Genomic DNA, 133,968 nt, shown 5'->3' with positions numbered 1-133,968 from the left:
GCGACGAGGGGGGTTGCCGACCCCCTTCAACCCCCCAAATATAAGGGGACATATCCCCTTTTGGCAACCCCCTGATGTATCTTCTGGATAGGGGGCGGCGCTGAAAAAGTGGTCTTTTTAAAAAAAACAAGTGTTGGGGCCTAAATAAGGCATTCACCATTTGAGACAACAAATAGGGGGGTGTTAAAAGGCGTGTATATCTGGTAATGGGTTAAAGATGTTCCAGAACAGACGCCTATCAAATACGAAATCGTCTTGGTGGGAAATCGAAGCTGGTGTCATCATGAAAAAATCCCATTTTCCGGCGTTACTGCGAAGCACTATTCACGTCCGTCGGCGTTACCTCATAAAAACGGATTGAATCACATTTTATCAGCTTATTTTCAATTTTCTTTGTCACAAGAAGTTTAGTAAATGTCATTTGCCTATCAAAAATCGAAATTATACGGTATTTTACGCACTTTTGTACTCATAAGAAACGACAAAAAGAGTAAATTACTATCAAAACAGTGGTCAAGTCATCATGTTCACGAATGATCTTGAAAAGAAAGCAATTTCGTGGAAATAATCTTGATGAGGGATAAAGTATATTATCTTTGCAGCCATACTTGTATGTGGCTTTTTTTATTTGTTTGGTTCAATAAAGACTAAATTGACCAGTTAACTTACCAGGTATCCGCCACTTATTGCACAATGCTGCGTTACTTTTTTGCACAAATTGTGCGTAATTTTCACATTCCGGCGTTACTGGATATATACGATGACATCTTAGTACATGGATTTAAGAAACTACATTTGTATATAGCATGTTTAATTTAAAAGTTACAAAAATTACATGGAGAACGATACATATATATATACATATACCTGTAAAAGAATTATAGATTAGCTAAAAACAGGCATGTATATAAAAACAAGGAAACTGCATGGGACTACATGGCACATAATGCAAATAAAAGTTAGCACAAAGCATTTTTATAGGCCTAGAATTGCAACATTGAAAAGACTATACATCTAAGCACATATACAATCACATGTTAAACACTCGTGTGACAACCCATTATGAATATTGGAAAACAACTAAAAAAGCACAATTACAATCATAAGCATATAGACGCTTGAAGCTAGAATAAAAGGGTTAAAATGTAAAGCAGTTATTTGTAACATAGCAAGGAAGGAAGCAAACAAAGACATGGCTAATCTGCCCAATAGGTTAACGCGTCCAGTTGATAACATATTGGCTGCTCTATCAGTCTTGGCAGTAGAAAAAGCGTAATGGCACTCGTGTCTATTACTGCATTTGCACATGTGAAAAAAAACACATACATACATGTATACTGCAAACAAATAAACAAGACATATTATTAACATCAACATGCATCATCTGACTCACAAGATTTTTTTTTCAAAGAAGAAGAGAAATTGTATCTGACTAAAGGCTACAAAACAGGGACATTGGAACTTACATTTTGGACCTGTCCAGACGGCGGCCAGCCTTCCAAATTCGTTGAAGTTTTCTACTCTTCTGATGTTACAAGGGAGGCTGTTCCACACCCGGGCAGCCTCAAAACGCAAGGAGTTCTATCCACACCTGGTGGTTCGTACTGTAGGCACTTGTAGTAAACAATTGTAAATAGATGTCTTAAACTTGGTCAGGTTTTGAATGTATTTAGGTGATATATTGTGTAAGCATTTGAAAGTCTCGATGACAATTGTTTTTAACCTACTTAAGACAATTAGTGGAGTGTGGGGAGTTTAACCTTATCAAGAAGACTTTCATATGTGTCATGGAATGCAAAAATGGGGTTTCTTGACCAAATTTTTGATTTTCACTTTTTTTAATTTTCTGAATCTATGAAATATCAGAAGTAATTTCTGAAAATTTGAAGGTCGTGTCTTTCTTCTTTACAAAGTTATGCATAATTTTGTATGTATGGTGTCCAGTAAGTAATTAAAAATACACATAAAAATCTTTGATCTTTGTGATGTTTAAAGGTGCATGAGGAAAACAACTTTTGAAGCTAAAATGAATTTTGTGAAAAAAAATTGTTTTATGCTATTAAAGTTAATAAACGTTGTAGAATATTTTTGGAATACAGCCACCAAAATTAAAGCATCATTTACATTATGTTGCCTAGCAACGGACCTATTCCTGGGTTCTTCCTGGCCTTTTTCGTGTAAAAAGTTATGTGCTAGGTTTATTTTATAACACTTGCAAGTATGAATATGAAATATATTCTTCTTTAACATTTACAAATGGTTCTATTGCATTTCTACAGTGTTAACAGGACATATTACTGTTGAGAGATATCATAATACAACTTCAAAAGAACTAAACACAGTGTCCATTTATCATTCATTTATTAACTTTATTCAGATATTTACTGTGACAGCAGACAACAGTTTAATACAACAGTAAATGAAAGATATTATGATGATGTGAAATCACAGAAAACAATGCGGAGGCACTGTACTGGAGTTTGACAGTGTTGGCTTTACTACGAAAAAATGCCATATACTACGGGGCAGTAATTAAAGTTTGGCGTGATAAATGATTTTAATATGATAATCCTGGTAGATACAGAGACGATTTTACTTTAATAACCTTTGTCATTTAACTGTTTTGAGGCTTATTGGCAAATGGCTGATACTTCGTCAAGGGAATCAAAATTTAAATGATAGTCACTTGTGACTTGACTCCCATTGAAATAGCTTGAAACTGTTCGGGGTTTGTCTGCATTTGGTTGGATTTAAACCAATTGATGAGGATATTACATTCATCCTCAAGGATAGATTTTACTACTGTAACATTTTATGCCAGAATGACAAGGTATTATCATCGTCTACCTATTGAATGTAATTCCCCAGGTATCCGAATAGCTTTTATGATAAATATTTAAACCTTTTTGTAAGTCAACTTCATATGGACAGTGCATGAAAAATATCATTCGAAGCTACTAAACATTGACGGATGGATGGGCGAAAACGATTTTAGTGAAGATTTTTACTCTGTGCCCATTTAAACAACAAAAAATTAAGGTGTTTTTAAACATATTTCCAGTTATGCTTTTAAATGGTAGGTATTTACAATAAAGCAAGATTAATGTAAAAACATACAAGATATACCTATATCTGAAAAACATATGATTATGACGATCTGTTACATATTTGTAATACTCAGTATCCGGATACTGCATGATTTCGGATACAAATTTGCATTTTTTTAAAAAACCTATCAATATGATGATATAGAATTGTTTTTGTAAGAAATTTGACAACGTCTTTAAATAGAAAATAGTTGTCTATTTAACACGCAATGAAAAAATATGTTGTACAAAACAAGGTATTTTCAATAATTTATTATTTGCAATATACAACACTGAACAATGATAACACAAGCAATTTGACAAAAAATATAGGGACAAATATTTTATATAGAGACTATATAAAATATTTGTCCCAATATTTTTTGTCAAATTGCTTGTGTAAGTTAATTACACTATATATGAACACACCCAAGTGTGTCGGACCCCTTTGACTCCTGATTAAAAGTTAAACTTGATTATAAGTTGATACAATAATTGTCTTACTCTTAATGAACATTTAATACTTTGAAAGTGCTTGATAAAATAGCAAGGTAATTAACCTTAATATCACCAGTGATACTTGTGGACCAGGTTAGATTTATGGATGATCTAACCCCTATATACAAATTTATGACTTATTATAAAAGTACAAGACATACATGTATTCATGTATATGTTTTTTATGATAGTCTTTCACGAGCAACTCTATGTATTATATATATACACATGTATAATGAGGCACAGAAGGGGTTTCAACTTTCGAGAGGCGTCATGGCTGAGGGGTTAACACATCTGACTAGTTATCTAAGAATTGCTGGCTGCGTGGGTTCGAACCCTGTCAGGGGCAAACTGTTGTTTCCATCCATGAGCAAGGAACTTTACACTCATTGCTTAGTACTGGTTGGTTCCAGGAACAGATTCAAGAGTGTTTCAGAATGCTAACAGCTTCCAACTCAATCAAACAAAAAAGATAGTATAAACCAACTTTGACTAAATGAAAGATCTAGATTATAAGATAGATAGCAGTGTATAGAAATATAAATATATGCTTTGCCCAGCAGTAAAAATATCACAAATTAGTTTTTAGCTCGACTATTCGAAGAATATGAGAGCTATTGTAGTCGCCCCGGCGTCGGCGTCGGCTAAAGTTTTTTGTAAAGTCAAATATCTATATTATTACTTGTGATATTCAATTGAAACTTACAATAGTTATTTATAGTAACAAGGTACATCAGATTGACAAGTTGGATAACTCTGCCTACAATATTGACAGAATTATGCCCCTTTTTAACTTAGAAATTTTGGTTAAAGTTTTTTGTAAAGTCAAATATCTCAATTATTGCTTGAGATATTCAATTGAAACTTACAATACTTATTTATAGTAACAAGGTACATCAGATTGACAAGTTCGATAACTCTGCCTACAATATTGACAGAATTATGCCCCTTTTTAACTTAGAAATTTTGGTTAAAGTTTTTTTGTAAAGTCAAATATCTCAATTATTGCTTGAGATATTCAGTTGAAACTTACAATACTTATTTATAGTAACAAGGTACATCAGATTGACAAGTTGGATAACTCTGCCTACAATATTGACAGAATTATGCCCCTTTTTAACTTAGAAATTTTGGTTTAAGTTTTTTGTAAAGTCAAATATCTCAATTATTGCTTGAGATATTCAATTGAAACTTACAATACTTATTTATAGTAACAAGGTACATCAGATTGACAAGTTCGATAACTCTGCCTACAATATTGACAGAATTATGCCCCTTTGGAACTTAGAAATTTTGGTTAAAGGTTAAAGGTCTTCAAAGATATTTACTTGAAGCTTTACACATGCACGTAGGGTCATAATTGGAGGGTCATAATTGTATGTCACTGACCAAGTTCCATAACTCTATCTTGCATTAAGGCTGATTCATATCCCCTTTTCTACTTAGTCTCTTGGTTAATGTTTACATGCAAGTTTTACATATCTCAATAACTATTAAAGATATTTATTTAAAACTTCACATATGCATTTAGAGTCATAATTGTAGTTCACTGACAAAGATCCATAATTCTATCTTGCATTTAGGCTGATTTTTCTCCCCTTTTTTAACTTAGAAATTCATGGTAAAGTTTTGCTTGTAAGCTGTTATCTCAATAACTACTGAAGGGTTTGTGCCTTTTTTGGGACAATTTAAGCATTAATAATAATAAAGCTGTGATTTACTTAATAAAACATCTTAATAACAAGCCTTTGTACCTTTTCTGTCAAATTTATGTATTCATAGGTAATTAGTATTATTATACTCAATAAAACACCCTTGTGACATTACCTTCCGAATAGTCAAGCCAATACTGTATAATTAGACTCTCTTCAAGGCCTATAACTTGAATTTATAAAAAAAAATTAGCCCTTTTGTGAACTTAAAAAATTTAACATTATCAAGGCTCTTTTACTATCAAGCACTTAGAATAGTCGAGCGTGCTGTCCTTCCGACAGCTCTTGTTTTTATAGTATTAACCGGATACATTACTCTAAAAGAAAACATTATAAAGAAAAATTTTTAACCCTCAACCTGCGACAACCTTGCAGTCTGACCAGGCTCTATACTGTTGGCAGCTCAATTTTTGTATTTTGATATTGAAATCCCTTGAACTTTGAGTGGACTGTTCCAAATTTAAAGCTGGAGCGATCCATTATAGAAATATAGCAGATTAAGGGTTAATAATAAAAGAGTGAATGGTATCACAAGACTAGTGCTTTTATTTCAAATGCTTTTTTGAAAATGTGTTTTATCAATCTTAACCAATTGCTCGAAGCTTCAAAATATGTTGTAAATGTACTCGTGCATCTTTTCAGAAATTTTTAAACCAACATACAGATGAAAGATCAAGTGTTTGGTGCTGCACTTCTTACAGGGACTGGTGCTGTTTTCACATATTACTCCCTGTGGGTAATTGTCCTGGTAAGAAAAAACTGTTGTGATCTTTAAGTTCACTTTTACCCACCCTGCCCCCGACTCCGTCATCCAGCTTTTACAAACATGAAATTCTGCTCTATGCTTTTCTTCCACTCCACATCATGTTAATATTGTATATGGTATCTTCAATAAAAGGAATGAATTCAATTTTCAACCTTTCAAGCTGCATACCTCCAGATATGAGAAAAAAATGTACTAAGAATTCAAGAAAAGTAAGCACATTCATGATTTAAGTACATTTAATAATTTACATTTCATGTGCCATTGTTTATCACCACATTGTTACTGCATGACTTATTAATCTAGTAAGGAAGATTTGTTGTTTGTTCTGACCTCTTTTTAATAATTTACACAGATTTCAAGTGCTATGTTCACCTCTGTTTACAGCCTTTTGTGGATGAAGACCAGATCTACATACATGGTTTATTTCCTGACAGACAGTATGCTGTTGTTCTTCCGTTATTAGTAGGTGTGATTGGACTAATCATCATAGGCAAGTTTTAATTTACACATTAAAAAATATGGATAAGAAATTCAAGTGCTACTTCTCTTCTAATCAGAACTAGAATGTTATTGTTATCAGTCTGGCCTTATTCATACTCCAACAAACAAAGTTTAGAGTTGGTATAAAGAAGTGAGCTTGTTAGTAGAATTGTTGGTAGATCAGTTTGTTTTTATGATTTCTGGATGAAGACTACTGTTGGGTATTATTATCAAACTTGGAACATAGTATATAGCAAGCTTATATCCCTTCCTTGGGATGGCTCAGATCCAGTAGGGTCATAGAACTGATACTGATGCTAGAAATAGGAAATTATTTCCAATCAAAAGTAAAGTTAGGAATAACATATTGTAATAAAATTAAGTTAACAGACAGCTCATAAGGAGACCTTTCTTTGATTGCTTTCTAGCCTCATAGGGCCATAGTGACTGTTTCTAGAAATAGAATAATGGTTTCTAGTCAGTTATCAAGTTTAGTTTACAGTAAGCTAAGCTAATTTGAGGCCTTAAGATTGCTTTTAGTTCCGCAAATTGATTATCATTCTTTTTGAAAGGCCCATTATGCCTCGGAAATGCTTCCAATTTTATTTCCCGAAAAACTTATCATTTTTGGTTTCTTATAATAGTTTTCAAAGTAACTGGACTGTATTTTGCAACTAAGTTCCGTTGGCAATAGGTATAATTACAGTGAATAAGTATTTTGTATGCATGTCAAAATACTTCTTTGTTTACATTTTGCTACCTTCATGACATTGACACATTACTCACATTTAGCGCTGCACTCTTCAGTTGTTAAATATGTGATAATATTAAGTAATGAACACATCTGACATTTCTAAAGAAATTAAAAAATACTGATTTCTGAGGCATAAATATGGGGATAAATATGGCAAAAACAGTTGTAACACATAACTGGGATATTCTTATTTGAATCTTTTAACTTTTCTTAAAATCTTCATATATTTTTCTCAAATTTGATTTTCTTGAAATATTTTCGCTCATCTGCAGGCATGCAGCTTTAATAAATAATATTTTTCTATTTTTTTCAGGTTGTTTTGTAGCTACTGTTTTACTGAAATCACCTTCAAAACAAAAAGCAACTTGATATAATTTGTTACAATATTTTTAATTTACAATAAAAATCTTACAATACATGTATGTACAAATTTGTTTTGTTTCTCTTTTTAACATTGTGGTGAAAAGCTCTTTTAGTCTGGACTTAAAGAATGTTTCAAAAGCATAATATTTCAACTAAACCCTGTATCAGTTGAATTCATGTGGATAATTTGTTCTGATTTATAAACAATCCATGATTTCAATATTGAAAGCTTCCTGTCATGAAAGAATCATAAATCTCTAGTGGGAGTTGAACTCGGCAGAAAGGGGCAAATGCTTTGAAGCCAATTACCTTAATCACTGTGCCACAGAAGCCCCTGCACATGGGTGTAATAGTGTAAAGATACATGCTCGTGATATAGGTATTTGAATGTAAGTAATTAAACACCCTAAAGATAGTATGTGCAGGGTAAGCATGCTAGCACCCTTGTCCTCAATTTATCTAGCTAAAATATTTTTTTCTACCTATTTTTACACCATAGTATTAGCATTCCATTAAATTTAAGCACAGTCCAAAGTCTATTTCACTCACAAGCTGTAATAATTTGCATTTATAAATAGTAAATATGAATTTGGTAAGGTTGGTTTGAATTTAACAAAATCCCGTATGAAAAACTAAAGTTGTGGTTTTTCTTGCAGAAAATAAAAACTTGTGGTTTATTTTGACCAATATGCACATAATATTATATAGCACCTTAGTTTCACTTTTGTAACAGTCTGATGCCTTCTTTTTTCAACAATTGTCATTTTTGTTAATCAAAACACAATTTGAAAGAATAATAATTATGTGGTTATATATAGCGTTATGAACGAGGCTCTGCTGGAGGTGTCGGGAACTCCGTAAGGTGCTGAACACTGGCTCTTGGACTGCCAATATTATAAAACGTTTGTTCTGAAAGAGAAAGAATAGGAAAATCTATTAGTATATTGATTGTACAATACCTTGAAAATCTGGTAATAAGCCTGTCTTGGGAAAAAACTAAGCCATCGATCTCCTAGTCCTACAAAATTTTTCAGACAAATGAAGAGTCCACTACTGTAACTTGGTTGTCATTTGTCGACTTTCCAGCTTTACTGGTAGAGGACAACATCATGTGCCCTTCCATGCATTATTTTAGCCGCAAACAGGCACCATAGTAGAACCACTGATGTTCCATAAGCTGCCTGGATAGCTTCCTTACATGATAGAATCCAAAGTCCCTGGCGGGATTCGAACCCACAGCAGAGCGAGGCAAGAGGGCACCTGAATGGAATCACATACCCTTTGTAAGCTAGCTGGACAGCAGAAGTTCTATCAAATAAATAATATTGAGTATTCAACAATACTGGTCAGACTAAACTGATTTTCAGGCTTGTTTGGCACAATGATGGTAGCGAAGATAAGTTTTTATTCATTTATATGATTTGAAAGATGATAGGTATACCTTGTAGTGTTTTCAATTTCTCATCCAGTTGTTTATTAACTTTGACAAGTAACTGTTGCTGTGTATGAAGCTTCTTTTCATGTTCACAAACCTAGAACCAGAAATGTAAATATTTTCATGTATGCAAACCTGAAATACCAGAAATGTATATCTTTTTTTATGTCCTAAAACCTGAAATACCAAAAATGTAAATCTTTTAATGTTCACAAACCTGAAATACCAGAAATGTAAATCTTTTCATGTTCACAAACCTGAAATACCAGAAATGTAAATCTTTTTTATGTTCACAAACCTGAAATACCAGAAATGTATATCTTTTAATGTTCACAAACCTGAAATACCAGAAATGTAAATCTTTTCATGTTCACAAACCTGAAATACCAGAAATGTAAATCTTTTTAATGTTCACAAACCTGAAATACCAGAAATGTAAATCTTTTAATGTTCACAAACCTGAAATACCAGAAATGTATATCTTTTTCATGTTCACAAACCTGAAATACCAGAAATGTAAATATTTTTATGTTCACAAACCTGAAACACAAGAAATGTAAATATTTTTCATGTTCACAAACCTGAAATACTAGAAATGTAAATAAGTTGCAAGTTGCAGAGAAATAAGCAAGTAGCACAAATATATTAAGTATAAGAAATTAGAGCTGTCTTTGAAAATTGAGATATTTAATACATCATCAATATTCATCAATCTATTGATACACAATTTAGAATACTGATACAAATAAAAACCCATTTCTTCATGTCTTGTGAAAATATCACTCTACATTATGTAAAGGTAAAAAGTATCTTTTCTCCTTAATTTTTGCGGCAAATTAAATTTTCACAGTTGTGTAAGATATTGTAAAATACTTTCTTTTTTGGTATTCTGGGTTTGTGATGTATAAAATATGCTTTCAATTACACCATAATAATAAGGCAATAAGAACAGTCTCAATGAATTAGAAGTTTGAATGGAAGTCAAAATACTACTTTATTTTCATTTTGCTACTTTTATAACAAATTATTTTAAATTTATTGCTACTTTCTTCAAGTATCAAGCATCTAACATTTTTAAACATTATGAAAATTCATAAATACGCGTTCTAAGGAACTAAAAACCAACATAATGTGTTTGCACCCAGCATGGATCTAGACCAGCCTGCGCATCCGCACATCCCGATCAGGATCTATGCTTTTTGCTTACAAACCATATAACAAGTAGAAACTGACAGCGACCAGCATGGATCCTGATCAGACTGCGCATTTTGTTGGTTTTGTCATGGGGTGGCTCATTTGATTTTCAGGCATAACTTACCAGCATGAAAACAGAATTAACGGCCTCATCTGTCTGTTGTTTTACTATGTTAAGATCTGCGAGATCGGGAAGGTAACTTTTTGACACCTCTTTCTGATCTTCTGATAAATCAGATGGTTGGAGTAAAAGATTCTGTGACTTACTGAAAAATAAAAGTTAATTTAACATGATATTTTTACCTTTATTTTCCTCAAGAGCACATGCCGTTATAAACTGGGAAATTTTAAACATTGATAACTTGGAAAGTTTAACAAACCTTTTAAAACTTTCAGATGTTAATATATATTTATACAATGTACAACTAACTAGTTGTTTTTTGGTTTTTTTTAATTAAAAAATATTCAATATGCTTAAAAGCTGTGCAGTGAAGTGTTTCTACACTATTTTGAAATTTTAAAGATTAAATACAACAAGCACCTGACATTCAGTGTCTCTTCTATTAAAATAACCACTTTTGACAAAAATTCCAAGTTCAAAGTGGCAACACTCAAAAAATATAACTCTTAAGAATTATGCCCCTTGTCTGACAACTGCACCTTGTGAAGATAAGCAGGAATCCTAGGTTTCATGTTGATAACCTTGCAAATGTTTGAATAATAAGCTACAGAGTTTTTGCACCATGACGATGACAACATTGAATACACAGCAATCATATTACCTGAACTTTTTCTTCAAAACAGATTTATCAACCAACACAATTTATCAAGACATATTTTGCTTTATCATGCTTCTTCATTTGATAGTTTAAATAAAGGATGTGACATGACATGTTAAACATATGTCTGCAATGAGATTACATCTGGAATTTTCAACAATTGTTTACTGGAAAAAGATGACTGTCTTGCAAGAATTTAACTAAATACAATTATGAGAAATTTTTGTCCTTATCAAACAATAAATTATTAAAATTATTGTATTAATCAAAGCTTGCCACTGATTGGCTGATTGAAAGTCACATTAAAGGTAACCACTGATTGGCTGATTTAAAGGTCACAGGAAAGAGGCTAGCCACTGATTGACTGACTTAAAGGTCACAGGAAAGAGGCTAGCCACTGATTGACTGACTTAAAGGTCACAGGAAAGAGGCTAGCCACTGATTGGCTAATTGAAATGTCACATTAAGGAGACCTCATACCTTTCAGCATCTTGTATTTGTTGATCAAGTTCTCCAAAATATTCATGCCAATCTTTTTCTTCCTTCGCCAGCCTGTAAATTGTAAGATTTATTTATTTATATTTATTTTTTTTATATATCAGGGGTTAATGCACTTCAGGGCTCGAATTTAACACTCGCTAACTCGCAAAATGCTAGTTCAAAAATGATTTTGCGAGTAAGATTTATGACTACTCGCAATTTTTTGCAAGTTGAAAAAAAAAAACGGAAAACGCTCGTCAAGAAAATCCGAAATATAAATGGGGCGTAATATTCGCAGGTAGCCGAGTTATAAACTATGCGCGCGCGCACTTGCTGTCTGGTTTACATTTTCTATACCTTAACCTCGCTTAAAAATTGTAAAAGTACACAAATTTAAACCAGTCCAAATGTCATTTTCTCCGAGTAAATCAAGCGTGATCCGAATAAAAATAAAAATGTCTAAACGAAAAATAACAAACTTCTTCCCACTAACTGAAGCAAATCATAATGTGTCTTCCGATAACAATACTACAGAAGATGATTCACCATCTCTCAAAAGAAAGACAATCAGACCTGCAGTTAAAACAGTTAAAAAATGGGAGAAAGAACTGCACATCAGTTTAACGTACGAAACCGATGACGATGGAAATGTTGCCAAAATATTTTGCGCCGATTGTTGTGTGTATAATCCAGACCAGACATCGTCGGTATGGCGACAATATTGCATTATTATTTTTTACATGTAAATTGACATTTGATAAGAATCCCTGTCCCCTAAATAAAGTTTTTGAGTAGAAAGTTACGTTGCTAATTCGTACCCCGGGCAGTTCGAACTCGTCCAATTAAATTAAAATTTTAATTTTGTTATTCTCCAGCAACAACTTTGTCTTTCAGCACATCAAATAATTAAACTTAAAATTAAATTAAAGTATTATAATTTTTTTCATGCCCAATTTCATTATTAAGTCAGCTGTCACATAATATGTTTAAACCTTTTATGCAGAAATAAAAAAAAATCTTTCATATTGATCATGTTAATTTAATCATTTATTTCAGTGAGTTAAAATATAAGATGGTTTTATTCTTTATTTTGAGTTGTGGCTGCAGTATGATAAAAGTTATTAAAACATGTTTTAAATTTTGTTAGGATTTATGTTTTAATTTAATAAAGAATGCTAATTTATTAAATTTGCATGTATATAAGTTAGAAAAAAAAGAATTGATAATAATATAATATATTTATATATGCATTTTTGTCTTTTCAGTTTGTCACAGGGTCTGCAAATGTGAAAAAAGAGTCTGTTAAGTTTCACAAGGATTCAGCTGGTCATCAGAGGGCGATAGACACGAAAGCAGCCAAACACAAAATAAAGAATAAAACCCCTACACCAATTGAGCAAGGATTAATGAAGTTAGACGAATGTCAGCTAGAAAAAATGGAAAAGTTATTTCGAACTGCTTACTTCATAGCTGCTAATGCCAAACCTTTTACTGATTTTGAAGACTTATGTAAATTACAGATTGCAAATAAGGTTGTATTGGGCGAGACCTACTTCAATGATAAATCTTGTGTTCAATTTATTACACATATTGCTGGCTGTCAGTTTGACAACTTAAAAACACTCCTTGATAACTCCCCTTTCATTAGTATATACTGTGATGGAACTGCCGACAATGCTAACTCAGAGAAGGAAGTAATTCTTGTTAAACTCCTGGATGATTTTCATCCAAAGATTCATTATTTGAAATTAATGGAACCCCCAAATACGAAAGCTGATGGTATTGCTCAGGTTGTTAATGAGGCCTTCAATGAGTTTAATATGCCTAACTATCAACAAAAAACTGTTGGTTTTTGTTCTGATGGGGCAGCGGTAATGTTCGGGGAGAAGCAGGGTGTCATTAAAAAAATTAAGGATGCAGGCCATGCACCATGGATTTTAGCTATATGGTGTCTAGCACATAGGCTTGAACTATCGCTGAAAGATACTTTCAAAGGGGAGTACTTAGACACTGTTATTGAAATTCTGACTAGCATTTATTATTTCTACAGGGGTTCTTCAAAGAGAAACAAAGAGGCCCAGGAAATTGCTGAACTCATGGATTCACATTTCAATAAACCTGAACGCTGCAATGGCACTAGATGGGTAGACCACAAACTGAGGGCCATTTCAAAACTTATAAAAAATTGGAAGGTCATAGTGGCACATATGATGAACTATAGTGAAGATAATAGCAATGCTGGCCAGTATCGGGCAAAAGCAACTGGCATCCTTAGAAAAATGATGTCTTTTAAATTTGTTTGGTTCTTACACTTTATGAAAGATCTATTAAACGAAGTAGCCAAGGTATCTTTACAGTTTCAGAGAGAAGATGTTCATCTCTCAAGTGCTGTAACAAAATTACAAACTGCAAATGAATCTCTTCGTTACTTGTCTGACAATGATGGTGAAAGTTTACAGGACTTTTGGGGCAAAATTGTAAATGGTTGTGAATATCAGGGTGAAACTCTACATAATGTTGTTGCGAATGACATTTTGTTAGCTTTAAAAAGAAGGCTTGTGCAGTCTGTCATAGATTGTATACACAGTCGCTTAGAAAACATTGATAGTGAAGCAATTTTCCTCAGTTGCCATGCTTTTGACCCAAAAAACTGGCCAGATTCTAATAACAGACAAGCTCTATTACAATATGGCAATAATGATCTTGAAGTAATATGTAACCACTTTGAAACACCTTTGTTAAATGCAGGTTGTGACATTATTAAAGCAAAAGATGAATGGAAAGACTTAAAATTTTATGTGTGTAGAAATGCTCACTTTAGAGGTCAGAACCCCCTCAGTATTTGGCAAAGAGTAAGCCAGGAGGATCTTAATCGTGGTGAATATAAACATATTTTGCTAGTGATCCACTTGTGTAACTTGTATCCATTAAGTAATGCAGCATGTGAGCGTGCCTTCTCAACAATGAAGAGGATAAAAGATGACTGGAGATGTTCTCTTAGCACTTAACGATTAGACCAGCTGTTGCGAATAAACATAAATGACAAAGGAATTCATCATTTTCAACCAATGAGGGCAGTGAACAGGTGGTGGATATCTGGCCAAAGAAGTAAACGGCCAGATATCCAACCCTATGGGCCAAGACCATAAACATAATAAGTCAGTAGTACTGTACAAGTGTTGTTAACTTAACAGAGTGAGATGTTTTAGAAACACATTAACTGTTTTTATGTGTGGTACCACCTCCTTTAGTTACTGTACCTTCAGCTTGTCTGCAAATGCAACAAGTTCCTACATGACAATTGAGATACCACAATTGAATGAACTCAAGTTATAACAAACTACTGTAAATTTATGTGTTGTACTACAACATTTATTAATAAAAACATTTTCAATAAAATTCATTGATTATTATGATACATAATTGCAACAACAATTAATTAACAATTTTGGAATTAAAAAATCATTGTCGTAAAAATTGCTAGTTGAAGTCAGTTTTTGCTAGTTAAAAATTTGTCCACTAGCAAAAAATTGCTAGTGGCCAAAAAAGTTAAATTCGAGCCCTGGCACTTCTTTTCATGCATTATCATGTGCAGAAGCTACAGCCGGTGTTTGATTCTTTTTCTTGCCTTTCACATATTAATCATAATTCGGAAAGAAATTACGAAGACTAATATTTTCATTTAGTACTTTTTTTCATATAGTAGCTTACGAATTTACAACTTCAATCAAAACGACAAAATGACGTCATTCTAAGAACCCAATTCATTCATAAAAGGCACATGGGAATGAGGTCATTTAAAGCACAGGAATAGTCTTACACTGGGGTTGTAAGACAGGGTTTTCTAGCACCGGTGTAAACTTTGCATAATCCTTTCTGATATACAAGAAGATAGCCTTACCACTTGGCTATTTCACATTTCTTAAAATGTGTTTTAATAACTAAACTACCAAGTTCCCATGTAAGATTTTTCTATTTGACAAAATGTTTTAACTACTGTAGCTTGATTAAATCAGGTAAATAAAATAAGAATCTTACACTGGCTGCTGGTACAGACCGGAATTTATCACACACCCGTGCCGATTTTGCGACTCCGTAAATATGGTATTGCACGGTCGTGCATATATTTTGACGTGACGTCATAAGCGTTATACAAACATAGTGTAAAGACGCACTAAATGTTAGCCTTATACTATAGGCGCGTCAATGAACAAGAGCTGTCGGTAGGACAGCAACGCTCGACTATTCTTAGTGCTTGATAGTAAAAAAAATGATTGATACATTTACCTCCTCCTCTTAACAGGTTGGGGTCAAGATGGTGAACAAGTGTGCAAAGTTTAAAAGCCATATGTCAATGGACTTTGAAAATATTTGAACTATTACAAAAACTTTAACGTAAATTCTAAGTCGAAAAAGGGGCATAATTCTGTCAAAATGCTTGATAGAGTTACCTCCTCCTGTCTACAGGTTGGGGTCATGATGGTGAACAAGTGTGCAAAGTTTCAAAGCCATATGTCTATGGACTTTGAAAATATTTGAACTATTACAAAAACTTTAACATAAATTCTAAGTCGAAAAAGGGGCATAATTCTGTCAAAATGCTTGATAGAGTTACCTCCTCCTGTCTACAGGTTGGGGTCATGATGGTGAACAAGTGTGCAAAGTTTCAAAGCCATATGTCAATGGACTTTGAAAATATTTGAACTATTACAAAAACTTTAACATAAGTGGTTACGCCGACGCGGACGCCGACGCTCGGGGTGACTGCAATAGCTCTACTTATTCTTATCGAATAGTCGAGCTAAAAATGACTTTTATTTTGGGTATGTGATAAATATATCAAATATCAAATTCGTATAAGTTCATTACTGAATTTATTGCACTCGTTGAATAAAATAATATTATGCTCGTCAGAGGCTCGCATAATATAATTTTATTCAACTTGTGCAATAAATTCAGTATTAAACTTACACTCATTCAATATCCTCTATATCTAGCTGGAGGCTGACTGTTTACAGCAGTAATGAGGCTTTGCCAAGTTTCCGCTAAACAGTTACCCGAGAGCTAGATATTCCCATCTGTACCAACAGCCGGTGTTTGATTCTTTTTCTTGCATATTACATTATCAATTATTTCCAGAACAGAAATTATGAAAACTGATATTCTCATTACGAACTTTTTTCTTATAGTAGCGTATGAAATTACAACTTCATTCATAACGGTTAAATGACGTCATCCTAAGAACGCAATTCATTCATAAAAGGCGCCCGACAATGACGTCATTAAAAGCACGCGACTTGTCTTACATGGGCGTGTAAGACAGTTTTCTAACACCGGTGTAAACAGTAGATAATCCTGTCTGATATGCAAAAAATTCTGCTCTTTGAAATTCACACAAATTTGCATGAAAGTTTGGACTTTATGTACTTCTTCTCATCTTTATTTGTGATTAAAAGCAGATGATTCCGTTAAACGTGTCATCGATAAGGATTTTTGTATCGATATATCGGTAATGAATTATCGGCGATACAGCGATATATCGATTGCCAGGCTAAATTTTAGCTTTCAAGTCTTTTTAAATGTTTCCTAAGGACACTGACAAAGCAGTTATATTTAGACAAATGCAAAAAAGATAAACTATGAAAACTGAACAATTTGTTTCTTTTTTATCATATAGCTATAAATGAAAACTAATGACTAGTAATTATTATGTTTAAAGCCTTTTCCATTATACTTTAGTTGTTGTTGTTGCTATTACGTAGTTGCTGATCATGCTAAATCCCGTCCTTGCCATTCCAATTAAGCCAAGTTTAATTGGCAAATCATAGTGTTTAGAACCTGATTAATTATTAAAGTTTAACATTTTGTACTCATTATTTTAACAAAGAAACACTGACAACTTTTTCTTGGCATTTTCTCTTTTTAAAATCTGAATTGAGGGGTCTTGACATCCACTTAGCATACAGTGTAAGAAATTCGGATTTGAATCCACTAGGCCGGTCGGACTACCAGATTGGAATATACACTAGCCCAAAAGACATTTCACTAGCACGATTCATTTGTTCAAAACAGTTGTTTATAGTGCCTCTGAAAATACAGTAGTCTGTTCGGGCTTGTTACTGTGAAAAGTTGGTAGACTGAGGAGAAATTTAGTAGTCAGGGGCTATCGGACTATTGCTAATTTCGAACACTGAGCATACGTGCGAGATTACAACGAAATTAGTCAGCATTCGTTAGAGACACTGGGAGGTAACTTTGACATTAATTTCCGTTTTCATTTTAGAAAAAAAAAATGTTTCTGCCTTGGCTTCCATAACTTTATATGTCGCTTTTATTTTGACGTTTCCGACATTAAACAGATCTATCAGTTTTATAAAACCTGTTCGCTGAAGTTTCTTTAGCTAGAAATATATGTGCATTCGATATCCGATATTTAAAAAATTGAATCAATATCGAATCGGATAACAAAGATCGTTGATACACCGATATCGATTGAATCGATGACACCCCTAGATTCCGTGTATTACTTCAGGTTTAATCTCAGTTGTACACGAGCGGTTAAGGTCGTTGACTTCAAACCACTTGCCCCTCACCGCTGTGTTTCGAATACCGACCAGTATATTAGAATATTTCATGTGAGGAAGCTACCAAGCTAGCTTACGGAACGTCTGGTTCTACTCAGGTGTCTGTTTGTGCCTGAAATAATGCACAGAAGGGCACCTGAGGTCTTCCTCCACCAGTAAAGCTGGAACGTGGCCATATGACCTATACTGTGTTGGTGTGACCTAAAACCCATTTAAACAATCAAACCAACTTTCTTTTGAGGAACGTTTTAAAGTAAAAATACCTTTCTATTCTTTTTTCAATTAATCTGATGGTTTCATCCATATCTTCATTAGCTGGATTTGGCAATAACCTGAAATATTTACACACATTCTTTATAAAACAAATATCAATATAACAATATATGTCAGATTATTAATTTCTTGTCTAAACATATAATTTGGTTTGAGGGCTGTAAATAATTATTAAATGGGAAACATTAGAATATTCAATGACTGAAAACACTTCTGAGAAATTTTCGAATTTTGATATAAGGTGAATAGGATTTTTTTTTAGTTCTGCATCATAATTTCAAAGTTTATTCCTATATCCATGCCTCAGGAGCATTAGGCCTTGATCAAGTTCAACATTTTTTTTCTATATACACATGTGATAATTAAAAAGGAAACCAAACATGAAACATATAGATCCATGTAAAATGTATCTACAATATTAGGGGTGTGCAGTATACCGCAGTATATTGGGATATTGTAATATTTTATTTGGCAATATGATAATGTTTTCAGATATTGCAATATACTGAAGCTATGAAGTTTTTTCATAGAAGTGTTTACAACTTGTATGTAGCTTGATTGCATAAGGTAATTTTACAATGCAATTTTAACCAAAGTTTCAAATCTTTTATAAAACAACCTCTTGTGTATGACTCTTTTGGATTTAATATTTAACTATAAACTCTTAAAGTCAAGGTTCTGTAGATCTTAAGCTTGATATCCAAGCATTTTAGATGGTCAATATATCTTGACAAAATCCAAAGTTCTAAGTGCTTTAAAAAATATTAACTGCTACACAGGACCTAAGAAAGTGTAATTAAGACTTTTATAACTCCTATTAGGACTTCAATAACATATATATTAGGTCTTTTATAACTTCTATTTAGACTTTTATAATTTCTATTAGGACGTTTATATAAAGTCCTAACTTGACTTTTTTTCTCTCCTATGTAGCGGTTATTTAATTAAGTCCTTCGTAGGAGTTATGGACTTTTTCTCAGGCTTTTTACCTCCCATGTAAGAGTTGCTCTTTTTTTATTTTTACAGAATATGAATTGGCACCAAGACACTTCCGTACAAGCAAGATAGATCACATATTTTGAAAAGATTTTTTTTTTCAATTTTCACCTGGGGTATTTTGTGCTAAAAATAAAATCAGTAAAAAAATCTTATTTACTGACATATATGACGTACCTATCAGGTTGGCGACAAGCATCATGCACAAAGTCTTTGTGCTCCTTCAAGTCGACTGCTTTAAATATGTCATCTTTCACTAAAAATAAAACAATACACAAGTATCCATGTATTTTTTTTTTGGTCACATTGGTAATTGCATTTAGATTATGATATCAACTTATGTTTTTTAAGTGAAAATCGAGACCAAGCAAAATTTTGCATCAAGATTCCCACATGGAAAACTATTAAAATGTCAAACCCTCAAGAAATGTGTCACTCCCTGAAGAAATTTTGCAACAGTCTCAGGTAAAAAAAATCCGGGGTTTACGCCTGTAATTTCCATTGTAAAAGACAAAGAATGATGTGTGATTCATGAGTAAGTACTTAGCAGCTATCTTTGAATCAGACTGAATTTTTTTAATCAAATAGCTGATGATTTAAAACCCCATTATTGATATTCTACACACTGTGCCTTGCCAACTTAAAAGGTTTTAATGTAACATTTTAATAATTAATATAAACAGAGAAAATTAGTGAAATTTCACAATTTGGGCACCAATGGTAACACCAAATACAGACTGGTTGCTTCCAGGAACGGATTTGAGAGTGTGTCTATAAACTTATAGCTTCCTACACAAACTAAAATAAATTCTGCATAATCTCAAGACTTCAAGCCTACCACTCTCAATAAGTTCTTTGACTTCATCAGATGCTGCCTCCCTCGTCACTTTATCAGTAGCAAACTGAAAGTTAAATATATTTCCATTTTAACAATGTCATAGACTTGACTTGTGAAGGCTTTCCTATATCCTTATCTTTCACCACAATGTTTTCACCCAGGTTTTATATAGACCATAGGCATATAGTTATAGTTTATCTAGTTTGAAATGTTCAAATTAACCTAAGAATCACACTAAAATTGATCTGAATTTAATAGTTAGTATATTTCTGTGTTATTTTTTTTGCATATTTTTCAAATTAAAATTTCAAATATTATGCTTTTTGTTTTTGTTTTTACTTTTAGCCCTCAGTGTGACTTCTTTTATCTGATGGCATTTTAGCCTGCAATGACCATCCTGTTGCAAACAATATTAATCTAATAAATATATAATCTAATCAATTTACCTTCAAACAAAGTGCAGATAACTCCTGCAACCTTTCCTCCGGTGATAAGCTTTGGTCAATCTGTTTATGCAACCCTAAAAACAATTAACATTTTTCAATATGCTGCTATATACATGAATAAACATGCCTTTTCCCAGTGTCACCATGGGCCAGATTACCAGACCCATTCCCAATGGCAAATATGCTATTTCTTCCTAATCTTCAAAAAAAAATTTCCTAATCAAACTAAATTTCCCAATATTAAAACTGTCAAATTTGCTGGAGTTCATTCCAGTATGGTATCAGATGTTTCCACACATTTCATTGCCAACTTTTTTTCTTTTTTTTGTATGCTTTGAATGATATTTGCATTGGTTGGAAGCACAATTCAAAGTACTATGCCAAAAGAGCATGAAGGAGGTTTCAAAAGGTCCCAATTAAGCAAAATATCTTATAAGGCAAAATTTCCCAAAATGGGCAAAGAAATTTTTTCCCTCAAAACATATACATTGTAAAGTTTGTAAACAGTAATTATTTTGTTGGGAGTCTTAATATAATATATATTTACCAAAGGAATTCTATATAATGGACCTTTCCGGTTTTTCAGATAGAACATTTTGCCACACCTTTTCCATTCATTGCTAGGTCAACTGCTCACAAACATAACCACGTGTTCTCTTGACAGAAATTGTGCAAACCAGGTCAACCAGTGACTATGTATTATCTCAGTGTAGCAATTGGATAACAAGTTAGCCTGTTAACAAGTTACATAAAACTGTTAACACTGGAAAGGTCCATCATGGACTATTCAGAAATGACTTAATGCACAAAACTGCTTAGTATGACTGTGTGCTTACAAAAAGTAGGTCAATGACTAAGATTGCTGTTATATTGCTTCTTTTCAACTGTTTAAATATACATTCTGGGTAAATAAATTGAAAAGAAAAATGCCATCAAAACAAACATACATGTAGATCTACCTGCTCAAAAGTAAGATTTATTTGTTTTGCTTTCACATTGCACAAACACAATGTTAAAATAGGAAAGATGGTTTTGGTTAACCTCAGATGTTACCAACTTAAAGCAATAATACATGTAACAGGGGTCAAAACCACCTCACCTGCAGGCTGCTGGAGCTAAGAAATGCATAGAATCCAGTAATTCAAACCCATTCAAACCTCTTACTAGATCATCACATAGGGATTAAATGGTTGCTGCAATTCTGATGCCTCAACCTATAAAAGCAACCCCTCAGCCACAAGGGAACTCTAGTCAAGGCTAAAAAGTTTACAGACATAATAATTATGAGACCTAATATTTCAATAAAAGTAGTTATTTTTTCCCCCAGTTTTGATTAAAACAAGTGCTATTAAAATTCACATTCTCAAATCTCAAGGGAAATGGGCCGCTTTCCAGAAATCCTTCCTTAACAACAAATAACAAACTGTTACCTAGTCCAGGTGACAATGACACTCTTATTTTGGCCGGTGCCAAGCTCGATCTTCTTCTTTTCTTTCTGCAAGTTGACATTTCTAGGCTAGTTTTTATGACAGACTTTCCAACACTAGAAATGAAAATCAAACAAAAAAAATGGTCAGAAAAAAAATCAAATAAAAAAAATTGTTCTGTTTTACCACAGATCTATATTACATTATATTATATGTAATATAAATCCATGGTTTTTCTTGAAAATCTACAGATTTAAAATATTTTGCACAAAAACTTTGTTGTTTAGGTGTATGACTAAAATAGGTCTGATACCTGCGTTGTAACACACTATCTGATTGGACGAGCCAAATTGGACGTCAAATCAGATCGCACATGTCACATAGGTATCAGAATACAAAATGGCTGCGACAAATAAAAAAATACCGTGAACAGAAAAAATTGATTTCCTGTGTTTAGCAAATGAACTTGTCACCTTTCTATAATCAGAGACATAGATAATCTATGTCTCTGCTATATAACTATAATTTTGAAAGTGGATTTTCTTTTTTTTTATAATTTCATCAGTGGTTTTGTGCTTGGAATGACAGACTATTCTCTCCCTTACCAGTTCCTCCCCCTGACGGTTCTCTCCCTAACCATTTCCTCCCCTGACGGTTCTCTCCCAAATTTGAAATATGCAGACAGTTCTCCCCCAATTTTATTTTTATAAGATGTCATTTTAGTTTTGACTTAATCTAATAATATTTCTTAATGAAGATTATTAAAAGAATGTGTTTGATATTAACTGCATTTTATGTTTTATGTTTATCAGCTGAAAAGTGTTTGTAAATTTACCACCTTTTTTCAGTATTTTAATCCTATCAACACCTTTATTGTGAGAGATATAGATAATTGGACAGTGATTGATATACACCTGTAATGATGTTAAGGTCTTGCTTGTGATGTTCATTCATTTGTTAAATAGTGAATAAGGTGGAAACAAGTATGTTCTAGAAAATACATAAACAACAACTGGTATGCAAACACATTCCACATTTACTTTTTTACGAAATTGATTTAAAAACATGTAGTCATTAACTTGAAACAATATATAATACCAAATAACTAATATACGAATACGAATATAATACTTATTCATCAACACCTTTTCACAGCTATTTTAATCTAATCAACACCTTGATTCTTGAGTAATGAATTAATAAACACCTCAATTATCACTGACAAACTTAACGCATACATTATGTGTGTATTGAACTCCTTTTTTCATTATACAAAAGTTTAGCAATTAAAATTTATTAATCATTTTTTGCCTATATAAAATTGCATTTTTATTTATCAAAACAAAAAATAATATCTTATGATTATCCTAATCAAGTTAATTATTCATTAATTATTTTCAATGACTAAACATATTAAAAAGTATACATTACATCTAATTAAAAAATCAGAATAATTAACTAATATCATCATTGATCAATTATTATTATATGTTAAAAAAAAATGTTTTTTTAATTCACTTTACATCAATTGATAATAAAGTTACAAAATTATTAAACATCTAAATACTTCAATAACATATTTTTCTCTAATTTATATTAATTTTTGATAATAAACTTACCAATTTATTGTTGCTGATGATGCTAACAACAGGGTTCCCACTCTTAGATATTTTGAAAATTTAAGGACTTTTCCAGGACTTATCAAGGACCTTTTTTGATTTTTTAAGGACTTTTTAGAAGATAAAATTTCAAGCTATTTGATTTTTTTTGTCCTTTGAATATGTTCATGGTAATGTTTAGCAACACCAATATAATATATATAGTTCATGACATAAATCTAACTCTATCTAAGAAATACATTAGTGTCTATAAATAATGAAATGTACTTTGTGACAGAAACTGTTTTTGCAGGTTGTGTGCCATTTTCATGTAATTTTGCTGTTTTTAATGTTTCAAGGGATCACTTTTTGACCAGATATTCATAGTACTTATTAAATAAGTTACCACACATTTGACCTCAGTCCACTTAAAGGCTTCAAAGAATGGCAAAAGCATGTCACACTGAAGGGTAAAATTATGAAAACTGCCTGCAGGTGATTCGACATTCAAAATTTCACAACTTTCATGTTTAAATGTTGTATTCTGCTTAAGTCAGTGCTACGGGAGGGGGGCGGTGTTCAAAAATGTATATTTGGGTAAGTTTGATTACATCTTAGTGAAATTGTATATTGTATTCATGATTAAAACACAATTTTATTAGTACAACACATTATTTTTAGTATATATTGGCTATACTTAGGTATTTCGTGCTACCCGTGTGGCCAATTGGCTGTGCTCTGCCTTTACAATAGTTCATGTATGTAATCAGGGCTTCCACTAAGTTCCAAAATTTGGAAGTCAGACACTGCAAAATCTCTGATATTGGAAGTCACATTATATAGGTAAAGAAGGAAAAGTAGAACTTAAAGAAGTCACAAACCAAAATCAGGGAGTAAATGACTCCCAAACTTCCATTAATGGACGCCCTGTATGTAATACTATTGTTAATTTTATATTGATATACCTTTGGCTTTTAGCATGGTTGTGAGCAATTAGGATAAAAAACATTGCCCAAGGAAACAACCATACCTGTGAGCTTTCATCTTTTTCATGTGCTTTGAGCACAGGCCAATCAAGCAAACTTGAGGTCGATTTGTGACTGTCTTATAAGATTTTCCAAACAAAACCGCAATAGTAACCAGAAAATAAATGTTAAATCTCATAAATGTCAAAATTGGCCTCTTAAAACACTTGTAAATCGAAAAATCATCAACATTCAAGATGCGGAAATCAATATACTGTGCTAAGACCGCCATTTTGGTTGTTTGATTTACCTCCCCTTTTCCAGACTAATTCCCGTACCTTCCCGGACTTTTTTCTGTATCAACACTAATTCCCGGACTTTTCAAGGCCGGGAGCTAGTGTTTTCAAATTCACGGACATTTCCCGTTTTCCCGGACAGCGTGGGAACCCTGTAACAAAATTGAAACTTGAATCACGAATTTATATTACATATAAATCCGTGCTTGAATTAAACATCTGAATACTTCATTAAAGTATTTTTCTCTCTAATTTATATCAATTTATAATAAACCTACCCATTTATTTAACATCTAAACACTTCAATAAAATCTATTTTTTTTCTAATTTATATAAATCAGGTACGTATATTAATATACGTACCTGTATAAATTAATAATAAACTTACCCATTTATTTATCATCTAAATACTTTAATAATAATGTAATTATAAAAATAAGAATGGGGAGGAACTGTCTTCTAATTTGCAAATATGCAGACAGTTCTCCCCCAAAATAGGGAGAGAACCGTCAGGGAGGAAATGTCAGGGGAGGAACTGGTAAGGGAGAGAATAGTCTGACTACCTTGTGCTTGTAAGCCTTATTTTGTTGAATTTTTATTCAGGACTGTAGTAGGGGTCCAGTGGCAGATAGAAGTGGGGTGTCCAAACACATACTGCCACCTGTGTGTTCAACCACTTGTCCATTTGTGTCACTCAATATATAATTTTTTCTACAATTACTTTTTACAATATCCCAACACTTAACGATAAATTACTTAATTAGTGATTATGGCAGTAGTACCGAAGTCAAAAGCCTGAGGGGCATATTTGATTGCCGTGTAAATGGTATTATAAAGAAGCATCTTTCTTTTCATATAAATGGTGAAATGCGGTATTGCTCGGATTCATATATATTTTCGGATAGCAGATAAAAATAAATACGTCCACTTTTATGGGTAAGCTCTACTCAGTACGCATAAATTCTATCGATATTTATAATTCTTCTATTTTGAATGCTTTTAATCCAAATGCAAACCTTAAAAGTAAAAAAGACAGGACAAAATTACCATTTTACCAGAAGACTGTTTACATTTATTGTTTTTCCCGCGCAAACTGAGGGGTTTGAAAAAACTATGACGAATAGTATTTTTCAAGTTATCGTTTTCGGCGCAACCATTTTTATATTATTTTACTTCTTTTTTAAATGATCAATTGCAGTACATTTATCAAATTAAATTCAATTGGTGTTTTTGCTTTAGTATTAATGAAAAGGGTAATTAAGACAAAAAAGCCAAGCCACTGTGACACAAACTGCACCGTACGAATTATGTACCGAGAGGAACGGGAAAAGTACATGGTTGGATTTACCCATTTCTAAAAATAGAAATTCACGCCATTTGCAACATGGAAATCACAGTTGAATTTGGGTTCGTTATAAACATTTTCGTGAGGATATAACTTAATTTATCATTCAAAAAATTATATAGACAATAAAGTTTGTTGTTTTTCTCCGGATCTTCTAAATAGAAAGTAAAAAAATTATACTGTATTTGTGTATAAAGGCAAGATGAATAATTCTGACTATCCTGTTTATACCTATATAAATGCCATGTTTTCTATCCCGTTTTTATGTCATGATTTTTATCCTGTTGATTGTTTTTCAGGGGTGGAGCAGAACTTTTGTTTGATAAAATAAAGAAACACAATGTGACCCTTCCATCAAAAGAAACTCCTTGTAAGTTGATCAATTTAATATGCTTCGATAAAATTTAGGATAACATAGATAACTGAGATAGGCTACTTCCTAGCCAGTTAAAATATCACGCGTGCCTACTAAACTTAAAACTTGTAGCAAGTAAAACCATGGATTTATAAATCCGTGGTAAAACTTATTAACCAGATATCAAAATCAGTAAAATAATACATTTTCTGAAAGCTCATGCATTTGTCTATGGTTGCAGGTAAAAATATTTACAGTTCCCATTTAAATATATGTCACAGGGTGAGAAAAATGTGCAGCCTGACCGGGACTCGAACCCGGGACCCTCGGAATACCGTACCGCGGCCCTACCGACTGAGCTATCCGGCCGCTTACACATCTTCTCCCCTATATAGTGAACAGTTCTGAACCGTGACATACTCCCCTGCTTAGCCTAATTAATTCGGCGTGAACGGTTTGACCCATTTTACAGACTTTTTTTTTCTTACTGTCAAACCGTTACCAGACAGCGCCCGTCCAAAATTATCTCGGTGTCTCTTTGACAAGTCTAATTAGTTGGACTATCCCCTGCTATATTGAAATTCGTCCTCGAATTTCACAGAGTTACAGAGCAATGTGAATTAAACTCTGAGCTGTATTCAGTCACGGGCGTTGGGCGCCAAATGTCACAGGGTGAGAAAAATGTGCAGCCTGACCGGGACTAGAACCGGGACCCTCGGAATACCGTACCGCGGCTCTACCGACTGAGCTATCCGGCCGCTTACACATCTTCTCCCCTATATAGTGAACAGTTCTGAACCGTGACATATATGTTGTATCATTTTTTAAAGAGAACTACGTAATATTTTTTGTTACAAAACTATTCATATGACAAAAAACTGGCTCAGTGGGTATGTTCTGCCATGTTTTTCTAAGTGAAAGGCATGGAAAGTTACCAATATTTTAACATGCAGCCATAGATGAAAGATTTACCTTTCAAATGGTATATACGTGTAATATTAAAGGATCATGATGTACATCCATTAAGTTTTATTTGCTACAAAATGCCTAATATTCCACTTTTTTATAGGCATGAGTGATATTTCAATGGAGTATATAGGAGCTGCTTATCTCTGTTATCTATGTCTCTGTATAAAGTTAGGAAATGAATATTATACTGATATTTTTATCTTGATATATCGATTTGCATAGGTAAAAAAGGGTAAAAGATTTAACATTTTTTTAAAACATGAAATATTCCATTGGTATTTTCCGGCTGCAGGTTGTCTAACATCAGCTTGATTTCCTGTAAAAATTATACAGGGAAGAACTGACTATAAGAAGAATTAATCATTGGTCATTTTAAAATCTGGAAATCTAATTTGCCATTCTAAAATAAAATCTAAAGGATAGTTCTTGCCATATGTTCTATGGAAGATTCAAATGTTTAAAGGGGTAGCAGTGACTTAAGGTGTGTGCCTCTTAACCCAGGAATGGTGAGTTCAAGCCCAACTTGTAGCACAGCCTTGTTTTTGTCATATGATAACATAACAAGCAAGTTTCAGCAGGGATTTATTGTAATATAAATCGGTGGTTTCAGGAAATGGTGTTATGAGTGATACATATAGGTTATTCTCTGTCAAGGTAAGACATGATAAGTTATGTTTGAACTAACTGCTTTATATCAAGAAGTTGGAAATAAAATGTGGAGATACAGGAGATAAAGGTGCCTTTAAGGGTAGAGGCATCAGAATTGCAGCCACTGTTTCCTTTGCTTAATTGTAAAGGGTGACTTAATTGGCTCTAATTTCTTGAATCAGTGTATCTCTTAGCTCCAGCAGCTGAGGCGGTTTTGTCTGCTGGTGTTGCTTTAAGTTTGTATTGTAACACCCGAGGATAGCCAAAGTCAACTTTCTTTTTTTGGCTCCATATATCCTTAATTGTGTTGATGTGCCGTAAAACAAAACAAGCAAATAACTAGGTAAGAATCAATACATTTATACAGTGATATACTTACTTAAATTATTCATACAAGTTTTGCAATTTTTTTTTTGCAAGAGAAATGAAGTTTTAGTTTATGCGCTAATTTTCTTTCAGGGACAGTACGAGAGCTTTTGCCATGGATGAAGGATAATATGTTGAAAGAGCGACCAGAACTTTTTCTTCAAGGCGAAACAGTGTAAGACATATTCTGTAACTACATGTTTATCCCTTGATAGGAAACAAACTGTTCTTAGGCCTTACATATGTATTATCAAAGTTGTAGTACTTTAGTGGCTTAGCCTTATACTAAGTTGAATTTCAATAAAGGACTTGACCAACTTTAAATTTGGAACAGTCCATTTGTAAGTGAAGGGAAAATCATATCAAAATTTGAATTAATTAGCCAGCAATTGTATATAGTTGTGCATTTGGGTGATTGTTGGTTCTTCTTGTACGCCTATTTGTACCCTAAGAGAATGCATAGAGGGGTTTCAGAGATCTTCCTTAACTAGAACTTAGTCAGATGCTAATTGGAAATAAGCAAACACTTTAAATAGCTGCAGTACTTTACCGTCACAGTGGCTATTCTACCTTTGTTTAAATTTTATTAGCATCTTAATTTTGTTAAAGGGCATAAATTATATACGCATATTTCAAAGCAAGTTGATTTCTTTTTCTTTTTTCAGTCGACCAGGAATTCTTGTGCTAATAAATGATGCAGACTGGGAACTCATGGTGAGAAGCCAGCTCTTTTTTCTTTTTCTTCAAATTTTTGAAACACACATGTACATGTATTCGATTTTGTGCATCAGAATTTAACCTTTAACCTTCTGTATTTATGTTATGGATTTGTCGAAGCTCTTCTTGTATACTTGGAAGTTGGCCACCAATGTTTAGGGTAAAATATAAATCTGCCAAAAATATAAATAGATTGCCCCTTTCTTTTTAGCTCACCTGTCACAAAGTGACAGGGTGAGCTTTTGTGATCATTTTTCGTCCGGCGTCCGTCCGTCCGGCGTCCGTCCGTAAACTTTTGCTTTAAATGACATCTCCTCATAAACCACTGAGCCAATTTCATCCAAACTTCACAGGAATGTTCCTTTGGTGGTCACCTTTAAAAATTGTTCAAAGAATTTAATTCCATGCAGAACTCTGGTTGCCATGGCAACCGAAAGAAAAATCTTTAAATATCTTCTTTTAAACAACCCTAAGAGCTAGAGCTTAGATATTTGGCATGAAACATCTTCTAGTGAGTGTCTACCAAGTTTGTTCAAATAAAAGCCCTGGGGTCAAAATTGGCCCCGCCCCAGGGGGTCATTGATTTTTCCTATATGCATATAGTAAAAACTTAAAAAATCTTCTTTTAAAGAACCCAAAGAGCTAGAGCTAAGATATTTAGCATGAAACATCTTCTAATGAGTGTCTACCAAGTTTGTTCAAATAAAAGCCCTGGGGTCAAAAATTGGCCCCGCCCCAAAACTTAAAAAATCTTCTTTTAAAGAACTCAAAGAACTAGAGCTAAGATATTTAGCATGAAACGTGTTCTAATGGGTGTCTACCAAGTATGTTCAAATCAAAGCCCTGGGGTCAAAACTGGCCCTGCCCGGGGGGGTTCATTAATTTTCCTTATATGTGTATAGCAAAAACTTAAAAATCTTCTTTGAAAAAACCCAAATAGCTAGAGTTTAGATATTAAGCATGAAACATCTTTAAGTAAATATCTACAAAGTTTGTTCAAATAAAAGCCCGGGGGTCAAAACTGGCCCTGCCAGTGTCATTGTTTTTAACTATATGTGTATAGTAAAAACTTTAAAAATCTTCTTTTAAAAAACCCAATGAGCTAGAACTTAGATGTTTAGCATGAAACATCTTCTTATGGGTGTCTACCAAAGTCTGTTCAAATAAAAACAAATAAAAGCCTTGGGTAAAAATTGGCCTGGGGGTGGGGGGGGGGGCCTATATACAGGTGAGCGACCTCAGGGCCATCATGGCACTCTTGTTTATAAATTGTACGTTAAGGGTAATTTCCGGTGGAAATTCATACAAAATTATCTTGGGCAACATAATATATTTGTAAGCAGTTGACCTAGTAATAAAAAAAAGGTGGGAAGAAAGTGCAAAATTATTCATTTAGTTGTTGTAAACCTGTACTTATGTACATGTATGTTCTTTATTTTTCAGGGAGAATTGGATTACCCAATAGAAGCTAAGGACAAAATTGTGTTTATATCAACATTACATGGTGGATAGTATAATGGTTTAAATTTAGATACTCAGCGATAATTTGACAGTGATTTGTGGCAATTGAGAATAAATATACATATATGAGTTGTGATAAAGGAAATCTGGAATATTTTGTAGTGATAACATCTGCAGGTTTATGAGGACATCCAGGAACATGCCTGGGAAATGTTATATATTGTCACCTTAGTACAGTAACTGGTTAATAGAATGTAGCTACTCGCACATATATGCTATATTGAATAACACCTTGGACAACCATTCTATGTATTTGGTTACATATTTTCCTTCATCAGGGGATGGATCTTTCCAGCGTTGACAGTTTTATGCAAATTGACTGACTGCTTATCTAGTTGCTACACAGCATAGTCACTTACACAAAAAGAACACATGGTTTTATTTGTTATATACTGTTTATAAGCAGTTGACATAGCACACTATGGAAAAGATGGGGCTAAATTTTTTCACTGGTAAAAACTGGAACGATCCAATGTCATCCCAAATTTAACTTATGCAATTTATTTTTATGATATAAGGAGCATATAATTTGATAGAATTAAAGACACATTCTGCCTCTGAAATTGATACTTTTTTAATTCTTTAGAAAGATCCAAGATGTGTTTACTATTGTATTAATAATGGATTTTGAGCATGTCAGATAACAGTAATGCTGAATATACAGTTATATGAAGTAAATTTAGTAAAATTTCAACAAAGAAGTAATTTGACTTCCATACAAAGTACTGAATCAATATAATTAACAATATAGTAAATGTGTAGCATTTTAGAAACTGTTACAAGAGACAAAATATAAAAAGTTTAAGAGAAATGAGAAAGATGGCATCTCACGGCTTAATTGGCCTTTAATTAATTGTAAATATCTCAGAACAAAGCAAATAGCAAATAAGATTACATTCAAAAGTTTAAAGCTGTATCATATTCTAATGCATTGTTTTTACAAATTTTATAAACAGTTGTGTGCAAAAATTATTTTGAAAAACGACCCAAAAGTGAAATGGGTTGCAACACTTTTCACTCAAACTGTGCTAAGAATAGCACAAAAATTTAATTGTCAATTTATTTCTGGGGATATTTCTTAATTATCTTTTGCATATTTTTCTGTTTTAAGTGCCCCAGCTGATCTATATAAGAAATTAAAGTTTTATGTTTTAAGTCTTTAGTACCTCAAGTGGAATTTCTTTAAATAACCTTATATATGAGTCATGGAGGAGTTGTACAATAAATGTCACTATTATTTTGCATGCATAAAAGTATTGTATGTAAATGGAATAAAATGTTCCCAAACAAAATATCATGGTTCTATTTCATTTGTTTGTTTATTTGTTTGATTGGGGTAGTTACGTCACACCGACACAGTATAGGCGCAGGAAGACCTCAGGTGCCCTTCCATTCATTATTTCAGACCACTGACATTCTGTAATCTAGCTGAATAGCTTCATCACATGAAAAAGTGAAAGTCCATGTCGGGATTCGAACCCAGCTGTGAGGGGCAAGTGGTTCTATTTTTATGCTCCCTGAAGGGTGAGCATATAGTCGCCGCTTTGTCTGTCTGTCTGCTTTTCTTGTCTGTGACATAACTTTGAAACAACAAGAGGTATCAACATGAAACTTTGTAGGAAGATAGGTCTCATTGAGAAGGTGTGCAGTGTACAAGAACTGCAACTCTGCCTTGCCTAATTTTTTAATTATTGTCCTTTGTTTATTTTTACACTTTGAACTTTGTCTGGGACATAACTCTAAAACTATAAGAGATATCAACATGAAACTTTGTAGGTAGAAAGATCTCATTGAGTAGGTGTGCAGTGCACAAGAACCGTAACTCTGTCTGCCTAATTTTTGGCCCTTTGTTTATTTTTACACTTTAAACTTTGTCCGGGACATAACTCTAAAAGTATAAGGGATATCACATGAAACTTTGTAAGTTGATAGATCTCATTGAGTAGAAGTGCAATGTTAAAGAACCATAACTCTGTCTTGCCTAATTTAAGAGTTATTGCCCTTTTTTCATTTTGAACTTTGTCCGGGACATTACTCTAAAATTATAAGAGATATCAACATGAAACTTTGTAGGTAGATATGTCTCATTGGGTAGAAGTGCAGTGCTTAAGAACCATATATAACTCTGCCTTGCCTTATTTTGAAGTTATTGCCCTTTGTTTATTTTTAACTTTTGTCAAAACACACACATGTAAAATTGGACATGTTGAATTATTCTAATATGACCTTGGCCTTTAATTGGCCTTGATCATAATGGTCATTCAAACTATTCTTTGCTTAAATTTTCATGATTATTACTTATTTACACATTTAAATTATACTTAAACAAAAAACTCATATTACAAAACGGAAATGTTGGAATTATACTTACATTGTATGTCTTTGAACTTTATTTGACCTTTACTTTGTTCAATTATTGAAAATTTGCATAAATTGTCAAAATTTTGTAATATTTTTTTATTGTTTTGATTAATGCTTGGAAAAAAAGAATATTTATGACAAAACTGATTCAGTTGTGACCTTGCCCTTAATGACCTTGACTGTCAAGGTCAGACATGAACTTTGAGTTTATTTTGTACATTATTTATAAATTCATGTTTTCTACAATATTCTTACTTCTATGTTTTTAATTCAAAAATTAAAAAATCTAGCGTGGTTCTTCTAGGCGGTGGTTCTTGTTTATACATGTATAAATTATACGCTTGTCCTTATTTATTTAGTTTGCACAATGAAACGAAAAACTTCTTGTTCGAAAGTACTCTTTTTTTTTATAGTTCTTCGACACATATATAGCTTATGCATTTTAAGCCTTGTGAATCATGTCCAAAGGGTAAAAAAATCCCCAGTCTTATATAAGCTGAATGGATCTCACGAGCAATGTATCGCCACCATGACATTCAATATAACAATTGAAAACTTAAAGACTCTTTCAGAATCACTGACATGTGACCATATCGTGAAACGGTAAAATAATCTAAAAATTCTTGTAGTTTGAAACTTTCAAAAGGAATGTGTGGCTATTAAATTTACTTATATCATTCAAAAATTACTGCCAAAAGAATTCGCATATCGATCTAAGCGAAACAACTCTTTCAATATTTACAGGAATCTTGTAGCGGTTACTTCCCTTGGTATACAATATTGTGCAAATCTAATGAAATGTCAGTGTATATCCACCGCCATTTTTGCAACTAGATCAGTTGCGTATCGCCTAATGCAAACAGAGCATCACTTTACGTTTGTCCTACTGTTTCTGTGTTGCTTTTATTTTTTTTAATTTTTTGGGGGGGGGGGGGGGGGGGGTGGTGTTGTTGCTTTTGTTGTTGTTTTTCTTCCCCGCTGATGACAATGTTTCATTAGTAAATATTAAAAAAGTGTGGTTTATTTTTGTTATGATTACACAATGACTGTTTCCCAGCGATAAGCTGGTTTCACAAATTCGCCACCCGAAGTTTAAAGGTCCGACAAGTTATCCAAATCGGCGGTATAGGTGCTTAGCTAAACTTACGAAAACTTATTAAAAGGGATACTGTTTTTAAAGTTTTACACTGGAAGTAATTCATTTCAGATGCGAATTCTCTTCTTTAACAATGACATTTTCGATTTAATTCCCCACTACCCCAACAAGGGACTTCTTTTCCTTCAACATTTAGAACTTAAAATGACAAGACAAAGAACACGAGATAAAGAAAATGACTATTTTGTGGACTCTAACTGTTGTAAAAACTGAAGAAGAAAAGTTAAGGTGAAATACAGAACTTTATTTGATCCATTTAAAGGCACATTATGCTAAAGAAATAAATAAATATTTACTTCTTTAGAAAGATCAAACATGAGTTTTATAACGTTTAAATAATGGTTTTAGAGCATGTTAGATGCTTGCCACCTAGATAAAATAGCGCTAAATGTAAAGCAATATTGTAATACCCTGGTCCATAGTAACTTTAATAGAGTCAGATAGAACCTAAATTTAAAGCTTTATTGTATTTTTATTTCTTGTCTAATGTGTTTATAACTTGGTGGATAACAAGTTTATATCCATGGCTTTATAATTGCTAGGTATTTAACTTAAATCAGTTTTTGTGTGCATGTAGTACCTATAAATGCAGAATAATATAATTTACTTCCTGGTTTAAGCAGCCATGTTTGTATACATCCTGTTGCATTGCATTGTGGTAGTTGCTTAGCAACTGCAGCTTCCTTTTATTGTTTGCTTGTCAATGCAGAGATGTCAAGCAACTTTCATCAACAATTTAAAACTGTTAACCCCTTTAAAGGAAATTTAAGGTTTTAATCTTTTGTATTAATTATATTTTTATTAAATAAGGACTAATAATTATTAATATATTGGTAATTTTAATATTTAAATTCTCATTTGTTTCCAGTGACTGTGAGCTTCACAGTTCCACATTATTTTATGTGAAGCTGGGTTCACATGATTTTATGTGAAGTTGGCAAACTTCACAAGTTGTGAAATGTAAACTTCCACACTTTTTTGTGTGAAGGTTAAGTAGTATATAAACTGCTGTGAGCTCATTTTCGTGAACACACACGCAAAACAACTTGCTTAGTACAAGTATAAATTTTGTTTAAAAAACAACAATCTTTAAGGTACTTTAACTTATTTTGGTGAATATTTTCTACAAGTCTTTACTTAGAATTATAAACATTTTAATAAGTAATATTTTAAGTAATTTTAAGCTTATAATTTTATTGTTTAAAAGTAGCAGTTTTACAAGGCTTACTAACAGTACTGAATGGTTATTTAAGTTTATCTGCCTTATATTTCTAAATTAGTGACTTTGTTAAATGTAATCAAGTCTAAGAAAAAGTAACTGTTTTGTAAATGGAATAATGGTGATGTATTGTTCACATAGATTGTTCTTGTATAAAATATAATTGCAATTAACTGTTAAAAAAGAAACAATATATGTGTTTATTAAATAAATAAATTAAAGTTTTAAGTTTTATCACAAGTCTTAGTTTTTTCGATTGCATCACATAAATTATCACAAAAATTAGGGTTTTAAAAGGAAACCAACAGCTGGAAGCTGATCAAAATAGCTACCCGTAACAGATATTGTCCATTATTACCCAAGTTCGGAATCCAAGGCTCGAGCTACCAATTGTAATCGACTGACATCCGTGTCTCAATAGCGTAACAATATGACTAAAACTGAAAAATATTAACAAAACAGTATTTTGACTTCCATCTTGGACAGAAAGTATCTTTCTGTCCCAGCTTCCATACAAAATACTAAATCACTATAAATGTACTAATTGCCAGAAGAAAAATACAGCTCAGGTAATTGGCCAATGAGTAACTTAAGGAAAGTTGAAAAAGAAAAAAAAGAATGAAAAACTGGAAGCATTTCTAGGGCATAATGGACCTTTAATTAAATGTCATCACGCAAACAGATCAGTATGATAGTAACGAAGGTTATGGTCTTGAAAAGAGTCAAGACTTAATAAATCTTTGTTTTAACTAAGAATATTTTAAGATATTGCTGACTCAAAGAAAGTTATATATATTTGTTGTTTGTTTTCGTTATGGTTAATTTATTACTGATCTGTTTAACTAAAGAGAGTTCTTGCGTATACCTGGGGCAAACGATTTTATGTCCCTGCGTTTATATATTCCTATAGACGAATTAAGAAAACATATATAGCTGGTTGTATTAACATCTGTACACTCAGTAAGGTGATAATTCTTAACGTTATTGATGATTCCAGTAAGTAAATGAAGTGACATTTGTTACAATAAGCACTGTTGTACAGCGTTCAACGGAAATAGCCCCTCAAAACATCGAAAACGAAAGTAAAAAAGTGTACGTCGAGTTCACCCGGCTAGGTAATGTTTCAACTTACTAGTATTTCTCCATCATAACTTAACTTAACAATTTACCTGAATATGTATGGTTTGTAAGGCTCCCACGTTTACAATTTTTTGTAAACGTTTACACGATTGCCAAGAACCGAAACGATACCGTTTAAACGGTGGTACCTCTATGTACTATACACACCATGTATTTAAGTCGCCACTTTCTATTTTTAATACATGTACAAATAAAGAATGTGTAGTTCTCATCACGATTGAGTCAGCACACATGTTCTGCATTTTATCCCCATTTTTTACCAAAAATGTATTATGTCACGAGCAATTTAGCACGGTAATGCTGTGTTGAGGGTTGTAAACACCCATTTGCTGTTTTTTACTTTGGAATAAACCACTAGAATTGATAAAATCCATGATCACAGGCAATGATTAATAAATTTTGTAAGACAACATGGTCATTTCGATTAAACGGTAAAAAAAATCGTAAACGTTTATGAATGAAAATCGAAACGATTCCGTTTAAACGTGTAATCGTGGGGGCCTTAATGGTTTGAGAGAAGAATTTGCTTTTCCTTCAAATTGAATACTTTTAAATTGTATAGTATTTGTTGATATTTGCGAACGATGTCGATATTTACCACTAAATCAAGACCAAAACGCATTTTTCTGTATCAACATCCGTCTTTTATACAAAATATAGACTTCCCTCTACTTGTATTTGAGTGGTCTATTTCCGTTGAACGCTGTACAACAGTGATATGTTTTAATGACGGTGGTCGCCTTATATGGGCGACGGTCACATATTGTTTCAGATTTTGTGGACCTAATTATAAACACTGTACAACTCTTCCTTGGAAACTTGTGAAAATTATGTCTGTAGCGCCGACTTGCAGTATATATAAAGGCAGTTTTCGCTGTCGGGTACGGACTTTGAGCCGAAAGTAGATGACCATAAAGCGGGCAATGAGCACCGAAATACACAGTAATCTGACATAATATGAAAAAGTTGATGTAAGCCTGATAAAGGCTATTGGTACCAAGCAAAGGACCTGCATTTCAATCCGTCATGTCCCCTTGTACCCTTCCTCGTCGTCTTTGCCAACTGTAGGGCCACTCCCCTCGGCTTCAGTCAGGACATCGGCAGCTGGTCCGTAGGATACAAGCTTCGGGTTTGTTTTTTTCGCCGTCCGAAGTTCTTTAAATCGTCTGCCTACGTACTGAGAGGTGAGAGACCGGACCGCGTTTATACAATATACTTTTTACGGTCGCTCGCCATTTCAATTTAGTTATCCTAAAAGATAATGTAGATATTTTGGTGGAGAAAAAAATTAATAAACACCGCTGGACAATTAGCTCGACACAGCAACCTATTAAGACTTCGACATTCACAGATATAGAGGCAATAATAACCTATACGTCTTACAATAAACGGAACTTTCTGATGATACGAGGGTCCTCTTATCAGTTTGATGGCTGTGGTCGAGATAATACGTCTCTCTTTGACTTTCTACGGCGACTTTAGAAGATATCCGAATGATACAGGAAGTGTTAATGGACGCTCGGATAAGTAAGAGAGGTTCGCCATTTGCATGGAATTACCGATGGGTTAAAATTTGGTGAATAAAATGCTTTCTTACCACTGGCTAAATTCCAGGCATAGTTCATTTCTTCTAAAGTCAGGAGTATGCGTGTCTAGCCTGACCAGGATTTGAACCAGTGACCCACGGAATATCGTTCCTAAGATCTGCAAACTGATTAGAAAACGGGGATTTACGTGCATACCCTTATCCATTAACAGTCTATTACCTTTGTCACTTGTAAAAAGTCAGGCCAATTTGAATATCTGTCCACTCTGACTAGGCCCTATACTGTTGGTACCTCAATTTTCAGTATTTTGGTGTTAAAAACCCTTAAACCTTGAATGGGCTTTTCCAAATTCAAAGCAGGGCAAATCCATTACTCACAGTCGGTGGGCGTCGGTAAGGTTTATGTTAGAAATGGACCCTTATCAATCATCGTCTTTTAGCCTAATTGTCCTCTATTTCCACCTATTTTTCTATATAAACTTGTTAATTTAAGGAAACTCCACTGAGGTAAAAAAAAAAAAAGCATAAAAAAAAAATTGAAATTCTTGTATATATCAAGTCATGGATGATAAAAGTCTCTTATCAAGTGATGCACTTAAAATGGAAGAAAAATCTGCAAAGATAAGAAGAAAATACATTACCTACATATCGATTTTTGCACGATTTTTAGTCCAGTTTAAGTAAAAAGCGTTTCAAAGCTTTTTATCTATAGACCACTATGCACCACTAGGGAAACTGAAGCAAGGAAGGTTCTAAAAGTTTGCACACAAAATATATTAGTCTTGAGCTACATCAAATGTTAATCAAGTCTTGAAAAAATATGTCCAGTTCCTTCGTATAAAAAGGAAAGAAAAAACTCAGTGGTATCCCTGGTGAATAATTTAATGAAGTGTTGTTTTTTTTGTACATTCACAATATCTCATCAACAGTTTTAGTGTATAAATAACTTAAATGGAACATTGTTATTTTATTTGACGGTTATAAATAAACAAACTCTTACGCTTTCCCCTCTAGCCGGGCCTCACCGCCTCACCAGTTTAACACAGGGTGTTGAAGGCATGTTGTTGAAGGGAACCATCAATTCTAAGAGCGTTTGAGGCAACTGCAGCCTAATTAGCGGCACGATTTATGGCCCCGTTATTACCAGCAATGAAATATTTTGATAAGCGCCTAGGCTATATGTAATGATATATGAAATTTTACAGGTTCTCGTTTTCAATTGATAGACTGGTCATTAATTACAAAATGATGTGAGGAGTTGGTTTGTGGATGAAAATGGGTTTATAATATTATCTTTAGGATTGATAATCTCAGCTTAATGTAAGACATGTTTTAGGGTTTACCTGAGGGTTTTTATCTCAAGTTTAATCAGTTCTCATTGTTTAATGTTGGAGAAAAGTTTGTTTTTGTTTTTTGTTGTGTTTTTTGTTGTTGTTGTTTTTTTTTTAACAATATTTTAACCGATTAGATTATCCGCCATTATTAACTGTAGCGAACAATATCGATTTTTTTTATTTATTGATACAATGAGAGCAGATATTTAAAAAAAGCTGTAGCTTAAAGTTCACAAAACAATTCAGCTGTTCATACATCGCTTGAGGAAGAAATAGGAAGTTTTGTTTTGTACTCTTACAACCAGACAACGCTTTCCGTAAACAATATTAGTTATAAATATTTTTGACATGTTATATGGCCCTATATAAACAGTTGTTTAGAAATATAACCCGAGTCGCTAGGCTGTAATATTTATAACAGCAAACTACCTTTTTTGAGAAAAATGTGAGATTTTCTTAGAAAATTGACAACAAACTTTATAATACTGCACGTTTGTAACGTCGTTTTTCATTGGATAATCGTGACGTTTATATAATTCTATATACACGGCTACTTTCGATTCATTAAGAAATCATACTTTTTTCTCTAAAAAATAATGTTTGCTGTATTATAAATTCGTAATAAAGATTGTTGACAGGATATATGGTCGTATATAAATGGCTGTTTGCAATATAACTCTCGCCTAGCGGCTCGGGTTATATTTACAAACAGCCGTTTATATAGGGCCATATAACCTGTCAACAATCTTTATAACTAATGATATAAACGTTACGATTATCCAATGAAAAGTGACGTTACAAAAGTGCAGTATTATAAAGTATTACTTAGATAGTATGTATAAATCGTATATGGAAAATATCGTAATATTGAAATTTAAATTTGACGTTGTTAACGTTCTGTATGTATATATCACCAACAACAACAATTATTCTTACTTATGCATTACATTTACTAACTTCTCTCTATAAAATATCAAAAAGCATACCATTGATGAACGTCTTTACATATGTTTAGCATATACACGTACATGTATACGATCTTGAACGTTATCCAAACAAAACAGTTCTTACATATAAAAATGTTATTTTTATTGCATATCAAATTATTTTGATTTTTTTTCTCAAATATTTTACAAGATATAAAAATCTCGATTTTCATTTTATTTTATCGAGAAAACGAATGCCGTTTTTATATGGGATTGTCTCAAATAGTGTTCCAATATTTATCATTTTCTTTATCATGCCACACGCACGAAAAACCCGTGCATGAAAACGGTTCTGAATGTGCTTTAATCATTCTAAACGAAAAGGAACAAGATATTTGAACAGATAGCCTGTGCATTTTTGTATCTGAAAAAGTAGAACTTTATCAATATACACCCAGACGAGAGACAGAAAGCACGATTTTTGTTTGAAGAAATTGTTTTAAAACGCGCTCGTTCTATCTAATTAACGCACTAGATATGTCTTGGGTCATCCGTTTGAATGTGTAAATTTCCTCAACCGATAGATTGTCGATATGAGTTTTCTACGTCAAGAATTCTTAACCTTGTCTATGCTATCTGCACACATATCTTATAGGCATGAAAATGTATGATATGAATAAAAAAAGGACTTTTATTTATTAACTTATGTTCCATCATTTTGCTAAAATATTCCACATTAAACATAGTTAAAATCTAACAAGCTACAGTAAAAGGACATCTTGGCCTTTAAAATTTTGAAATTGCAATTCTAAATGCAAACATGTTATGAAAGTGTGTGTTTTTAGCTTTATTTGTCTGCCTTTAACTAAGAAGTCCCGAACGTTGTTTTTAAGCGTGTTGCGCATGCGCGGAATCATCGACTTTGTTAGGAAGCGTTTTATTCTGTTTTCAAAGATAATTCATTTTATATTATCATTAATGTTTATAAAATCAATCAATTTTTATTCAGCAATTGACATAAATATGCCTTTGGCCATTTGTAAACATAAAAAATGGCAAAGCAAAATATACATGTATACTATGTTACATGCTCATCTCTTGGTGATATATTTTTATTTTAGAAATTTGTTGAAATCTTGAAAATTCTTACTGGATATATCTATTTCAATAAGATCATGCACAAACTGTATTTACGAAGCTGCGTCAAGTTAAATTGGTCCTTTATTTTATGACAATATGTATTCAAACTGTGTATACCTTATAAATGTGTGTAGTTTTTTCTTCTGCTCTGTGTGTACTCAAAATAATTGAGCCGTGTCATGACAAAACCAACATAGTGCGTTTGCGACCAGCATGGATCCAGACCAGCCTGTGCATCCGTGTAGTCTGATCAGGATCCATGCTGTTCGCTTACAAACCCTATAACAAGTAGAGAAACTGATAGCGAACAGCTGTTCGCAAACCCATTATGTTGGTTTTGTCGTGACACGGCTCATATGTTTATTTACATTAAAAAAGAGACTGCAAAACATTTGTAAGTATTTTGAAATATCAAATTTAAGCAAAATATATCTTGAATATACGGAAGTAAATAGCAATCTTCAGATATGACTATAAAATATGGACACACCGTTGATTTTGAGCTAGTTCTTTTTCCCCCAAGTTTTTGTTTAGAAATGTTTAGTTGATTTCAAACAACAACGACAGCAAAGCCTCGGAATCGTTTGTAGCACGGAAATAACGAGAATATATGATAATTGTTTTTTTTTTGTATAATAAATAAATAGATAGATGAATAGGTAGATACATAGGTAGATAAATAAATAAATAAATGAATGAATGAATGAATGAATGAATGAATGAATGAATGAATGAATTTCGAAGATTGACTGCAATGATAATCCAGATAAACTTTTGGAATAATCGAAGACATACAGTAATATCTTGCTTACAAAGATCTTGCTATATCTTGACTTTTGCCAATAATTCAGACTTAAAAATATATAAATAAAAGGAAGACAAAAAGAAAGGTGAATAACTACTTGTAGGCGTAATATAAACTTCGACCAAGACAAAGTTGTATAAAAACAAGAAAAGGAGGCAAAATCAATTTTCTTTCATCTCTCTACAGCGCTGAATGTTGGCACTTAGGAGAGAGTGTTTGCTTACAAATAAACAGAGTAAACATTTAGACGTTACTGCCTCATTAAGTTTTCATCACTGCAACCAAATGAAGCCTATGATATTAAACATGTTTCATTATTTATAGCACTTGCGGTTGTTTTCTGTCTTTTTCTCTTCCTTTGGGTTCGTTTTGCGCTTGTGTTCTACTCTCATCATTTGGGTTGCATTCTGCATTTACTTCCTGCCTCATCTTTTTGGGTTTATTTTTGTGAAGATTACGTGAAAATTTTCTAGAAGTAAGTTATTCGGTTTCAATAGAGTAATTAAGGTAATCGTATTAATATTTGTGATATAACAATGATTTTTCCCCCGATTAAAATAGCAAATAATTTTTAGTATTTCAAAACAAAATCAAATTTAAATAAACAAATTATGAACAACACCGTCAAAACTGTACACTTTTAGTGTTTTGACAAATTATATAACCCTAACAGAAATGATATCCAATACTGGGTTTTAAGACGTTTTAAAATTGCTAGTCACAATCTGTGCAAAATCCTCGAAAAATTCACATATCATATTCCTTTATCCGAGAACACAATGACCTTTTCCTATTATCTAATAAAGGGAGGTAATTGCTTGTATTTCTGTTAAACCGTCACATTAAAGAACACATGTACGTGCAGCATAGATTCATGAGACTTATCCACGCCAACCAAATTAAATTCATTGTTTTTCTTAATTTCACGGTCTGGCCTCAATTTCCCTGCAAACTACGGATACCCTTTGATTCCGTGGATGGTTTAGGGTCTGTTTTGTGAATTGTACACTTAACTCTTGTGAAATCCATGTTATGTAGATAAGAAGGCATGTTTGACTTGCACTACTTACGAATTCCAGATATACTATTTCCTTTCACCTTTCTTTGTTTTCGTCCTTTGATTTTTGCGAAATATTCTGGGCGTTCAAATTTTAAAACGCAATTTCTCATGGTGAGAACCTACCGTTACGCCATTTTGTAATGTGACTTATATATAATGTACTTTTGTGAACGAATATACAGTTAAGCTGTAAATCTTGATATATTTAGTTAGACATTTTTATGTTAAGTTCAATTCAAATTTGCTGTTGTTATTCTAATGTTGAATAGTAGAATTATTGCATATCGTATTTACAAGAATTATAAGCTAAACTCTTATGTATGCCATGGGAAGAGAAACAAATAGTGCTAATACTTGTTATATTATTATATAGTTTTGCTAAATGGTTTGCAAAAGTAATTTTAAGTTGATGCTTGTGATTTAAACCTTTTATTGACCACTGTGAATAATTTATCTTTTGTTCGAAAGCATACACGGGAACTAGATTTTCAAACACTGTTGGTAAGTTTACTTGGGAATTGTACTCAGAGTCCTTGCAGAAGTGGACAGACAATGGTCTCGCCGGATAACTCCGCGGCCGCCAACTTTGTGTTCTTGTGCCAATAATCCCTCCGTTAAAACTCCAATTTTGGACGCAATAAGTCCTTTCTTGAGTTCATATATTATTATACAAAACTTATATGAATGACTGAATTAAAATCTTTCAATATTTCCAGTAGCATTTACCTTACTACATTGTGTTTGCAATAAGAATTCAATTTACTACAACCGAAATGATATTCGTCTTCCGAATCATTTTCTGTTGCAAAATGTACAAATACGAAAGTCCATTTTTAATGATAATTCGGGCAAAATATGTCGCGAAAACGGATTCTATATGCAGGAAATCGTGCACAATGTAAAATAATTATTTGAAATACATTATTATAATAAATAAATAAATAATGTTTTCGACGAAAAGGCATTATGAAAGTTAAATGAATATTGCGGCTATCGTCACAGTAAGTAAAAATAATAAAGATATAATTATTTTTGTTTATTTTTCTTTTTCTTGTATTTCTTTTCTTTTCTATGACATGCTTAAATATGCACAATTGTCAAGCATCTCTAAAACAGTCAATCAGTTTTCTCTACATTTCACTGGCGGTTAAAATAATTTCTGAAGAGAACACATTTCAATGTTACTTACACAGATAATGAGTAAAGTGAATAAATTAATCCTTAATACGCGATGAGATGCCGCTAATTGGCCAGTCAGTATCAATTGGTAAATTGCCGTACAGCACTAACAAAAACGTACAAGTCTATTTCAAAATAGAAGTTTTTCCAATTTGTAAATACAGTTTGACACATACAACGCTATTGTTATGCTAATGCATTGTGGTACATCGTATTTCAAATTAAGCGCGAAAATATCATTCACATCTTGGCTATAAATGTCGGCCTGAAGAAATCTGACGATTGGTAAAACGAAATTTAAATGCTTAAGACAGTCTGTTTTCTGGTTATTACACTAGATAGGTAGATATTTTTCTTTTATTCCACTTCATCATTAAAGTTTACTGAAACGGGATCAAACTGCAGTAATGTGATCAAACTGAAAAAATATACTTCCCTATTTCGCATGCTATCACGATTCACATTGTTTTAATACATTTGTATACCATTGTGGGTGTTACACAGATTTTTAACACATATTATAACTTACTGGTCTCATACTCCAATTAACCAAAGATTTTGTGCTAATTGTCGAAATGAAATCGGTGACGAATTTCATTATTTATTTGAAAGTTGGACGGAAAACTCTTTCTGAATTTTTCAAGTTGTGTAAATTTGTAAAATGAGCCGTGTCATGACAAAACCAACATAATGGGTTTGCGACCAGCATGGATCCAGACCAGCCTGCGTTTGTAAGCGAACAGCATGGATCCTGATCAGACTGTGCGGATGCGCAGGCTGGTCTAGATCCATGCTGGTCGCAAACCCATTATGTAGGTTTTGTCGTGACGCGGCTCAAATGTATTAAGATCAGAATGTAACTATTAACTAGATACTTTTGTTGTAGCTATAAAAATAAACACTTGTCAAATATGTTATTATTGATTTGCATGTTTGGTTTACATGTATTGAGAAAAAATAAAGATTATGTTATATTATGTTTTGTTATGTTATGTTATGTTATGTAATGTTATGTTATGTTATGTTATGTTATGTTATGTTATGTTATTTTATCTTATTTTATTTTATTTTATGTTATGTTATGTTATGTTATGTGTTATGTTATTTTATGTTATGTTATGTAAAAAATAAAATGGTTCTGATACAGACCTAGTAGGTATTATGTAAAAAGATCTATAAAAAATAATGTAACTTGAGATGTATATAAAAAATACTAGTATATAAATTTTTTTTAAACTTCAAAAGTAAAAAAAAATTGTTTAAGTTTAGATCATGTATAGATTTGTTTATTGTGTTTTTGTATCGTAACGATGTTTTGCAATTTAATGAAATATGTCGATGCTAAGAATTATATCACTTGATTAGTTATTTATATTATTTATCATGTTTTATATATATAATATGTTATATTTTGTTCTGTTCCTAAATATATATTAATATTATGTCTTAAATGGCTCAATTGGAATTAAAAAGATCGAATAATTTGAAATTTTTGGTGAAAAAATAAAATAAATTTGAGTAAAGTTCACAAAAAAAATTTCAGAAAAAATAGTGCTATTTGACACGATATACGTCATAACTGCATATAATATATAATATAATTTGTTTTGTCATTTTGAAATTGATATGCAATGTTTATTAAAATAAAAATTGTTATTAAGTTAATATGTTATATGACCCCGTTGTTTTAAACAAGATCTTCCATGCTTTCATAAATATGTTTTGCTTGTGAGACAATGCTTTGATATAAGAATGCATTTTATTTTTTTTTGTATAAATTTATATATTATATAATATTATAAATGACAAATGACAAACAAATACGCTGATTGCTTAAAAGTGAAATTTTCATTTTGTGGAGAGAATTACATACAATAAGCTTTGAGCTTCCAGTTCAATCCACTTTATCACGAGTTTGTATAATTTTTGTGTTTGATGTGTAGTATTGTAATTTCATGAAAAAATAAATATGTTAAATTTTCTTACATAAGATGTCTTTTTTTTGAAGATAATTAATTGAAATTTTTCTTCTTATGTACTTTAATAGCACTGTAATAAAAGCTTCGATTTTGTTATTATATAATGAATATAATAATGGATATTATAAGACAAGGTTTGTCTAATACACACTGACATAGCCAATGAATGAACGGTGGCTCGTTTATTATATATCTGCCTATAACCTGTATGAGAACTATCATAATTATGAAATATCATACTTTCCTATGTCATTTTCACCATCTGTTTCACCGTGTGTAACTCGGACACGCCGGATAAAGCTGTATCATACAGTATGGTTTGTATTTGCTCGGCATTCCTCTATGATCACCATAGAACACTCATAATAAGCGCTGTATCAATCAAAGTCAGCATCCCCCCGCAGAGCTATTAATCGCCGTCCAAATATTCTTTAACAATCCTCGGACGGGGCTTGAGATTGCACGGACTATTTACAGTTGCTTTTTGCTTCATTACCACCACCGTTTTTAATCAGATATCACTCCGCATCGAAAAATAGTTCTGATCATTAAACTGCGATAACAGACTAAAACAAGTGGCTAGATTTCTCTTCTAAGCGGTATATTTGTTGATTTCTCATGATAAGAAACTTTAAAATCCCAAGATAGGGAGATGATATGGGGATAAGCCACTAGTTCCTCAATGTTTACTTGGGCAATAAAAGATTTACACTGTTGTTATTGGCGTATAAGAAGGATAATAAGTATCTTAAAGTATAATGGGTGGTATGTCAAAGTGTTTAAGGAGACACTTTTCTTTATAGGAAATATAATTATTTAAAAAATCACATATATACAATGGGAATTGTTACAATCTGGTTATTACATGTTTCTTAGCACATTTTGTAATGCGTTTTGCATCAAGAAATGATGTATATAGCACAAAGCTACCAGTATCATTAATGCATAAACTGAACTTTTATAATTCTACAATAATGTGTCGTTTTAATTTATCCACATAAAGAAACAGTTGTTTTGAAAATTTACATTTCTGGCAATTTTGGTTTGTATACATGTACTGCATCATTTAAGGTTGTTGACTTCAAACACTTGCCCCTCACCGCTGTGGGTTCGAATCCCGACAGGGACTTTAGATTCTTTCATGTGAGGAAGCTATCAAGATAGTTTACGGAACGTCGGTGGTTCTACTCAGGTGCCCGTTCGTGCCTGAAATAATACACGGAAGGGCATCTGAGTACAGCTGGACCGTCGCCATATGACCTATACTGTGTCGGTGTGACGTAAAACCCAATCAATCAAACAAACAAGCATCATTTAAACTATAAAACTCTTCATTATATATGCATAATAAAGAATTGAAAAAAAAGTATAGTCTCAGTTCAATAAGATTCGAAACATTAACACCATTGTACCATTGCAAGAAAATACCTATACACATCGACACAAAATTGTCATAAAGACAGGATTGTATTAAGAGTATTCCTAGTGGTACAAAAACTAACAAACTTTCGGAAACATTTAAAATTGCCATTGATACTACTGGTTGCCAATTTGTACTCTGAATGGGTTTTATCATACGAGTGTCATTGACAATATGAAAAACCATGGTACCAAAGGTGAACCAATGGTACCAATGGCACTCGCCTGATTTTGATGATAAATTTTGTTCTTAGTTCGGCAAAGTTTTTTATTGTAATTTGTACTGTTATTTACAAATTGTATCCAAATACAAATTTGTCCATTTGAAAACCTGCATTATCTTATATTTTGTAAATGAGCAATATCATTTCAGCCTAATATGATTTATTAAGATTCGTGTAACAATTAAAATCAGAACAGGGTCGCCATTTTGAATGACATCATAAGTAAGACTTGCCAACAATACCATAGCACAAGTGTCTGCAAATTAATCTACCAGTAGCAAGGTTTGTCCGTAAACACTGGCACTATTTGTATGCAAGTTGTAAATAAAATAGAGAGAAATAAAGATTCCCTAAAGAAAGCCCAACAAGACAAAATTGAAAATGTTGCAGGCTCGGTTTGATTGAGCCTGTTAATGCTTGAACCTACCAATGGTTACTAATGGATTTACTGTGAACGATTCCACTTTCCACAGAAAAATGGCACCAAAGGATACTGAAAGAGCGTAAAGTGGCAAAGTGTACGTTCATTGTACGCAAATCATAATGTAAAACAAGCTTCTGTTCTTTAGATTTTAGATATACATTTTCAAAAACGAAAGCTGGACGAAACAATTTATTCTACTGGTTTATGATCATAATAATGGTTTGACAACTGTAAGGACATTATGTCTCAGAAACGAATAAATTTTTACTTCTTTGGAACGGGTAAGGATGATTTATCTTTTTGGGTCTTTCGAAACAGTTCTTTTAGGTTATTGCTTTATATATATCTCATAATACACACATTTTGTGGCCGTTCATATTTTTATAACACAATATCTGAGTGGTTATAAACTTTCCAAATATTGAGTAAACCTAAAGATCGTGAGATCGAGCTTTCCTGCAGTCACTCTTCTATTGTCTTCATATGACACCAGATAGTTCTTTAAGACTCTAGAGCTAATGACTAGGCTGTACATAACGAACTGATACTGGTATCAAAGAAAAAAAATGAATAAATTTCTTAAAAGAAGAGAATTCTACGAATCTAATAAAACCCCTTAAGAAAAGACGGATAGCATGACAAGAGACGTTGACTGGCATTCATGCTGAATAGTTACTATAATTTACATAACTTGCATTAGTAGTAATAATTTAAGCCTAATGTACCTGCACTTGAATACCATTACATTTCAAGGTGATACGGTGTAGTATTTACATTTGTTTAGCAAGCATTTGTAAATATGTTTACCCTTGAAACGTTACTGCAATGAAATTGTTCTTTTTCGGTAATCTTGCTTTATGTTCATCAGTAATAATGGATATTGAAGTCTGTACACATTACTTGACAGTCTGTCAGTCACACTGTCACAGTGTCTTGGCAAGGTCCTTAACGACACGTGGCCATATCTCTTGTTAAACCCGTAGGGTTACAGCAGTAACCATAAATCATTGAAAACATCGAGCTACTTATCCTGCAATGCTTTCTAGACCTAAATAAATTGTCTTGAACATAGGTAGAGTTCCTTACCGCGGATGTTTGGCAATATTTGCAAACATAAAGTCATCTACAGCGGCAATCAGCCGTCCAGATTACAGGTAAGTTCCGATTCTTGTATCTGTATTGGAAATAAATACATCCTAATTAAAATGATTGATAACTTCACACACCACACTATGTTTTGAAATTAAAATGGGTAAAAGTTTAATACGATAAAAATCTGATTGGTTAGATCATTTAGAAGCACAAATCTGATTGGTTTTTAATCTTTAAAATTTGAGATGCAGCAAATATGATTGGTTAAGAAAGTTTAGATCATTTAGAAGCACCAATCTGATTGGTTTTTAATCTTTAGAATATCAAATACAGCAAATCTGATTGGTTAAGAAAATTAAGACCATTTAGAAGTAGAAATCTGATTGGGTTTTAATTGTTTGAATATTACATACAGCAAATCTGATAGGTTCAGCAATTTTGAAATAATATAATATAACATAATTATGATTGGTTTACCCTTTTTAAAAAAGAAATCAGAAATATATTAACTGTAACGACTAAGAGCAAGGGAGATGTTTGACATGACATTCATAGCACAGTTCATGACATCATGTCACTCCTTCAGTTTTCATATCAACCCTCAGATCTTTAGGTCAGGTCGATTTCACATTCAAGAAACGTTGTACAGATAAAAAAAACTGAACTCTTTTTCACACCAATTCAACTAGTATCGTATTATTGCTGGCTAAAATGACAAAACATCCCTTAATGTACCTGCACAATTTATAAAAAAAATATAACCAGATATACATGTATGCTTTTTTATTCCAAATTTGCAAGTCAAATATCTTCGCAAAGTAATTTAAATGAAATAAACCACATAAAGTTTCAGATAATTTTGTTTTAATGATGATCCAAAAATAGATTGGAAACAAATACATGAAGAAGAATACTAGTGAAAGTGGAAGAAAAAGTACACTTTATAAATATTTTGCTACGAAAATGTTTGTCATAATTTTGATGATGTTGCATGATATGGACTTTAGGAGTACATTTTTGCCCAAAATAGCATGATATAGTGCATTTTTATTATATATAACACGATGTGGTGTGAAGAAGTGCAGTATTGATATACATCCCACATATATGGAGTAAAGAAGTGCAGTATTGTAATATATAGCACGATATGGAATAAAAAAAGTGCAGTACTATAATTTTAGCACGATATGGAATTAAAATGTACAGTATTGTAATATATAGCACGATATGTAGTAAATAAAAGTGTAAGGTATTGTTATACATAGTATACGATATTTAGTAAAATAAGATGTGAAGTATTGTTATATATATAGCCTGATATGGTGTTAATTTAAATGTACAGTATTGTTATATATACCACGATATGGTGTTAAGATGTACAGTATTGTTATATATAGCCCGATAAGGAGTAGTTAAGATGCACAATATCGTTATATTTAGCACGATATGGTGTTAAGATGTACAGTATTGTTATATATAGCCCGATATTGAGTTATTTAGATGTATAGTATTATAATATATAGCACGATATTGGGTAAATTAAGATGTACATTATGTAATATAAAGCACGATATGGAATTAAGAAGTGCGGTTTTGTACTACATGGTAAGTTAAGAGTTAAGACATGCTGTATTGTAATATTAAGCATGATGTAGTATTATGAAATGCAGTATTGAAATATATTACACGATGTGATGTTAAGAATTGCAGTATTAAATTATATTACACGATGTGGTGTTAAGAAATGCAGTATTGAAATATATAACACGATGTGGTGTTAAGAAATGCAGTATTGAAGTATATAACACGATCTCGTGTCAAGAAATGCAGTATTGAAATATATTACACGATGTGGTGTTAAGAAATTCAGTATTATAATTGTGAAACCCATGGGCCCTTCGTCACATTTAACACTCATTGAAAATGCAACATTTAATGGTAGTCTTAGTTTTCTCCTAAAACAACGATTAAAAGATGAATATTCCACCGGAAGCTGCGTTCTTCTTAGAATACGATTCTTCCCTTCCAGATCTTTAGTTTCAATATAGATACAACAAGGAGTACAATATTCCAAGAATCTGTAACTTATACGTGGAATAGAGTTTACGAACGTAGCAAGAGTCTGTGTCAGAAACATGCCTGTCATAAATTGCTGTCTACTCCCCGACAAACTGGCGCTCGTAACATGTGTGTGCTTGTAAACGCGTTTCTCCCCTCCCCTCTTTTTTCTCGTGCAGAGTCTTAGTAATATCTTCTACTACTAGAACTTGCAGTTCATTTTCTTTCTCTAATAATGCCAATTTCCCCCGCCCATTATCAGTTTAAATCGTATATAAAACAACCAAATAACAAACGTATCCTGCGGAAGAATGCATTTTGGAATACAGAATTATGTGCATTTTCCTCGACGTATAAATTATAAGATGAACTGAAAGATATCCAAGCATGTAAGAAAAAATAAATGCGAAAGAGCACGTATCATTGCATATAGAATGTAAAATATGAGGTGATGTCATTTTTATAACGTTATCTCAAAACAATAGAAACTTGTTGTCAATAATAATCATAATTGTAATAATAATAAACAATGGTTATTCAAACAGTTTATCTTTCCCGCCTCACCCACTAAGCCATTTCCAAGCCTTATTAAAATATATATGAATAAATCATAAAGCAGTGACGTTGTTTTGAGCTTTTTTGGTAATTTTTGTCCGATTCCAATGAAAGTGTTGATTAAATACCGCTTAAGCCGGTGCTAGGGAGTGTAACAGATGTTGCACTTTCACTTTTAAATATAAACGAGTTTTATCATTGATACGGCGTTTATACTTTCAATTCATTCATGACTTTGGTGCCAGTACTGTGTCTCTCGGATTTAAAGTTTGCCGATGCTAGGGGGCATGTCTTGCACATTTAACGAGTACAGATCTTCGACTTCAAAATCTGACTCAGAATTACCAATTCATTTCTGACGAACTTACTTAAAAGTATGCATACGCCCGTGCATATATCTATCCTTTCTTACTCTTCACACAACATCCGACTACATCCACATACTATTATGCTCATGATTGTGACTCGACTGCTCTCCTTTGTTAAGTTATAAATTTACTGCTTTAAGGTACAAAATGGACACACCGAGTGGTTGACTATAAACCACTTGCCTTCCTCCGCTGTAGATTCGATCTGCGAAAGCGTAATCGAATCCTACATGCGAGAAAGCTATCCAGCTAGCTTACGAAATGTCGGTGGTTCTACTTAAATGCCCGTCTGTGCCTGGAATAAATTACAGATGGACAAGCAAATATAAAATACCACACAATGAAACAATGGAGAACAACAAACGTAAAATAATTTAAAAAAAAACACATCTTAAAAGGCAACAGAAGCAAATAAACGAAATAAATAGCTAGAATTTTTAGTTTCTATTTATTTTACTTGACAGTACCGTTAATTAACGAGCCTGCAACATTTTTAATTTTGTTGTTTTGGACTTTCTTTTCTTTATTTTTGGAAGATGATTAAAATGACGACTCATATAGTCTAAATATCCTTAGATGTATTTTGTTTAATAAAACATACTTTATTTCAGAAAAAAACAACAACATTAATTTTAAAGTTATAAAAACAGAATAAAGATTCAATGACAAAAGATTGCAAGGTTTATTATGCTACCTGTAGTGACTAGGATATATAAGTCCAGAAAGGTTCTGCAAACTTGGGTAACTTTATTTTTGTGTTTTGATATTGAATTTCCTGAAAGGATGCTTAAGAAATGCTATAATTTCTATTTCTTAAAAATCTTTTTTTATTTTGTATATCTTGTCACAGCTTCAAAAAATCATTTTCTTTTCGATTTACCTGAACTATCTTTTGCATATTTTGCTCTGTGGCATTTGGTTTAAACAAAGATCAACAAGGCAAAAACAATGTTCACATGACGCAGCTCCCGACAAAAAAAATCTTTTCGATATACATGAACTATCTTTTGCATATTTTACTCTTTGTCATTTGGTATAAATAAAGATCAACAAGGCAAAGACAACGTTCACAGGATGCAGCATCCGACACACTCCAGCAACAACGGAAGGGCACCAAGAAGTTAAACCTTTACTTTGTACCTTTTTCGGCCATCACTGCATGCTCAGCGCTTCTTTCTTCAGTTGTTAAATATCTATTATGCTCCTAAATCCATTATTATAACATTATTAAACAAATGTTTGACATTTCTAAAGTGTTCAAGATATGAATTTCTGGGGCATAATAAACCTTTTAACAGCAAAATCATCGAACTTGGGCAAATTAATCACTGCAATTTAACAGGCAAAGGGTTAAAAACTCATGTGTGTTCAAAACACATAACTTTGGTATAAACTGTCATAGATATGACCATACTAAACTGATAACGAAATATTATTTTTCAGGTAGTTTCACTGTTAAATTTTTAAATATAATTCGTCTCTTGACAGATACAGCTTCATATCTTGTATTTAAAATAATTCTAATCCATTTGGAAAGAAATAAGTATATAAGACATATCTAACACGTATATGAATACTGATGTTACAAATAATATAATAATGTAATACTGTAATTAAATACGTAGATCTAAAATAATTGGTTTTCGTCCATTGAAAAGTCTTTTAGTAAATTGAATATTGCGCGGGTGCTAGTGGGCGTGATCTAAGTGAAACGTACGGTGTCTCTTATAAAAAAGACACCATTAAACTGAGTCTGTGGCTCTCGCCAATTTATTTGTTTTCATTTGTCTCGATTAAATACAGGGTAGGTATAAGAGACTTGGAAATCCTATTTCAATACTAAGAATCGTTCCCATCAAATATTAAATACATATTTTCTTATCAATAAACATATTTCTTTTCACAAATTTTATTTTTCTGTACCGCATTATCTCTGAATTATCATGCACCTGTTTTTAGAATAGATTTCAAATTCACGTGCAAACATCTAAAAGATTCCATAACATCTCATTCTTCATTTCTTAAAAGCATTATACTTTGAAAGTTATAATCAAACTTGAAGCATATTACAAAACTACACCCACAAAATTAAATCTATCATCCAGAAAGTCGATTCTTTAACATGGATTTCGGCAGAGATTATGAAAATCCACAGAGGAACGGGCTTGCAGAACGCATTAATATTACAGTTATTATCGTGGTCGACCTATAAGAAATCATTTGTAAAATACCAAAATCAGGAAAACTTTCTGAAATAGGCATCAATCATTCAAGTTTTACAGATAATTCTATCTAAATGTTCTCGTACTATCAAGGTTATCTCTACCTTATGAAAAATAGTCACAGCTTCGCCATAAAGTAAGGCTATAACAAGATAGAAAGCCTTTCGCTAAGGCCCTTTAACTGGGAAAGCGTCAGATTTTGTGACACTTCATTACTCAGGGGGAATATACTGCTTCTCGGGTTACCTTGCAATGTCTCTCCTTTGATTTATGGCTCCCATTTTTTCTGGGGATTATAGCAAACAAATATGCACGTGGAATATAAAAAGAATCGCACTTAAAAAGTATTAATTTGTAAAAAAAAATGTTGAAGCTTCAACGATTACTTTGATTAATGTGTTTTTGTTGTTGTTTTTTTCTTCATCTTCATAAAAGCCATTTAAATCAAGAAACAATGCATTTGATAAATAAACCCATGAAATATATTGGTTATATTGAAAACAAAGGCATTGCAAAGATATTGACTGTAAACTTATCGTTAAGAATAGTTTGCATTTTTTGGATACATGCAGTAAGACAATACTAATTTATTCATGTCTCAACCATCTATGAAATTACAAAATCAGAATATTATTTTCATAGCAAAGTATAGCAACAGCTTCAAAAATATTTCAGTTTGAAGAAACTTTGCATGTGTCTACCCAATTAAATGATATTGGTGGCAAGTTAAAAATAGGTTTCGCTAAAAGGACAAAAAATAGAATTTATAAAATAACGCGCTCATCGGAATACCTCTTTCAACATTCAAAATTTACGTAGCCTTGTTTTCGATTAAAATATCTTTCGTTTTTATCGATTTAACTTAAAAAGACTATCTTTTCATTTCGATATAGAAGATATATTTTTACTCGAGCGTGTTAATACAAAGTCTTCTGTTTCACTCATTTGTCTAAGATTGTTGAGCAAATCAAATAAAAAAGCACCATTTAGTCAATTCATATTAAGGCAAGGAGGCTTATCAGTACATCTCGCATACGCGTTCTGCCGACTGTGTCAAAATACAGGAGAACTATTGCGCTTTTATCTAACAAACGTCAGCTTACATTTCATTATTGTTTACCGCTGTTCTTTATTAATCGGTTTTAATCGTATATCTTTTGATTTTATCTCATCTTAAACTATTTAGATAGAGATCCTGGAAGCGTAAAGTCATACATTATTCTTAAGTAGATCATAATTTACGAGAATTTTGGATATGGTTGTTGTATTTTTTCCTCTAGATTTTTTTATTTCTTTATTTACATCGTTTCTTTTTATGATAATAACAGTAAATTTATCAGAGGTTTGCCTTTCATATATTATTTATGAATGAATAATAACAAATTCTGATTATTGTACTAATAATCCAAAATGGTAAGATATAGTTTGAACAACCATTCGTCTGATCATGCGGGCATTAATGCAAAAGTGGCAACATTAATGCAAAAAGTGGCAACATTAAATGTAAAAAAGTGGCAATTTTGGTCTCGGGATGAAAAGCGGTTTGTCTATGAACTTTTTAGCATCGATGTGACTTAAATCAAACAAATAGTTGAAAATCGCGGCCTCGTTAAGCTCTATCGACTTTGGTAATGAGAATTAATGGGAAAAGGACTACCCTAGTACCGGTGCGAGCCGTGACTAAAAGTACATTGTAAACTTATTCCAGAAAAAACATGTCAGGATCTTATCCCTCTACAAAGTAATATGAGAAGATTACAATTTATTTAAAGAATTTTCGAGGGTGACTAATTGGTTTGCAGATGGTGGAGCAATGTATATTGCAGTTTCGTCTGCAAACATGCGGACCTGGGAACTTATTTTTTATGTGAGATCATTTATATATGCGAGAAACAGGAGGGGTCCTAGAATTGAGCCTAAGGGGGACACCTAAGGATACTTGGATGGGGGTTAGAGCTACTGCCATTTAGCACATCAGACTGGAAAATGATATCTAGAAAATTTTTGACCCATTTTAAGGTTTTAACGCATTAAGACTACATGTACCATGTTACTAACGTATTCAGACTTCCATGTAAAAACGCATTAAAGGCTACAATTTAATAAACGCATTAAGACTTCCATTAAAATTAACGCATTAAGTCTTCCATTCAGACCCTAGTACCTTAGACGTCACACTGAGCTTTAAAAACAAGTGTCCCTTTAATTTTGTATGGTAGCATTTAAGAAATAAACAGGCGACATTTTAAGCAGCCGACAATTTTCCCAACATGCAAAGGATTGAAATGGACCTGAATATTTTATCAATTGGAATTCTGAAATACAATACAAAGTAATCCTTTGAACTATTTTTCCACCGCAAGGAATGATCACAATTTGAAATAATATTCACGAAATATGGCTTTCGTTCAAAATAAACTCCGCGCAAAGATATACTTCGACAGTGAACAGACTTGCCCCTTTCGATTACATACCTTTGAAGTTGAAAATGTCTCATATTCTAAGATAAGTTTCTCATATAAATATGTTTTCACATTCTATTATCGTTCTGTACCAGATAGAATTTCTGCCGGCGAACGCAAATGCAAAAGGAGAACATATTAAATATTGTATCAGCGACGATGACTGTATTCAAAGATAACTTTGCGCTGGATACGTAGTAAATAAGAGTAATATTTTGATAAAAATGATACATTAAAGAAATTCTGAATGATAATATATCTGAAACTCGCAAGTGAGTCAGTTTCTATTATAGTTTGCATTTCGTGGCTGTTTGAGACGTGTTTGTTTACATAGAGAATTAATTACACTAATTAAAAGTCTATAGATAAAGGGAAAGGTTTTTATCATTTAATGTCAAAGGTTTTGGGTTGTAAGAATGTTTTCTGCCTCGCTGATTAAAGTCGTCAGGTTACTTCTTAGTCTTCTTTAGGCATAGATATTTGGGGTGACACAAAAAAGTGAATACCACTTTTTGCACGGTTACTTTAACGGAACTTAACCGAGGTCCAAAACCCTGAAACACAAAATTAGAACTTTTACAGCTGGGGAACTTTAAACAGTAAAATATTCAAAACATAGTGTAAAAGATATACTAAAAACTGTATTTTTGGGTTATTTTTAGCTTGATTTGAGTGAAAAGGGTTGCAACGCTTTTTATTTCTGCGACATTTCTTGAAATAAAAAAGGCATTCTGGCGAATGATCTGAAATTTTACGCACAAGTTATAGGTCTTGACCTACACCAAATGGAAAATTAATCTTATTCAAATTACCTTCTACGCACTCCAGCAAAAATAGTAGTTTTTAATTTAGAATTTTAGTTTTGACTAAAAGTGTATAAAGCTATATATTTGCTGAAAAAATTATTGTTGAATTATAAAAAAGGATACTTCAACAATGCCTGTATGAAATCAACATGGTAGATAATTTCCTAAAAAGCGATGGACGCATGCACAAAATCATAACTAAACGGATAAAACCCTACTTAAAATAGCAAATAATATTTTGTTCCAGAACATTTTATTCTGTTTACATACATTATTCATGTGTGTTAAATAACAGAGACATTCTATGTTTCAACTGTTTCGAGAATCAACCATATAATAATGAAACCAATATCATTTTACTGTCGATAAATTTCATATTTTTTTTTATAAAATATAGATTTATACCCTTTAGATTTTTAAAGCAAATGTTATAAATTTATAAAAGTTTAGCGTTTCCATTTATGAAAATATAAAAGAAAATACCCACATACGGGTATGTAAAAATTTAGTCTAGTTTTCACAATGTTGTTAGGTTCTTTGATACTGAATGATATGTGAAAGAACATTTTTGAAATTTTTAAAGGGTAACCAAATGTTAAGATAATCCTACCGAGAAAATGGGTGTTTCAACGAACTAAAAAGAGAATCCAACACATGATCTATCCCTAAAATTATCGTACCCCAGCTTTTCGCCACCTGGTTTTCAAACTTTTAACAGAGCAATTTATATTCTAAAATGCATAAAACAAGGATAATGTAAGATCGTAAAAGCGATGTTTTATAAGCTGTAATATCTATATGTAAGCACTTTGTACCTGCCATTTACAATGAATTAGAGACCGTAAAAAGTCAATCAATATATAATGGTTGCAAGTAATAGAAGAAGTTAAAGACAAAGCTTCGTGTAACAAACTTGTTTCTTTTTAACATCTGGAAAGCAGGGCTTTGAATCATACATAGCGTGGAATCGTACAGTGAGCGAAATGTTAAGGTTATGAAAGGAAATATCATGAAGAAAGATTAACGTTCATTTAACGTAGCCCGTGCCCAACATCAGCATATATGTATTACAATTTTGTATATAGTACATCAGAGTCCCCCTTGTGGCTGAGAGCCTTTAAGGTTTAATGCATCATAATGTCAGCAACCATTTATCAATGCATGATCGTCAGAGATGACTAAGTGAGTTTAGGATTACTGGAGTCTATGCATCTCTTAGCTCCAGCAAAAAAGTTGGTTTTGACCCATGATGCTTCTTAAAGTTTGTAACACCCAAGATTAGCCAAAGTCATATTTCCTGTTTCGGCGCCATATGACATAAATTGTGTTGGTGCGACTAACAAACAAAACAAAAAAATCAGTTTGGAACCGTATATATATGAAAGAAAATATCAAGAAGAATGGGCCAAGTTCATTAAGCGTAGCCCCATTCCCCCTTCTACACAATATATCACCCAGAAAACATCAAACATACACATTTCCTGCCATTTAAACATTGGATTCTTATGTAATTAAGTTCAAACTATTGTAAATGCAATTTTTATCTTATTCAAAAACGTCGTCATGAAAGCGTTTGAAAAACGGCTCTATCATATACATGTACATCAATTTTTGTCAACAATTCGGAAACCCTCCTTCTGAAACATTGAATCTGTTCAATTAATCGACACAAAAGTATGTAGTTAGTCAAACAAGTTTGTGAGTGGTACTGACGTTTTCTTGACAGGTTACGTTTTGCATGACGTTAACGTTCTCCGTTTCTGAGCCGCTTGAAAAAAAACAAGTATGCTTCTATATGCGTCTTGCCAATTGTTTTTTGAGTATTGTTTTTACAGAATTCTAGAAATAGTTATTATAATTATTGTTTAATAGGTGATATGACGCATTAATATATATTTTAGATGAATTTCATTTTATGAATATTATTGCTTAATTGTAACAACTTTCGTTGTCTTTGTTTTTTGTAAAGAGGCGATATTACGCTGCGTCGCATTAATATGGTTTTATTTTTGAGTCTTAAATTTATGGCTTAATTTTGAAATCGTGAGTCAAAATAAAGCAATAAGGCAATAACCTATGTCATTTTGTGAAAAAAAAAATCGAGTAATTTTGTTAAAAGAAAAATCGCAGAAATACAGCTATATGCGTGAATTGTTGCCTTTGTTTATTTGTTTTACAAGACTGTAACAATTCCATGACATTACACATATTTTCATTTGTGTCTCTCTTGATTGGGAATGAGTCTGCGTTTTTCAACATGAATATGAACAAATTGTTCAATGGATATTTTCTTTTCAAGGACGCCTCTCTCATAATCTCAAAAAAAAAATAAATAAAAAATGTTTATGATATACCAAAAGGCATAACTTGATAATTTAAAAACAGCACAATTTATACATGCACTTAAATTGATTTCATCTATGTAATGGTTATTGTTATACACTGCGTACATGGTGATGAGTTTAACATACAAATATCTCTTAGAACCATAATTTTTGTCCATGTCAAGGCCCATCATAAATATATAGAATAAAAAGAATTTCTGTAAAAATAAAAAATACGCATATCATGCGTTATTTAGTCAAATTTTCGATTTCATATTTCTTAATATCTCTTGTATAATGCAATATATAGTTATTCTTGTGAGGACATGTATGAATACTATCATGCTTTGATAACGTCTTCGTAAAAGGAGATTTGTAACTAAGCTTTGAACGACCAAGTTGTACAGGCTGATAAATGATGTTTAAAGATTACATTAAAGGCTCAATGAGCTAGAAAAAAATGCATGCTTTATTTTTAAAAGGTTTTCTTACAATTTTCAAGAAGTTACTCATTTGCCACATTGAGCCATATTGTGTTTCTTTAATGCTTTTGGCAATAAGAACATTTATAATCATTTGATGTTTTGTATGAAAGACAAAATACCACTTTGTTTAAATTCTACTACCTTTATTACAAATCATTTTACATTTAAAGCCATTTTCGTCAGGTGAAAAGCATCTACATAACATAAATCCATCATTTTAACATTATAAAACACATGTTTGCCCTTTCTGCAAAAAGTTTAAATGTTCCTTTAAAATAATATTTAATCATACCTTTTACCAAAGTAACAATATATCAAAAAATACAATTTGCTTTTTATCATCGGATATTTCATTCTTATTTATAACAAGGTAATGTTTTTATTTCTGTTCGTTGTTACTTTTTTAATTATTGTGACATTTTTTAATTATAATTTGAATTCTTACTTTAAGCTGCAAAGAATTAACGAATTAATGTTTAATAAAACAGTTCCATAGAAAAAGTTGATAACAATTAAAGGCTATTGTGATTCTTTTTAGTATAAAATACACTATTAAGAGAAACACTCTACACGATATTTACTATAACGTTTGATGTGTAAACGAATTGAGTTCATAAAAGTAATCATTACTTTTCATTCATGAATGAAAAGTAAAGATTACCCTAAATGAAAAGTAATGATTACCTTTTTCTTGTTTTTCTTTTTTTTTATTCTTGATTTTTTTTTTCGTCAGTGAATGTTTACAAGGATGCAGTTCCGACATCACATTTTAAAGTTTGACTTCTGTTTATTTTCAAAGCCACAAAACGCTTAAAAATCGAAATAAACGGGAAATTAAACGGTTCTTGGATCGGCCACATGTTTGTATTGCGATACAGCTGATTTGATTTCATCCGGCCTAATTTTTCACGGTTTACTTGGAAAACTTACGGCTTATAGACACAGTGTCTCTAGCATGGCCGCAAAAGCACATGTGTGGCAAATGACGGATTTTAAGAAGGGCTGTTACAAAGTGCTTCAGTCTTCTGCTGGAATGAATAAACCTGAACTTTGTTTTCTTAATGTTTACGTAAAGCATGATAAACTGTTTTGATAAATGTGAGATAGTGAATCGTGACTTATGTTTTCTTTATACATGTATATGGACCAAGTTTGCATGTCAAAGTGCATAGATTAAAAAAAAAATTGAATGTTGTGTTACATTGATTAAATGAGTGAAGGTTTTTCATTGAATTCACCTCAGTTCAAATAACGGAGTTTTGACCAAGAAAAAGGGACTGATAGGTCATTGTTGGTTTATAATAGCGTATATAAGTAGCCCCTCTCATGTTTGGTCATCTTTAGCTGTCACTGAAAAACTTGTTAAAACATATGTAGTCTTATTATTCCTCTATTAAAATGAAAATGGAATAACTTCAGTTACTTGTCGTTTTAGTCATTTTTCTGGTTCTTTCGGATCTTTTATTCCAATACTTTTGTATTGAAAACATTTAGATACCACGAAAACGGTGCTTTAGGGCATGAGAAAAGTTTTCATCCGTTCTTCATCACAGTATGCGATTTGGGCAATGCTAGTATCATGTTTGTTTTATTTGCGAGATTTATTTTGGATTGCCATATCTTTTGTTGTAAATATGACATCATACTCGACGTCATTTCCTATCTATATAATTGACTTATTGACGGGTTTTCTATTTTATATTGAATAATATATTAAAATGCTAACTTTGTACATACTTAGAATGCTTCATTTTATACAAAATATTTTGTTTATCTACATACAAATTTTATGTTTACACAAATTTTACCAAAAATGTCTCCGCCAAATCGTTTCTAGACGTCAATTCTGCCGGGCACAGTTTCAAATTTTCGTGTTTGCCACCGACCTATTAGATTTACATTTTGTTCACCATTATGCATACACATTGTTTTTATCGTCTTTCAAAATAAAATGGTAAAGACGTTTATCGTGTTATTTGCCTTGACACAGATCAAGATGGTCTCCTCCAAAAAGTCATAAAATGAGCCATGTCATGACAAAACCAACATAATGGCTTTGCGACCAGCATGGATCCAGACCAGCCTGCGCATCCACACAGTCTGATCAGGATCCATGCTGTTCGCTTTCAAACCCTATAACAAATAGAGAAACTGATAGCGAACAGCATGGATCCTGATCAGACTGCCCGGATGCGCAGGCTGGTCTGGATCCATGCTGGTCGCAAAGGCATTATGTTGGTTTTGTCATGACACGGCTCAAACGTGTACACATATCTCAGACGATTTAGCAAACATGTAATACAAAGCTGTTTTGACTTGCTGATTTCCTGATTACATGTTAAGAATCTTTATAATACAGGTTAGCTTTATCCGTTTGCCAAGGCCCTTGCAAAGACAATACACAATGTCACCATCTGATGACATGATGGTGTTCTGAACCGGAAACGTCCTAGATCTCGTGCAACACCATTGTCACGTGCAATTAGTAAAACAGTACTTTATTTTTATGTTTACAACATTAAATTAGCATTCCTGAGACACGTGCTTATGCATTGCAGGCAATAGAAGGTTTGCTTGTAATATATTACATTTTGGTACAAATCGGCCAAAGTTGAAATTACATTCATGTATATGAAAAACGGAAGGTCTTTTTCTCACTCATTTTGAGTTGGATACGCAATAGGGGGTAAAATATTGGCGACATTTCTGCAACCACTATAAATTGTCTATGGGTATTGATGTTATAAATGACCTTGTTTAACCCTGAACATGTTTAACCCTTGGCTGTTGGATATCTGAATTGGTCTTGCCCCCAATTTTTGGTGGGGGGGGGGGGCAACCCTTTATTAGTTTTAGTGATATCCGGGCGGAAATTTAAAACATTGCAGAGGTAGGTCATGTCAGACTGCACGGACGTGCAAGCTGGTAAAAAAGTAAACTGTGGTTCTGGCGTACTCAAAGCTTTATTGTTTACCTGCCATTTTACTGAATCAAATCATGTTTTTAATACTTTATATTTATTATTTGATTTATTACTTTTACCCGCAAGATTTTTATTCAGAGAATAAAAGTAAAATACAATGTAAAAGTGGGCATCATCCACAGAAGGCAACCCCCGACATATTAATTGTAATTTGTAATTCTTCTGGAATTAAACATATTTATAATAGCTTTTGTTTATATTATAATATTTATTCTGAGTGCGCATTTACATTTTTTATTATTATTATTATTATTATTATTATTATTATTATTATTATTATTATGAAATAATATTCTTGTACGGAAATAAATCGTAAAGGTTTCGCAGACGACAAATATTTGTATATAGTAGTGTACAATTCATTAAAACATTTTCAATAATACGAAACCCAGTCGCAAAACAACAACAACAACAACAACAACAACAACAACAAAAAGTAGAAACAAAAAGCCAAAAAGCAGACGACAAATTTCATTTCCGGTCAAGATTTTTTTTTATAAAAAACTTTATGGCCGACCCTCATGTTGTCTGTCTAGCAAGGGAAGTTATGGCGGGAAGAAGGAGAAACTTTATCCAGGGGAAGATTATTATCATGCGGGAGATAAAAGTCAGATCGTATATTTGATACGGCATGTAAGATCGGCGGAGGGGCGATCGGCATTGAAGATTATTTAGATACTGTTTCCAAAGAAAGGCTTCAGAGTGTCAGTTGACAAAACAAAACAATGGTTGGAGATATATAGTAGATTGTATCTCTTTCTTTCAAGCTGAGCTCATGTTTATAGAGATGGGGGTTGTCTTTTTAATCTTGGTTCTTGTTTTCCATAAATTCATTCACTTGTGGTTCCGTTTCCGCTTTTCTCCCCAATGTTTTTTTGTTGTTTTTTTTTTTAGATTTTAGATCCTTTTTTTTTTCAATTTTCATAAAGGAATGTTCTGAGGACACAGTATTTTGTGCAGAAATAGTATTAAAAAAATAAACACCAATATATAACACTTTTTCATTAAGAAAAAGGCGGAATATTTTATATAGTTGTTCAAATAATTGTTCAATTTTCTTATTTTCTTTGCAATAGTTTGTCAATAAAATTTCGCTATATATAAAGTTATGACGATATTGTGAAACGGAAACGCTTATTTAGTATAATAAACACACCAACACTGATTCAGATGAAAAATATGACGATTTTTATATAACTGTTCATAACACCTGATTAAACTTGGGTAATTTCAACGATTTTTTATACCTGCATTGTTTTATAAACACTTATCAAAATATACCGGTATATAAAGTAAGTCAATTGCTTTGGTCCCGAATTAATAATAAAATCAGAGCGCTTCATTTGTTTTGTATTTTCAAAAAATGATGTATCCACTTTTTATTAAAGTGTATGTTTTTCAGGACCTTCGGGATTGATTCTTTTAGTGAATTGGTCTACAATGGATATTTTCCCCCTAAGTATTTCAAATATCGATAAAAACAATACAAATATTCATATGAAATATTTCTAGAAATCAGAATAATGAAAGTGTTCTCTGATTTAGAATGAACATTTATATGATCAATAATAATATTTTGTTCTAGAACACTTTATTATCTGCTACATATTTATATGTCATATCACGACAAAACCAACATAGTGCGTTTGCGACCAGCATGGATCCAGACCAGCCTGCGCATCCGCGCAGTCTGATCAAGATCCATGCTGTTCGCTTACCCTATTACAAGTAGAGAAACAGATAGCGAACATCATGGATCCTGATCAGACTGCGCGGATGTGCAGGCTGGTCTGGATCCATGCTGGTCGCAAACGCATTATGTTGGTTTTGTCGTGACGCGGCTCAAATGTCATATCAGATCATGTATCCAACATACCAACAACAACAATATATAGATCGTTTTTGGTTTGTTTCCACGTTTGATTTAAAATAATGTTATGGTACTAGAGATCCTCTATAAAAGACCAATCCGCTTTAAACACAGAATACTATTGAAACCGGTGCTACAGGGCGTGACCGATGTTGTATTTTGTACTTTTATAGTATATCTTGTTACATAGAGTCTACGGTTTTGTTATTTCTCAGTCAGTAGTTTCCACTATCTATGGTTTAAATATAGTTAATTTCTTCTTTGTACACAAACTTTTACAAACTTTTTCTAAAATATCCTACGTATACATATTATAAACTTAATACTGAAATTAATTCACGAAACTTGAAAGTACGCGGTATTCATGCATATTTTCCCGTAGCCTCCTGGTGGCAATAGGATCCACTCATGTGACCAGCGCCGTTCAAAATCAGCCGGCACCACCGTGACCTCTGGTCATCATCTGCACTGTTCGCTATTCGGCCATTACTTATATATTTTATTTTCCCCTAAAATGTTCAGATTTAAGACGGACAATTCCATTTTATTTATTTAGGGCGGCTAGAAATGAAACAAAGGCAGCGCAAACGAGAGTCAAAAATAACATGTTTTGTAAGACTGTTACACCGTTCATATCCCATTAAAGCACACTAGGTGGTACGGAACATTTAGCCGTTTTATGTGGTAAATGGCTCGAGTGGCAGCCGCAACGGTTACGAAAACCAATGAAAATTGGCATGACTTTTATGTTTTAGTCATGTTTTTTTCTTCTTTTTCTTCATTTTTTTTGTATTTGGCAATTCAGTGCTTTCCATGCAATGGTATGTGAACAAGTGCAGTTTACATTCTACTGGTATTGAATACAATAATACGAGTATAAGTTCGAAATATTTGTTGCTATGATGATAGTTACATGTAATAGCCATTTATTTATTTTATTTATTTTTTAAATTGATCTAATGACAACTAAAATTGTTAACTCACAAATTCTGCTTAAGTCGGTGCCATGGGACTTGTACAAATTCTTGGGCGAAACTCATTAGTTAATTCGTTACAACATGTATTTCATTATGAAATAAAGTCAAACTGTACTGAAGTAGAATCGAGTTAACAAAACATTACTTTATTTTGTTAATACGGGTTTCGTCGTTTGTACCTAGTCACTAGTCAAAATCCAAATGTGTATTTTAAGTCATAGTGATGTTAAAAGTATATAGTTTAATAGAACCAGCAAGATGTATTAAAAGTGACATATGATGAAACATTGACGTGACCCTAGTAGGATTCTAACCGCAAGTTCACGTATATTAACCAATGTCCATCATCATTCATTTAAATTCTACATTTTAACACTTTGTCTTTGTGACCTGCTGGGGTCCGTGCCGGTGTTCCTATGTTGCTAGATTTTGTTGGGGGTGGGGGAGTAGGGCTCCGTTCATTAAATGTCGCCTGTAGGATAACACGGTGTTCAATAACTGTAAGAACTATACTGTTCAATAACTGTAAGAACACAGTGTAGATTACGTGGGTGGCTGAGAGAGAACACGTGAATACGGGTGTTCACTTCAACTCTTCACCAAATTACAAAGACACTACGACACCGTCGTAATGGGCAGCTTCACTAAGTTTGGGCAACAAAAAGATGCAATTCACGCGCTATATTTTCCACTTTTATTCCAGAAACAACACATAGTCTAAGGAGTATATAGTGTATCTAACGTATATAGCGTATATAGCGTATATAACGTATACAGCGGTTATCTGAAAGTTAAACAGTTATACTTCCATTAATAACAATTAAAACAACATACAAAGAATGCATACATACTTACAAATAAACAAGTCACATACATAATTCATCCTTAACAAATACTATGGGAATCCTGCTGCTAGTAATGTTAACAAATTAATTAATTGATAGAATTACAGATTATTTACTTTTACATCAAAATTTTAACTAGGATACAGTTTTATCTATCTTAACATAAAATTGTTAATGTATTTACCTTAACAATAATAAATGTAATTATTTTATGAACAAAAATTATTTAAACAATAATTTTCCCGAACGAAGGCAATTAAAAAACAAAAATAAACTTACTGAACAATGGTATCTGTGCCCGAAACTTAATAAATAGAAATTCACAAGATTTGTACTTCACATTCCGAAATCTTATTTTCAACTGCGCCTTGGAAAGGCGGCAAATCTTGCATTTGCATATAATTATTATTTCTAGGGACAGTTTTGACCAACCAAAATGCAGGAAGCGCCCTCTAAGAAAATAAAAGTAAAATTTGATTTTCTAAATATGGGGATCATTAATTACTAGGGAACGCTTAGTCTTGGCAGGGACCAGAGCGCACTAAAATAACACTGCGCTGGACAGTTGGCATGATTTATTGAAATCAAAAACAATTATCTAAACATTTTAAATCGGTCTCTGATAATTAAAACCAGCACCAACATTCGGAGTCTGGAACACCGGCCCTCAATGAACTTTTTTACATAAGTTCATTCTTATATATTAAGGGAAGACGAAGAATTTAATACTCGTTTTGTAATAATCAAAACATTCACAAGTTCTAGAATTTTTTACTAATCTAGATTATGTTACACATATATACACTTTTTTAAATATCGTAACGTCTTAATAGCGAGGCAAACAATGTCGCTCATTAAACGTTAATTCATTGCTGACTATTGTTATCAGTTAGCATGAACGATTTCCTGTTCCAGTACACATAACATCGTAATCGGCCGTACTTTCACGGACCCATTTACCTTGACCTTACATGACCTTACAAGTCCGTCTCTACCTTTGTTTACTTCCAGAACGAGGCCTAATGGCCATTTGCCCCGAGATAATTGCTCGTCGCAGACGAGAACGAGGTCATTTACGGACACATTCCTTTGAATGTTATGCCATTTTTGTCTTACCTGTAAGGTCGGCAGATATTCTCGAACCCACCTTTTCCAGAAAACATTCGCTAGATACTGTACCTGTCGCCACCAGCGTTTACAATAAACATCTCGCTTATCAAATAAACCTGGTGGGAACGAAGCATTTGGTCTCATAATCAAAAGTTTATTTGGGGATAAGGGTTCTGGATCCCTTTGATCACTACTTACCTGGGTAATCGGTCTATCATTGAGAATCTTTTCTATCTCTGTAGCTAAAGTTAACAGAGCCTCATCGTTGAGAAGTTGTTCTCCAATGACTGATTTTATAGCCCTTTTTGTGGACCGTACTAACCGTTCCCAAATACCGCCCATATGACTTGCATATGGAGGATTAAAATGCCATTTCATTTCTTGCTGTTGACATAATTTTGCGAGTCGACTTTGATTAAATTGCCGAATGCTATCACGCAAAACTCTATCTCCAGATACAAAATTTTTCCCATTGTCACTGAATATTTTTTCGGGACGGCCTCTACGACTTACAAACCTTTGCAGTGCACAGATGAAAGAGTCCGTATCTAAGCTATGAGCAATTTCAATGTGCACTGCTCTGGTGGTCAAGCACGTAAATATACAGCCGTATCTTTTCAGATGTCGTCTTCCAGACTTCACAGTCATCGGGCCAAAATAATCGACACCGACATACGTAAACGGTGCCTTATCGGGTGTGAGTCTTTCTTCTGGAAGATCGCACATCTGTTGCAATTCCGGTCGTTGTAACTGTCGTTTGCACGTTATGCACCTACCGATAACAGACTTAACTGTTTGCAGACCATGGATTATCCAATACTTTTGTCGCAACATGGCCAGAATGTGTACTGGACCCATGTGCGCATTCTTTTCATGACAATTTTGTATCAGGATTCTTGTCACGTGATGACTACTCGGCAAGATAATTTGATGCTTAGCATCTACGTGTAGGTCGGACATTGCTAGTCGTCCGCCGACTCGCATTACATTATCCTTCAATATAGGACATAGCCTTTTCAGAGGGCTCGAACTCGGAACTGGCCTCTGAGCCTTTAATTCACTTATTTCGTTTTCAAACGCCTCCGTTTGAACTAATTTGAAGATGGCTGTTTGTGCCATTTTAATTTCCCCCACACTAAGGGGTTTACTACTTACCTTACTGTAAAGACGTCGTCTTTGGGGTAAGTATTTCTCAATTAAGAAACACTTAAAACGTAGTAGCCAAGCGACTGCATTTTGAAGTTTATGCCAGTCGGAGAATTTACTAAGTAACGTATTCGTACTCAAATTATACTTACCATGAGTGTTAAGTACACTAGCCTGAGGTTTGAGCTCTATGTCATACTCATTAACGGTTGCATTACTTACCTGCGCTGGCCACCCTGATTCATTCCTTTTAAGGAATTCGGGGCCATTCAACCATATGTCAAGCTTTTCAGTTTCTTGCGGATTAACTCCCCTTGACGCAATATCAGCAGGGTTACTCTTTGAGGGTACATGCCTCCAGTCATGTGGTGACGTCACCTCATGAATTATTGATAGTCTATTTGCAACGAAAGTCTTAAACCTTTTCGTTTCATTTCTTATGTAACCTAACACAATCATAGAGTCCGTCCAAAAGTACCTTTCAGTAATTTTGACATCAAGCTCCTCTATGACAATCTGATACAGTTTTACAGCAACTACAGCTGCTGCAAGTTCGAGTCTTGGTATCGAAATAGCCCTTATAGGTGCTAACCTAGACTTACCTATAACTAGACTGCACTTACTGTGCCCCTTCGCGTCATACACTTTTAAGTACACGCTCGATCCATAGGCATACTCAGATGAATCACTAAACATATGTAGTTCAGCTTTTCAAGGTCGACCTGTCGAGCTCACCTGGTATTATACATCTATCTATACTTACCTTCGATAGTGCTGGTAGGCTGGCTAGCCACTGCAACCATTTTTTCAGCATCCGCATCTGGAATTTGTTCGTCCCAGCCTAGGTTTGTTCTACAAGCACGTTGTAGAATCAATTTTGGTGTTAATGTCACTGGTGCAACAAGCCCAAGCGGATCATACAATGAACTGGCAACCGACAAGATATTACGTCTTGTCGTACCTTTGTCACGGAGATTTACATCAAACACAAAATGATCATACTTAACATGCCACTGTAACCCAAGTGTTCGCTCACATGACGATTCGTTGTCAAGGTCTATTTTTTCCTTTGACTGAGCTCGATCCGCTTCCGGGATCGAATTCATGACATATTCACAATTAGAGAGCCACTTTGTCAGTCTGAAGCCCCCTAAAGAAAGAAGTTCTTTCATTTCTGCGGCAAGTCTAATTCCCGAACTTGAGTCTAATACTGACTTAAGAAGGTCATCAACGTAGAAATTACGTTCGACCGTACTTACCGCTTCTTGACTGAATTTATCAGTATTTTCATTTGCCGTGCGCTTCAAACAGAAAGCCGCACAACTTGGTGACGAAGTTGCACCAAACAAGTGGACGTTCATACGATACTCCTTTGGTTCCTCGTTCAAGTTACCTTGAGGCCACCAAAGGAATCTTAAAGAATCCCTATCATGCTCACATACTCTTACCTGGTGGAACATGGCTTCTATGTCCGCAACCAATGCTACTGGGGCCTGCCGGAATCGCATAAGTACGCAGTAATACTGTTAGTTAGGTCGGGACCTTGTAAACAGATTGTCATTCAATGATGTGCCTCGATACTTAGCAGCACAGTCAAGGAAAACTCTTACCTTACCCGGCTTCTTTGGGTTCACAACTGGATGATGAGGTAGATACCAAATACGTCCGGGTTCGAATCCCGTTCTGGTATCTAATAAGGAAGCATAACCCTTATCAATATACCCATTCACCGTTTCTTTATACATATCAAATAACTTATTATCTCTTTGAAGTTTTCGCTTCAAATGAGATAGTCTTACCGTAGCCATCTTCACGTTATTTGGAAAGACTTACGTCTGGGTTTCTCCACGGGAGTCCAATTTGTAATGACCGTTTTCCTTTACTACTGTACCTTTCATTACTGAAAGTGTACGACGGTCTTCCTGTGACATCCCTGTGCCACAGCTCTTGACATCTGGGAAGTCGGTTGCCCATAACTTATCGATTTGCAACTGTGTACTAGAAGCAAACTGAAAATTGATACTACCTTGATCATTTGACGATCCATTACATGTGGGTCCTATAATACTCCAGCCTAATATTGACCTAATTGCATAGGGCTCACCTTTATTCCCCCTTCGCTGCTCTTCTACCCAGAATGCGTCTGGGGTGTCGCTTCCCACAAGCAACTCAACTTTGTTTACATCAATTTTCGGTAAATTTGATACCATTAAGGTGTTTCCACTTACCTGTCACAGACTGGTCTGGCAACGACTGCAAGGATATAGGCAGGGTTTTTACAGACCATACCTTTTGAAGGTCAATGGCCTGACCGCCATTTAATGCACTTACCTGTAGTTTAACTTCTTTGCCATTTATATTTTGACCAGACTTGTTCACTGTAGTTAACGTGAACTTACATGGTTTACTTTCAACCCCAAGCCTTTTTACAAGGCTTTCGCTACAAAGCGTTACATCGCTCCCTTCATCAAGGAGAGCGTACGTTTCTACTTGCATAGTTTTCGTTCCGACGACGACAGGAACTATGCGTAAACTTACCTTGTTTTGTTTACACCTCGATTCGGAAGCCGCAACATATTTATCCTCAACATTTGTAAATTTGTTGATTTTACTAGAATCTCGGTGAAACATTGTATTATGTTTCCCGGTACAACCTGAAACCTCACAAAAACTATTTTGCCTACAATTTTCGGCAACATGTTTGAAATACAAACAGTTTTCACACATTTCATGCTCTCTGATAACCTTTAGCTTTGAATCAATATCAATGGAGCGAAACTCTGCGCATGCCCTTAATTTATGGGCCTTTTTACAATAAATACATGATAATCGTCCCCTAGCGGATTTCTCTAAGGGAGATTTACCTGAATTCCTCTTATCAGAGCCAGTGGACAGTGTAACTACTTTATTACGCTGAGAAGGGTTTATGTGGGAATTTCTTTGCGAATTCACTTTTTGTTTTGACTCATTCGCAAGGTCATAACCATACATTGTATTGGCTACAATTGACCGTTCCCTCACGAAGGTTAGAAGATGGTTAAAACTTGGTTCGAGCCCCTGCTCTATCAGGCTACTTGCACGTTCGACCCACTGGGACCGAATGTGAAGTGGAAGTCTCCTAAACTATTTTGCGTAGGTTTTCCGTATTATTCACATCGGACATAAAACCTAGCTGTGTCAAGGTCATATGACATTTCTCCATATGGAGTGACAGGTTCATTAGACCCTTTACGTCATTATTTTTTATGGCACTGCCATTTACTAAACTATCTACATGGGACCGGGCCACTAAATGTGGTTTACCGTACCTAGATTTAAGAATTTCTTTAGCCCTTAAATAGCCTTCGTCCGGAGACAAAATTACACAATCTTCGATACAATATTTTGCTTCACCCTGACACAATTGAATTAAATAATTTAATTTTAATCTATTGTCACTTACCCTAGCCTCGATATTGGTTTCAAAATTGCTGATGAATTTACAATAATCAGCAGGATTCCCACTAAATTTAATCAACTCCGGTTTAGGTAAACCATAAACGTTTTGAGAATAAATTTGTCTTGATGGTATATTATCACAAAGATTTTCACAAATTGTATTGTCAGGTAAGTCCTTCACGTAATTTTCAACTCGAACATCGGTTGCTGGCTCGTCGGGTAAGGATAGCACTCCTCTGTCATCGGAATCTTCTTCTTCAATCTCAGCAAGTTCTAGCTCGTGCCGGGCCGACTGCAGTTCGAGCTCCCGGCGAGCCTCCTCGCTTCTGCGCTCTGTTTCTTGTTTTTCTTTCAGCTGGCGGAGGCGCAGTTCTGCCCTCCGCTTGCGTGAGGCTGTAGAGCTACACGTTACAACGGAATTAGTGGAGCTCGTGTCCTCTTGATTTTTCTTCATATTCGCTTCAGCTTCGTTGCTGGTTACATTACTTGCCATCTTTAGATGATACGGAATATATGTTTACGAATATAATCCAAATAAATACGGTTTAATCCAATTAACTTTCACCTTTTCGTTAATAGATTATGTTCAATAACTGTAGGATAACACGGTGTTCAATAACTGTAAGAACTATACTGTTCAATAACTGTAAGAACACAGTGTAGATTACGTGGGTGGCTGAGAGAGAACACGTGAATACGGGTGTTCACTTCAACTCTTCACCAAATTACAAAGACACTACGACACCGTCGTAATGGGCAGCTTCACTAAGTTTGGGCAACAAAAAGATGCAATTCACGCGCTATATTTTCCACTTTTATTCCAGAAACAACACATAGTCTAAGGAGTATATAGTGTATCTAACGTATATAGCGTATATAGCGTATATAACGTATACAGCGGTTATCTGAAAGTTAAACAGTTATACTTCCATTAATAACAATTAAAACAACATACAAAGAATGCATACATACTTACAAATAAACAAGTCACATACATAATTCATCCTTAACAAATACTATGGGAATCCTGCTGCTAGTAATGTTAACAAATTAATTAATTGATAGAATTACAGATTATTTACTTTTACATCAAAATTTTAACTAGGATACAGTTTTATCTATCTTAACATAAAATTGTTAATGTATTTACCTTAACAATAATAAATGTAATTATTTTATGAACAAAAATTATTTAAACAATAATTTTCCCGAACGAAGGCAATTAAAAAACAAAAATAAACTTACTGAACAATGGTATCTGTGCCCGAAACTTAATAAATAGAAATTCACAAGATTTGTACTTCACATTCCGAAATCTTATTTTCAACTGCGCCTTGGAAAGGCGGCAAATCTTGCATTTGCATATAATTATTATTTCTAGGGACAGTTTTGACCAACCAAAATGCAGGAAGCGCCCTCTAAGAAAATAAAAGTAAAATTTGATTTTCTAAATATGGGGATCATTAATTACTAGGGAACGCTTAGTCTTGGCAGGGACCAGAGCGCACTAAAATAACACTGCGCTGGACAGTTGGCATGATTTATTGAAATCAAAACAATTATCTAAACATTTTAAATCGGTCTCTGATAATTAAAACCAGCACCAACATTCGGAGTCTGGAACATCGCCCTTTCGGGTTGATCTTCGTTCTCTGTTCTTTTCATTCAAGCCTCCTGACACCAGATATTACAGTAAACAATTTTTGGGACCGGGACAGTTTAAGTATCTGACAGTGTATATTTTTACTGAATTGTCAAAACGTTGGATGCTCTGCTTATTTAATCTTATCTTGAATTCCCATAAACAAATTTAACCAAATATGAAAAACAAGATCATCAAGGAAGGGCGGTGTTCAATGAACGTAACCCCGACACGACCCAGCAACACATGACCACCGGCAAAGAGCCAAGTAGGACACCAAACAAAAGAAGAAGAAGGCAGAAGGCAAAGCACGGGCTGGGTGATTACTTTAATAAAGAAAGTATCTAAACTTGCAATATTTTAATATGACCATCCAAGTTACTAGTCTAACCCATAGGAATTAACAATCTCATATTTTCGAATATAAATATTCTACTTGTGTACCGAAGAGAGGAAATTGCACAAGTTATTTACTGGGCCTGTATCAATATTATGGCAAGAGTAAATCTACACACATCGTTATGTGATGTCATCATTCCATTCGCGTCTTTAAGAGCACGAGATTCACGGTCTAATCATTCCATAGTGGCAGATAGTAGAGGGATAGTGAAATACGCGTGGAACAGGTTCATTTACTGAGATAATGATCACTGACATATATTGATTGGCTCCACTGATAGAATGATGGCATTCATTGCTGTTACGTCATGGTCACGTTATCACGTGATGCACATTTCGGAATATTCGTTCTATAAATGTCTTAATGAGCTGTCAATGAACGTCATTAAATTTTTCTCTATCTTTAGATTCGTCAAAATTTTGATAAAGTAATCTCGTCTTTTATTTTGCTATCTTTACTGTTTAGACATTTTACTTCTTGTATAATATTTATGCTTTTTATTGAATAACAGTTCCTCTAACTTTTTATATACTTTTGATCTTTTGCTCTATTTTTTACGTGATCAAACTTGAGTAGTCAGTAACATATCCTTAACACGACGGGAGAGCAGAGAGCTTCTATTGTACTCAGCACTTGTTCATTGTGTCATAACATTATCACTTACAATGCTGCATCAAATGTTTTTAATTCCACTCTCTAAAATTGTACAGATCTTATTTATTTAACAAATCTTCTACACGATCGTTTCGAAGCACTGGGTAAATTTAATATTTAGAATGATATAAATGTCAATGTATAATTGTCAGAGATGTTTTAAATGCTTTAAGTATTATGTTTACGTTATTACAATTAAATAATAACATCAGGTATCTTTACTCATGATAGGCTTAATTTAGTAAGAAAACAGGATAATATTTATAGTATATAGGTTCATTCTGTTAAATATAGAAAAAAATCCCTAAAAAACCCAACAAATATGATAAAAAAGATCATCAAGGAAATGCGGCGTTTAAAGAATGCAACCCCTACACGACCCAGCAACAGGAGCCCAGGAGGACCCCAAACAAAAACAGGACAGGGCAAAATTGAAAATGTGGCAGAATCGGTTTGAATGACCCTGTTTATGGACACTACTTGACAGTGGAAGTTACTGTCCAAGTCCCCTAGCACCGCCTAGACATATTTGACATATGTTTGAACTCTTTTTTCTTTCAAGAATAAAACAACACTGTTCTTTTCTGGATAGTATCTCCATGATGAAAACTCTGATGCACTATGGATAAATAAAAAAACCCCAAAAAAACCAACAATCACCGTCCTGTAAAATAGTTTATTTCATTAATAATCTTATTTCAATACATAAAATGTGACAATTTAATATTTAATTTACATAATAAACAAAATCCAAATATACATAAAAATAACGTACTGCACATTTTGGCAGCCAAGCATATGGTATATCAAAAGTTTCAGAAGTTATTTTTTGGTAAATGTTTTTTATGGTTATAATGTGCAATCATCATGAGTTTGATAGGGACGAAATGGTCAACACATAAATTAAATTTAAAACTGATTAGATTGCAATGTCGAGTAAAGTTTGGTCAGTTATAAATTTAATAAAATGATGAAATGATTTGGGATTTTAAAAAAAACTTTTGACTTAAAAATAAAAACAATATTATCTTATATGGTTTAGTAACTTCATTTTTTTCCAACTATACCACTAAATATTTAACAATGATATTCAATAAACTGATACACTGTATACATTTAAAGGAAAAGTTTTGCATTAGTTCAAACAAAATAGTCAAACTTAGAATTGTTAGTAGGTCGCCCAACACTTCAAAATGAAAATGACGCAGGCTTTGCTTGTTTAAGCGTACCACACAAGCTCCCTAGCACCGGCTTTAGCAAAATTCGAAAATTAACATTAACATTCGTACAATTAAGAAAAACATAGCACCAATGATATCGTTTGCATATTTATATTTCTTAAGACTCTACACTGTTGGCAGTTTAATTTTTATTGCACTTTGTTGTTGAAGCCCTTTATGTTCCAGTATAAGGCAAATCCACTACACAAATACAGTAAGTTAAATGTTATTATTCAAGTAAACTGGATTTGTATGTTTTGTAGATTGGCTTAGATATAAGCTAAAGGCAATAGTGACCAAATATAATCATATTTAACCCATAACCTGATTAAAGACATGAAATAGATTTGACAAGCTTTGCACTTGGAACAGTCCATTTGAACTTTAAAGTGAATTGGTCTATAATGGAAGGTCAGTAATACGATATAAAGACAGTGATAGAATTTAGAACAAATCATAAACGAATTCTATACGAATGATGTTGGCAACTGTGAGACACTTGAACCGAAATAACATTGTATTTTATATTTATATAGTAAATTAAAACTGTTCTAAAACAAAATACTATTATTCATCATATCAATGTCCATACTCAACGTTTTTTCCAAGAATATTTTATAAAATATGTCCAAAAAGATACATTTCTATTGTCGTATATCAAAATTTAATCAATATTTAAAATAATTATGTAAAATGTGCCCATTGTAGACCAAACCACTTTAATGGTTTTTGGAAGATACAAGAATTGCGTTAATAACGGTACAGAATCTAGTTAGCCTTCCTGTATACTGACGGTAAAGAATTATCATCACTTACAGTTTCATTCTGTAATTTAAAAGGTAATTGAGAATGCAGAATCTGATCTCTGAAAAAGCATTCGTGTTGGTTCAAAACCCATCTGGGGGCAAATTTGTGTGTTGTACAATTTTTCAAACAAAATTTCATTAAAAAATATCTTCAATTTTATGTATACTTTTTAGTGTGCAATAAGTGAAAAATATAATAGCTTAACAATTTTAAACGATTATATTTCTAAATTCATGCGGTCAACATTATTTCTTGCACAAATGTATATAATTATTCTAGAAGATATAGCAATGCCTCATCGATAGGTGACAAAATCTGATGGATTTTATGAAACCACCTTTTTTCTATTCAATCAAGACTGACATTTACCATATTTTTTCAGATATTCTTTAATTTGGTATCGAAATATTCTTTTACTAATAAATCATGTTTTTTTTCGATTTATGTAGAGATAATATAAAGAAGTTTAATAATGTATAGATTTTGATGACGGTTTGTACAGTTCTACATGTAATACCATCGGGTTGTAACAGAACCGTGGTTGACATAGTTGCTTCATTTCAGAATCCGAAGTAATGATTACAGTGATACAAAAATTTAATCGGATGGAAGTCACGTGTGATCCTTCAGAATAAGAAGGCACAAATGTGAACAAGTACTCGTGTAAATCATGATTATTGAAAGCGGTGTCAATGGTCGTTGCAAGATCAAATGAAATATCAATTCTAGTTCTCAAATAGACTGAAATACATGTATAGATACCTATGACCGGTAATGATAACAAAAATATATAAAGAAAAATCGAATGGGCGACGTTTTATGGCCGCAACCTAACATAATGCACTATAATTAAAATTTTATGAATAAAGGATATCCGTTCAGGCAGGTCTCATTTTGACTATGTCAGTGGCTTTTCTTGAAAGTAGTAGCAAATTGATATATTTTTGTATAGAAAATAAAATATGATCGCATAAATAACATTTTCGTTTTTTAAGATAATTGTTTTGTTTTAAATTTTGAATACATGTAACATATCCAAGAGGGCATAAAGACATAAACAATAAATACATTTTGAAACATGTTTCTGTTACTTCATAATTTGGTAATCCAATTATTAACTTAAAAGAAAATCATGTACATATATATAATATAATTATATTATGCAAGTGTTGATCTTCTATCACAATCATAAACGTTGCAACTGTTATCTTACGCATATTACTTTCTTATAACAGAATTACATGCATTATAACAAAATATTAATTAATCTAATCAATCTTTGATTTTGCGCATGCGCATACGTTTTATCGACATTTTACAAACATTATTCTTTTATTAATAAGGTAAAATGGTATGAATATGGTGTATTTCATATGGAAAAAAATGTGTTATGTTTTTGAATCCCTTCAATAAAAAAAAATGTTGGCGGAAAAAGTTTTTTGAAATGAAGAGAGAAAAGGTAAAGAATTGCGTGCATTCTCGTTTTAAAAATTTACATTTATATTTCTTTAAAAATAATACATGGTATTATAAACATTATAAAAAAGGTGCATATAAAATGTTTTGAAAAAAAAATTCCTCCAAATTATATTAATGAACCGTATATTCTTCAGTCATTTACATTACACATCATTCTAAAACACGTTGCGCCCGTATTTTGTGAACCGTCCAAAATAATCTCTTAAAATCTAAGCAATAATGGCTTTACTCCAAGATGATTCTACCTTCAGATATAAATTTATGATAACATTATATGAATAAATAAATTCATATAGATAATGTAAGAACAGTTTAAGACATAAGGCGAATTATCAAAATGGTATAAAACACAGTTTTATATATATATCACATTTTGTGGTTATTTATTTTATTGACAGTATGCTGCAGGAAGACTTTAAAAGCTTTGGGAAGGAAAAGCCGACCTAAATCCTTTCTGCACCAAACTATCAAAATTTCATAATAATTCTACCACGTGAAAATGCTGATTATAAATTTCAGTAAAATAATTGTGCTAACACGCTGCGCTTCTGCATATGCGTAGCACATTTCAGGCACATATAACCACATGGTTGTTTCGATGTTTCATATTTTGCATAGCAGCAGCAAATCTGATTTGCTATTGTAGATATTCTCACATACTCTACACATTAAAGACTTTTTAGTCATTTCTCTCAAATACCCTTTTCGCCATTTTCCTCACATTTATGTTATCCAAAACAACACATTTGCTACTTATTAATAATTCTTGTCCACCCGATCTCTTTTACACTGATAGCGTTTGCTACGCATATATTATTATGTCATCAACGCTTAGGAAGCATTAATGTTACGTCATCAATGTTACGTCATCAATTGCTTACTAGGTAGCACCAAAATTACGCATTTTGTTATCTAACACAAAACGTGGTGCCTGTTGTCTTTCACTCACTCTCATTTTCTCATATTTATATCAGGAATTATATTAATGCTCGTAAGGATCTAATCGCTGTGTCATTTGCCCATATGGATTGTTTTGCATGACGTTGTATTCTTGCGCTTTAAGTCTAAGAGACGCTATGCTGCCCATACCAGGAGGTGGACTGTAACTGTGGTTCATAACGGCACAACTTGAAGTGTTCACGTTGAGATTGTTATACGAGGTAGGATTTGGCCATCCCATATAGTCTGTATTCATTGGGGGTCCTCGTGGGGTAACTGGTTGTTCTATTGGCATTGCGTCAGGAGGGCGCGCGTACATATTTCCCATTGGGCCTCGCTGTGTTAACATATTTCTTTCGTTTCGACGGAATTTCGCTCTTCTGTTCTGGAACCATACCTGTCAACAAGATAAAAAAATATCTAGATGTATTGTATCCAAATTTATTTGCTCTTCAAGATATATTACATAATATTATATATCAAATTGTTTAAGTCTTTACTATTGACAGGGGCATAATATTATATGTTGTTTTTTTAAATAAAGGTAAACGTTACACATAGGACATTTAACTAAAAGTTAATATATATCTTTTCACTAATACAAAATATATATATCAGTCAGCTCTTTTCATTTGTTTTCATTAGAAAATAATTGGTATAGTCTACGTCTATTTGATTTTGCAAAAAGACTTCTCGTTTTGAGTAAAATATAGCGCACATTTTTGGAGTCGAGACATGCAGTGTATAGAGCATATTAATAGTCATGCATGCTGAAAGAATTGGACATCAAGAAAATAAATCATGCGATGTCAAACGATATTGCACTCAAACAAGTCAACTAATTTAGTTATAACATAGAAAAAAATTTAAAGGAAAAGACGTTGATTTATATACTCCGGACTACTAATTTTCATGACGTCATTTGATCTATTGACGTCGTAGTTGACAACTGTCAATTACATTCGAGCATAAATTGTAATAACACAATTATATTCAAAAGTGCAACCTCTGCAGGGCGACCCTTCCTCTTTACAACAACAGTCTTATTTTATTTTTCAATTAGACTTCACAACAGATTTAACCTGTCTAGAGCAACACCTCTCATCGACGACCAAAATCTAAACTTCCGAAAGAGCGGTGCTCTGCAAAAGTTGTACTGATTTTTTTAACAAATAGAAGACACGATAAAGTGAAAAACATACAAACTGGAATAAATAAAATTCATGAAAAGTCTTTTTCGAGTAATTTACCTGCACCCGGGCTTCACTTAAATTTACACGCCTTGCCAACTCCTCCCGCACAAATGCGTCCGGATAATGTGTTCGTTCAAATACTCGTTCTAGTGCCGCTAATTGTGTACTGTTGAAAGTAGTCCTATTCCTACGCTGTTTTCGTCTGCGTTTACTATCTTTGTCATCTTTGTCGTCTTCAGGTCCTGAAAATATCAGAAATTTCTGTGTATCAACTAGGTTAAAATAGAATACCATGGCCTACTGATTATGATATCTGCCACTGAAGACAGGGGTCTTGCATCCGAGCCCTAATTAGGTCACAACAATGTTTCCTCACGTGGCAACAGTACTGTTTAGTTTCATGGAAAGATTTTGGTTATGAAAAGTTGTTATAATTTTTTATCACAATGGGGCTGAAATTAATATGTTTCAAAAAAACTACCATGGATATCAAAAATATGGAAAAAGCCATATATCCTAACTGCAAATGCAAGCACTCAATATGTATTAATACATTTTATCCACGAATAATTTGAGGGTATTTGAAGACAAGAATTACGATTACTTCATTTTGATCATAAAATGTTCCACACAGTTTTGTATAGCTTTGTACAACGGTATATATATATAGCCCATGGAATTAATGAGATATACAGCATTCGAATTCCGTGCAGTTTTCGCCTAATATAAATTGGTATAATATTTATAAATCCCGATGAAGGCCATTGTTTAAAACCTGCCAATAATCTAGTAAATTGTGTTTTTAGGTCCCTTAAACATTGAGTTGTTCTTTTACATCCCTTTCCCTTTCAAGCCACAAGAAACACGCATGTTTATTGCAGGCATAAAAAGGATAAAAATAACCCCCCAAAAAGTATATAAATACTAGTAAAATAAGATAATATAATTATGGAATCTAAAGGTAATTTTTGAAAGAGACCGATACAATGGCATAATCCTTCAATGTAAAACATAACAACAACACCGAAAAACAATCAAACTATGATATCAAGCGTTGAAGAAAAAAAACTATTAAATATAATCAAATTTGATATAAACGTCTTTTGTAGAATATTTTCAAAAAACTAAACGAGACGTTTTGAACCCTTCGTGGATAAAAATCCATAGTTAAACAAGCCAATTTTAAGATAAAGGCAAAGAAAAAGAGTGACTGTCAAAACAAAGGATCATAAGTGCAAATATAATAAACTGAAGTGCATTTCTCTGGTGAATTGAAGATCTTTCAAAGCATTAATGATGCTTTTTATCATCTTTACGAAAGAAACTTGAAGAAAATACAAACATTTTAATTTACACAAACGTGAATAAAGTGTATCGTTCAAAATGTATTGATATATTATGATATTTGTTGTTAAATAAATCAACATATTTCTCTTAAAACACAATTGCCTTAAACCAGGGGCTTAAGCATTTTGTCGTAAATCTTGAACAACATGGTTTTCTTTAAACCTCTTTCAAGAGGAGCGAACTGATGTATTGTTAAAAGATCATGAAGACCGAAGATACACAATGAGTTCAAGAACGAAGATCTGTTTCACCACCATATGTTCCTGAGAGCTTTTGAGAGTTCTTCAAGTGGAAAGTCTATACCAAAACGTAAAAACTGGCTTTGATTTTCTGTGGTGTAGAAAACGGTTAACCGAACGACAGTCAAAACACTTTTAGTTAATGATGTACTTTATTACTTGGAATGAGACAGAATAGCATAGAATATGTTCATAAACTTAACCCCCTTTCGTCATAACTCATTTTACCCTTCGCAAGAATTTCCAAAACCGTCTTCGGGTAGTTTGTCTTTGGAATAGATCAGTTATCGAAAAGAGGCCATGTCGTGAAACGAAATGTTCCAGGTAAGTTTATTACTTCTTTTCGTTTTTGATGTTTCTTATTGAAAAGAGCAATTTGTACACAGGTCACCTAATTGTACACAGGTCACCACTTTGTACACAGGTCACCAATTTGTACACAGGTTCCCTATTGTAACAGCAGGTCACCTATTTGTACACAGGTAACCACTTTGTACACAGGTCACCTATTGGTACACAAGTAACAACTTTGTACACAGGTCACCTATTTGTACACAGGTAACAAATTTGTACACAGATCACCAATTTGTACCCAGGTCACCAATTTGAACACAGATCACCTATTTGTACACAGGTCACCAATTTGTACACAGGTCACCAATTTGTACACCGGTCGTCTATTTGTACCACTTTGCGACGAAATAGAAGGTTTTTCTCCCACAATTAACCATTGCTATATACGTATAGACATTTGTTATATTTTTGTGTTACTCAATTGTCTTTAAATTTTCGTTCTTAATCCTAATCATACCGTCACATTTGATTGATTCTTTTATCTATAGTCTCCTCTATACATTTATCTTTAAATTGTATAAAAGACACTGATATTTTGGGGGGGGGGGGAAATCAAAACAGTAGAGAGTTTTGCAAACAATAAACCACTGCAACTTTCAACTTTAAAATAACATTTAAAATTTACGCAAATGTATATATTTATTATTATCATTTAATATTATTAGGTGTTGAAATTTTGCTACTTTGTTTTCAAAAAATAAAATGGAGAATTTGAGTCTGATCATTTGTTTATATTTTAACACGCTCACACAAGACGCACCAGATGACCGCCATAAGGCCTAGACCTGGAGAGAAAAAAGCAGTCAATGATATATGGCTTAGATTAATGATAGGCATTTTAACAAGCGCCTAGTGGAGGTAATCATAATTACATGTTTGCGTTTTATTGACACAAGTGTTACCAAAATGATGAAAACCCCTGTCACTACAACAGCACCGGTTCTGAACGTGCATGTTCAAATCAAAGATTCTTTAGAGACTGTTTTTGCACGTTTGGACGCCATTGTCAAAATTGCATGTCGGGATAACATGTATTCAGACGCCATATTGGCTAGGTTGAAAATGAAAACGTGGTGCAGTAAGTGTAGGGCTATAAATTTTACTGCCGTCTATAGACAATCTTAAATGTTTTCATCAAAGTCTATGTTTTTGTATCGGCTGCTAGAATTAGATTTGTTTTGACATACTTCAAAATACGAATTATCCGACTAATGTGCCCAAGTTTTGTTACAAATCGTGTAAAATATGCATTGTGTCTGCTTTCATACCGTCAATAAAACGTAAGTATTTGCACGTCTGTTTACGCTGTTATAGAACCGTCGTTATAAAACTAACGTAACAGGGACTACTGTCTAATATCGTAGCAGAAAATTAAAACGTGTTTGTAATGTGTCATTTTTTCCCCCAGATTATTTTTACAAAAATATTTACTTATATATATACTAACATCCCCATCTGTTTTGTTATCCTTTAGATATTTTATAATTTTACTGCGATAATTGACTTTGATAAACTAGCGCAAATTTTCTAAGATACGTTGAAATATCAATATCTGGCGATTTGCACGCACATTATTTTTGTGAACGATTGGTACGCTTTAACGCGACTTTTATAGAGAGTATTTGTTTCCTTTTTTCGGACTCCTCGTTCACAAAAATAATGTTTACAATACAGACTAAATCACACGCAATGTTAGCAGCTCTTAAACGTACAATAGTATGTATAAAGAGACACAGAATATATATCACATAATTATCACAAAGTAAAATGCTATATTAAAGAGTGATCTGGTTTAGTATAAAATCTATACTTTATTTATTAATACTGAAATATTAACAGCGAGTTTACAAAATTATGGATAAGCTTTCTACTAAAGAAAATTTGTTTTTGAAGCTACCCATTGATGTTCAGTGGTGAAGTACAGATATGTAATTTTCTACATTTGTTCAACATTTAAAGCTGCATGATGAGCAGAAATATTTCAAGAAAATCAACGAAAAATTTAAGAAATTTTAGAGTATTCACAATTAAAGAAATATCTTACATGTTGTATACAATAAATGACTGATTTTGCAGTATCTATTATCATATTTCTAATGCGTTACTAACGCAGTAAAGCATATTTTTCCATGTTCTGATATATTTTTTGTAGTTTTCGCAGATTTAAAGTGTCATTTGCAATGAGTAAATTACTTTCACCTGACAATGTTTTACTTTTTAATTCGTTTTAATTTCTTTCATAAAAATTAGCATGAATCTGACTGCTTTTAAAGTACATTATACACACATCACAAACTTAAGCTAATTATTCTTACCCTGATGAGCCCGAAAATGATTGGATTTTGCCATCAGTTTAAAGCCAGGCCAGCCTGCAGCACATCCACGCAGACTGACCAGGCTCTTCACTGTTGTCCGGCCAACTTCAAATTTTTCATCTTAACATCCCCAGAATTAAAATGGATAGTTCCAAAAAAGAGGGATCTGGACAAATCCATTTAAGAAATTCAGCAGTTTGAAGGTCTATGAAAAATGCTGATTTGAATGGAGACATTGAAGGAGTACATCCACGCAGTCCGACCAGGCTCTTCACTGTTGTCCGATCAACTTCAAATGTTTCATCTTAACATCCCCAGAATTAAAATGGATATTTCCAAATGAAGGATCTGGACAAGTCCGTTTAAGAAATTCAGCAGTTTAAATGTCTATGAAAAATGCTGATTTGAATGGAGACATTGAAGGAGCTCAGTTGAGGTTAAAAAATCTGATTAAAATCAACTCCTAATTAACAATACGCATAAGGATCTGACGACCACCAATAGGAGGTCACCTTCTCGTGACCTTTCAAACACCCAAATCAGCTCTAATGAGGTTTAAAAGTCTAAAATTAAAAACAATTAAAAATGTTTACATAGATATTTAAAGTGAAGCACTTAAAACGGGATACTATAGAAATTACCTAAGAATTAAATTGGAAAATTGATAAAAGCCCGGTTTGCACGCTTGTGGGTTTTGAGTCTTTTGCACCATAAAAATGTTAGTCTGGAAAAACCAAATGAGGTAATGATCTGAAAATTTGCACACTAGTTATTGGTTAAGACCTACATCAAATTCTTCACAAATCTCTGGAAAATATCTCCACTCATGTCAATAACCCCAAATGGAGTATATTTGAACTTTTAATATACATGTAGTCAATTTAACCTGTATGAAAAATTAGCGGTAGAGAGCGTTTTATGTTATATTTTTAATCATGAACTTTGCATACTTGTTTAATCCCCGCATTTATTATTTCTTGACTACTGGATTATTTATTACTTTTTTTTTCTGAAAAATGGAAATTTGTTGAAAAAAAAAATCCTAATTATTTCTAATAAATTTTTATATATTATTCAGACATATGATCATATATTATTTTTTTCATCAATAAATAAAATGTTCATTAAAATATCAGTTTTAAAAAATATTCCTGTATTACAATATTTGCAAATATTTCACGTAAAGTCTGCATTCAGCATTCAGTATTTTACCGGTAATACGTTTAATGTTTTGTAAAGAATTATGAAATACGCGAATCTGTACATTAACGTTTAATTGTTATTTTCTATGGAGCCTATTGCATTAAAGAAATTAGGAGAATCACAAAATAGTTATTTATGTTTCATACCCCCCTATGATATTCTGCGCTTCCATCAAACATCCAGGGCTCCACGATAATGGAGATAGGTGCATTCTTTGAGAGTTAACTATACGTATAATGCGTCTTAGTACGTCCTCACAAGTAAACATGTTTCTTTTCTTGATGAATTTCTCGGCAGGGAGTCACGTTTATTAGATGTTTTGTACATCTGCGTTACTACCCCTTCGCAATATGACCGCCATTTTTGCTAGGAACCATGGAAGCACGTGGCAGTGTAATAACGTCTGAATCGCCAGGCGCTTGTTTTTAAAGACTCTTCCTGACACTTGTAATTTGTTTTTACATACGTTACAACCATTTTATTGAAACGTGAAAGTGTGTGGATAATGAAAAACCCGCATGAGGCACAAAATATGGCTCATCGGTTTCGGCAGACGATTTAATGGCACAAGGTTCTGGAAGACTCAGATCATTCATTCATGCTGCTAATAAACCGAAGACAGTGAGTGAAAAATATGTGAAAAAATGATTAATAGCATATTGAATAGACTTGGGTTACGAATGTTGATAAATATCAATTATAATATATGAAAATGTACAAACATATGACTGACGGGTCTGCCCTTTCGTTGAAGGAAAAACGTAAAACCCGTGCTCATCTTAATTAAATTTCATTTCAAGCATCAAATGCTCCCTTTGAGCAAAGTGCATCTTGTAATTACACAGGACATCTGCTAATTATACATTCGATACATCAAATAGTTTTGCTAGTAAATGGCGCAACATCAAAAACACATTAGAACAAAAGTATGTTATAAAGAATGTAAAAAGTAGGAGGTTTTTTTTGGTACGTTCCAAAATTATATATTTATACATCTTTCTAACGCATCATTAGAAGAAAACAAAAATATTGACATTTACGCTTAAAGAAAAACGGTAATGGCAGTTTTAGCGAAAAGTCATCTTATTTGATTATATGATTATTTGTTCTAAAAGGATATAAAGTAATATCTTATGAAATATTTGCATCAAATTTATAAACAGTGGGTTTGCGACCAGCATGGGTCCAGACCAGCCTGCGCATCCGCTTACAAACCCTATTAAGAGAAACTGGTAGCAAATGGATCCTGATCAGACTGCGCGGATGCGCAGGCTGGTCTTGATCCATGCTAGTCATGTTGGTTTTGTCGTGACGCGGCTCAAACAATGTTATTTGCATAATATTATGGTAAATGCTCGAAAAAGTTATAAGATTTTAAAATGTTTCTGTCATTTAATAAACACACATTGTTATTTATTTTATACGTAAACAAAATAAAATGTTCCGGAACAAAATTTTATGCTGTTATCTTAAGTAAAGTTTTAACCTTCACCAATTCTTTTTCATTGTAAGGTTTATTAAATTCCAACTGCTTATATTGTAAACTAAAAACAGCATATTTATATTAAATGGCTTTATACACATTAACGTTTCTTTCTTTTTTCTTTCTTTTTTTCCCGCTTTTTTTCATCATAAGTTAGCAGGTACTTGTAATTGAATACATCTAACCAGTTTCAATTAATTCATAATTAAATGGTATTTTCTCGGTCCCAATTAGCTCAGTTTATGTTTTCCTAAAGTAAGATTATGTCCACAATTTAACTAAATCCCTTATAAAACTCAAGAAGTTCTTAACTTTTAGAGCATAGCAAGATTTGTTTTTCATTCCATCCGGTTTCATTCTGCTGTTCAGGAAGGATATGACAATATAAACATAAACATGTTCAATGAACAAACACGAAAACATAAATGAGCCGCGTCACGACAAAACCAACATAATAAGTTTGCGACCAGCATGGATCCAGAACAGCCTGCGCATCCGACCAGTCTGATCAGGATCCATACTGTTCGCTTACAGACCCGATAACAAGTAGAGAATCTGATAGCGAACAGCATGGATCCTGATCAGACTGCGCGGATGCGCAGGCTGGTCTGGATCCATGCTAGTCGCAAACCCATTATGTTAGTTTTGTCGTGACGCGGCTCAATTATGTAGTGAGGTATCAAACATACATGTATTTCAAATTTCCTTTACTCTGGTTGGCTTTGCTTGACTAAGACTACACAACTGTTATCTTTGTATTAAAGAAAACAAAACGAAATTTGATTAAAACAAACAAATTTACACACAGAAAATCACGTTGTATATGATAGAAATACAGTTGAAACTATAGCTGGAATAAAGAACGTTTAATTAGATGTACTGTATTAATTCTAATTTATAAATTATAGAATAACCTTATTGAAGAGAATTAAAAATGTTGAGCGCATTTATTTCTAAAGAATGTCGCTATAAGCTGGATACTCAGTGGATAGGTCTACAATGCGCACATTTTCAAATATTGATACAAACAATAGAAATTTATCATTTGTATTTTCTTATAAACTTCAGATGTCAGAATAAAAACATGTTGATAAAGTTATAAGTGATTTAGAACGATTTAGATTTATCTAACAAATAATAATATTTTGTTCTAAAACACTGTACTATCTGCTATATAAACACATGTAATATCAAATCCTGAACTATTTTTTTCACACTTTCCAACAACTGTATACATGTATAGTTATTTCATGGTTTGTTGTTATGTCTAATAATAAATACTTTCAACGTAATTATTCATTGTATTACAGACTTTCTATTATAGACCGATTCATTTTAAGTTAAATGAATATTTCTATTCTAATGTGTCAGTCACAATTCCTTAAAGAAATAAGAAATGAGACTTATATAAAATTATATCTACTACATAGGTATATAATAATAATAATAATAATAATGATGATGATGATGATGATGATGACGATGACGATGACGACGACGACGACGATGATGATGATGATGATGATGATGATAATAATAATAATAATAATAATTTTTCATCTTGGTAATTGACAAAACAATAAAAAGTCTAAGTAATAAATTAAAGATATTTAATTATTATCAGAGTAAATTATTTTAATCCCAGAATTTTATTGAAATATATGAATTGCTATGCAAATATTAAATGTCTTTAATTTGAATAAGAGAATGAATAAACCATGTACTGGAAGCTGCTTTCCCTAAGTACAGGTCAGGTAAAGTTTGTCAGTTTATTGTGACTACCTATAGTGTGTAGTATTTTAAACATATCAAATCTACTTTGTGTGAAGTCAAAACATATTTATTTCCTATTTACAAAGGGACTGTGTAGCAACTATCAATATTTTCTAATATTCAATTTAAATATAGTATATTTTTAAAGTCCTGTTCCCAAAATATAAATAAACTCAGTCATAAACTTTTCAGCTCAGCAAATTTAGAATTTGCTAAGTTTTAATTATCGTGCGAATTTTTCAATTATTTCCGCTCTTGTTGAAGTATTTTAGAAATTGGTCTTGATTGGTAACAATTAGTTTAACAAGCAGAGAATACCGGCTGTCTTATGATTATTTATTTAATTAAGAACTGGTCTGTATGTATGTGTGGAGAACTTTACTTCATCACCCATTTCAAAATTACTTTTGGGTCCTTTTACCTATGTAGGAAAAGCGGTTGGTCTATGGACCTTGAAATCAAAAGTTCGAGTACTGAGCGAGACACGCGAATGACCGTGACAAAATTATGCTCGAGCAAATGGTGATTTGTGATTGAGTTATAAATTATACATGTAATAGTATTCATAAAAGGCAAATGAACGAAAATGATGGTGTTTTTTTGTATACGATAGTTGAAATAAATGTAATTTTCATGAAAGGAAACTTCACAAAAATAGTATTTTTCAATTTTGATTTCCAAGTGTTTGTAAACATAAAATTTATAATTTCTTTGTCTTTTACAATTAATTATATCGACTTATTAAAATGAAATAGACTTGAAATTTAATGCAGCTCTCAAGTGAGATAGAACATTATCAAGTGTTTATATTTTTTTTTTCAAAACGTAAATGCATTGTTGACAAAAATAACCTGCTACAACAAACAAACAAACAAACATACATGCAAAATAAACAGGTAAACGTACACACAATGATAATCAAAATGAAGTCAGCTTTACAACTGTAAGATTTTCAATGTATCTAAGAATAAAAATGGAAAATATTATTTTTAGAAAATCAATAGTTTCAAAGAATGAACCAGTTTTGTCATCAAAGTCTGAAAGACAGCGTAAATTAATGGTGAGAATACGATCGAAGAATGTTGAAGAGATTCGGAATCTTTTATAAAAGACCTCGTATCTTTTTATACAGGAATTCTATACTATAAAATGAAAATAAAAACGTTGCCATTAATGTAACGGGCCGCTCGTTTTTGTAGCAAACGGTACCAAATGTTCTATATCTGTTCCACAAACATTTAATTAAACCTTTGTTTTATCACTGCTCGGGTCATATTCAGCCGTTCGTCTTCGTACTAATGATACTTTTAACAATTAAAACTAAATTATGCCCGTTCCTTATCGGCGCGTCCCTTCGCGAGCATCGGGAATAACTAATCAAGTGTCACCTTAGAACCTTTATGGAAAAGAGCGTTATCTTTTCGGTATAAATCGAGCGTAACTCGATTCCGGGACGGAACGGCATTGTCAGCGGAATGACGAACGCGGCATGAGATCTTCTGCTATAAATTGTGAAGGTAATTATGTGAAATAAATATCAGTATTATGTGCTAGAGATGGTCCGCTGAGTTTACTGCAGTACAAGATAGGTTGCAGACATTTTTGAAGATTTCCAGAGACCCGGTGCTACACTACTACTGTTTCATAGCGTTTTACTTTGATGCAATCCTACATCTGAGAGAAAATTGCCGGAAAAGAACTGATACGGGTCTACTTTATGCACATGTGTAATAATTCATAGTATGATTATGGCATGCTTTTTTACATAGCCATATCAAAACAGTAAAATCACGTCGATTTCCGCCATTTTCCGTTTGTAACTCTTTTATGTTAAGATTTAAAAAATGAGGTAATATGCCGTAGTTCTTCGAATTTAGTTGAAATTAAAAAAAACATCAGTTGTAAATGAGAATAAAAGACAAGGCTTATAAAATTTCGAAATAAATGGTTTGTTTGAAATAGGCTATCATGTTTATTATGTAGAACATACATGTATACTAGGTGAAGGAAAACGCATTTGAATGAAAGAAAATTACAGAATACAATTACAGTTTTGCATAGTGAACTTTAGAGTTGAAAACAAACAACAACAGCAACAACAACAAAAAATAATGTGGAAAAAAAGAGAAAAATACAGGGAAGGAATAGAATAAATAGAGAAAAGATGGGACGGAGTATATTGTAGTTTCCCGAATTTGCTACACTGATTGATTTTCCTAAATCACTATGTCGAATATATATCAACTATACATTAACTTTCGTTGTACGAGTATATCGTACGGTTTTCTATATCATAATAATAATAAATCAAGATAGACATTTATATTCGTCTTTTCGGATATATAAAGAGAACCGTTACCTTGACTTCGGCTGTGTAAATAGGTGATTGCATTAATGAATGAATTACAACAACATAGCAAAATATAATAATTATCAAATTACCAACTGCCTAAACTGTTCAGAAGAATTACAAACTATCAAACGGTTGTAGATCTGTTGTAATACAGATAGTTTTACCTAATTATCTTAAATGGGCGCGCCCATTTTCCAATTTGGACTAAACCATTTATTAATTTAGAGACATTTGCAAAATATGTACTTGTTGAAAAGCGAGCATTGCAGATCATGATCAGACGATACGCGGATCTTGGTCGGCACATGTAGCACGGATAGAATCAATTGTCACCAGAGGCCAAAGTATTAATATAATAATTGTTGTTGTACGCTATACATGTATACAAATTTTAGAATCAAAATACGATACTTATGTATAATTATGCAAATGACTCTGAAGGTAAAAAAAAAAGAAATCTATTGGATGGGTCAGATCGTTTGCATCAAAGTAATTATACTAGGACAAAATATGCCAACAAACACTGATAAATTGTATAATTTACGAGTGAAAAAAAAAAACAAGAAACTGTGTAAAAATAAAAGAAACTTTTTTATGGCTGGAACTTCAAATATGCATGATCTTAGTGCAGAATGATAAAAAGGAAACGTTCTTGATAAGAAAAGGCCAAAATTATTGCATATATATTTTTTTCTGCTGAATATTCATAACTTAGTCTCTTTTACTTCTGCTATAGCTTTAGCATCAAATCTTACTTGATTATAGAACTCCACGGAAAACACGGTGCTGAATATGTTATTATACACATAATTTGTGCTAATCGATCGACTTGGCGATTACACACAGTTCTCGGTGTTTACAATAGAAACATATCAAATAGTCGCTTAATCAAACATAAACAACAAAAACACGTGTTCGAGATGATGAGCACGCGCTCGGGGAAACGCGATCCAGATAATGAAGTATCCAGATATCGTCTGCTACGGAGCACGTTTAGGAAGGAAAAAAAAGTAGAGAGAAAAAAAAGAATGTAAAGTTATGCTTATCATAATGAAGATATTTGTTTCATTTTTATATATTTTGTTATCAATTTCATTTCTGTTTGATGAAGGATAGCCTCATTCATCATACATGTTAAATTTTAAAGTTTTTTTTTCTCTCATCTTTTCACCTTGTAATTTCAAAAAGAAATAAAGAAAAAGAAAACAGTTTTGCATGCGTAAATATGGTTGATGCAAGTTGCGTTTTATTTAAGTTAAAAAAATCAATGCCAGCCTTAATTAATCTGGTGTTAAGTGTAGCTATGTTTAAAGTCACATCGACACTAATGAACGTCATTTATTTAAAGGCACACCGTGACAATTATTCTGTTCCTTGACACAGGGAAAATTATGTGTACCAAGTTATTTAGATCTCTTGTTTTTCGTAATAATGAAAACATTTCAGAACAAATATTTGTTTGGATATTTTGCTATAATATCGGCTAATTTTGTTTATAAGTGCTAACTACCTTGTACTCTTATTCTATATATTTAATAGTTAATATATTTAATTTTTTCTAAGAATTGAACTCTGTACACTTATATATTCTAATAACAAATGTTGCAAATGTTGATTTATTTTTTCTTCAAAAATTTCAAGTATCTGTGAAAATATTATTTTAGATTGACTTCTCACTTGGCAAAGAAATATTAACGTCTTAACACTAATGTATATTTAACAATGGCAATACATTTGTAATTCATTCTTCTGCATTACTTCATTTCATTTATGTTATGTATTAAATATTTTCATAAAAACGATGTTGGAAGCAGCGAGGTATCTCTTGAAAAAACATGCGTTTCTGGCTCAGCAATTTTGATTGAAATGTACCGAAATTAAAGTGTTTCCGTGGCGACTCTACGTCTCGCAAGAATCTAAGCGTTCTTGGTGTCGTCTGCGAAAAAAAATCCTTCCGCCATTTTCACGTCTGCTTTTTTCCGGAGTTTGTGTTGGTATAAACGCTCCGGAAGAAGATTTCTGATGCAGTAAGTTGATACGTCAGAGTTAATAAAAATAATCCCCTTTTCCCGTGAAAAGTATTTCTAGGATTCTATGGCTGAACAAATGTGATTTCGTTTGTATAGAACGATGGCATATAACTGCCAATTTTGATCTATTGCGCTCCATGCATGATGGACGGTTATTTCCACTGATATCACATCTTAAGGAGATCTGCTCAAGTAACTGTTATGAATACATTGTAAATATACGAATGAAACAAGAGTCTTTAGGCAATAAAACCTTTGTAAAATATAATCTCTCTAAACGCTATATGCTTCAGATAATACTTTATTTAAGTGCAAGTGCACATTTCTTGACATTAAGCATTTTGATAATTAGAGGAAACATAAGTTTATTTTCTTTGTGTACCTTTCAAACAATAAGAGGCATAAAATATAAATAGAGTTGAATACCAAAAAAGAAAGAAAAAAAACAGAAGAAAAAAAACAATATCAACCCGTTACCACGCTAAATATTTCTATTGGACTTGTCCATCTTTTTATTTGGACAAAACCATTTGTCGTTTAATAACATGTACTGACTACAAAGCAACAGTGCATACTATGCTCAGACGGACAGACGGCGCAGATATACCGTCTGATCGTGGTCTACACTGATCGCATATGTAGAATCTGCTGCTGCAACAAGGTTAGGGCTTAACACGTTCATAATACGACTAAAATTAAGTTGCAATAGTACGTTCTTGAGCCCTCCGATTGTTTCCATAGTCCTTATGTCTCATTGTGTCACTTTATGTCTCCTCATGTTTATTTAAGGATGTCATCTGCTCTTTGGAAATGTAGGATTCACCTTTGTGGTGTTTGGAAAAAAACAACCGCAAAACAGCAACAACAAAAAATAAAAAAGCCCGTACTTTTTCATGATTAATTATATTTTTAAGCTTTGCTTTTATTCCCCTACACTAACCAAGTATGTCTCTGGCTAACCTAAACCCCTTCAGTGACGAGAACTTTAAAAATTAAATGAGAACCTTCGAGCTGTTTAACCTTTAATTTTTAGAGAATACGTCAAAAGAAGGCACGTGGACATAAAGAACATATAAATGGAAACAAAACCATATAATTTGACCCTAGAATAATGAAGTTGACCCTTGAATCATGAATTTGTCCCTGGAATAATGAATCTGGTCCTGGAATAACGAACTTATCCCGGAACAATGAATTTGGTCCTGGAATATATTTGATCATAGAATAATTAATTAGGCCCTGGCTGGAATAGTAAATATGGCCCTTGAATAATATATTAGGCCTTGGAATAATGAATTTAGCCCTGAAATATTGAATTTGGCCATGGAATAATGAACTTGGCCCTAGAATAATGAATTAAGCCATGGAATAGTAAATATGGTCCTTGAATAAAGAATCTGGTCCTAGAATAATAAACTTAGCCCTTGAATAATGAATTTGGCCTTGGAATAATGGTTCTGTGTACTAATTTTAGTCTATTATTTTAATTGTTTTATTTTTTCAGTTGTTATTCTTAATTACCCTCTAAACTGTCTAAAAGCGTGATAACTTAATTATAGTTATTTTAAAAGATTTGATAATATAAATGTATATTTCAATTAAGTTCAATTATCCATTAAAAATAAGTTTTGTTTTTCAAAACGAGACAGCCCAATGTTTTTTTTGTGGACTCAACCTCAAACAATTTTGATATTGCTTGGTACTGCTTGGTTGTGTAATAGTAAAACAATCTTCAAAGTTGTTGTTTGTTGTTGTTGTTGTTGTTTTTCGTGATTTTTCTGGACCATAAGACGGTCTTAAAATCCTGAATATTGTCTATCTTTACTTATATTATCTTTACAATATAACTATTAGTCGTGGACTAAACATGTTAGACTCTGGACTGATTTTCTACACAATACTAGAAGCGTGGCTTATAAGCAAATCCACATGTTAACAACATCTGGTATACATAATGAAATGTCTTTGGGGTTATTCGTAGTCATGATTCGTACACTCAAGATATTGTATTTGATAACTAACATTATGGGAACCACTTTTTATGCCTTCTGTTTGACAGGTAAAAAAACATACAAGACATTTACTGTTTAAGTGCCTTTAAAAAATAATCTACTGAAAAAATATTTGTCTTATAAATAAGCTTTTTATGTTACAAAGTAATATCATAATTATGCGCTCTTCCGTTGTTTTATTTTTATTTATTTTTGACATAACAACATAATTTTACAAAATATACAGTTTTGTCTTTGTTGTACATGTATATACAAAATAAATTTATTGGAAACAGCGTTGACAAAAGATCTTTAGTGAATGGTAACTTAATTAAGACTAATGAATCATAGTAAAGGTAGTTTTCCTTCAACAACAAAACAAAAACAACGAAAAAATAACCAACTTCGATTAATTTAGTATAATAAGCCATGTTTATTTAGTGAAACTATCTTTTCACATATTTACAGTGTATAGTTCATATTAATCGCTTTCAAGTCCGCATCTTGGAAACATTGACAGATACTGTACGGTGATAACATCCTGTTTTATATTACATGTACGTTGTTGTATCATAATTGTATATGTTTGAACTATATGAAATAAATACTGTTTATACCATATTCTGATGACATCATCGGACACGTGATTCAGATCTATATTTAGATGTCCGAAAGGCTAGGCAATCAACACGAACTTTGTAAATTCCAGCGTATTCGTCGCTTCTAACGTAAATAGATGACAGTATTAACACATTATTTTCCTTTCCTAGAAATATGTTGGAATGTGTGGTTTTTATGTTTTAACTTAATAAATGAATTGGATAAATTAAAAAAACAATAACAACAATCAAACAAAACCCTTACAACAACAGACGACATTTTAAGCAGACGACACTTTTTCCCCATGCAAAGGGCTTGAAGGAAACCTCATATCTTGCCGAAAATAATTAAGACACAAAACGTGTTGAAAAGTTAATCAACTGCTGGGATTTAAAAACGTAAAAATACGTGATACAATCGTTTTAAACCGGAAAAAAAATGGAATCTTTATTCCCACAATATAAAAACCATTAAAACCATACAGCTATAATATACATAATCTGCACGCTGTATTTATGCTTGTTTTATCATTATGGAATCAGTGAACCCCTCTGAACCCCTGTGTGAACCCCTGTGAACTTCTTAATAATCCGTAACCTCCGTGACTGGTTTTGCTCTGATTCAACAGCGGGTAACGGGAAAAGGGATCATGTATGTGGGACCCTTTAAACATTTATAGATATTATCTTCATAACAGGGATTGGTAACGGGGAAATATTTTGTGATATCTCACTGATAAATGAAAGAGAGATTCTGTACATATTACCAGATATCAATTTTAAGTGTTAGAAAATAAAAACATATTTATTCCGTATAATTATCTATTAAAGATCCATCTATCAAAGATGATAGAATATGTTTCTTAATATTTTGCGCAACTCATTCGTTTGAAATCTTCGAGTATTTACGACTTTAATTTTAAAGTGAGTTGGTCCATAACAAAAGATCTGTGGTACAATAAATAACTTATATTTTGATAGTATTCAGTATCATACTTGAAAACAAACCACGAAATAATTATACATGGGTGTTGTTGGTAAATGTTAGATACATAATCCGATATGACATATCTATATATAGCAAAACGTAAATTGATCCAGAGCGAAATATACAAAATATATTTATTATTTTTGTTATCATTATTATTTTATTATTATTATTAGTTTTTTTATTATTATCACGATCATAAATGTTCGTATATACAATGTAATCACTTTAGAACTCTATCCAGAAATATTTCATATGAATATCCAAAACATACATTGCTTTTGCTTTTATCATTATTTGAAACCAAATGTAGACCAATCCACTTTAAAAGAGAAATCTTTTAAATTTTCCGATCTAGTTTGATAATTTTCAAAGAAAATTCCGTAGAAGACAATTATCTGAAGGAAATGTCATAACTTATCGATTTTTTGTTGATGTTCTCACTTTTATATGGTGTTACGTCTCTAGTGAATTTTCAGTTTTGAAAAAATAAATAATTATAACGAATTTAAGTTTACTATACAATGTGATCATAGTCAGCACTGTTCGCTCTTCAGTCAGTACATATATTTTTAATTTTTCCTAATTTTTTAAAAATGTTTTTGTCCAGATTGAAAGATGGACAAGTTCATTTAGCGTGGTAAGGACGGAAGAAGTCATTCCTTTTAACCCGTAATGCGCATGTCATTTGCTTAAAATGTCGTCTGCTATTTTTTTTATTTTAATTCATCCGTTTTTCTTAAAATCCGAAAAAAGAGTGATTGTCATATAGATATTGGGATCACTCTAGACACTCTGTAGGCTTATTAATAATTTATATTTGACCCAGAAAATATTCACAATTGGAAAGAAATTAAGTCAAAATAAATTTATTTTCATTATAAATCACGAAGCGATCATTCTGTCGATTTTAGGCAATCGCATCTTCTCGGCCCTTTCCGTCAGTCTTCGGATAAGACGAGATGTTCCGAATGGATTTTAGTCTATAGTCAACATTAACCTTTGCTGGGCACTGGATCAGAACAAGAGTACCCAGGTACCAAGTTTTTTGACCGTCGCCCTGTACTAACAAAAAAATGTATTTATGTCACGAAAATTGGTTACAAATGAAGAAAGCAGACGACACTTTTAGCAGACGACATGTTTCCCAGCATGCAATAGGTTGATGCATATTAAATATTTTTCTAGTAAGAGGCAGAGCAAGAGCTTTAACGAGAACGTGTTTTCAAAATTAAGTGGAATACTTGACTGAAACATAACGTGTAACCCCCTAATATTCGTATGGAACCACTTGAGAATATTGGAGATTTTTTGCATTCTGTTTTGAAATGCGAGACGTATTTTGACACTTCCCCCTTCAACTTTTTTCATGCTGCTGAGAAGTCTTTATTGTATTTTTTTTCATTGTATGTGTATATTATATACATGTATGTATAAGCATACTTTGTTTCTGTCGCTTCTGTTCCCACTAAAAAGTTATAAATGTGCGACATATGGAACATGATGGTGCCACATATAACGAAATATGGTCAATTATTGTGCCACTTATAACAACATATGGTCAATGATTGTGCCACATATAACGAAATATGGTCAATAATTGTGCCACATTTAACGAAATATGGGCAATAATTGTGCCATATATAACGTCATATGGTCAATAATGGTGCCACATTTAACGTCATATGGTCAATTATTGTTCCACATATAACGAAATATGGTCAATTATTGTGCCACGTATAACGAAATATGGTCAATAATGGTGCCACATATAACGAAATATGATCAATATAACGAAATATGGTCAATTATTGTTCCACATATAACGAAATATGGTCAATTAATGTGCCACGTATAACGAAATATTAAATCAAATAACGAAATTGTAATTTTGTATCACTAAAGTTGGTTAATAATGTGCACAAACTTAATATGATCAATTTGTTACGAGGATAAAAAAGGTCGAATTACCATGTGTCTAGAATGTAAATCCGTATAAAAAACTGAATTTTATATCAACAGCAAAACGGATATAAAGTAAAATAGTGTCAAAAATACAAATACCTAAAATTACCTAACAGATGCAATTAAAATTATGTGTGTTTTCGGTAAGTAATAATTTTCATATTATTTTAATCTCTAATTGTTACGTGCCTTAATAAATATGTAGCATAAAAATGGAATTGTGAAACAGTATAATTTTAATTAAATTTGAAAATGAAGTAACAAATTGATATACATGTAGATGAGTACACTAAATGCTTAAAATACATTTTTTTTCAGTACAAATTTCGAGTAAAATTAATATATGTCACTGTTTATATATTTCACGAAAAGTTCAAATCGAAATTAATAAATTAAATTGTTTACATTGGACTTAATGTTTACGTTATATCTGAAACTTCCGACGGGAATATACACGTGTAAATCATGTCGAAGAAGAAGAAAGATCAGAAGAAGAAAAAGAAGAAGAAAAGAAAAAGTACGTATCTATAAGAAAGCATAACTTAGTCTAATGGGTGAAAATTATTAGTAAATACGTTGTACAAACATAACCGTCCTGTACATACATTTTTATTTTCAAGTGGATTCCCGTCCCTTTAGACAACTGTTGATAAAAAACAGACCCCTTTAAAACAGCTATGTAAATTTTGAACATCCTTTAGTTTCTAACGGAAAGAGCTACCTTAAAATGTTTGTTTTTGTTTATTTTTTACTCGGGGCTATTTAGTGCCATCATAATATGTAGCGTTTGTTTGCACCATCTTTTCTTCGCGAGTTTCACGTGCGTATTTTTACACGATATATCTCAGTAATTACAACCCTTTGAGCACGGATTATGTCGGATCTATTTTATTTGAAGTAATGTACAAATATATTGCTGTCGACCATTTTTATGCGGTGGGAACATGTGTACAACACATTCGCCATACTGAATATGTTCATAAAATGAGTAAAAAATTATGTTGAATAAACCACAGGCGTTCGGCACATTTGCCGTGCCAATAATGGTCAAATTGTCATAAAATAATCACCCCTTGATCATCAAGAACAAAATTACTATCCAGCACCCGTTTACTAAGATTTGACCATTACTGGCATGGCAAATGTGCCGAACGCATGTGACATTGACCAGTATCACAAAATTTTATGGATATTTTTTCTTTTTTTTCCTCAGTGTATTGTGGATTGCCGGTTCTATTTCTAAAAATACTTCACAAAAATCCAAAAGATTATAAATGTTTGTTGATTGTCACGGCACATGTTATGGAAATAAACCACAGAAAGTATTAAATAAGTACAAAAATGCACAAAATATTACGATATCATTATGACATTGGAAACGAAAAATAGAATTATAATGAAAATGACTGAATATTCTTTTAGCAAATGTATACAATATACAACATGTACGAGAAAATTACGTATATTGTTTTATGCGGCAAAAATAATAGAGCAAGATTTTCTGAGGGGTTGGGTTTTACGTCGCACCACCTCTACCAGGGTCATATGACAACGTTACAGTTGTACCGGTAGAGGTAGGCCCTAGACCCGCTGCCTGTGGAATAATTTGGGGCACGAACGAGCACCTGAGTGGAATGACCGGGCTGGATAAATTACTCACATGAAATGATTAAAAGTCCGTTGCGGAATCGTTATTATTATCATTATTGTCACTTTAATTATCACTTTTTATCATCATCAACATCATCATTATCACTTTTTAGAATGATATTGGAAGATAATTGTTTAAGCATTATTATTATTATTATTATTACAACTTATTATGACGATCATTATTTCATTTCATTATCACTATCATGACTACATTAAAGTTATCATTAGATAAATCATTTTAATATTATCATTAAAGGGACTGCACTGAGGATTGTGACATACCGTGACTGGAAATAAATTTTTTTTAAGATACTTGTCACATTACATTAATGGCTGGACTAATAACTTGTGTGCAATATTTCTCACTCAGTTTTCCGGAACAATTATTTAAATCGTTCAAAATGACACACAAAAAAAGGGAAAAGCGTTTTATGAATTTAAATCCAACTGGGCACAAAAACAAATCGATTTTTAATCTAATTCTCATAAAACTTCTTTATCTTTTGTATATTTTTCAGGTGAGGCTATGAAACAGTTTCAACTTTTATGTTCCTTTATTAATACCATTTATTTTGTATTAAGTAAAGTATTTATGTATATATAGATATTGTAACAACAGAACATAAGCTTTACAAAACATAATGTGAACTTTAAAAAAATCATGTGAACTTTAAATAAAAAGACATATTGTAATGAACATCTAAAAGAATTAAATTAACATTTTAATATACTCGATGACATCATTGACTACGATGACGTCCAATATTTATTATTTTAGTCAACGTGGAAAATCATAGAGATTTCTGTAGCGTAGAAATTATACACACATAGATAATTAGTAAACAAAACAAATCACGTGACCGTTTTTCTCCAATCTCATTAATATTCATGTTGGGGCGAAGCTCATCTAATTAGCTAATTAGATATCCTTCCTTATCAAATATAACGCATTAAGAGTAATTTATTTAATTACATAGATTTCTATGCTGATTACTTTTATATGGGTCACATACGGTGTATAAAAACAATGGTGTATGGAGCAGCAAGGGTTAGGGGAACTATCACTTTCTTTCGCAGTATCTCTTCGCTTGTACGAAGATGTGATAGGGCAAAAATAGCATTTTACCGCACGTGCGTCACACGTGCGATTGATAGAAAAGTAATGTTCCTGTCCATTCTATATAAGCTAGAATATTATGCAAATATAAACTCTAAAAATTATTATTTTAAGATAGTATAAAAAGAAACTGAATGTTGACAAACATTATAGATTGAAAAGCATCCATATTGTCTGAAATGAAAAGCGTGTGAAAAGGCAAACAAATTGGGTTCCAGTGAATGTTTTTGATTCTATGCGAAAATGTATAAATATGTTTGTTTCATATCATATCATATCATATCATATCATATCATATATCATATCATATCATATCATATATCATATCATCATGTCATGTGTCAATTTAACTCTTAATATTAAAAAGAACTTAAAGAATTACGATGTATGCATTACAATATTTCCTACACCTAAACTAACAATTCCTAACACGACAAATGTACACTCTCGCCCCTACCCTAACGTTTCCCCGCCCCCATATCATGTCCGAATATTCTTACTATAGTATTTACCATTTTATAATAAATGGCATTAAAAATAAATCGCCAACCAAAATAAAATTGAAACCATAAATTCCTACTATACACAAAAACAGCTCTGAGAAATATTAGAAGCAAAGTATTTTCTATGCATGTGGTTATTTATCACTTTTGTTTTTACATTTATAAGTGCCTTCAAATCTCTCAACAGCTCGTTTTTCCCGTCCCAAAATTTTCAGAAGAATTAAACCAATTACAGAAATCATTATTCTTGGGGGTATAATTATATATGCCGTACAACACGACTGTTACTTTATCCCTCCCCCCCCTCAATTCCTCACAGACACAACACATCAAAAACAACATAAGAATTTACATTTTGTATTCTTTGTATTTGTAAAATTTTTGGATAATAAATTAAAAAGAAAAAAATGCCCTCATTGAAATAAAAGTCATGAAAAGACTTCATCTTTCAATTTGGACAAAACCATTTATTATATTTTAATAGGGAAAAAATAAAATATATGATGGCTGAATAGCGACCAGTGCAGATCATGATCAGACCTCAAGGATGTGCCGGTCGGTCATGGTCAGCACCGGACGCACGGTTTGCACCAGTTGCGGCCAGAAGATACGCTTAAGGAAAAAAATATGTTTTATTAACATTGTTATTATAGTTTACTTTATTATTATTTTTTAAATATAATAATTTCGTTATCCTAAATTGAACTGAATTAGTCCGTATATTTTTTTATTGATATACATTTATCTTATTTTAAGCTTATCATTTAATTAATTCATTTTTATACTTTTGTTTTGTTATAACTTTACTCAGATTATTCCAACATTGGTAATATTTAACCACATCTTCAATTTATAAATATGTAATTGGGCAAATAAATACTATAGAATATATTAAATAAACATAATTAATAAAGGATTATTCCAAAAATTTTGCTAACTATGCATGCCATGTAACAATTACTGTTTCTCCTTTTGAACAAAAAAATAAATAAATACACATCAGATACTTTAACTTGATGCTCGTACAAAAAATTATGACATCAACTTTAGCACCAGGTTGTCTTTTAAACTAAGTGCACTCTCCTTACATAAGAATTACCCTCAAGATCTCGTTACTGTATCATATATATGATAATTAAAAAGACATATGTCGCTCAAGGCAATACCTACCAGAGTTTGGATCATGTTGGTGCGAATCTTGGGGTTCCTCTTTCAGGCACTGCTCCTGTTGCATCTTTTGTTGTTGACCCATGAGATCTATCTCGTTGACCAGTGCTTGTGTATGTCCGTCCGTCTGAATTCCGCCGTTTGGCGAGTCCGGGGTGCAAGTTTGTGTAGGCAGCCCAGGGGATGGGTCCGTGTTCGCAAACATTGCACAGTTCTCGCTCGGAATCTCGCCTAAGTCCAATAAATGATTCACAGAAAAACTTCCTTTACTGTTTTGTAATGCGTTATGATAAGCCAACTTATCAAATGAACTGTACTGTCCGTCTCCCTGTTGTAGCATGGAATACACACTCATTTTGTGACTTTAACTATCTAAATCTTCCCCTCTTTTTTTACCTTTCCCTACCTTTTCCCTTAATTAGCTCCCGCAGTGAAAGAATGCCGTTTGGTATTCAAGCTTATTAGAAAACATAATATTTACTTCAGAATGATCACTCTCTGTCTCAAGGAAAAAATATTAAATCTATCTAACGTACGTCCTGTATTTTTGTTTTACTTTCTTTTCCTTTTTCTTCTTTAGGCTGAAAAGAATGATCAGCTGTCAAAAAAACATTAATTAGAAAATTCGATTTGATTTTCACAACTTAATCGTTTATACGTTATCAAGATTACGTTTGATGCCGTTAACGATTATAATATTCCCGCCTGCACGATTCCTCAACTTATAATAAATTCTGAATAAATGAACAGGTACTGTAAGTGAAAGCACTCAGTTCTTATTATCCAGTCAAAATCGCAGCGTCCCGTCTACACAGATTACGGATTCCAAGCGGCTGAAAGGATTCTGAACTAATTTGCTCTCGGCCAATCAAAAGTCTCCAATAGAACCGGGGGCGGCGACTAGTAATATTCGGTTAACCAATAAAAACTCACCTTCCAAAACGCTTACACTTTCAATTTCACAAAACAATATTGTTTGAATAACAAACTAAATCCGTCTATTTTTCTTTACTTAAAGATTAACTTAAAATATTAGTTTCAATAAAGTAATGAAAAGAGATGAGATGAGTCCTCTCAAACCGGTGCTATTCATTTTTGTTCGGTGTGGGTTTTATTCATATCAAACTGTTCTAAATTTAACATTGGATATTATATTATACAGACTCATCATCAAGTAATACATCCGAATTTTTCTAACAACATTAATCACCTTTTCAAATGACTTATCGACATTCTTAATAAATTGTTAAAAACGACCAAGAAATTAAAAGTTCAAAAAGTCTAGGATATAATGTGAATTATGAAATGTCCCAGAAATAGCTAACTATTTAAATCATGGCTGTTTTAAGTTTCGATTGTTAAATATGTGAAACAATAGTAACTATATGGATTCATTGTTATATTTTGATTATCAACTGTAAATATCCAAATTGGTCACTTTATTCAAAGGATTTACAGTTCCGCAGTCACATGACCTAAGTTTAGTTTACGCCCTTTACTGTAATCTTTTTTCCAGGTACAGTGTAAGGGGGTGTGGAAGGGGGGGGGTCAGACCAGCCTGCACTGCCCTGCACACTGATCAGATTTCAAACTATGGGTAGCTTATTTTTTCACTTAATACTAAATAGAGAAATCCCGGTAATGGCATAGTATTGATATAATGACAGATATAATATATATAAATTGATTCACTTTTTATTTACTTAAGATGTGTGCAAAATGCAAACTCTCACAATACACAAACATTCAAAAACAAACGTGTATCATTTACATATATCGTGTATATCGTAGTGAAGTATCATACAATGATACAAATAGTTTTTTTTTATTTAGAATTGTATTAAGAATAAAACAGAATTGAAGAAAATAAAGTAACGATAACATTAAGTTAACAATTTTCTCATATTATGCCTGAAGAGCCGGTTAAAGTAAATTCTCTGCGTTTAAGATTTTGTGATATAAAATTAGCCAAATTTTTCAAAACCGTTTTGATCTCTGTAAACCATAAAAACATATATATTTATTTTAATTTTCCTGTTTGTTTGCATTATTATAATGTTTATATGAAATAACAATACATTAGGGTGTGTACGCGTCCTAGAAGTTAAGTTTAAAGCTGCACACCTCATGTTAAGCCAAACTATTTCAAGAATAAGAAACTTTAAGATTTAAGTTTTCGGTAATAATTTTCATGTTATGTGCAATTAATAACTGATTTGTCAATATTTATCATCATATTTCATGACAAACCGGTATAGTAATGGCTATTTTTTGCATATTTTGACATTTTTTCAGGTAATTCACGTGGACTGTAAGTGTTTGCTATGTATAAATTTCTTTCTTTGCTCACTTCACAATATTTTACTTTTAAATACATTTTTAAAATTTTCATGAAAATTAGTTTGAATCTGGAGACATGCTGCTTTAAATATATCTATTCTAGCCTGTTTGTATTGAAATTCATAAACCCTTTTACCCCTTTTTCAAGTCAAAAAAGTTTTAAATCTATCTAGTTTCACTCAAGATATTCGGAAACATTGCCGAGTGTGCGATTCAAGTAGGGCTCGAACCCATGATCCCTAAGTTGAGAGGCAGATCCCTTTACTACTAGCCCACCGCTCACCTTATACGTGTAATAAAGAATCAGAAAAAAATCAGGCCATGTACAAATAAAAGATATTCAACATTATTATACAGTTGATAAGTCTACAACGGGCATATTTCACTAAAGGATAACAAATAGAATTGTATCATTTGGATATTTTTAGAAACAATTTCTTGAGAAATAAAATGTTGATATAGTTTTAAGTGATTTACAATCAACATTTATATAATGTATGGTATTTTTATCTGCAACAATTTATTATCTGCTACATAAAGATTTGAATTATCGGATAAATATATCTCACATGCACTTACGAACAACATCCATACAAGATTCGTTCAGGCTGGGTTGTCAAGTGTTACACTTAATACTTACAACGTAACTTACTGTTAATGGTACTACGGATCTTATATACCAAACCCAATGAAATATTTAACTTATTTTATCAAAGAACTTCTATATGAGTTTTCTGTGTGTATTTTAAGTGAACTGAATGCGGGTTGGTGGATGTTTGTAGATTACCCTATGGACCGACAGTAAGCCACAATGAATTCACTACAGCACAACTCCCGGCCACCGCATCGTTCCTGAACAAGCTGTCAAGCAGTAAACCAATAACAGCTCTTTGCCTTCACTTTCACAAGGAACTGCCATGCCAGAGGATCGGTACAGTGCGAGTTACCGTAGAAAGGAGTTTATGAGCAACCACAACGAATGCGAGTTGCACCGTCCCGGAATAGAACACGGGTCCCCAGTTCTTAGTCCAACGCGTTATCATAACGTCCATTGAGCTAACCAAGCGACACACGGGTTCGCAGGGGATAACTCTTTAGAATAATGAGTTGGTATGCCGTTGTCGTCGCGTCATAGATTTCATAACTAATCGATTAATTATCCAACCACCAGAAATAATGATTGAAGTTGTATGAATTCATACATACTGTTAACATTTGAGACATAAACATTGAAGTTAATAAAAAAAAGGAATTACTACAATGATGTAATTAAAAACTAGAGTTCATTATGTGAACAGTTTAAGAATACTGAGAATGCGACGCTTATTTCACATCAACTAACTTCCAGCGTTCAAACGATATAATCTTTGAATATAAAGAAGATATTAAATGAGTGTAGGTTCAATATGTATATTATTGAACGAGTTGAATAAAATCGTATTATGCAAGCCTCTGGCGAGCATGATATTATTGTATTCAGCGAGTTCAATAAATTCAGTAATGAATCTACACGAATATGATATTCTATTTATCACATAACCAAAACAAAGACTTTTTTACAGTGCAAAGAATCATTTTAATTGATAATAGTTATAGTTTATAGTATAACGGTCTTTACACCATAATGACAAAAACCGTATTGATCAAATTAGCATTGTTTTTTTATATTCCGAAATAACATATCAAATCCATCTGGTACTTTATTTAGCCTCGTCCAAAAATTTACACCAATTCCATATAGCATTGGACGTAATAAAATGCTGTCAAAATGTTAAAAGATAAAAACTTATTACACAGCTGCAAAATCTATATTGGACTCGGCTAGTACATCATCCAATATATAAAAATAAAATGTATTTGTATCATAGTTTGGGGACATTTCTGTTGAAAGTGTCAGAGATAAATCGTATAGATATACATGTACATGCACAGTGCGTTAACAGAAGTGCAGGTATTAGTTACCCGCACTCCAGAGCATGCCCATTGATTGACTCATTTTTGCTAGGGTTTACTTATTCTGTGACGGCAGAGAAAGGAAAAGCGACAGAAATGTCATATTCAGATTTTGAATTAAGGTCATACATCAATATTATTGATTAAGCATTACTGATAAGTTTCACAGAACAGATTAAAGACTTAAGCATACAGTTCATCGTCATAACATACAATAATACACACAAATCATATAAATTATAAATAAACTTAAATACAAATATTTGTTTAAATTCAACAGTTGAGAGTGATCTGAGTAAGCATCTTATTAGAGTACATAATATTATATCTTTCATAGAAATATTATGACATTGTTATAATAAAAACAAAAAGGATTTATATAAGTTATTTAATTGGCCAGTCCTCCGTCTAAAGCATTTAATACAATAAATTGCAAGATTATATAGAGTCTTTTTACATTTTGAATTTAGCAGTTCTATAAATTTAAACATACTTGGATGTGTATAATAGAATTTAGGAATATATTTTCTCCTGTTTTCATGATTTAAAGGGCAAACTAAAACAAAGTGGAATTCGTCCTCGATATCATTTGAATTGCAAATTACACAATAACGTCGATTTCTTTCAATATTGTTATGTCGACCAGTTTCAATATTCAGGTTGTGTGAATTTAGTCTTAATCTAGCAATAGCATTTCTGCATCTAGGAATATCAACAATAGGTTTTTTTTATCGATTTTGTTTCACAACTACATGTATAGTCTAAATCAACATCGTTGTTTTGAATGACTGAACCCTTAGTTCAGCGAATAAATATGTAAATTATATAAATGTAAATGTATAGTGAAAATGTTTATGCTTACGATTATGCGAACTCTACAAACCACTTTCTATAGCTAAATTTATACGCCAATTTTTAAGTTTCTGTTGTATTTTGTTTCGGCAAAAACAACATTCACGTACACGAACATGTATATGTATGAATTTATATGACACAGACATGTAATGTACATATATGTATGCTGTCAAATTCATTTAATAAAATATATGTATATTTTACCTCCGTAAGTTTTGCTAGACAGTGGTAATTCATTTAGCATTACGTTTAAAGTTGAACATCTTTTTTGTTTTGATAGTTATTTTCAATGATGACATACAATGTTTTGTAAACGTTCTTCACTTGCACATGTTATTTTATATGTATGATTTACACCGTCTTGTCATTTATCATGTGTCTGTTTATCCTCATAGACCATTTGGAATATCTAAAATAAACTTATCAAACTTATATATTTTACATTTGTGTACTCGTGCAGTAGGATTAACTATTGTGTACCCATCAATGTATAATTATTTCACACTTGTGAAATTAAATGTCACCAATTTACATCTAACGTTTGCACTAACGTGATTTTCCAATAAAAATCATAATGGACCCAACCTTATCAATTAAGGCTCGTTTCCCTAGTCCAAAATGAAAGTAAATAGATAGATACTCGTAGATAGATAGATAAATAAATAAATAAATAAATAAATGAATAAATAAATAAATAAATAAATAAATAAATAAATAAATAAATAAATAAATAAATAAATAAAAAAAATAAATGAATGAATGAATGAATGAATGAATGGATGGGCGGACGGACGGACGGACGGATGTTCTCACAGGATAGTAATTATGTGGCTACTCTATTGTTCTCTCTATTGTTCTTTTTAGCCACGCAAAAGAAAATAGCCACATAAAAGCATTATGGAATGAATGACATCAAAGAGAAAGAACAGTTACCTATTGTCCCTCTAGCCACATAATTACTCTCCTGTGAGTGCGGACGGACGGACGGACGGACGGACGGACGGACGAACTTACTAACTACTTAACTAATTAATCAATCAATTAATTAATTAATTAATAAAACCCACATATAATCCATATGGTGGTCCATGTAGCATCGTTTTCATTGATTTGTTATGTAACGGGCATATCATCTAAAGAGGCGGATGGTGATGTGAAAAAAGCAGAAAATTAATACGTTATGGTTATTTCACATGGAAAAAAGTTACGTCATGTATATTTAAATAAATAATGTTACAGCATAACTTTAAATTTAGAATTATGATGTGTAATATAAAAGTCTAATGTTTAACATTAAGGCAAAGTACATGTATTATTACTCTACATGTTACTATTATATAGCCTAATGTGTTAATCTTTTTTTTTTGCAATATTCCCAAGGGGAAAGTAATCTATATAAACTTAAGAAAATGTAATATTCTAGTTGCCTCCCCTGATAAAAATCAAAAAAGCAATGAAATGCTGGTAAAATAAAACTGTTTAGTTCTCGGGTTGCTTATATCGAGGGTTGACCGCAAAACTGCAGTAACTTGTATGAAATAAAGAAGGATTTTCAACAGTTTTGCGAATAACCCTTTATATGCACTATAACCCTGGAATTTTGAATAATATAAATTCACAGACGCTTGGGGTTTGTAGCTCAAAACGCCTTTAAAATCCAAATAAAATGCATATTTGTCAATCCCAGGACATGTACTGATCATATATATCAAAAAAGGCGTTTTGAGCTCCAAACCCCAAGTGTCTGTGTATAAATTTAAAACATTTCACGAAATTATATAGTATATAGACAATTAATTTATTATATGCACAGTGGTTTCCGACGATGTAGTATACAGACAATAGTGGTTTCTGACGATGTAAGATATAGTCAAAATGCACCGTGGTTTCCGACGATGTAGTATACAGTTGTTTTCGACAATGTGGTTTATATGCAATATGGAAAGTGGTTTTCGACGATGTTGTATATACGGAATGTGTATCTGGGTTTCCGACGATAAAGTATGTATGGAATGGTGTACATGCATAAGACAGGTCATTCACAAACCGGAGACATATTTTGCGCCATGCTTCTTTTGATGCTAGTTTTGAAGTTTTCAATTGCTTTAGATGTAAGAATTTTGTTGAAAATCAAACAATTCATTTGAAATTTAACCGAGTGACCCGTTCGTAATGGAAGTTAGCGTTTGGACAATGGGCGCTATGAATAAGGTCCTTATATCGGAATGTGTCCTGGTATTTTTCACACAGAATTTACGTTACTTAGTCTATGTGATGTTATTTAAGACAGGTATATTTTTGAATGCATATCATTTCAAGAATTTATTCGGTAAAAGTTCATGTGGTTAAAACATGACGTTTCGTTAATAAATATCTTTTGTAATACAGTTTTTTTATTTTGTTCTTAGAGTCTTATTTCTATAGGATTTTGTATTTTCTTTCTTCCTGGTTTTAAGGAAATTTACAGGCAACAAGTTTAAGGTCTTAATTTATTTTATATAAATGTATATTGGAAAATTCAACTATTAAAAAACGCAGGTCTACGATATAAATTGCAATCACGTGATGACCCTGTAAGAGGGAAACAATCAATGGAGACCATTGATCATATCTAAAGACGAGTTGTCTCTCTTTGCATAAATCTTCGAATGTACCCTATAGGCATTGGAAAGCGATTGTACTTACTTGCGCAATGGATGTTACTGATATCTTTAAATAAAGCCGAAGACGAGTTGTCATTCTTTGTAAAGAGAATTATTCCATCAATTTTCTGTTGATTAAGTTTATTCCACATTTAAAACATGTTTAATTGCCCTAAGTAACTAAGTGACTATAAAGGACTAATATACATAAAACTGAAAACCGGTTGTTGCAAACAATGACATATTTCTGTACAATAACAATAACATACTTTAAACCGGAGTTTTGTAGCATTTACAAAACGTGCTTTCAACCTTACAACAGATTTTCTTGGTCTTCAAAAATTTAGCAAATTCAAGGTACTGCAAATATTTTTTTTTGTTATAATTTTCAGTTTTGTGTATATAAGTAGTATAGGGGTCTTAAGAGACCCCTATACTACTTATATATGTCCTTAATGTATAACCTTTGAAGTAATTTTGCAAATTTTTCATCACTTTACATTGTGAGCTTTGTCTTTTTAAATGCAAATTGGCCTACTTTCACTTTGGACCCATATAGCGATAATCAAATATGGCTGACAATGCGGAATCACCCTAAATCAACTTTGAACATTTTTCTTTAAATTTTAACCATTGTCATTAGGTTATATTTCTAAAATCTCTTTTTCAACGTGGCGTCTGACCACGGTCTGCACTGGTCGTTATTCAGTAGGTATATGTTTAAAACTTTCCCTAAAATAGATGAATGTTTAGAAAGATTGACAATTACATTTAATATATTAAGCGTGGTTAAATTTAAGTAAAACGCTAAAGTAATAAATCATTTGCATTTGTATCACGTTATAACACTGAGACGGTTCTTAGACGGTTTTGTAGCTTTCTTTTCAGTAACTATCCGCTGTATTGAAAAGTCTACATTGGCATTCGTTAAATGAAAAATGTAAGAAAAAAGTTCTACATGTATTTTTCTACTTTGTGATCATGATTTCTTCAAGTGTATTGAGCTATTGCTGTAACACTGTAGTGAGTGAAATCCTATACAAAACTCCTACCTGAAAAGATAGACGATAAAAGAAAGGTTGTTTTACTTTCAATGTTGTATGTCATTGTTGAATGTTGTATGCCAGTGTTGAATGTTGTATGCCAGCGTTGAATGTTGTATGTCATTGCCCAATGCTGTATGCCAGTGTTGAATGTTGTATCTCATTTTTTAAATTTTGTATGCCATTGTTGAATGTTGTATGCCAGCGTAGAATGTTGTATGTCATTGTTGAACAATGTATGCCAGTGTTGAATGTTGTATGCCAGTGTTGAATGTTGTATGCCTGTGTTGAATCTTGTATGCCGTTGTTGAATGTTGTATGCCATTGTTGAATGTTGTACGTTATTTTTTAAATTTTGTATGCCATTGTTGAATGTTGTATGTCAGTGTTGAATGTAGCATGCCTGTGTTGAATGTTGTGTGCCGTTGTTAAATGTTGTATGCCAGTGTTGAATGTTGTATGCCAGTGTTAAATGTTGTATGCCTGTGTTGAATCTTGTATGCCGTTGTTGAATGTTGTATGCCATTGTTGAATGTTATATGTCATTTTTTAAATTTTGTATGCCATTGTTGAATGTTGTATGCCAGTATTGAATGTTGTATGTCATTGTTGAATGTTGCATGCCTGTGTTGAATATTGTGTGCCGTTGTTAAATGTTGTATGTCAGTGTTGAATGTTGTATGCCAGTGTTGAATCTTGTATGCCTGTGTTGAATCTTGTATGCCGTTGTTGAATGTTGTATGCCATTGTTGAATGTTGTATGTTATTTTTTAAATTTTGTATGCCATTGTTGAATGTTGTATGCCAGTATTGAATGTTGTATGTCATTGTTGAATGTTGTATGCCAGTGTTGAATGTTGTATGCCAGTGTTGAATGTTGTATGTCATTTTTGAATGTTGTATGTCATTTTTGAATGTTGTATGACATTGTTGAATGTTGTACGCAAGTGTTGAGTGTTGAAATGTTGCATGCCAGTGTTGAATGTTGTATGCCGTTATTAAATGTTGTATGCAACTGTTGAATATTGTATACCAGTGTTGAATGTTGTATGCCTGCGTTGAATGTTGTATGCCATTGTTGAATGTTGTATGCCATTGTTGAATGTTGTATGTCAGTGTTGAATGTTGTGTGCCGTTGTTAAATATCGTATGCAAGTGTTGAATATTGTATGCCAGTGTTAAATGTTTTGTTTTACAGTGCTGAATGTTGTTTATCAATAATGAATATTGTATGCCAGTATTAAATACTGAATGACCGTATTGAATTTTGTATGACTGAAGTGAATGTTGTATGATAATGCTGTTTGGCAATGTTTGATATTGTGTGACATCAGTCAGTGTCGTGTGGTAGTGGTAAATGTTGTACCAATTTAACAATATAAATTAACCTAAGAGGACAATGTTAAATAATGTTAGACAGTAGTGAATATTGAATGACAAGGTTGAATATTGAATGACAAGGTTAAATATTGAATGAAAAGATTGAATATTGAATGAAAACGTTTTGAATGACAAGGTTGAATATTGAATGAAAACGTTTTGAATGACAAGGTTGAATATTGAATGACAAAGTTGAATATTGAATGAAAACGTTTTGAATGACAAGGTTGAATACTGAATGACAGGGTTGAATATTGAATGACAACGTTGAATATTAAATGACAAAAGTTGAATATTGAATGACATCGTTAAATATTGAATGACAAGGTTTAATATTGAATGACAACGTTTTCAATGACAAAGTTAAATATTGAATGAGAATGTTGAAATTAAAGGACAAGGTTAAATATTGAATGACAAGGTTAAATATTAAATGACAATGTTAAATATTGAATGACAAGGTTGAATAGGGAATGACAAGGTTAAATATTGAGTGACGATGTTGCATTTTAAATGACAAAGTTGAATATTGAATGACAAGGTTAAATATTGAATGACAATGTTAAATATTGAATGACAAGATTGAATATTGAATGACAACGTTTTGAACTTTTGAATGACAAGATTGAATATTGAATGATAAAGTTGAATATTTATTGACAAGGTTAAATATTGAGTGACAAGTTTGAATATTGAATGATAATCTTTTGAATGACTAGGTTGAATATTGAATAATAAGGTTATGAATGACAAGGTTGAATATTGAATTACAAGTTTGAATATTGAATGAAAGTATAAATCGTGTTATGTGGTAGTTATATAATTTATAGTAAATGATATTTAATGACAGGTTTGAATATCATATCACCATTTTGAGTTTCGAATGTCACTTTAGTCACGTGATTCCATTTTAGCCTGGCATGAACTCGCGACAAAAGGAAAGTGCTTTAGAATTATGTAAAAACTTGACCGCCAGCAACTGTCCGCGACAGTTTCACTTTGTATCAGGAATCATTCACCGTGGACTATTATTTCTAATCGCGTACTTCATGTCCGATCAAAAGAGATGCTGCATTTTAATTGGTCAGCATTCAATCTGACACGTGACTTGTAGAATTGAGGTGACATAGAGGATTATAGACGCCATGGGGAGAGTGCCCTCAGAACTAATAGGTACGTGATAGAGTATAAAAACTCGTGTAACCAAATGATCCATCTTTCTATGAATTATATCTTGTTAATAAAAGAAAAAAAAATACTGTTAGTTTATTCGTTCATTCATTCATTCATTCATTTTTTCACTCACTCACTCACTCACTCACTCGCTCGCTCGCTCGCTCGCTCGCTCACTCACTCACTCACTCACTCACTCACTCACTCACTCACTCACTCACTCACTCACTCACTCACTCACTCACTCACTCACTCACTCACTCACTCACTCACTCACTCACTCACTCACTCACTCACTCACTCACTCATTCATTCATTCATTTACTCATTCATTCATTCATTCATTTATTTATTTATTCATTCATTCATTCATTCACTCACAGGGAAGACACGTTGCTAATGTTGAGAGAACTTGTCGGTCAACCCTTTTGCCAAATATTTTATGTCATTGTATTGTAAATGTTTACATGAATGTATATGTCTTTTTTGACAATAAAATATGTTTAAATCAATCAAATTCATTCATTCATTCATTTCAATAATAACAGTAACAATAGAAGGAGAAGAGGAAGAAGAAAATCATTATGATTGTGATTATTATAGTAACTCACAATACATGTGTACAGTTCATATAAGTATTAAACAAACATAAAACAAACAATCGCCAAACCCCCATGATCCTATAAGTCACTGGGTTATAGAAAACGGCAGCATGAATTATATATGTATTTATCAGATACCTTGTGAAACCGAGAAACTGAAATCCTTGTTGTTTCTTTCCAAATGTATGACGATATTGAAAAGCTAAAATTGAATTTAGATGTTGATGTTTTTTTTCTCTCCCCATTTAAAAAAGACGGACTTTACTGGAAAATAAACTAATGAAAGATATTTAGTGGCATCACATATTCTTAAGCCAAAATAGGCCTAAACACGCGCACGATTATTTTGTCTTTCATTTCTGTATTTTACGGCACAATGCACGATGAATTTTTGCCTTTACTCCGAACGTTCTGTGATAGGCGCCAAATTAGTGTAAAGTCAATTTATAATCAATTATACAAACATATCGCCGATCCGAAGAGCAGACTTTTTCCTGACAATCTATGTTAAAGTGATACTTTTTTCGTCCAATCAGAGCTGCTGTTAGACGTTATTATGTGGAATCTGTCAACATTTTCTTGTCCAATCAGCGTTCGTCGACTGTTGCGCTATTAGTTTAAACATATTTAGGGTGATTTATAATTATTTTGTGGACAAAAATGCGGGATACATGCGTATCATTTATACGTGAAAACCGTGCAAATTCCATAGTTTGTACGTGAAAATCGTGCAAATTTCATTGTACATGGTCTTTTGTATACGATCGTTTTATATTTTATGAATGTATTTTACAGTGATTTATAAAACATTAGTGACAATCGAATTACTTTTATTTAAGCCGGTTAAGTGAATAAATTTTAAAAATTCCACGCGTCAAAGGACCTCAAACTTCAAGACTGCCGTCGGCGGCGGCCCTGATTGTTCGAAGTATGAATCTCTCCGGCGTACGGCTTCGAGGTGAGAGTTTTATCAGTTGTTTTTTCTTCTTCAAATATACCAAAAGGATTAAAGTAATAAACACAAATGTGCATTATACTTTAGATTTTTTTTTAATGCATGTTGCATTTTCTTTCAAGTATTTACTGTATCACGTGTTTTTCACTTTGACCAAGTACTTTACTCTGTGACCACGTGTTGTGTATCATGGCCACGTGTTTTGCTCTCTAACTACATGTTTTGCACTCTGAACAACAGAGACCACGTGTTTTGCAGTGGCACCACGTACTTTACACTGTGACCGTGTGCTTTCATTAGGATTACGTGCTTTGCACTCTGGCGTGTTTATCCCATGACCATGTTTTCACCCTGACCACGTGCTTTGCATACTAACTCGATTTTACAATAAATAAATTTTATTTTAATATCTTAAAACTGTTAAAAGTTTTATTTAATGTGATTCCCCATTGACCAGTTGACGGCCATGCTTGATTTTCACTTTGTGGGTCAAAAGTGAAAGTAGGACAGTTTTCAGATAAAGACCAAACTCACAATGTAAAATGATGAACACTTTGCAAATTCACTTTTAAAGACAAGTATAAATGAAACCAAAAATGATAACAATAAAAATGTTTAAGTTGAACATTGAGCTAAGTTCCTGAAGTGAAAGTAAAATCCTTTTACAAGGTTTAATGCACATTATATGAATGGTAAAATCCAGTTTAAAGTCTAATGCAGTTCCGTAAAATGTACAGGGGCTTCTGTCATATTTTTCCCCTCACCACCACTTTTCATTAGATTTAATACAATAAGGAAGATTTCACTGTGATGAAATGCATTACACAACCTTTCTTTTACTTCGCAATAATTCGTCCAAAAATCAAGAGCCCAATTAAGCATGAAAGATCACTGTTTGTCTTTCTACACAGTGGTTAACCAGTCAATCAACACATTTGTATACATGTTATTTGACCATTCTCTATATTGTTTGGCTGATTTTTTTTAAATGTCTTAATCTTGACATCCCCTCAAAATGGGTAATAGACAGTTCCCTCAAAAAACTGACCCTGTACATATGTAAGGTAGACTTCTCTATTATAGAAATTCGGCAGGTTAAGGGCCCTTAAGCGTTTTGTGGATGATCCGTTTCTACGATTTCTTCGAGGATGAACATGCATATAAATGATTTTTTATCATTGTGCTATTGTAACAATGAGAAAAACAGGCTGTTCAATGCGGAATTTCTGCAAAAAGATGGCCCGAGTGGTAGCATATAACAGGTGCGTGATGATGTGGTATCTAACCATTAAATGAGCCGCGTCATGACAAAACCAACATAATGGGTTTGCGACCAGCATGGATCCAGACCAGCCAGCGCATCCGCGCAGTCTGATCAGGATCCATGCTGTTCGCTATCGGTTTCCCTACTTGTTATAGAGTTTGTAAGCGAACAGCATGGATCCTGATCAGACTGCGCGGATGCGCAGTCTGGTCTGGATCCATGCTGGTCGCAAACCCATTATGTTGGTTTTGTCGTGACGCGGCTCATTTGTTTTTTATGTCTCATCAATGTACGCGCAGTATATACACACAATGTCATAAAGCATTTCAATATAAAATTTATAATAGACAAAAGAAACTACTTGTCATTTTCTAAATTCAGATACATTATGTGAATAAAAAAAGGTAAAAAATAGTTGACTCTGTCAATATACCTAAAAATACATCTTATTGAGATATATGCATATTGCACTTTTAGAATTTTGATATGGTTTTATAGTCAAGTAGCACTATCTTTTTGCGCGGAAGGTTTTCCCCAATATATCTGCACACCTTTAACACCATCGGTGCTTCGCTTAAAAGCAAGTGTGCGATTTTTCGGTTCACTGCTGTGCGCTATATCTTAGAAAAAAGTCTCTTTTATATTTTTTTAATTTAAGGGGAATCCGTAATTCGACCTTTTTATCTATTATATCGAGGGTTTTTATTTTCTCAATACATTAGAATATATTTAAAAAGAATAAGTTGCAAAATTCTACGACAGGGAATTCTAATTCTACAAAATTCGCTGAAACCAGTGTGAATTTTGATAAAAATGTTTTATTTTGCATATCAAAGTTATCTAACCTTTTAATATTGATGAAATTATGTTTGTATTGACTGCCAACAGCTTCTAGTAAAGTATCAATATTAAGAGATACATATATCACCATCTATTTGTTTTCAAGTGCGCATGCTACTATAATTTGTATGCGCATCTAGTTTAAAATATTCAAGTTGAGTGGTTGTAAAGTCACGTTTCTAAATTCGAAATATTTTTTAGGAAATATCATTGAAATATAGCATACAAACATATATCATGTAGGGTTTTTAGAATACATTTACGTAGAGTCTACATGGAAAATTAAATAAGTGAAGGTATAACCGAATTATATCCAAGGATATTAGGAATAATTAATATTTAAATACAGTTTTTTTGGACAATTTGACCTTCAAGGTAAAGGCCATTCAGGGGTCAAGGTAAAAAATACAGTTCCGTAGGAAGGTCTTGTGCTAAGGGATGTTGTGTTCAAATACAGTATGAATCAAATCCGTTTACTATTAAGGAAGTTATGGCCAATGTTAAAGTTTTCGGACTGATTGACGGACGGACAGTTCAAAACTAATATGCCTCCCTTCGAGGTATGCACAACATCTTGCAAAGAAATGCTGCTGTGCAAAAACGTTTTAATGGCTTTGGTAGACTGAAAATTTTATTTTCACCATCTGAATTACATATTAAAACCAGACACGCACTGCGCTTGTCTTGCTCGTAACGAGGTTATGGTGCTCACAACGAGGATTAAAGCAAAAAAGGGTATATCTTCGTTTCTATGAAGACTTTCAGGTAATAATTTACGCTGAAGACTTGTGGGCAGTTGTTTTAGGTTAGAATGCACAGAACTTCACCAGAATCGACGTTTTCAATGTTAAATTTGGTCCGGAGAGGAGTTGTCTCCAGTTTTCCAGCTACACAGAGTGACTGCGTCGCACGGTATTTCCATCAAATTGTCCACCAACAGGCAATATCTTTACATGTGCATACTCAGAAAACACACCGCTAGCTAACTGCATTCCGATATTTTTACATAAATGTCTGTAATCTTCAAAAATTATGAAAAACTCACCTTGTTTATCGTGTCACACATCATAGATGTGTGCTCACAACGAGGAACGGAAGTTGCTCACAACATTTTTACCGATTGACATTTTACACTCGTTGTGAGTTAAACGGGCGAGTCTACATGGAAAATTAAATAAGTGAAGGTATAATAACCGAATTATATCCAAGGATATTAGGAATAATTAATATTTATATACAGTTGTATTTTATGTATATATAAAATTATATTCATCATCTTAACAATAATATTATGTGTAATGGAAAGTTTATGAAAATACCTTAAATAAATGATTATTATATTTATAGATTAATTCAACTGCGTTATTTATAAAAAAAAAACCTACATGATATATTGTGTATGCTATATTTTATTGATATTTCGTCCAATACTATTCTGTTCTGTTCTATTTTGTTATTATCTCCATTTTGTTTGTTGATAGATTGTTTTTACATTTTAAGTTTGTTTGTCACAGGAATTTGATTGGCTCCGAATATCAATAAAGCCTTAGTCTTAAATAAACCGTCATAGTATTATGCGAGAGAGTGTTACTTTTATGTTATTATTTAGCATTTGTTGAAAGAATATTTAAAATATCTATAAATAGATGACGTTTGACCCGTTTTGGCGTGCATTTATTAGTTTATATAAGTCTCATCCAATACATATATTTATCTTTTATATTTTTAAAATGACCAATGTGAGATATTTTCCCAACAGTTTGTCTCTTAAACATTAATATGGTGAAATCTTTAAAGAGTCTGAAATAAATTATCCAGCAAACCAACGTATGACTCATAAAACACTTCCATATGTGCTTTCACAATGAAATAAATATAAATTTACATGTGCCTTAAAACAACAATTACAACAAAAACAACAACAAAACTGTATAAGACAATTGAAATATGTTTTTTTTCAAACAATCATGAAAAGAATCTTTTTTAAAAAGGCCTAAACTAGAGATAACTCTAAAAACGACCTAAAATAGACACTAATTCAATAAAACATCCTAAAATAAAAATAGCTCTAATGATTACGCCCTAAAATAAAGACAGCTGTAATAAAAACGTCCTTAAATAAAGATAGGCCTCAAATAGACGTAGATTTAGTTGTGCACTACAGATACGCACAAGTATTTTTGGGTAGGGTTTTTACGTCGTATCAAACATAGTATTGGTACTATGACGTCATTCCAAATTCACTGGTGTTGAAACTTAAAGTTCCGTAAACTAACTGGATAACTTCTTCATATGATAACTTAGTACTTGAATGTCTTTATTTAGATCATGGAATTCAGTTTGGGTAAAAGAAAAAACACAAGCAAACAAACTGTAATAAACTAGTCTTAGTGTCAGGCCTACCATATTTTCTTTTGTACTTCTAATACACTATAGGTACCAACATAATTCTTCGATAAAAAAGAACAACATTTTAAGTAAGCAATGCTCTTATATGCCAGATCAAAAACTTAAGGACAAACTTCTTTCATAGCATATTAAAATGAATTAATCGGATGTCCTCGGACGATCACTAATCTCTTGGTTTTTGCGCAAAATTGCGCGACTCTTAAAAAGGATTACTCAGCAATCTATTCTATAAACGCTCAAAAAATAAATCTTACCATAGAAATGTTTGATGTTTGCCCATGTAATAATGGAATAGTAATCAGGTTTAACCAGCAATAATACGTAATATTTAACCCCGCTTTGCTACCCTATGGGTTGCACACAATACATTAATTATTGGTAAACAATGGGGTGGGGTATTAATATGTCTTAATCTTGCATGGCAACCTTAAACATGTTTTTTCCAAATATGTTGTTTTTCAGCAGAGGATTTTACTTAGTACGCAAATGAACTAATAGGAACAGTCACGGGTGCTAGATATTATAATAGCCGATTTATACATGCACGAATTTTTTAATTTTTAATCATAATTTAAACGAAATAAAATAGTTAATTAATAATTAATTAACTTTAAAACGAGGATGTTGGATTTATTAGGGATAGATTCTGGGCAAAATCGTCAATTCATATCAGGTTTGTAATAATATCAATAATTTTTGGATGTTGAAAAAAGTGACCGTTGAAGTGCCCTGACGGTTTAGCAAGTTTAATATAATATTTCTAAATTATCTTTTTAAAGGGAAGTGGTGTAAACTTGATGATGCTTTTTTCTAACTTTATTTTTTGTTTGATTCCCTTAACGCGCTCCTGCTTGTTATGAGGTTTATTACAGTTGATCACGTGACGTGTCGTAGCAGACGACACTTTTTGGTTCCATTACTGGTGCAATATCTTGATAATTGACAAAGTTTCTTTGAAAAAAAAATGTTGAATAGATGGATATAATAGCAACACGAAATTATGGCATCACGAAAAGACATGCTTTTGAAGTCATTCAAAATTATTGAAATAATTACGCTTACTTAAGTTATGTTGTTCAATTGATGATTAAAGTATGGTTATTTTATAATTGATATATCTTATAGTTCTATCTTATAGAGAGCTGAGTTGTTTTGAAACTTTATGGTACAAATTATGCAGTTTGAATTCCATATCATCTGCTTTAATTTGTAAGTTAATATTGCACGTGTTATTCCTCGTGTTCTGGTTTCTTGATATCGTTTAAGTCACCTTTAACCCATAGCCTTCTGGCGGAAACTGAATCTACCCATGTGACCTTTGTAGAAATAAACAAATGAGTCAAGATATATAATCATAATCATCCTCTTAATAACTCATTGGTTGATATAACATTTGTATTGTTTAATATAGATTGTGTGACTATAATTGTGTTGTGTAAATATGTTATTTATGTGCACGGTGTACATGATGTACAAGTGAAATAAATGTTCTGTTCTGTTCTGTTCTGTAAACCAAGATCAGCCGACACTTCCATGTCGTCTGATTATGGTCTGCACTATTCACTATTAAGTCAGTACTCTTTTAAAATACTGGACGTTTTTGTACGGGCAGGTCAATCAAAAATATAAAGCGGGGTTGAGGATAATTACAATAAGAGAGTAAAGTACAAAATATATACATTTTTGTCATAGTATCAACATTTGACTTCAGATACGACGCCATTACAAAAACCGGATGTGCTCTGTAGAGTTTGCGGCGACAAGGCTTCTGGGAAACATTATGGCGTCCAAAGCTGTGATGGATGTCGGGGATTTTTCAAACGAAGTATCCGTAGAAATCTAGAGTACGTCTGCAAAGAGAACGGGACGTGTGTGGTCGACGTGGCTCGTCGGAACCAATGCCAGTCGTGCCGCTTTAAAAAATGCCTAGAAGTTCAGATGAACAAAGATGGTAAGATTTTTCTTTCAATCTCTTGATCTTCTAAATTTGAACATAATGTATTGTTTTTTTTCGCAGTTTTGAATTTTGAGCAGCCCATATGATGTTTGATTGATTTCAGAATTAAATGCTACATAGCATCCCAGTTCGAGTTAACAGTTGTTACCAAAAGTATTACAACAGTAATGATGAGTGTTATTTAAACAAATATAAACTACGAGGCCACATTTAATAGGTATAGAAAATTGATAAAAATATTGTCACGGATATTTTGAATTAAATGTATTAAACTCGCTTCTAACATCCAAAAAAAATAAAAAAATAAATAAATAAAAAAACACATTTCTAAAAATATGCGCGTAGTCTTAAATAACTTTTGTTTGAAGTATATTTTGGCACAGAGCTATATTAATACAATAATGTTATATAAAGTCTCGAATTTTGGACTTTTATATTGCAAAAGATGTTACCCATATAGGATGATTTCGTGTCGCTTTATTTTCTAATGAAAATTTATTAGTTAGTCTATATTACCAACCCTGGCATTGTTGTCATGAAATAAAAAATCAAAATCTGTATCAAAATTATCCTGAATTTATTTTTCATAGCTGTAAAAAAGCTTTCACTGATAATATAAGACATTATAATATGCACTTTGTTTAGTTAAAATTTTATGCTGTAAGTAGATACTTGTAGATATGGTAAAATGATAGTTTGCTTTGTTTGGATACTAAAGTCATACCGACACAGTAAATGTCGTGTGGTAACTTAAGGTATTTTTACTGTAATGCTTTCCCGCCAAAAACATTCTAACATCGGCCAATAGCGTAGCAAATCGGCTATTTCCGGAAATTCATTTTTTTCAAAATCTTGGGCGAACGGTTATTTACAATCACTCATCCTCTATCGCTATGTACTAAACCCCGATTATAACTTATTAAATACCGAAGATCGTGAAAAATAACGTTCCGGAAATGACCGATTAATTACGATATTGGCCGATGTTAGATTTTTTTGGGCTGGGAAAGCATTACAGTAAGACTACCTTAACAGCTTTCTCAGAAAGTATGAAAAAACACACAAAAAAACCTGATCTGAGAAGCTCTAAGCAATCTAATTTTGGGATAAAAATCAGGAGTAATTGTATGAATAATAAAAAATAACCTGATAAAATAACTTGATCAGAATTACAAATATATGTATAAGTGATCTCCAAATTTGGATAAAATTTAGAATTAACATCAAATTTTTAAACAAGAGTGTTAACGATTGGCCTTAAATTTTATGAACTGATGTAAAATGTGTAGCTTAATTTCAAAGCAAAACTTAATAAATGACTTTTTTTTAAACTTAACTAGTAATCCGCGTTACGATACAACTTTTTAAAAAAAATGGGTATGTTATTTCGATTATTTCATTCAAGAATTTATAGTGCATTCTTAAAATAAATTCTTTAGCAAAACTTAAAAATTACTGTGCTGTAACCATGCGACTTTGACTTTTTTATATTTTGCGCCAGATAGCATAATGTCTAAAGATCTAGTGTTTAATACATTTTGAAACGTAATATTAATCGATTAAATATAACACCACTTTCAGACTCACAAGAAACGAAATCTAACGTCTTCACTTCATTTTGGTACTCCTTAGAAGCCATTACTTGTTCAAATAATATGTTATGCCCAATACGTCACACTTATACGTTCGTTAATTGGTCAGAAAATCAAAGCGTGGCGACCACGTGATCGCAAATCAAACCTCTTCAAACTTCTTGACGATCTCGAGTTCTCAACTGGCCGCCATTAGGGATGAAACTTTAGCGTTAAGTAGACACTCGTCTTTGTAAAATTAACAGCCGTGTTTCCGTGCAAGAGGTTTTTTAAGAGTAGATGGGACACGGCACCGCCGAAATAATACCAACGAATCATCAAATCTTCATCTCAAGTGATTATTAACTAAATCTACTAGATTGATTCAATGATCACAAATCGTAAAGAAGACTGCAGAGAACATGCAAATCGATCTGACTGAAATCTATAGATTTATTAAAGGGACACCACTGCTGTTTATTTTTTTGTCATGACGCGACTGATATTTTTATTGAGATTTTTATGAGTACATCATTGCATTTGGTATAGGACTATAACAATAATGTGTTCACAAAACTTGTCTAAATTTTTTTTTGCTGTTGTCATTTTCATTTTCAATCCAAACAATTACTGCAATGAATGTATTTTACTTTTATGTTTTTTATTTCAGTTTTATCATTTTTTTATTATGCAAAATGATCTAAAATAGAACATATATTTTTTATATATTCATAAACATTTACTCGCCAATTGTTGAAAAGTGGAAAATAACTTCTGCCCTTTCCCGTTCTTTTATTTATTGCCTGTTTGCGTGACGAAAGGAAATCGGATTACTTTAAAAAAGTAACCAAATAAGGAATTTCATTTTGGTATTCAATAAAACATATTGTATGCATATAGTCGGTGATTATCAAAAAATTCACCGTTTCAATATGCAATAATGATATATGACATGACATGATATGATATGATATGATATGATATGATATAAGATATGATAAACGATATGATATGATATCATATGGTATGACATGAGTTGTCAAGTATGTTTTTTTATGAAATGAGTTCAAGACGTAGAGGATATTGAATGAGTGTAAGTTCAATATTGAATTTATTGAACGAGTTGAATATAATATTATGCGAGCCTCTGGCGAGCTTGATATTATTTTATTGAACCAGTTTATTAAATTTAGTAATTAACTTACACGAATTTAATATTCTACTTATCACATTCCAAAAATAAGACTGTTTTAAGTGTAAAAAAAGTTATTTTTCATTGACGCGCCTAAATATGTAGTATAACGCTAACATTTAGCGCGACTTTACAACGCAAATGACGTCACGTCAAAATGGATTTAACTCAATACAGGATTGGAGCAGTATCTCTAGACGCTTGCAGAAATCATGATCACAAAATAGATAAATATCGGGTTTTTTCGCCGATTTTTACATTTTTCATTCATTATCATATTTAAATCGGTGTGAAAAGATGAATTAGACCTTTTAAAGTTCATTTCGTTGGGTAAAAAGGCAATATTTTAGCATTTTATCATTCAAGCGCCTTGTCCGGTATATACCGGAATAGGGTTTTTAGTGTGGTGCTCCAATCCTTTTATTACCATTTTTACGTAGTCGCAAAAGCGGCACGGGTATGTGATAAAATGTTTATGATACTGACTGGACGTGCTTTTTTAATTTGTTTATACAATTAAATATATTTTCAGCTGTTCAACATGAAAGGGCGCCTCGGTGTTATCAGTATAAGAGGGAGGAGCTAGAAGGACAAGAAAGACATTCCCCTTATCCAATGGGTGACTTTCTTGACAGAACAAGGTGGGATCGATTACCTAACCCATATATTCCATAAAATTCCGTTCATTGTTTTTTTTAAACAAAACGTAAAAAATGATATACAGATGTTTTTATAATGTATGTCTAGTCTTTGCTCTACTTTTTCCACGAAACAGAATTTCAAAATTTGAAAATATTCAGCCGATCGAAATGCAACCCCCCCCCAAAAAAAAAAAAAAAACAAAACAACCCCCCCCCCCCAAAAAAAAAACAAACAAAAAAAACCCCCTGTCATCAGTAGCTTTATTTAACCATTCATTTAAACGTCGAGTCTATCTGGATGAACACAACGGGTGCAGGCCTACGAAAACTAATAAAAGCTATTTAAAACAGTTTATGCGAAATGGAATGTTACATAATTTCAAATTCAGGCCTTCACATTGGACAAAAAAAAGGGCTACCACTTAACGTCTTAACCAGCTTCAATCCTTTAACTTCTTGTTCTTTATTTATGTTACTATTACATAGAAAGAGCTTTATATATGACCCCGTCTTTGCTTAAGAATTTAATTTCAATAAAACAATATCTTCAGCCTTACATGTCTGATAGTTAAACTTTCTTTTGACGAAAATATTTTCTTTTTACTGTTACAGAACAGACTTCCGGCATGTGCAATACGGACCACAAATTGGGTTTCAATCAGAATTTGGTTATAACAGCGCACTTCCGCCTGGACGCTACACACCATTAGATCATCGTCAATCTTGTTTTCGCCCTATTCCTCATTCGATTTCACCTAACGTTACACAATTCCGCGACACAATGCCTACTGGATATAATTCATTACACGGTGTACGGCAGTGTGGCCCCGGTCACTTTACCACCATCGTATCACCAGCCGAACAAAACTTTGGGTACCAACATGAAATGACCAATCGACGACCGTATAATCTTAATCTGTTCCAATCAATGCCAGCTAGCAATGCAAATCTTTTCAACAAAAACAGCTCCAAAGAAGAACCGGTTGGTACCAGTCCTCCACAGAATAAGAATGATTCTACTGATGATATCAAAATAAACCAGTCTGGTTCGTCGGAGGAAATGAATGAATATATATCAGTTTCTAGATCCCCTTCGCCTGTGTCAAACGCAGAGGCAAGCCCTAAATCCAGTGACCGATCAATGCCCGAACAAAGTCCGTCTCCAACGTCAACAACAAAATCTTCAGTGGAGGAGAATGATGACGTCAAATGTGCTAGTATGTATAATTAATAATTCCTTTTAAGACATTGTTATTTTCGTTGGATATGATCTACAATGCATATGTGCCAATTAAAGTCGCCTAATTTCTTTCTCGGGTAGTTAGCTAAACAGTTGAACAAATAAATTTTCATAGATTAAAAAAAGAAAAACAAAAGTTTGTGATAGATGCAAACCAAGAGGTCTTAAGATTATTTCACATTAATATCTTATATAGGTTTCACATGATTTAGATATGCATGTATTATTTCTTAGCATAAATAATGGGTCGTTAGTGTTCTATATTTTGGCAATTTTAACAAAACAAATGCTTCCTATTTTCCAGTTTCTCCAGAACAAACCTCGTCCAGTGTGAGTCCTGATAGGCATGCAACACCTAAAACACCACGCCATGACCTAGACGGCTTCTTTCCAAAGTACATGCCCAGTAATACTCTGTTCAACATATCTAATTTAGGAATGTATTCCGAGAGCAATTCCAATAATCGAGCAGACGTATCACGTTCCCACATTGACGTCACATACGAAACTGCGGCGAAGATACTCTTCATGTCAATAAAATGGGCGCGCAATATCCCGTCATTCCTCGCACTTCCGTTCCGGGATCAAGCCATTTTATTGGAGGAATCGTGGTGTGAGCTATTTATCTTAAGTGCTGCGCAGTGGTCCATGTCGCTAGATACAAGTAAGGATTTGAACGAAGATATTCTAAAATTGTTCTAACGTTATTTCATTAAGCTGAAAAATTTATTTAGTTACCCGTATTGAAACAATTCAATTGTTTAATTATTGACCCTAGCTCTAAAGGCACGTTTAATGCTTAAAAGGCTTAAAATCATATCCTATGAAATTTATTCATAACATCTAAGATTATATTTTTCATAACCTTATGGTCGATACTCGAAATAGTTAAAATGTAGAATGTTTCTTTTAATTAACAAACATGAATACTGAACTTAAACAGAATAAATCATTTTTTTAAGTTTTAAATGGGAGTTTAATTACTGCTTAGCAAAGATTGTGTGCATTCGCCATTCTTTATAAGAAAACTACCAACATATTTGTTTTAAACGGACATTTTTGAGTCATTAATTTTCAAAACTTAAACATTTTTTTGGAGAACTGATGTAGACATATACGATTAAGATTTGCAACACAGTCAAACCTGTATGAATAACTGCGAATTAAAGTCACCTTGTTAATAAAGACCACTCGTCAACATACCTTCGCTCTTATTCGGATGTCCTTTGTTCACAGGTTTGGCTGTACATGCGCATTTCAGTCCAATATCGGTAAATATTTGACTCTTTAAAATATAGACCCATGGTATTTCCTTAAATAAGCGCTTTTTAGTCCCTTACCGGTTTAACCGGAGGGGACTTTAGGTATACCCTCCGTCTGTCTGTCCGTCCATACGTCTGTCCGTCTGTCAGTCAGTCCGTCAGTCCGTCCGTCCACAAAACTTGATCCCGCGATAACGTAAAAAGTACTGAAAACATTTTTATGAAACTTGATATATGGATAGATGGCAGTATGGAGATTATGCACGTCTTATTCTTTTCTTCCTATGTTGAAAATTCTGGTTGCTATGGCAACAAATAGTCTGAAAATATGGCAAATTTAACACATAAACTGGATCCAGTGATAACTCAAAAAGTACTGATTCAGAAAATAGTTTTATGAAACTTGAACTATTGGTAGATGGCAGTCTGGAAATTATGCACATCTTTTTCTTTTCTTTCTATGTTGAAAATTCTGGTTGCTATGGCAACAAATATCCTGAATTTCAAGATTTCTGATTTAAAATTTTTTCAGCTTTTTCACTATAAGTTCTTTATTTCTTAAGGTGTTTACTTCAAACTTTAATAATTAAGTTTCTGGTCATCAACCACATCATATGTGACAAGGTTTACAACTCTAGCACAAAAATTATCAGTATTACCTCCCTTGAACTTAGAATTTTTATGGAAAAAAAAAGTTGTCTTTTTTAAATAACTTCTTTATTTCCTAATGTATCTACTTCAAACTTCATATACATGTTTCTTATTTTCACTCAACATTTTTGTGAAGGTTAAATACTCTAGCAAGACTATTTCCAGAATTATGTCCCCCTTGAACTTAGATTTTGTTTCGAGAAATTGGTATTTCTTACTCCAACTTCTTCATTCCTTATAGGATTTACTTTAAAATCCCACATCGTAATAATATGACAAGGTTGTATAAACATGATTTTCTTACTAGGCAGGGAAAGTTAACACATTACTGTGATATAGACAAACTTAGAACTCAAAAGATTTAAGTTCATTCATGTCATTTATTCACTGTTAAATTTGAATGGTCAATGGCCCATCAGAATGTTGCTGGGGTTCTAACCGGTAGGGGACTTATGGATTGCTTGCAATACTATGATAATTGCTTGTTAATTTAGAAATTAAGCTTAATGTTACCTATTTAGCTGTAAGTTGCTTATAAATTATGTGATAAATCATTATGTACCTCTATAATTTAGGTTCTTTGATGTCTGCTATTGGGGTTTCAACAACGGACCAATCAGAACGTGCGACAGTGTTGTATTCTCAAATACGAATGTTGCAAGAAATCATTCTGAGATTTGCCGCCATGCGTATTGACTCAACGGAATATGCTTGTCTTAAAGCACTTGTCCTTTTCAAATCAGGTTAGTGCAGTATATTTTGTTGTTGATGCTGTTGTTTGCTAGTATGTTAATGTTAAAAGTCAAAAGACGTTTTAATTATTATAAGACTTTATATGAATATTTCTTTAATGTTTTATTAGTCTACGGTATTATTAAGTTAAAACAAAATTTATTTTATTTCTGTTGTGAAAGACGCTTTTGGCTAAAGAATATACTTACGAATAAGGGTCTCACAGTTAGAAAAGATTCTAACCGTTTGAATAGCGACCTGATAACCGATCCTTAGATTTTCCTTTATGGCAAGATATGGGATTTTATTTGCATTAGTCTACTGCAAATGATTAAAATACATATCCGAATATGGTCTTACATTTTTCCGTTAGGGTTGTACCGTACTCGATAAGATCGGACAAATACATTGTTGAACAATCAAAGTGTCATCTTATGATAAAAATCTAAGGAATTATATTAAACCAATTAAAAAAGTCGGTTCTTTGTCAAATACTAACCGTTTATTAAATTTTCTTCCCGTTTTATTTGCTAAAAACCGACCGTACCCGTTTAAACGGATAAATGCGACACCCCAACTTTCGAAGCATTGTATTGAACATTTGCGTCAAGTTATCCTCGGAGTACTAGTTCGACGCGTTAACCACGCGGCCATGACGCCAAATCATAGTTAATTTATTATAAGAATGATAAAATGTATATTTGTATTATATCTGTGTTAAGTACATTTTATTTTCTCTATACAGAAATCAAAGGGTTACGTGACTACCTTCAGGTAGAGCTTCTACAGGATCAAGCCCAGGTTATGCTAACTGAATACTGTTTCTCCAACCATCCAGCTAACAAGCTCAGGTTTGGAAAGCTCCTGCTACAATTGTCTAGTTTGAAAGCAGTCGGTCCGAGGTCTATAGAAGAAGTTTTCTTTCGACGAACCATAGGGAATATTCCGATCGAGCGTCTTCTTTGTGACATGTTTAAATCAAGTTAAAACGATTGCTCAGCGCTTCCAGGATACACAAGTCTGTCAAATTAACTATTAACCTGCGGGCGACAACTGATTCTACAAGTGGCTAGTGCTGACCAAGGTCATGGTCGGTACTGCTTGCTATTGAGTCTGTAAACATCCTGGAAAATTTCCCTAAAATGATGAATGGTTTTGTCCAGACTGAAAGTTGGACAAGTTCATTCAAAACATTTGGTGCAATTATGGTTCAAGAACAATTTCCCTGATAATGATCACCAAACGTTGAATTGAAATATACGGGTAACAAAATAACAGGGAATCTGAACAATATTCAATTCACTTGTAATTTTTTTAAATGGATCTTTTCACCTTCCATTTGTAGCACTGTCAATTATCAATTGTAGGGATATCGGAATAGAAATTTGAAGGGTTATTATATTCTGTTTTCTCAATGTGCAAACCTTGCAGGGTAATGTCGTTGCCAACAAGAACACGAAAGAGCATTACAATATAATGGTTTATCTTATTTGTACAAAGGGACAGTACTCCGGGAAACTCTCTCTACTATCAAACGTGAATATGTTTAATACATGTTGTACGTATAACTTCAATAGAATAATTTACAGCACATTTTTTTCCAGTATATTTTTTCTCTCTTTGGCTCTTGTTATTTTTGTAAATAAAAGAGGCGTAATAACGCAAACTTAAGTAATATCAAATGTTTTAAAGTGGATTTGTCTTACAATAGGAACATTGTCCATCAGTACATCAAATATTTAAAAAAAAACAATAGAAATTTATCGTTTTGGATATTCTTATAAGATATTTCCTAAAACATATGTTGCTAGGGAGATCCTAATGATAGAGTATGAACATTTATATGATGAATTATAATCTTAATGTTTTTCTTACGACAGCTTAACTTAATACCATTAATATAATTATTTATTTTATCATAAACCTTCAATTATGAACCAATCCACTTTAAAGAATAGTTACGTTCTTCAATATGACAATGACTGGGTATCATTCTGTATTATTGCTATGTCCTATGTTTTTAATTGGTCAATGAAAGATTCGATAAAAAGTTATTATCTTCTTTATTCTATTTTGCATTGAAGAATCTGTTAACTTTATCATTTCTGTTAGTTTATTTTTGTTTGTTTGTATTGTTAAAAATAAAAAAAGATATGGTAAAATTGTCAATTATGTTCACTTGTATCTTTTTTTGCATCGTACATGCATTCCCATTTTATTTGTATAAATCCATCCCGGTAAAAGTTCAATTTATAGTTTTAAGCTCCACTTTTCAAAGACAAAAATTGGAGCCTTTGTCGTGACCCTC

General features: G+C 32.6%; 6 protein-coding genes across 8 annotated transcripts; 2 read left to right on the top strand and 4 right to left on the bottom strand.

Moving 5' to 3' along the window:
- Window positions 1–7,898: 7,898 nt before the first annotated feature.
- On the bottom strand, window positions 7,899–26,123 carry LOC132736698 (uncharacterized). 3 transcript variants are annotated; one of them, XM_060723889.1, is made up of 10 exons: window positions 26,026–26,050; window positions 22,115–22,227; window positions 20,685–20,758; window positions 20,239–20,302; window positions 19,578–19,656; window positions 18,395–18,463; window positions 11,548–11,619; window positions 10,413–10,554; window positions 9,101–9,191; window positions 7,899–8,568 (listed from the first exon to the last, which is right to left on the bottom strand). In XM_060723889.1, the coding sequence occupies exons 2-10, from the start codon at window positions 22,191–22,193 to the stop codon at window positions 8,480–8,482; spliced, it is 759 nt and encodes a 252-aa protein (XP_060579872.1). In that variant the 5' UTR covers window positions 22,194–22,227; window positions 26,026–26,050; the 3' UTR covers window positions 7,899–8,479. The 3 variants fall into 3 exon arrangements, with proteins under 3 accessions (XP_060579872.1, XP_060579873.1, XP_060579871.1); XM_060723890.1 differs by lacking the exon at window positions 26,026–26,050 and adding an exon at window positions 25,753–25,819; XM_060723888.1 differs by having other exon boundaries at window positions 7,902–8,568; window positions 26,018–26,123.
- Window positions 26,124–26,240: 117 nt separating this feature from the next.
- On the top strand, window positions 26,241–32,183 carry LOC132736701 (ubiquitin-related modifier 1-like). Its single transcript, XM_060723891.1, has 5 exons — window positions 26,241–26,377; window positions 26,615–26,685; window positions 28,747–28,828; window positions 29,319–29,367; window positions 30,814–32,183. The coding sequence occupies exons 1-5, from the start codon at window positions 26,355–26,357 to the stop codon at window positions 30,880–30,882; spliced, it is 294 nt and encodes a 97-aa protein (XP_060579874.1). The 5' UTR covers window positions 26,241–26,354; the 3' UTR covers window positions 30,883–32,183.
- A 35,177-nt stretch (window positions 32,184–67,360) lies between these two features.
- On the bottom strand, window positions 67,361–70,802 carry LOC132736695 (uncharacterized). The gene is made up of 2 exons (XM_060723885.1): window positions 69,159–70,802; window positions 67,361–67,477 (listed from the first exon to the last, which is right to left on the bottom strand). The coding sequence occupies exons 1-2, from the start codon at window positions 70,800–70,802 to the stop codon at window positions 67,361–67,363; spliced, it is 1,761 nt and encodes a 586-aa protein (XP_060579868.1).
- A 53-nt stretch (window positions 70,803–70,855) lies between these two features.
- On the bottom strand, window positions 70,856–71,614 carry LOC132736694 (uncharacterized). Its single transcript, XM_060723884.1, has one exon. The coding sequence runs from the start codon at window positions 71,612–71,614 to the stop codon at window positions 70,856–70,858; it is 759 nt and encodes a 252-aa protein (XP_060579867.1).
- Window positions 71,615–79,503: 7,889 nt separating this feature from the next.
- On the bottom strand, window positions 79,504–105,715 carry LOC132736697 (paired mesoderm homeobox protein 2-like). The gene is made up of 3 exons (XM_060723887.1): window positions 104,962–105,715; window positions 81,936–82,120; window positions 79,504–81,082 (listed from the first exon to the last, which is right to left on the bottom strand). Exons 1-3 carry the CDS (start codon window positions 105,311–105,313, stop codon window positions 80,729–80,731), a joined length of 891 nt encoding a protein of 296 aa, XP_060579870.1. The 5' UTR covers window positions 105,314–105,715; the 3' UTR covers window positions 79,504–80,728.
- An 11,939-nt stretch (window positions 105,716–117,654) lies between these two features.
- Window positions 117,655–132,994, top strand: LOC132736696 (photoreceptor-specific nuclear receptor-like). The gene is made up of 7 exons (XM_060723886.1): window positions 117,655–117,904; window positions 124,126–124,365; window positions 127,667–127,775; window positions 128,388–128,992; window positions 129,320–129,679; window positions 131,504–131,671; window positions 132,406–132,994. The coding sequence occupies exons 1-7, from the start codon at window positions 117,877–117,879 to the stop codon at window positions 132,645–132,647; spliced, it is 1,752 nt and encodes a 583-aa protein (XP_060579869.1). The 5' UTR covers window positions 117,655–117,876; the 3' UTR covers window positions 132,648–132,994.
- The last annotated feature ends 974 nt before the right edge of the window (window positions 132,995–133,968 follow it).

The sequence above is a fragment of the Ruditapes philippinarum genome, unplaced genomic scaffold, assembly GCF_026571515.1.
Source record: "Ruditapes philippinarum isolate M1 unplaced genomic scaffold, ASM2657151v2 ctg3510_1_1_1_1, whole genome shotgun sequence".
NCBI lineage: Eukaryota > Metazoa > Mollusca > Bivalvia > Venerida > Veneridae > Ruditapes > Ruditapes philippinarum.
The sequence above is the reverse complement of the archived record's forward strand: the minus strand, read 5'-3'. Positions and strand labels throughout refer to the sequence as shown.

Coding starts and splice junctions, on each gene's coding strand:
- LOC132736698 (XM_060723888.1), bottom strand. CDS start 22,193: ATGTCAACTTGCAGAAAGAAAAGAAGAAGATCGAGCTTGGCACCGGCC. Junction 19,657..20,238: donor CAAAGAACTTATTGAGAGTG/GTAGGCTTGAAG, acceptor TTTTATTTTTAG/TGAAAGATGACATATTTAAA. Junction 10,555..11,547: donor CAAATACAAGATGCTGAAAG/GTATGAGGTCTC, acceptor TTTATTTTTCAG/TAAGTCACAGAATCTTTTAC.
- LOC132736701 (XM_060723891.1), top strand. CDS start 26,355: ATGGAAATCACAGTTGAATTTGG. Junction 28,829..29,318: donor TTTCTTCAAGGCGAAACAGT/GTAAGACATATT, acceptor TTCTTTTTTCAG/TCGACCAGGAATTCTTGTGC. Junction 29,368..30,813: donor ATGCAGACTGGGAACTCATG/GTGAGAAGCCAG, acceptor TTTATTTTTCAG/GGAGAATTGGATTACCCAAT.
- LOC132736695 (XM_060723885.1), bottom strand. CDS start 70,802: ATGTTTAGTGATTCATCTGAGTATGCCTATGGATCGAGCGTGTACTTA. Junction 67,478..69,158: donor ATGATAGACCGATTACCCAG/GTAAGTAGTGAT, acceptor GTTATCCTACAG/GCGACATTTAATGAACGGAG.
- LOC132736694 (XM_060723884.1), bottom strand. CDS start 71,614: ATGCGATTCCGGCAGGCCCCAGTAGCATTGGTTGCGGACATAGAAGCC.
- LOC132736697 (XM_060723887.1), bottom strand. CDS start 105,313: ATGAGTGTGTATTCCATGCTACAACAGGGAGACGGACAGTACAGTTCA. Junction 82,121..104,961: donor CCAACATGATCCAAACTCTG/GTAGGTATTGCC, acceptor TGATATTTTCAG/GACCTGAAGACGACAAAGAT. Junction 81,083..81,935: donor TAAGTGAAGCCCGGGTGCAG/GTAAATTACTCG, acceptor TCTTGTTGACAG/GTATGGTTCCAGAACAGAAG.
- LOC132736696 (XM_060723886.1), top strand. CDS start 117,877: ATGAATCTCTCCGGCGTACGGCTTCGAG. Junction 128,993..129,319: donor TGATGACGTCAAATGTGCTA/GTATGTATAATT, acceptor CCTATTTTCCAG/TTTCTCCAGAACAAACCTCG. Junction 131,672..132,405: donor ACTTGTCCTTTTCAAATCAG/GTTAGTGCAGTA, acceptor TTCTCTATACAG/AAATCAAAGGGTTACGTGAC.